Genomic DNA, 144179 nt, shown 5'->3' with positions numbered 1-144179 from the left:
CTTCTCCCCAGAGTCCAGTACAACGAAGATGAACTTATTAATTACGCAGCAGATGTGGAGTTCTCCACTTTGATCATTGAATAACAACAACAGTTAGATTTGCCCATCACACTAGATGTAGTGTAGCGGGCTATATACTCCATGCAGTCTGGGAAAACTCCTGGTATGGATGGCCTCCCTTCCGAATTCTACAAACCTCATATTGAAGTATTAGCCCCTAAATTTTATGCAATATTAGTGGAAGTCCTGGAGGCAGCATCTCTCCCACCTATTATGTTCCAGGCCATTGTGATAGTCCTTCCTAAGCCGGGTAGGAACCCTGAACTTTGTTCGTCATACAGTCCTATATCCCTGGTAAACGCGGACGCTAAGATCTTCACTGAAAGCTGTGTTGCTGTGTTAGGAGAACACTCTGAGCAGTGCTCTCTGCCATTGGCTGAGAGCGCTGATCTGGAGTTGGTCGGATGCTGGTTTTCCAACATGCATGACCAACAGAAGCCAGCCAAGTTGCCGGCTTCTATCAGATAGGCTGACATACACGTGGACCAAATGTCAGACTTTTTTTTAACTGCCCACTGTCTCCTCACATTCGGCCAGTGTGTACCTGGCTTAACATTCCTCAGTCCCCACATCACTTTTTGGTCATCAATGCACAGTCCCTGGACATCCTCTGCAGCATATACTAGCCACCATTACACCCTCCTTTCTCCTCTTTTGCAAATACAGCCGGCTGTCATGCCCTCCTCTCCTGCAGATAATATCCACCATCATGCTCAATGCACTCACTTTCTGCGCATGCCACCATACACTTTGCACTCCTTTCCTGCACATTATACATTCTGTACTCCTTTTCTGGACATATACTGACTATCGCCATTCCTCATTATTCTCCAGCACATATTGCTCACCCTGTGCATTCCTTTCTTTCAGACACTAAACACCCTCGTACCATCCACATTTATTCTGCATTCCTCTCTTTCAGACACTAAACACCCTCATACCCTCCACATTTATTCTGCACTTACTGCATCATACCCTTCGCACTACTGTCCTACACACACTACCTGCTTTCATAACCTCCACACTACTCTTCTGCACATACCACTCCCTGTCATAACATATGCCATGCTCTCCTGTAAATACTGCTAACCATCATAACCTCTGCACTCCTCCCCTGTACATGCTGCCTGCTGTCATATTCTCCACACTCCTCTACTGATGATGCTGCCTGCCACCATACCTTCTAAACTCATCCCTTACACATGTGACCCACTAAAACAGTTCTTCAAAATGATTTCAGATATCCCCAACGTTGCCCGCTGTGGAACAGGCATATTTTTTCTAGTCCAGATAAAAGATGGAAATGCTAAATTGTTGTCGGAAATTTTAAGGTGCATATATCTATGACACAAAGTCATTATAACTTTTTTTAAATCTCCTAAAACTGATCTCTTCATCTTTAAATATGAACAAAGCATATCTCTCTATAGTGTGCACTCAATTAAGAGCACAAAGTGAAATGTCTGGCTGCTGCTTTGTTCCTCTGATGTCAGCGTGAATCACTTCTGACAATTTTTCCTGACACCAAGAGAAAAATGGTGACATGGGAGGGATCTCCAGCTGATTGAAAGTCTCAACTCTGTTCCTGTGAGCTGTGTGAAGGGGGTGTGTCTCTTCCCTCCAATCAGCTCTCAGAGCTCTCCTCACTGAGCTCTACAGAGTGACTTCAGCTCTTCGCCCCTTTTTTCTGAACTCTCAGACAAGCTTGTACATTCAGCACTTTGAACGGATGTAGAGATGAGAAGACTGCAGATAAACAGGTAGAACTTTGTTTTATGTCTGTGTATCACCTAAGCATAGTCCCCTCACTTGGTATATGTAAGAGTTTACAACCATGTTAAGGCTGTTTGGTAGTATAATATACAAATATCCTAAGGCAACACATACAGTTATTGCTTCAAAAAACTTCCATGGCAACCCTCACCCTTCAGCATAGGTAACAAAATTTAAATAGTCATTGTGACAGACTCACCCAGGACAAAGGCTTTTGCAGGGGACTGAAGGCTAGCCTCTTGCCTACCGACTATGGGTCCTGGCATTTGAGGGAGCTACAAGCGTTCTATAATGCAAAAGGACATTATTACTTTATTGGGTCTTCTGTTGCCTACTAGTTTGAGGTGGGGTGAGATCACTATTTGTATTGTTATTTGTGCCAATTAACTCACCTATTGTTTGTCTGTCTGCTAGCAAACTATTATGTGATGTGACCTTGGGCAGGAAGTCTTAACTGAAGTGGGGATATCTGATTAATCACAACATTGTCCTGGTGGATAGTTGTTTAATTAACATAATGTTTATAGTATTGTTGGTTGTTCCTTAGTTATGGTAATTATATTCCTGTGTACAGTTTGTATTGTTAGGATAATATGATCAGGAGGGTATTGTCCGCCTCTGGGGTATAAAGTATGTGTCTGAGTTTAAATCAAGAGTCATTCCTTTGGAGTTTATCTCACATTTTGTCTGTGTATGATGTTTGGGGTAAAAAGAGCTGTTAATAGCTCTCGGTCTGCTCCAAACGGTTTGGAGGGCAGGAGGCTCTGTTTGTCGGATGGAAGCACCTAGCCGGGGTTCCCAAGCTGTTCCATCACAGTCATGATATCTTGCTTGTGTATGTATTGTTTTTTCTGTGCTTGCCCAATCCAATGTGCAGGTGATGTGTAAAAACTAATTAATTTAAAAAAGTGAATGAGGTGATAACTGCAGCTATCTCCTGGCAAATTGAATACTCAATTAAAACGGATATATGTACACATACAAGAGATTGCGCAAATATTATCAACCACAATAAGTGACAATGATGAAAAAACAACTTATTAGTATAAAATAAGTGAACTGATCATTAATAAGTGAATATGAGGAAAAAATTTGTGAAAAAATTGCTATTTGTTAGTGAAACATTTTATTATATAAACTGATGAAAATAAAAAGTCCACACAGATATTAAGATTGATGTATCAATAGATTGTCCAAAGTGAGACGAAATAGCAAAAAACATTCATTTAAATTACTTGGGCTGCCGTCTCTTCATTTGACAAGATTGTTTCATTATTTCAAATCCAGATAGACAACTTAAAAGTAGCTAGATGACCTCTTACCAGACACGAAGGACCCTAGATTATAAGGGGCAAACTCGCCACAGATTAGCACTGTGCTGTAACAAGTATTCCTCCAAAGCACTGTGGAATGATAGACCGGCCGCAGATCCACAATAAGAACACCAAGATGGGATGTTTCCTTTCCTTCACCTGTGAATGGCAGCATCTATCAGCTGTAATACTACACCTAATAGATTCAAAAGCGATAGCCGCTCTCCTCTGTCTCAGGTCATAGGCAGTGGGATCGTATTAAAAAGCAATTTCCCTTCTCTCCAGGGTTCCGCCAAATAGTTTTGCCAATGGTCGATTAAATGAAAAAGAAGAGGAGCTTTATGGTGCAGTAAATCGTAACTAACAAATAGCAATTTTTTCACAAATGTTTTCATCGTATTCACTTATTGATGATCAGTTCACTTATTTTATACTAATAAGTTGTTTTTTCATCATTGTCACTAGGGATTAGCCAAACACCCTCCTGTTCGGTTTGCAGCAGAACATGCAAACAGGCAAAAAATTTGGCAGAATACACGAACACCGTTAAAGTCTATGGGGCACGAACATGAATAATCAAAAGTGCTAATTTTAAAGGCTTATATGCAAGTTATTGTCATAAAAAGTGTTTGGGGACCTGGGTCCTGCCCCAGGGGACATGTATCAATGCAAATTTTTTTTTAAAAAACTGACATTTTTTCGAGAGCAGTGATTTTTTTAATGCTTAAAGTGAAACAATAAAAATGAAATATTCCTTTAAATATCATGCCTGGGGGGTGTCTATAGTATGCCTGTAAAGTGGCATATTTTTCCTGTGTTTAGAACAGTACTACAGCAAAATGACATTTCTAAAGGAAAAATTGTCACTCAAAACTGTTTGCAGCTGTAATGAATTGTCAAGTCTAGGCAATATAGATACAGATAATTGAAAAAAAGAGCATAGGACCCCCTCAGTCCATTACCAGGCCCTTCCTTTGGGTCTGGTATGAATATTAAGGGGAACCCCAAACCAAAATTTAAAAAAAAAATTGCGTGGGGGTCCCCCTAAAATCCATACCAGGCCCTCTGGTCTGATATGGAAATGAAGGGCAACCCTGTGCCAAATTTAAAAAAAAATGACGTAGGGGTCCCCCCAAAATCCATTTTAGACCCTTATCCGAGCACGCAACCTGGCAGGCCGCAGAAAAAGAGAGGGGGATGAGAGAGCACCCCCTACAGAACCGTACCAGGCCACACACCCTCAACATGGGGAGGGTGCTTTGGGGTAGCCTTGATCCCTTGATCAATGGATGTGTTGTGCTTCACAAAGGGGATGAGTGAATGGGAAAGCCCAACACCTGGCAAATAGATAGTGGAGGAAATGTGTAGCCTGCCCGAGCCTTCTTCCTGGGGTGAGTGAAGTGTCCACCCTCCCTTCTCTCACCAGCCTCTGAGCACACTAATGTAAGGGAGAGGTGTGTGGACTGTAATGTAAAAGGGGACTCTGATGTAAGTGGGGGCTTTGGTGAGCAGAGACTCCTTACATCAGAGTTCACCTTTACATTACAGTCCACAGAGCTCACCCTTAGGACCCTTTCACATGGGTGGACTCCGCCAAGTGGATCTGCCTGCTCAGTGGGGGTTCTGTCCATTAATCGCTTGTGCAGAGCAGACACGGACACAGCACGCTGTTCTCTATGGGGCAGTCAGATGTAAATGGACCACCTGTCCGTTTACATCTAACTATCATTTGATCCACTAGATGAATAATGAACGGATCCCCATCTGTCTGTTTTCAGTGGATGCAGGTGGGTATTAACAGACACATGTCTGTTTACATCTGCCCCCCAGGGAGAACAATGGGTGTTCCGATCGGTCCACCCGTGTCAAAGGACCCTAATGCCTCGTACACACGATCGGACTTTCCGACAACAAAACTGTGGATTTTTGTTCGAAAGGCGTTGGCTCCAACTTTTCCTGCATACACATGGTTGCACAAATGTTTGCCAACAATTGCGAACGTAGTGACGTACTAGATATACGACGAGCCGATGAAAAGAAAGTTCAATCGTCGTGCGCCACCCTTTGGGCTCCTTCTGCTAATCTCGTGTTTATCTCATGTTAGTAGAAGTTTGGTGAGTGACGCGCTTTTCAGTCTCATGCTTTTCAGTTCATTTCTGCTTTTCAGGTTGTGCTTGTCGGTTCGTATCTGTTCTTCAGTGCGTGCTTGTCAGATCGTTTCTGTCTTTCAGTGCATTCTATTTATAGTTCACTTCTGATTTTCAGTGCGTGATTGTCAGGTCCTTTCTGATTTTCAGTGTGTTCTGTCAGTTCGTTCTGAGCAGCCGTTCGTTTACTAACCATGTTGCAGTTGCGTTTTCGTCGTACAGATTGTGCTGTTGTTGGGCTTGGTGTTATTGCTTTGGCCCAAGTCCAGTCCGTGAACAGGGGGAGGAGGAGTTCTTGGACCAAGAATTGGTTGCTTAATCGTGACCAATTCTGTCATATATCTTTGCTGCAGGAGCTCCAGGAGAATAATCCTGATGATTTCAGGAATTATCTCTGGATGACGGACCCCGTCTTTCACCATCTATTGGCTTTGCTGTCCCCTTGTATTACGAAGCAGGACACCTGCATGCAGCAAGCCATCTCTCCCGAGCAAAGGCTTGCCGCCACCTTGCAGTAGTGGGCGACGAGGAGAAGTCTCCAGGACCTGAAGTTCATGACTGGGATCTCCCCCCAGGCTCTGGGAATCATTATTCCAGAGACCTGTTCTGCCATAATTCAAGTCCTGCAGAAGGACTATATTGGGGTAAGTTTTATCCTTTAACATCACATTCTATGTATTTAATGTTTGCTAATGTATTGTGTTCATTTCACCATTCCATAATTACCATGATTGTAATATGCTATGAATGTCCTCTTTGTCCTCATGCATGCTGTAAGCTTTTAATGCTCCTTTTTTGTCCTGCATGCATACAGTACCTGACTGCGAGATTCTGTTTCCAGCGCGATCCCATCACCCTGGTTCTTGGCGACAGGGTGCTGTGCATGTCGCGCTGGCTCACTCATCACCTTTCGTGATGATCAACAAGCAGTGCTGACAGCTGTCTGGTATGAATCATGAGGGGGAACGCCGTGCCAAATTTTAAATGAAAAAAATGGTGTGGGTTCCCCCCCCAGGGGCATACCAGGCCCCCTACACTGAAAAATCGGTATGGGGGTCCCCCCAAAATCCATACCAGACCCTTATCCGAGCACACAGCCCGGTCGGTCAGAAAAGGGGGTGGGGACAAGCGAGTGCCCCCCCTCCTGAGCCGTACCAGGCCGCATGAACTCAACATGGGGGGGTGGGTGCCTTGGGGGAGGGGGGCACCCTGCGGGCCCCCCCACCCCAAAGCACCTTGTCCCCATGTTGATGAGGACAAGGGCCTCTTCCCGACAACCCTGGCCATTGGTTGTCAGGGTCTGCAGGCGGAGGGCTTATCGGAATCCGGGAGCCCCCTTTAATAAGGGGGCCCCAAGATCCCGGCCCTCCACCCTATGTAAATGAGTATGGGGTACATCATACCCCTTAAAATCGATGATGTTAAAATAGTGAGTCCGAGGTAAAGGGAGGAAGGTTCCAGTCACCGGTAGAAGTGCATGGATGTGGAAGCACACAACACCACATGGTAAAGTAATCTGCTTACCAGAAAGCAAAACAAGCTAGGCGTGTAATTTAATCCATGGCTCATCCAGTATGTCGGCCTCCACAATACAACCTCTAGGATTGTAACAGCAATATCCAGATGATATTCACACCCGATATAACTTCTCCAGGGATTCACATCAATAGTACAGGCTCTCAGTGAACCGATCAGCCATGCAGATATTTTGTTTAAAAGGGATGACTCTAGTCAATACATGACAGATCTAACCGCTTGTTATTCAGCAGCATGATCTGTCTCACTATTTTAACATCATCGATTTTAAGCGCCGCCCTTATAGATTTTTTTGGACTTTATGTTTGGTGATCAACAAACTTTGCTGGCTGCTTTTTTATTGAATAGCGCAGATATTTACATTTTATTTACATCGTACCCCTACCCATTCACCTAGGGAAAAAAGTGTCAATAAAAAAAAACACAGTACACAGGTTTTAAGAGTAATTTATTAGGCAGCTCCGTGGTCTTCTTCCGACTTCTCCCGGTGTTCGGCCTCTTCTCCCGGTGTTCTGCCTCTCCTCCCGGGCCCCTCCGCTATCTTCTTCCAGCTCTTTTGCCAGCGGGGGACCCGGTCTGCTGCGCTGTCTTGTCCCGTCTTCTCTTCTTCTTCTCTTCTTCTTCTCTTCTTCTGATGTTGACATGACGCTCTCTCTGGCTGGAATGCTGTGTGCGAGCTGCGGAGCCATTTATATTAGCAGTGACCCCGCCCCCTTGTGATGTCCAGTCCCAGCATGCACAGGGACTCTGGCGTCATAAGGGGGCATGACCCCAGAGTCCCTGCGCATGCTGGGACTGTGACATCACAAGGGGGTGGGGTCACCGCCTATATAAATGGCACCGCAGCTCACACACAGCATTCCAACCGGAGAGAGCGTTGTGTCAACATCGGAAGAAAAAGAGTAGAGAAGAAGAAGAGAAGACGGGACAAGACAGCGCAGCAGACCAGGTCCCCCCGCTGGCAAAAGAGCTGGAAGAAGATAGCGAAGGGGCCCGGGAGAAGAGGCGGAACACCGGGAGAAGAGGCCGAACACCAGGAGAAGTCGGAAGAAGACCCCAGAGCTGCCTAATAAATTACTCTTAAAACCTGTGTACTGTGTTTTTTTTATTGACGCTTTTTTCCCTAGGTGAATGGGTAGGGGTACGATGTACCCCATACTCATTCACATAGGGTGGGGGGCCGGGATCTGGGAGCCCCCTTATTAAAGGGGGCTCCCGGATTCCGATAAGCCCCCCGCCCTCAGACCCCGACAACCAATGGAATGGGTTGTCGGGAAGAGGCCCTTGTCCTCATCAACATGGGGACAAGGTGCTTTGGGGTGGGGGGCCCACAGGGCACCCCCCTCCCACAAAGCACCCACCCCCCATGTTGAGGGCATGTGGCCTGGTACGGGTCAGGAGGGGGGGCGCTCACTCATCCCCACCCCCTTTCCTGACTGGCCAGGCTGCGTGCTTGGATAAGGGTCTGGTATGGATTTTTCGGCGTAGGGGTTCCCCTTACAATCCATACCAGACCAAAGGGCCTGGTATGCCCCTGGGGGGAACCCACGCTGTTTTTTTCATTTAAAATTTGGCGCAGTGTTCCCGCTTAGGATTCATACCAGACAGCTGTCAGCACTGCCTGTCGCTCATCGCGAAAGGAAAAAAAGTTTTCCTTTCCCGATCAGCGAGCCATCTCAGTGCTCGCAGGTGTAAAATCTCACCAATAACTGCGGCGAGATTGACACAATATACTGTATTTGCCTTCACTAACCTCCCCAGCATGCTATCCTGGGCCCATACACACCTAGCCTAGTCACTTAACAATGTATTTTGTCAGCTCCATTGTAGTGCTTACCCTAAACACCCCCTAAAATGTGTTTAAATGTTATTTTTTTCCTTAAATTCAGGCAGAGTGCAAGAGGCTTTTTTTGGGGGGCCCAAACTCATTTGGAACCCTCCCCCCAACTGCTAAGTCAACCAATACTATACTATACTATACTATACTATATAATACTTGTGTTCAGATTTATGGATGAATGCACCAAAGCATGTAGTGAAAGGGCCTGCCTGAATACTTTCAAATGGTACTGTTTAAAGTTTTGTTATCCTATTATCTTGATAGGTAATTGCAGAATGTAAAAATGTGCTTCAATTTGGACAGTGTGTATTCATATTTTTGGATTATGACACTTCTTAACTGTCCAGTGGGCTGCCAATAGTGTAAGTAAGGAGGGGCTGGCCAAAGTAACACACATTATTTATGCATTCAGCTCTCAATGAGGTGGAGAGGGTTACCTGTCCAAAACATCTACCCACCCCCCACCATAAAATTTTTACAATGGACCACCAGAGGGGGAGAGGAATCTGATAAGTTGACCTTATACTTTTGTCTTTAAATACTCATTTCAAAAAATGTTATACTTATCTTGGCCAACAATGTTTGTGTCTAATCTGCTTGCAATGTTATGTGCAAAAGTACTATTTTTTTTTCTTGTTTGACTCCACAGTTTCCTTCCAACCCACAGGAATGGCAGACTGTGGCTTCCCAGTTTCTACAGACTTTCCTAATTGTGGTGGTGCTATCAATGGGAAGCACGTCAGGTTCATCCCACCACCCAACTCGGTGTCGTACTACTTTAACTATAAGGGGTTCAGTAGTATAGTGATGTTGGCGGTGGTGACGGCCAATTATTAATTCATCTACCTGGATGTAGGGAAGGACGGCTGTATCTCTGATGGAGGAATGATCACCCAGACGGAGTTTTACCGGCATCTACAAAATGGCACCTTGGGGTTGCCACCTCCGGAGAAGAATGTTGCGGGCCTCAAGTTCGTGTTTGTGGAGGATGAGGCCTTTGCTCTGGGGGAACATCTGATGAGGCCATTCCCCATGAGGAACATGTCCCCAGAGCAGAGGGTTTTTAATTACCATCTGGCCCGTGCCAGAAGAGTGGTTGAGAATGCCTTTGGCATAATGGCCAGCCGGTTCAGGCTTTTCCTTACGTCCATCAACCTGGCTGAATACAAACCTAATCATGTTGTGTTGAGCTGTTGCATTCTGCACAACTACCTTCGCAAGAATGCAGCCAGCTATCTGGCCTCAGTCGCGACTGAGGCCGACTTTTCAGCATTACCTACACCAATGACGGCACTCGAAAGTGGCCATCCTGGCTTTCCCCCCCAAAGCGCCCGCTAAGTCCGGTAAAACTATAGTGATTTATTTGTGGGTAGGGGGGCAATTGATTTTTAAGCAAATATTGCAGATGCCTAATAATTTTTTGGGAAAAACTAAACTCATATTTCATTTGAATTACTGTTTGTGTTTCTTATCTGTCTCCTAGGTTCTCAAATGGCCTTTTAATTTTGGCCATTTTCTTCAATAGTGCAAACGTAACTTATTTTAACATGAGGTGACAATCTCTTCTTCAGCTAACTATTATGTTGTGCTGTGAGTCTGCTACACACACACACACGGTGTTGTTGTTAATGTATGTAATGCATTAACGATAAAAATAATCATTCTTTTCAACTCCATGAATTAAGTGCTTGGAGTCCCAAAAATGGCCTGATTTTGACAAATTTTACAGCACAGTGGGTTATTTACTAAAGGCAAATCCACTTTGCACTACAAGTGCACTGCAAGTGAAAAGTGGATTTGCCTTTAGTAAATAGCCCCCATTGTCACTGTAACTACACCAACTTAACAAATAAACTGATATTGAGCATTAAATGAAGAAGCCACACATTGTTGAGTATAAAACATTTTACTCCAAGCACATTCACATGTGCGTTATAACAAGTTTTGGAACATACCAACATCTTGGTGTATAACATGTATGTTTGACATAAATTTGCCTTTTTTGGGGCTAAACAGGCATGTTTAAAAACATTACATACACATCCCCAACTCAGGAACTTACAAAGTTCAACTTTGCTAAAGTGAAGGCCATATGAGACATTAGTATGTCAAAACTGTATTGATCTTGCCTTCATCAGATGGGGTGATCCTCGGATCTACAGCGACTGCACTTTCAAGTGAACTTTCAGTGCAATTTCAAGTGCACTTTGCACTTGTAGTGAAACGTAGATTTGCCTTTAGTAAATAACCCCCATTGTGTGGATCTTCAAAATTTGGCTTTGCAATTAATTTAAAACTGTAAAAACATGTAAAACATAACGACAACTTTACATTTTTTTTTGTTTAGATTTTGCCTAAAATATCGATGATGTTGCTCAGTCTTTTTTGAACATCATGGATGTTTTGTTTCATCTTTTCAAAATCAGGATTGCACACCATGATCTCACTGATCAGTATTTGTGCACTTGCACTGCTGAAGTGAGTTTCTTCTTCCACAACATCCACATGACCTAAAAATGAAAAAACACACCATGTATTATAAATATGCAGGCATCCATCTAATACCTGAAGCTGTTGGCTCAGACACTGATCTGTTGTCGACACCATTTCTACCACTTCACCCAGCAATTCCTGAACCTCTGCATCCACATCTTCATGGTGTGGTGAGTTCCCTTTCTTCATTTAGTGTGGGGTTACTGGTGTCCTCAGATGTCCCTATGCTTTTCTCCCCTATGTGAATACAATAAAGGTAAACTTAGCAGACAGATATGTTAGGCTAGAAATAGTAATATGAAACATTGCTTGGAAGTGTCGTCCAACTGTCTGTTTTGGCAGAGTTCTAAGCTGAAGACATTTTTTCATTTTCAAAAGCTGGAATACTTACCTATTTTGTGCAAGTTTCACACATGGATAGACCCCTAGTATTCACTGGAGCACCTGTGTCCACACTAGTGCTCCTGCATCCAGATGTGTAAACAGCTGCTTAGTGTCCTCTTCTGACACTGAATAAAGTTGTAATTTCATTATAGTTTCAAACACATCTAGACAACAATGTAATAAACTTATTTTAATCAAAATAGGCATGAACAATTGTAGTTAACCTGCATCTGCCAAAAAACTACGTATTAGTGCTCGAACAAATGATTCCTGTGTCCACGAACCTCAAACTTGGCATTTTAAACTGTACAACAGTAAAGAAAAGCACATGGACAAGCACGAAAGTAATAATAATAATAGGAACACACGACAAATACTTATATTTTTGGAGCACTTTCCTGATCTTTCTATATTGATCTTGCTCCCTCAGTTTCAGGTCTGACCAGCTTTTCCTCAATTGATCCTTGGATTGTTATACCCCAAAATTCCTGTGCAGACTTCTCACAACTTTAGCCATGATCTTGGCCTTTCTCACATTAGGGTTGCTGTAAGGCCCATGATTCCCATCATAGTCTGTCCTCTTTAAGATGTCCACCATCTCTACCATTTCTTCAAAGAACATATTTGAGGCCTTATATCTCCTCCTGGATATGGAACTGCCTTGCTCTGGGCTTTTGTCATTGCTGCTCTCAGTACACACCTGCTGTGTCTCCGCCATGTGCTCTCCTACTGCCCCGAAAGAGAAGGGTCAGGGAATACACTAGAAAGAAGGACAGGGGCAGAGTTTGATGCATGCGCAGTGTATATAAAGGATGCGGGCGATGTAATGGACGTATGTACGATCTGGAGGATGGAGGACGGAGGAACGTTAGCGCAGATCGTTCAAACGAAGGTACAATTGTAACTTGGGGCATCAGTGGTTAGTGGCCTATACTGCTTAAAGATTGAGGCCTATATTGGGACAAGATTAGGATTGTTTAGCCTGACATTAGGGTTTGTCTTGTGTTGTGTCTTGCAGATAAAATGGTTGATAAACTTACAGCCCTTGATTTCCTACCAGACTTTATTGAAAGATACAGGGAGCTGCCATGTCTCTGGCAAGTACAATGCAGGGACTATTCTAACAAGCTAAAGAGGAAGGCAGTGCTGCAGAAACTGCTGGAATTAGTAAAGCCTGTGTATCCCACGGCAGATATCACCTATTTGAAGGCCAAAAACGGTAGCCTGAGGAGCACATATAATAGGGAGTGCAAGAAGGTCCAGGATTCCATGAGATCCAGAGCATCAGCAGATGACGTATATGTGCCTAGGCTGTAGTACTACAACACCCTTCATTTTTTGTCCAACCAGACGGAACCCAGGCCATCACTCTCAACACTTCCTTCAACAGGTCCAACCTGGGCCTTCTACACAAGAAGAAGATGTGGAGGAGCCCAGCTTGACCCAGGTATAGCATTGTTGAACATATTTCTTGTCAAAAGTTGAATGATGTTAACTAGATGTTATTGATCACAAATTTCTGATTTAACAATGTGGTTTACATATCAATAGACAGTAGTAGCCAAAAATGATTGGAACAAGAATGAAAAATGCTGGGGTCAGAATGATAGTCTTTTCAATTTGTTAACATTCAATTTGCAACAGTCATGAGCTCAAAATTGTGTGTGATTGATGACCAAAAACTTAAAACTATGTACCATTTTCATACACAGGAAAGTCCCAGCCAGGAGGAGGCCGTGGCCAGCAGCCTGACCGAATCACAGGTTCCTCCCCTCTGCCCTCCAACCAAAAGTACCAGGAAGGCAAGGAACCTGGAGGAGGCCACGGCTGCTTCTCTAAGACATGCTACTGTGGCAATTAGCATGGCCCCTGGTGGCCACGAGGTGTTTGGATGTGTCACTGCCAGTAAATTAGAACAGATGGAGGAGGCCCAATGTACTATATGTGAGGAGATAATTCTGCAGGCCCTAAACAAGGGGAGTAAAGCAATTTCATTATTATACCATTATAAAGAAGAAGAGAATGTGCTGCATTGAGAGATTTCAGAATTCGCTGCATCACGAATGTGATATCTCCATTACGAACGCTAGTTTTACAAGACCGAGCGCTTCCGGCACATACTTGATTCCGAGCATGCGTGTTTGTACTTAGGATTTTTGTGCAACGGACTTGTGTACACACGATCGGAAAGTCAGACAACAAATATTTGCTGGTGGAAAATTGGAGAACCTGCTAGCCAACATTTGTTGGCGGAAAGTCCGCCAACAAATGTCTGATGGAACATACACACAGTTGGACTTACCGACAACAAACTCACATCCAACATTTCCCGTTGGAAAATCCAATCGTGTGTACACGGCATTACAATGCAGGTGGAAATTCTGCAGACTCTGAAGTAACAGGGGCTCTGGGAACCCTGATTAAAGGGGAATGCTGGAAACTATGATGTAAGTGGGGGCTCCGGTTATCATGGATGCATTAATATCAAAGTTACCCATTACACCTGAGTCTGCAGTGTTCCCCTTTACATCAGAGTTCTCACTGTTCTTCCTTAAATCAAAGTACCCTGAGTTCTCCCTTATATCAGATTCTGCAGAGTCCCCCCTTACAGTGTAAGGGAACTCTGCAAGTTCAGATGTAAATGGGAAACTCTGTGTATTCAGATGTAAAGCAGAACTCTGGAATTAGATGTAAAGTGGAACTCTGTGGATTCAGAGGTAAAGAGGGAACCTTGTGGACTCTGATGTAAGGGGGGCTCTTGTGGTTAAATAACCATTCTAATTGTATATATTTAAAATATGAGTATAGTGTATACTACAAAACAAATTGCTGTACTCCTTAGGTTTGGCTTGAAGGTCAGGGGGCTCTTCGTGGTTTCTTGTACCGGAGCCCTAATGGTCTAGTTACGCCTAGGCATGCAAGGTGTTGATTTATATTTACCAGCATCATTACTTTACTCATTCATTGCAGTGCTCAGATTGCTGCCTTATTGTGTGTGGAACATATCCTGATTTCTTGTATTCTTGTTCCAGTTTCATAGATTGTTTGAATCCTGGGTTCTGTAGGTTCTCTGCCTAATATTGTTACTTTCCCTAACCTTGCTAGAATGTGTTGTGTTATTGACTTTATTCCTGCTTAACTCATTGGTTTGGTTCTCATTACCACCAGAAACTTACCTTTGGCTAGTTACTTCCACAACTCCACAGTTCTTTGCTCACCTTCACTGGGAAATAGTTTCCTAAAGGGGTTGATAATTCAATGCTTAAGACTGGGGGACGCCCAAGTACCAGATCACGCATATAAATCATCCTTGAAAGGTGGCTGATAAAGTTAAGGCACTCCGCAAATGTGATCATCAGATATTAACAGAGACCAAACCCTTAAACATGTGCTGTGTATTGTAGCTATATCCCATACAATAAGTACCACCAGGGCACAAACTATGTAAACCTTTGTAAGGCACATGTTGATCTAAAAATAGTCTTCTTATTTAGTCATATCACCTATGAGCTGTTGCCAAACTGTGCAGACACCCAGCCAAAATTAAGTCAGGCCAGAACACCCTTCAGATTAGTAGATAGAGAAAGACCAATAAGCTCAGAGGACAACCTCTCTTACATACACAGTATCTCACAAAAGTGAGTACACCCCTCACATTTTGTAAATATTTTATTATATCTTTTCATGTGACAACACTGAAGAAATGACACTTTTCTACAATGTCAAGTAGTGAGTGTACAGCTTGTATAACAGTGTAAATTTGCTATCCCTCAAAATAACTCAACACACAGCCATTAATGTCTAAACCGCTGGCAACAAAAGTGAGTACACCCCTAAGTGAAAATGTCCAAGTTGGGCCCAAAGTGTCAATATTTTATGTGGCCACCATTGTTTTCCATCACTTCCTTAACCCTCTTGGGCATGAAGTTCACCAGAGCTTCACAGGTTGCCACTGGAATCCTCTTCCACTCCTCCGTGACGACATCACAGAGCTGGTGAATGTTAGCGACCTTGCACTCCTCCACCTTCCATTTGAGGATGCCACACAGACTCTCGAAAGGGTTTAGGTCTGGAGACATGCTTGGCCAGTCCATCACCTTTACCCTCAGCTTCTTTAGCAAGGCAGTGGTCGTCTTGGAGGTGTGTTTGGGGTAGTTATCATGTTGGAATACTGTCCTGCGGCCCAGTCTCCGCAGGGAGTGGATCATGCTCTGCTTTGGTATGTCACAGTACATGTTGGCATTCATGGTTCCCTCAATGAACTGTAGCTCCCCAGTGTCGGCAGCACTCATGCAGCCCCAGACCATGACACTCCCACCACCATGCTTAACTGTAGGCAAGACAAACTTGTCTTTGTACTCCTCACCTGGTTGCCACCACACACGCTTGACACCATCCGAACCAAATAAGTTTATCTCAGTCTCATCAGATCACAGGACATGGTTCCAGTAATCCACGCCCTTAGTCTGCTTGTCTTCAGCAAACTGTTTCCAGGTTTTCTTGTGCATCATCTTTAGAAGAGGCTTCCTTCTGGGATGACAGCCATGCAGACCAATTTGATGCAGTGTGTGGCGTATAGTTTGGGCACTGACAGGCTGCACCCCCACCCCTTCAACCTCTGCAGCAATGCTGGCAGCACTCATACATCTATTTCCCAAAGACAAAGTCTGGATATGACGCTGAGCACGTGCCCTCAACTTCTTTGGTCAACCATGGCGAGGTCTGTTCTGAGTGGAAGCTTCCTTGTTAAACTGCTGTATGCTCTTGGCTACCATGCTGCAGCTCAGTTACAGGGTCTTGGAAATCTTCTTATAGCCTAGGCCATCTTTATGTAGAGCAACAATTCTTTTTTTCAGATTCTCAGAGAGTTCTTTGCCATGAGGTACCACGCTGAACTTCCAGTGACCAAAGTGAGAGAGCGAGAGCAATAACACCAAATTTAACACACCTGAGACCTTGTAACCCTAATGAGTCACATGACACCGGGGTGGGAAAATGGCTAATTGGGCCCAATTTGGACATTTTGACTTAGGGGTGTACTCACTTTTGTTGCCAGTGGTTTAGACATTAATGGCTATGTGTTGAGTTATTTTGAGGGGACAGAAAATTTACACTGTTATACAAGCTGTATACTCACTACTTTACATTGTAGCAAAGTGTCATTTATTCAGTGTTGTCACATGAAAAGATATAATAAAATATTTACAAAATTGTCAGGGGTGTACTCACTTTTGTGAGATACTGTATGTTTGATTTGATCATCTACTATGCTAAGTGTGAAACTGATAAAGAAATGTGGGAAGGATTACAAAAAGTGCATGAAAGAGCTAATCTCAACAATAAACTGTATTTGATTAGAAAGCTATACCAAACCAAGCTGATGAAAGGCCAGGATATGCAAGATTACATACTGTAAGGCACACCTTGGAAATGATTGAATGCCTCAGAGGTATAGGAGAAAAAAATAAAAGGTTTTGATGTCACAGCACTATTACTAAGTGGTTGGTTTAACAGAAAGCTATGAAAAGCTTGATGGCAGCACTTGATGCATGTCCAGATGCAAGCTTGTGAATGAATATAAGTGTAAAACAAAAAGCATAGTCACGCATAGTGCTTCTGCTGCAGAGCCTGCTTTAATGAAGAAAAATAGGCAATTAAACACGCAACTAGAAACAAGTGAATATTTTCAATGTAAGAAACAAGGTAATTTAAAAGCAAATTGCAGAATCTTGAAAGCTAGAATGCAAAAACAAACTAAACTACAAAAGGCCAGAAGTGTGAAGAAAGAAACTGATTTTGCTTCAGATAATGAATATGTTTTTCAATCCAAACATTGCACCTCATCATTACAGGTGTGGTGTGTTGATTCAGGAGCTTTGAGTCACATGACAAATGACAGAAATTTCTTTACTCACCTTGACCAGAGTAAAACAGAAAAAATCATAATAGCAAATAATGGAATCAGAAGGAATAGGAGACGGTTTTCTTTACTGTCCTATCTCTCAGAGTGTCAGCAGAAAGATACCTGTGAAACTAATCTTTTGTCAGTGAAGAAGCTCACAAAACAAAGCAATGTAATGACCTTCCAAGATGACAGTTGTGCCATCACAAAAGGGGATATCTTACTTGCAAAGGAAAAATTACAGATGAACTGTATCGGCTGAACTGCAATAAGGTGGGTAATACTGCCAAGGAGGAAACACATTTAAACTGCGTTCACACATGGCACAGATGACTTGGGCACAGAAGTCCTGACATAATAAAGACATTATCTAAGAATGACTATGCAAGTGGAATAAAATTTAGTCCATGTGATCAAACAATGAAATGCATCAGATGTATAAAAGGAAAACTGATGAGAAAAGCCTTTCCAAAGCAGAGAAAAAGCAAATCTAATAAACCACTGGACTTAATTCATTCAGATCTTTGCGATCCAATGGAAAAATTGACTCTAGGAATGAAAAGGCATTTTTTTCCATTTTTTTTTTTATAGATGAATACTCCAGGTACTGTATACTACACTATATTAGTTACACAAAAAAGTGAAGTACCAGAGAAACTTGAACAGTATTTGGCTCAAGTAAACAACAAATTTGTCAAAATGCTGAGTGCATTGCGCACAGTCAGTGGAAATTAATATACAGGTGATAACCCACAGGCGATTCTCAGAAAGCATGGCATAATATTTAAAACTACTGTACTCTACAACCCAAAACAAAATGGGTTGCAGAAAGAATGAACCATACTGTTTGATGCAGATATTCCAACCACATACTGTGGGGAAGCAATTATGACATGCTATTTCTAAAATCTACCAGGAAATTCAACTGAGAAAACTCCATATGAACTGTGGAATGGAAAAGACCCAAATTTGAACCATCTAAAAAAAAATGTAGGCAAAGCCTATGAGAACATCCCAAAAGAAAAATGTACAAAATGGGATGCTTGTGCAAAGGAAGGTGTACTTGTGGGGTACAGTGACTTTCAAAAGGGATATTGTCAGAAACCATGAATCAGACTGAGACAGAAGTACAGTTAAATCACACTTGTTTAATGATAATAAAAAAAGGTAAACAGAGTAAATGTAGTCAAAACATAGCCAGAGTTCAGGAACCTGAACAGATAGTCAGACAAGCCGAAACGTCAGGGAGCCAGAGAGGAGCATGGTAGAACAGCAAGCAGGATCTGGAGCCAGAAGGAATGTCAGCCAAGCAAGTCTTTAACAGGAACACAGGAGAGTGTCTCTAGAGATGTGACCAAGTTGAAGGCAGAGATCATCTGGACTGGACAGCTTAGTAGGCAGGGCTGATGAGCATGATATCATCAACAGGTGAGTCACTGTGGAGAGATAGGAGCTGGCAATTAGCCAAGAGCTGGGCAGCCAGCTTTGAGAAGGAAGGGCTGAGCCCAGCCCTGACAGATACAGAATTCTACACCAAGACACAAACAAGGTAACATCAGTAGAAGTGTAATTGTCGATGAAACTTCAGTGTGTTCACAATTTCATGAAATAACACAAACACTTAAAACTGAGGGAAATTTCAAATCAGTGTCACATGAAGATAAGCAACAAAGTGACATAAAATTAGAAATTAACACAGACAATCCAAATGCTGTAAAAGAAGAAACCAGGTCACATAAGGCTTCAATCAGGAAATCCACCAGAAGCAATAAAGGCATCCTATCCAAATATCTGTCCTATGTTGCTCACTCTAGCATTAAAACCAGTGCCAGATTCATGGGATGAGATGCAAAGACTTCCAATTCATAAGAGTAAAAAGTGGATCAGAGCTGCTGATGAAGACTGCAGATGCTTTAACAAAACCGCTTACAAGAAACAGATTTACAGAATTGAGATCCAAAACTGGACTAATCTAAGGAGTAGTTGGTAGTGTTTACAAGTTTGTAGCTGCATATTTGGTAATACTCTATGTCTTTTCTATTAAATAAAGTTCCTGTTCCTGTCTGCAGTTAAGCAGCAAAGCCCATGTGAACTGTGTCTGTTCTGTAGGGCTAGATACAGGATTTCTAACAAAAAAACATACATATACTTGATCGCTTTTTCAAGGTAGAAAAAGCTTCAATCAGCACAATCAATAAAAAAAGTAAAGGTGAGACTGAAACTACCAGAGATGCGATAGTGATCTGATCTCTCAGTACCAAGACAGTTTGGTGTGTGATTGTGTTTAAACCATTTTAGCACACTCGTTTGTATGTTATGTGTTTACATTTTATATTCATCTTGTTTGAGAATCCTGAATTTCCTCATCTGTACCAAGCATGGCCTGTCAACAGCACCAAAAGCGCAACCTGTTGACTGCATTTTAATGAATGTGACATGTTTCACAACAGTAGCTAAGTAGCATTCTGCATGGTAACAATGGCAGAAAACTGTTAAGCTTTGACAAATAGACCTCCCTGTTAAACATTGTTAGGAGCAAGATAAATTTATCTTGTGGCATTAATTGTTTATGTAAATGTTACAGAGCATTCAGTCAACTCACATTTGTCCAATTGAATAGTTCCTTGATATGCATCAGACTGTTTTCCTTCCAGAACAGTGAGGACAGAAAAAGACGTGATATGCATTTTAACCAGCTAAATGTGAAACTTTTTAGCGTAGTTATTTTGTTAGAGTAGAATTTATGCAACGTTTATCCAAATTAATTTGAAATAACTTGGAATACTCAATGTTCTAGCATGGCATTTGCTGTATAACCTTCTGCTATATTTTGCAATTATTCTGTAATAATTAATTGTGTAAACAACATAAGAAAGTAGGGAAACCGTTTATAATTTACAGTACATGTAGAGGTTCTTAATACATAGAGCAAGGAGGACATCAATAATACAGATTTATTACATTTACACATTTGTTTTTACACAATTTATCGTGCCTGCTATGATGTTATTTCAAATATAGGTCTGTCAGTTACAAAGCATGCTCTTGAGTATATTTAAACATCCATTTGTCAGAAAAAAAGTGTATATTTCTATACTTAAATAAAAGTGAAAATTATTGTGGCAGTAATTGAGATGGGAATAACACAACTGCAGTGCATTTTTTTAGTGCCAAGGAAATGTTTCAAGTTCTACAGTGGTCTTCAAGGAAGAGGCACATTATGCAAATAAACTGTGTACATGGAGATATCTTTACTGATATATAAATATATGTAGAAAGGCCAGTATGGTGGCCTGAATTTATGGGAGGAGCCCGGGGGGTATTTAACCAGTATTTGTCGGTTTCCCGTGCGCGATACTACGTCACTAGGCCGACTATTCGAAACTCAGTGTCCGAAAGTTCTCGCGTTTGTGAGTTCCCGTATTCGTAAGTTCCCATGTTCGAGATTCGAGGTCCTCGTTACCGATTCGTAAATTCATACTATGCGTCTGGCTCAGCTGTTGCAGGTAGGGTTTCGACTGACGTTTTTCATTTCACGCATTGTTAGATATCATGTCACTAAACCGTGATATCAAACTTACGAATCACTCGCAAAAAATTCACAACGTAATCGTAATGCATGCCACTCATACTGTCGTCACGTTAGCCATTTCGTTATTTGGTACCCCACCGCGACGCAGACGTCGCTTCGTTCAGGCATGTCTAAAACTGTTTGCCATGCTTCATAAGACAAGTCGTTGTCATTCGAAAAAATTCTCTATACCGACTCGTGTCAGTTCGATACTGCTTCATTTCACAAACATTTCAGAACATTTCTAAACATTTCTAAGCATTTCAAACCATTTCGAATCATTTCATTCATTTCAGTCACGTACCGCGCTCCGTTTCGAATCCAGTCGCATGTAAAGATGCACCGATTCGCTCCGGTGTGCCCCAGTTGCTTACGGCTTCATTTCAGTACATGCTCCAGAGTCAGATTCATTGTCAGTCGCAGGTTACAGCTCACCGATTTGTGTCTCTGTCATGGCCATCATTTCACTGTCACGTTTCACATCCCGATACGAATCTAGTCGCATTAAAAGTGCACCGATTCGTCTCGGCATGCCCCAGGTATTTGCCACATTTCAGTACATGCTCCAGAGTCTGATTCGTAGTCAGTCGCAACAGCGGAATGATCGTTTCGTGCCTCTGTCATGGCAATCAAAACCATTTTTACTCACGTACCGCGCTCCGTTTCAAATCCACTTGCATCCATCATGCACCGATTCGTTACGGTGTGCCCCAGTTGTTTGGCCTCATTTCAGTACATGCTCCAGAGTCCAGATCATTGTTAGTCGCAGATGCAGTGCGACCGATCCACAACTTTGTCATGGGAATTAATTACCATTCATTTCACTCCCACATATCGCACCCCGTTCCGAGTCCAGTTGCATCCGAGATGCACCGATTCGTTTCAGGGTGCCCCAGTTGTTTCGGCCTTATCCAGTACCTGTACCAGAGCCCGGTTCATTGTCAGTCGCAGTCGCGGCACAATTAATTTGCGCCTCTGTCAGGGCAAAACATTTAATTCATTTCATTGTTACGTACTGTGCTCTGATTCAAATCCAGTCGCATCCAAGATGCACCGATTCGTTCCGGTGTGCATCAATATTTTCTGTTGCCTCATTTCAATACATGCTCCAGAGTCCGGTTCACTGTCAATCGCAGTCGCGGCATGACCGAGTCAGGCCTCTGTCATGGCAAGATGTTTCATTCATTTCATGATCAAGGCAAACATTTCATTCATTTCATTATCGACATATCACACTCTGGTTTCTTGGGCATTCGTGAGGCAACGATTCATCCCGGTAGGCCACAATAGTCTGGGCCTTGTTTCATGCCATGCCCCACACTTCGATTCATAGCTTGTCGCAGTCGCGGCATACCGATTCGAGCCACCGTCAACGCATACACATTTCACTCATTTATCTTGTCCCATGCACATACAAATTACTTCTTCAACTTAGTTAAACAAATCCTTCACAAGTTATCACCTTTCATTTTCCTCCAGGTCAGTCAAGTTCAGTAGGTCCACCCTGCACCAGGTTGGACGATATCCCATCCAGGTAAAAAACCTCAAAAGAGCTCAAGCTGGGTACGTATACCTTTTTTTAGGGAAAAAAGCAAACTTGGAATTCATGTCACCCTCAATAGGTTCCAGTCGACCAAAACACGACCCCAAGGACAGGACATCGTATCTAGATAAACCATGTCCTAGGCCGGCAGCGAAGACCTCACAGCCCCTCTGTCACCTTCTCCAGTCTCAGAGAGCATCAGTGTGCAGTTCCTCAGGGGATGGACCATTGCCAAGTTGACAAATAATAAATAAATATTGTTGCGCTACTAAAGAAAAATCATATAAGCAAAATAGCAGCCAGCATCACCAGTGTAGTAACTGTGCCATGAACATAAAAATAAAAAATAAATGCAGCCAGGGTCGGTGCTAGACTATTTTGCACCCTAGGCAAGACCAGCAACTTGCGCCCCCCCCCAAAAAAAAAAAAAAAAACAACAACAAAAAAAAAACCACACTGAATGGCTTTGTGCAGTGTCATTAAATAATAGCACAACACACTCTTTGATCACAGATCCCAGTGTGTATTGTGTGACAATCTGTCAGTGCACTTTCTAATTATTTCACTGTGAACACCAGGGCCTGATTGCAAGTGCGACCTTTGCGACCCGGGCCGTTTGGCCTGGATTAAGAGCATCATGGGCCTGGTGCTGAGGATTTTGGTGGGCTCTGGATCATGAAGCCCCTTGCCCTGTATGATACATTAAAATTTTCTCTACAGCCCCGCCTTAACCATCACTTGTGCCTAGGCATTCTTTCCATCACCACCCACTGCACCTGGGACCCCTTTCCTCATCATCTACTGTGCCTGCAGCCTGCCTTGCCTTACCACCCACTGCACCCACAGCCCTCTTCCCTCACCACCTACCATGCCTGTAGCCCTCCTTTATTGCAGAAATACTACAGGAGATGGTCAGAGACTGCAGACATAATACAGGAGATGGTCAGAGACTGCAGACATACTACAGGAGATGATCAGAGACTGCAGACATAGTACAGGAGATGATCAGAGACTGCAGACATAGTACAGGAGATGATCAGAGACTGCAGACATAGTACAGGAGATGATCAGAGACTGCAGACATAGTACAGGAGATGATCAGAGACTGCAGATATAGTACAGGAGAGGATCAGAGACTGCAGACACAGTACAGGAGATGATCAGAGACTGCAGACATAGTACAGGAGATGATCAGAGACTGCAGATATAGTACAGGAGATGATCAGAGCCTGCAGACATAGTACAGGAGATGATCAGAGCCTGCAGACATAGTACAGGAGATGATCAGAGCCTGCAGGCGTAATACAGGAGATGATCAGAGACTGCAGACGTAATACAGGAGATGATCAGAGACTGCAGACATAGTACAGGAGATGGTCAGAGACTGCGGGCATAGTACAGGAGATGATCAGAGACTGCAGATATAGTACAGGAGATGATCAGAGACTGCAGACATAGTACAGAAGATGATCAGAGACTGCAGACATAGTACAGGAGATGATCAGAGACTGCAGACATAGTACAGGAGATGGTCAGAGACTGCAGACATAGTACAGGAGATGATCAGAGACTGCAGACATAGTACAGGAGATGATCAGAGACTGCAGACATGGTACAGGAGATGATCAGAGACTGCAGACATAGTACAGGAGATGATCAGAGACTGCAGATATAGTACAGGAGATGATCACAGCCTGCAGACATAGTACAGGAGATGATCAGAGACTGCAGACGTAATACAGGAGATGATCAGAGACTGCAGACGTAATACAGGAGATGATCAGAGACTGCAGACATAGTACAGGAGATGATCAGAGACTGCGGACGTAGTACAGGATATGATCAGAGACTGCGGACGTAGTACAGGAGATGATCAGAGACTGCGGACGTAGTAAGGAGATGATCAGAGACTGCAGAGATGGTACAAGAGATGATCAGAGACTGCAGACATAATACAGGAGATGGTCAAAGATAACAAATAAAAGGTCAAACAAATCCTGGATGGATTATATAGCAATAGAAAGAGCTGAAGTTGCAGAGTCTTGCAGAAGTCTGATCAGCATTCTCCTGTCCTGTGTTCAGTGTAAATAAAAACACAGATAAGAAGCAGTGTGAGAAGAGAGAGGGGAATCCCTCGATCAGTGTGATCACCGATCACCGCATATTCTACACACAGGATGGGAGAAGGAGAACACACTGATCCATTTCTGCAGCCAGCAATGCATTGTGACATGTTTGATCTCATACCTTCTTCATCATACTCAGGTATGTCAGATCCTCTCCATCCCGCCCTGCTCTGGCCACTAGCATCTTCTAGTCAAATGTGGCGGGCTGGGCAATCTGATTGGCTAAGGAGGTAGTGGGAGGTGGAGCAACTTAGTAGTCATGCCCTCCCACTCAGAAGAGCAGCGCTATTGGCTGCCTGCCCTGTTACACAGACGTCCCTCTCCCTCCAGCATGTGTGAAAGCCGATGTGAGGGAGAGGGGAGAAGCTTCACGCTGCACTGCAAGGATACCACCCGCACGCCTGCAGCACCGAACTCCTTGCTGTCTGGGTCCCCTATCAGCGGCTCTGCCGGGAGCTTGGGGGGGGAACAAGAAGGGGGAGGCAAGGGTCAGATGCGTCCCTAGCCAGCAGTGCGCCCTAGGCGGCTGCCTAATTTGCCTAGTGGGTGCACCGGCCCTGAATGCAGAGCTAAATGCAATAAGAGCAGAGGAGTGGACTAGCACCCCATGTGCCTAAATCATATGTATTATAGCAAATCTTTCAATATATTAATAATTAAAAGCCACATAAAGTGAAGTGAAAAAGCAAACTCCAGTAACTGGAGATAGTGTCCATAATGAAATAAAAGTTCATCAACATAAATAACGTGATATTTCCAGTGACAGAAAGGAGAAAACATATGTATATGAAGTTCTTAGATCACATAAGTGGAAATGGAAGGGGTAAATACGCTTACCGGAAACGGTGGACACAATCACCATATGGCGGAGTGTCATACGAGCTTGTGGATCCACCGATCCAAAAAGATGCTTGCTGGATGGTGCTGGTGGTAAGTTCCAATGGTCCCTTCTGGGCAACCATGGGCGACAGTGGGTAAAAGATGGTACTCGGATCCTCAACGGATGGATGGATTCACCTTCACGGCAAGCAGGCAGCTGGAGGATACAGCTTTCACCACACCAAGTATAGGTTCATGCAGAGAAAGGAAAAAAAGTTTCCACATAGTGCATGAATCAGTAAAGTAAGGTTTATTGAAAACCACCAGAAAAAAATGATTCTTTGCAAAAATTGCTTGATAACAGGGAATAGATGGCTTCAGCAACCCGACATGTTTCGGACGAGGGTCCTTCTGCTGGGGCATATAACCTTGTACCTGGCACCATGCTTACATATATAGACAGTGAAAATTCTAAAATAACAGTCAGCTGTGTGTACCGCCACTCGGTGGACCTCACAGCCAATCAGAAATGGATAATGTGTTTGTGGCTCACGTCATTCAGGCTTGTGATGCGCCAGCCAATCACAGCCTCCAATGCCAAGTCACGTACCAGCCCATGCGCTCCAAGCCTCGTTTCCATCCCAGGAAGAGGCTAGTGTGATAACATGGCAAGGGATGCCAAAAATCAATGTCATTGCGCATTAGAACAAGGCGCTCCTATCCTGGCAACTTCCTGTGTCAAACGGAAGTACAGAAAGGGACACAAATGGACTAGCAAAGAAAGACAAAGAACAGATACCCAGCTAAAAAACAATTTATATAAAAAAATCTACATGGACATCAGGCGGGACACCTCCTCAATGGTTGTGCAACAACCAAAACATAGGGGCACGACATAAACAAATAAAGGTGTCCCGTGCTGGTATCCATAAGCTAATACATTCTATTGGCATTATATTGTACAACTAAGGTAGGTATATACAACCCAGGAAAGCCCAAAGATTTTCAAAGGTATATATAATGTACACGTGGGTTTACATGACATCCCAAAGGGATATATTCAGAATGTGTATAAAGGCATTACCATACAAATACATGTGAAGTTATATAGAGGAAAATCAAAAAAAGAAAGAAAAAAACTTTTATATCTGGATGTATAGCATCTAAGACGCCCAAGCTATAACCATACAGATAAATGTATATATTGTCTGCCGTGTGATTCCAGATGTTTCAATCACACATCTCGGAATCACATGATAGAATAATATGGGTAGGTGAGACACGGACCATGGAAGGGGGCTAGAAGTCCACTACAGATTAGGATTTGTTAATGAACGCGTTTAAGTCCCATTCAACATTTAACCCGTAGGGGGAGTAACGTTTTAACTGGAAAATCCAGAAAGTTTCAAGTTTAGATACTCCCCTGGTACGTGAATCCTCCCTCCAATGTGGGACAAATTTGTCAATGACTTGAAACTTGGTGCTCCTCGGATTCCTATCATGAGACTGAAGGAAACTGAAGGAGACTGAACACTATGGTTTGTGCGGCCTAGTTTGATAGCAGTGATGTGTTCATTTACTCGAGTATTAAACGCTCTTATAGTGCGGCCCATGTATTGCTTGTTGCATGGACAAGTAATAAGATATACTATATAGCGAGTAGAACATAAGGTAAAGTGTTTCATGTGATAGATGGTGGAGGTAACCGAGGATTGGAATGACTCGGATTTGCTACGTCCACATAAGTTGTACATGCATACATTGCATCTTTTACAGGGATAGTAACCCATGGCCTCTGGAAAAAAGGAAGGTTTGGTGGGGGCTTCAATGACATTATGGGAAATACGGTTTCGTAAAGATGGAGCTCCCCTGAAAGTGACACCTGCATTGGACGGAAGCACCGGGCCTAATTTTGGATCATTTCTCAAGACGTTCCAATGGCGGTTTAAAATGTGCTTAATTTGTCTATATTGAACTGAAAATTGTGTGAACAGCGACCATTTGAATCTGTCATCGGGAGTTGGCTTGGGTCGCACAGTGGTAAGTGTGTCACGATCGATAAGGGAGACCCTTGTTATCTCTTGGTCTATAAGTGACGTTTGGTAGCCTTTTTCAACAAAGCGTTCTTTCAAAAATTCTTAGCGACAATAAAACTCTCACCAAAGATCCCACTAGGGACTTTAAAAAGTGTCTAGTTGAAATAGTGGAACGGGGTTTCTGACAGGGAATTTTAAATAAAAAGGAAAAAGATTATCTGGTTCCGGTAGGCCCACGGATTCCTGTAATGTATTATCTCCCAAAAATACATAAAAATATCACAAACCCCCCTGGTAGACTCATTATAAGCGGGATTGATTCGATAACTTCTAGAATCGGCCGCTATATTGACTTCTACCTTCAACCGCTTGTGTGTAAAGTTCCCTCATACCTCAAAGATACAGGTGACACCATCTGCCATTTGGAGTCCGTTGACTATCAGGATAATCTTATCCTTGTTACAGCGGACGTCACGGCATTATACACCTGTATCCCACACACATTAGGACTGGCTGCTGTGAAACACTACCTAGCCACCAGTAACAATATTCCGCCTTTACAGCAATGTTACATTATGGAACTTCTTCATTTTGCTACACAAACCAACTACTTCTGGTATAACAACCAATTTTTTTTACAAAGGAAAGGCGTGGCAATGGGGGCCAAATTTGCCCCCAGCCTCACCAGTCTTTTTATGGCACTGTGGGAGGAGGATGTCGTCTATCCATCACAATGACCAGAGCTGTGCCTATGGGCCCGGTACATAGACGACATCCTCCTCCTATGGAAAGGCAATGAAGAAACCCTTCATGAATTTATGGCCACTCTCAATAACAATGAGAGGGGTATTATTCTCACATACGAGATAAGTACAATCTCCATCCATTTTTTAGACCTGAGATATCCATAGCTGACCGCCGTATTGTGACCACCACATTTTTCAAACCAACGGACAGAAATGGTTACATTTCTACAGACAGTTGCCATTATGGAATGTAATGTAAGTTATTCCTGCGCTACCGTGGCAGAGAGATAAAGATAGAACAGCTGCAAGCACCAAATGGGGTCAAACAAAGCCCATAGGTAAATGAAAGAGGTGGGGGTGGGTGCTGCGCTATCCGGGAGCAAATGAAAAAATGCTACTACAGGTAGCAGTATGAGGTAAATGCTGCAGTGTGAACTGAAAGCTTCCAGCAACAAGGTTATGTATATTATGGTGTGGTGTAAACCACTAGTAATACTGAAGGGCGATCCCAAATAAATTAGCAAATGCTATTGCCCTGAAGGATAGTGCAAACAAAATAAATGTGCAAAATACTGCAATAAATAAATTCTATCTGTAGACATTCAATATAAATATATATATACTCATGTGCAAAAACTAAACGTAAAATGTGAATAGATAAATGTGCAAAATATGCAAACACATCACTGCTATCAAAATAGGTCGCACAAACCATAGTGTTCCTCGCCATTTCCTTCAGTCTCATGATAGGAATCCGAGGAGCACCAAGTTTCAAGTCATCGACAAATTTGTCCAGCATTGGAGGGGGGTCCACGTACCAGGGGAGTATCTAAACTTGAAACTTTCTGGATTTTCCAGTTAAAAAGTTACTCCCCCTACGGGTTAAATGTTGAATGGGACTTAAACGCGTTCATTAACAAATCCTAATCTGTAGTGGACTTCTAGCCCCCTTCCATGGTCCGTGTCTCACCTACCCATATTATTCTATCATGTGATTCTGAGATGTGTGATTGAAACATCTGGAATCACACGGCAGACAATATATACATTTATCTGTATGGTTATAGCTTAGGCGTCTTAGATGCTATACATCCAGATATAAAAGTTTTTTTCTTTCTTTTTTTGATTTTCCTCTATATAACTTCACATATGGTAATGCCTTTATACACATTCTGAATATATCCCTTTGGGATGTCCATGTAAACCCATGTGTACATTATAAATACCTTTGGAAATCTTTGGGCTTTCCTGGGTTGTATATACCTACCTTAGTTGTACAATATAATGCCAATAGAATGTATTAGCTTATGGATACCAGCACAGGACACCTTTATTTGTTTATGTCTTGCCCCTATGTTTTGGTTGTTGCACAACCATTGAGGAGGTGTCCCGCCTGATGTCCATGTAAATTTTTTATATAAATTGTTTTTTAGCTGGGTATCTGTCCTTTGTCTTTCTTTGCTAGTCCATTTGCATCCCTTTCTGTACTTCCATTGACGCAGGAAGTTGATAGGAGCGCCTTGTTCTAATGCGCAATGACATCGATTTTTTAGCATTGGGATGGGGTTATCTCATCCCTTGCCATGTTATCACACTAGCCTCTTCCTGGGATGGAAACGAGGTTTGGAGCGCATGGGCCGGTGAGCGTTGACGTCATCCTGAATGACGCTAACACGTGACTCGGCATTGGAGGCTGTGATTGGCTGGTCGCATCACAAGCCTGAATGACGTGGGTCACAAACACATTATCCATTTCTGATTGGCTGTGAGGTCTGCCGAGCGGCGGTACACACAGCTGACTGTTATTTTAGAAATTTCACTGTCTATATATGTAAGCGTGGTGCCAGGTACAAGGCTATATGCCCCAGTAGAAGGACCCTCGTCTGAAACATGTCGGGTTGCTGAAGCCATCTATTCCCTGTTACCACGCAATTTTGCTGTCTGGTGTACGACCTGTCTGCGCGTCATTCTTCCCACATTCCCAGTCTCAATTCCCTAATCCCCTCCGAAGAGTTCTCCCTAAAATATTCCTCCGTGCATATGGCAATCCAAGCGATCATCAAAGCAGGTACAGGCTTCTGCCTATCCACCCATCCCTTTGGTGCTGGCATGGTATTAAGTGGAAGGAGGCATACTACTTCGCCACCAAATTGACTTTTGGTTCGAACAGTAGCCCCTGGCTCTTCGACACATTTGCTCAGTCCCTCACCTGGATACTTTTGCGCAAAGCTCAGTGTCAAGGGGTCATCCATTACCTGGACGACTTCTTACTAATAGAATCACCCAGCATGCCCCCAGGAGACCTCGACAAACTAATAGTCGTATTCGGAAATCTCAATGTTCCCATCGCTGAACATAAAGTTGAGGGTCCAGCACCCACCATTACCTTTCTCGGAGTCAACTTAGACACCTGCACCATGCAGGCCAGCCTCCCCCTTGACAAACTAACCCACATTAGGGCGGTCCTTCGAGAATTCACCCACACTAGGGGGTGTACCAAAAAAGCAGCTGCAATCTCTCCTGGGGATGCTTAATTTTGCAATGCGAATTATGCCACAGGGTCGCACCTTTGTGTCACGTCTTCTGATATTCCTTTCACAAACACAGGACCCTGATCAGATCCTCAATCTAGATACCGCAGCAGTAGCGGACCTCCTTTCCGCCCGGAATGGTATATCCCTATTCATACCTACGGTCTCACGTCCCTTTCACCCCAGGTTGTGACAGATGCTGCAGTTTTCACAGACTTCACGGCAATTTTTGGCCACCAATGGTTTTCTGGACCCTGGCCTTCACAGATACTGTTAAAACCTGGCTTCACCCGAACATCCCCCCTCTTCGAACTCTATCTGATAGTGGCAGCCGCACAGCTCTGGGGTCATCATTGGACAGGGCAAACTGTGGTCTTCACCACCAACAATCAGGCCACGGCAGATATTATCAACAAAGGCAGGTCCAAGTCCCTCTCAGTCATGTCCTTCCTGCGCAGACTGGTACAACTGTCTTTACAACATCAGTTTTATATCCACTGTTCATTTATTCCAGGCAAATACAACCTAGCAGCAGACGCACTGTCACGTTTCAACTATACTTCCTTTTTCAAACAGGTGCCCGGAGCCGATCCAGTTTCGGCCCCTATCCCCATTTGGTCTCAGCTGACCCTGGACTAGTACAACACCTACAAGGAGCGACCCAGCTCATCAACTACTCACTGTCCCATAACACACGCAAAGCCTACCAGACAGCTTGGAGTGCGTTCAATAAATTCCTGGCATCTTGCTCTGAGGAAACAACAGATGTCAAGCATGTACTCGCCTTCATTTCATATTGCCATAGTCAGCTGGCCTTATCTCATAACACTATTCGGCTATACCTAGCCGGTATACAACATTTCTTGACGCTACAAGACCCTGCAAAGTCTTCCCTATTTACATCCCATGCTATCCAAGCCATCCTATGTGGCACCCAGAAATACCAACCGGTGGTCAGTACCAAACGTTTACCCATAACGGGGGCCATCTTTAGGGGTATGTCGACCATCCTGACCACTTCTCCATTTGGTCTTCTCCCCAGTATGGTCCTAAAAGCGGCCATATACTTGGCCTACTACGGGTTCTTGCGACCTGGCGAGTTCACCTGTAGCAACCCCGCAGGCCAAGTGCTACGCAGACGGAACTTGGTCCGCTAGCAAGACCACTTTGTCCTCCACCTTGTGGTTTCTAAAACCCATCAGGCAGGCTCTGGAGTGGACATCCACCTTTACAAAACCAATAATAGCTGGTGTCCAGTCACCGTACTCAATCATCTTCTCTCACTCCTGCCTGAACAACCGGACTCCAGCCCCCTTCTACCGTTCCCAGTCAAACCCTTAAAGTGGATGTAAACCCGAAATTTTTTTTTTTTTTTATATCATACTGTAGAGTATAAGATTTCCTCTCATTTGAGCCCAGTCTTGCCTTACAGAGTTAATCCATCTCTGAGCAATCCTCTTTTATTGTTCAGTGAGAAAAATCTTGACAAACTGAGAAAAACTTCAAATGTCAAATCCTCCCCCTTGCTGTGAGTGACAGGTGATTTACATATCTTGTGCACTAGCCTAAGACACAGGCATTATTTTTTAATTCCCTCCCCCACTCCTTTCTTCAGCAGCTCTGCAAGAATTGGCTGTTTCACACCTCAGCATAAATTGGCATGTTGAAGTCATGTGGTTACTTTCCTGTCTTTTCACTGGATGTTAGAGATCATAGCAAAAGAAGTTTAGTTTAGAAATACACAGGAGAAACAAGGGACAAGAAACAAGAGACAAGGGGAGTGTAGAGGTGGGCGGGGAGTCTACTGACATCACGACTCCACCCACCGAGCTCCAGACAACAGAGCCACCCACAGAATATGCAGTTTTTCGGCTCTCATAACAGACAGAGGGGAGACATTTGACAGGTAAAGATACATGCAGGAGGCATGTATATCCTTATAGATAACCCCTATGGCAGTAGTTTATAAAGGATGACATTGGGTTTACATCCACTTTAAGTGCCTGTCAGTTTGTGAAACACATAAGGATACTAATCCGCAACCTTCACCTTAACCCCAGCCAGTACTCTGGTCACTTCTTCCGTATCAGAGCGGCCTCGGCAGCATCCCACAATGGGGTCCCAGACCACGTCATTAAAAGACTAGGCAGGTGGAAGTCAGCCTGCTTTGCCCGTTACATCGCTAACCCTCAAGTGGAGATGGCACAGGCATTTACCAAATTAGCTCAATGAACAACTGAAAAACAAATAAAATATCATACCTACCTGAATGTTTTTGCCCCCTTATTTTGGTATACCGTCCATCAGACCAAGGCACACTTTCAGGTCCATTTCATGTGGTAAGTCCACACTTCCAGGTCCATTTCATATGGTAAGTCTTATGTTAACTACAAATGTTACCCATGTCCGTATTGGCCATAGGGATTCAACCATAAGTAGAAAGGCCAGTATGGTGGCCTGAATTAATGGGAGGAGCCCGGGGGGTATTTAACCAGCCCGCTCGCCTGTGGTATTTGTCGGTTTTCTGTGCGCGATACCCACCCTCCCATCTCCTTTTTTAGGGCATTTCTTAATTATTCATTTCTCTTAACAGAATATTCATTTCTAAATCTAGGGTATGCCCCCTTATTTTGGTATACCGTCCATCAGACCAAAGCACACTTCCAGGTCCATTTCATATGGTAAGTCTTATGTTAACTATAAATGTTACCCATGTTCGTATCGACCATAGGGCTTCAACCATAAGTAGAAAGGCCAGTATGGTGGCCTGAATTTATGGGAGGAGCCCGAGGGGGTATTTAACCAGCCCGCTTGCCTGTGGTATTTGTCGGTTTCCTGTGTGTGATGACCACCCTCCCATCCCCTTTTTTAGGGCATTTCTTAATTATTCATTTCTCTTAACAGAATATTCATTTCTAAATCTAGGGTATGCCCCCTTATTTTGTTATACCGTCCATCAGACTAAGGCACACTTCCAGGTCCATTTCATATGGTAAGTCTTATGTTAACTATAAACGTTACCCATGTCCGTATCGGCCATAGGGCTTCAACCATAAATATATATATATATATATATATATAAAGAAAATTTGTAAATTACAGAAGGTTATACATTTTATTGGGGTAATGAAACTGTACAGAACTGTACTGAACTAGCTACACGCTGTTTAACAAAGTATTAACTAATCTATCCACTGAATGAAGGATTACATAACTTGAAGCTGGGACTTGGGTGTTCCATTGGCTGATGCATGGCTCAGTTGAAGTTGGTGATCATAATGTGGTCTTCATTCTTGCTCAAAGCACAGACATGGCAGCTGTTCATCTTTCCCAGCACATATTTAGATGTGAAATCTTGTTCTCACCCAAGCCATGTGACTTTCCCCACTTCCGGCTCTCATGCATTCTCCAATTCTTATATAATAATATTCAGTTATTCTTTAGTAAGGCTTAAAAACTCTGTAGTGATTCACTGAAACACAGCTAAACAGCGACTGCTGTTATCCATATTTGCAACAAAAATCACTTCAAATGAAAAAAAAAACTATAGCCATACAATCCTGCAGTTTATCGAAGATAAAAAAAGTAACAAGTAGAGCCAATGAATCACCCCCCCCCCCTCCTGCCCCCAATATCTAGTGAAATTAGAAAGAATAATCTGTAACACATAATGATTTTTGGTTTAAGGAAAACGTGTTGCTGAGAGATATACTTATTAAATGAGAGCAGGCAAATAGAAACAGAATTGTATATCAACAAGGAAAAATGTTCAACATCATCCAAAAGATCGTGCACTGTGTTATAACTCTGCCCTTTCCTGGTTTTCCTCCTACCTATTTCAGAGCACTTTCAGTGTCACATACAACACAATCTCCTCTGCTGCTCTTTCTCATGTTTGGTGGGGTACCTCAAGGCTCCATCCTTGGGCCCCTCCTATTCTCTCTTTTATACCTCTTCCCTGGGCCAGTTGGCTTCCAATACCACCTCTATGCTGACGACACCCAGATAAATCTCTTGACTTCTCAATTCATCCCCTCAATCTCCTCACGTATCACAAATTTACAGAGAGACATATCAGTATGGATGTCATTCCACTTCCTCAAAACTCAATCTTTCTAAAACTGAGCTTGTAATATCTTCTACTCAGCCCCCACATCCAATCACTGGCTAAATCTTGCCACCTTAACCTCTGCAACATTTCTAGAATTCTCCCCTTCCTGACCAACGACACCACAAAACAACTTATTAATTCCTCGGTTATATTATATCCCACCTTGACTACTGCAACTTCCACCTCACTGGACTACCTTTACACAGGCTATCCCCCCTTCAGTCTATTATGAATGCTGCTGCTAGACTAATATACCTTACTAACCAATCCATGACTGTTGCCTCTCTCTGCCATTCTCTTCACTGGCTTCCTCTACCCCATCATATAAAATTCAAAATACTAGCCACAACATACAAGTCCATTCACAACATCGACCCCAGCTACATCACCAACCTCATCTGCAAATATCACCCAAGACCTCCTGCTCTTTAGCTCCCTTTTACCTCCTCCTAAGCTTGCCTCCAGTACTTCTCCAGAGCCTCTCCCATCCTTTGGAACTCTCTGCCCCAGTATGTCCGGTCAGCTCCTACCCTGTTCCCCTTTAGAAGATCCTTGAAAACTCATTCAGGGAAGCCTACCCCACCTCCACCTAAGAACTGTATGTTAGCACTACCTTCTGCTCCCTTTAGATTGTAAGCTCAATGAGCAGGGCCTTCTGTATTAATTTGTATTGTAATTGTACTGCCCCCCCTTTATATTGTAAAGTGCTGCCTAAACGATTGGTGCTATATAAATCCTGTATAATAATAATAATAATATACAGTATATAGATGCATATATTGACAACTTGTGCAGGCATACAAAAACCATTATATGTGTGTGTGTGTGTATATATATATACCACTCGCTGTTTCTTTTGTTAAGGGCTTTGTTTGCCCATTTTTATTAAAAGGTTCAGCAAACACAAACACAGGTTTCCCTCACAGGGATTTTCAGCATTCCTTCTCCTTCAACATAAACGACATTCAGCCTATTTGTCTCTCACTTGCAACACTGCTGCTCTGGCCTTACATTCCAGGCCCTTGTCTGTCTTCTACGGACTGTTCACCGACCGACTTGGTGCACACAGCTAGCAGCCTCTTGCTGCACTGGCTCCCATGTGGAGCCCTCCTGACTCTTTCGCCAGGATGGAGCCCAGAACCCTAGTCAACTTACTACTAAAAGCCCAGCACACACTTGACCAATCAGTATGCTGGCTATATTGAATACCTGGACCCAGGATTGGAGATTTCATCTCACCCGGATCACTTTGAAATCTCCAGGCTCCAGGTCCCAAAATGAACTTTAAAAAACACTGAGGAAACTGAAAGGCCATTCTCCTCTTCATGTTATCAGCTAACTGGAGCCCCTCAACCTGTCGGGTTAGGAATTCCAGGTCACAACTTCCTTCTAGAGCCTGGCAGGGCAACGCTCTGCCACATATCCTCCCCCCCCTGTAACACACCAGCTAAACCTTTTCAAATTGGCACTTCTGTGTAAGCTATCACCCACAAGGGCCAAATCCAGTCTTATCAGATGACTTTGACTGTGTCCTCCTGCTACACTGACTTGGGTACTACAAAGATACCCCTGTGACTTTTTACGGGTACGCTTCCAAAAGCGCGATCTGCCCATTTTCCTTGGGGCCACACCTTCAAACACTTTAACACTAAGGGACTTACCAAGGACTTGATAATTTTTTCCCAACCTTTTTCTCTTTACCTCTAAAGGGGTCACATTTTTAAACACCTTTTTAGCCATAAGTGTGGGCACTTTTATTTGGGAATTAAACTTTTTTAATGACACGTTGTTAAGCTTTGGGCCTGTGTCCTCAGACCTTTTACTCTTACAACTTGGGAGGTTCCTGGACCTCTGGAAATCTTTCCCAGAATTACCCTCCTGAACCTGTAGGTGGCCTAGTTCTACTGCACCTATTCCCTCTTTTGTGTCTGTCATACCATTATTCATCTTCCCTAATTTTTTAAGATTAGCAGCAACCATGTCACCTTGACCATCAGGTCTACCCTTATTTTTGTTGTCACCCATGTTAACCAAAACATTTACCAGTGCGTTGCACTTTCCCTCATTGTCAGAAATATCAACACATTTATCAGAATGAATTTCACCAGTGTTCTGCAAGACAGTGTCTGGAGGGGAATCGCACAAAGTGGAGTGGTTGTCTACCATGGCAACGTCACTAACCACCAACTCCACTGGCACATGATCGTCTTCCAGCCACTGTCCCGACACCAAACCTTCATTACATAAATTTCACCTTTGGGTTGATGACCCCAACTACATCACATATACATGTGCCCTCTGGCACTTCTGCCCAGACTTCTGTCCTATCCAACAGTACTCCAGAGTGCCTCTCATACACAACCTCTGTATGAAGCAATCCAGCACACTGTGAGACAACTTTCCACATTAACGATTGCACTAAATGATTCCAACGTTGGCAATCTCTGCACAGTACAGCCTGTAATATCCATCTCCATTTATGCATACCCCATGGTAGAAGTTCTCCAAATGCAGGAGAGGATGGCATGATATACACCGGCTGTACACTCCAAAATTCTAATATTTCCTCAGCATATCTGTCATAAAAAGGCAGCATGAGTCTACACCTAAGACCTTCCTGGGGTCCTTCATGTTCCTGGGGACATGGAAATACTCATTTACTGATGCCCTAGAGGTGGTGCTTCTTAAAGAGGCTTCCTCCCCGCTGGAGGCATCCAATGCAATAACATGGTGCTCTCTTAGAGCGCAGCCAGGTGCAGGATTCACCACAAAACTCTCAGGCGCAGTGTCAATGATCTGTTCCAGGTTGTCTCTATGGATAACATTAGTTTGGTACACCACACCATTAACTTCTTTATGGGTTGTGGGCACAATCTCTGCTATGTGCTCAATCTCACTGGACCCTTCCATCTCCTGAGGGGATATCTTCTGCAGCAACAAGCACACCCTGGACTATAAGTTGCTCTGCAGTCCCTCCATTCAGCACAGCAAAAATTGTCGCTGCTCCACTGTTACACTAATAAAGCCAACAGACTTGTTGTCCATCTGTCCCAGTCTACTTTCTCTGTGCTCCCATCAGAGGTACGACGCAGTACCACTCTACCTGCCCAAGGAGACACAGGACAGAGTGGCTCCACAGCAGACACATTGCACATATCACTTTTGTTTAAACTAAACTGTGACAATATATTTTTAAACACAGCAGGCTGCAATACCATAACTTCACCATCTTGCTAGGGTGGCGCTTCATTAAACTCCTGAACACTTTTGCTATCAGCAAATTTTTACATCATCACATTCAATTTGAACATTTGCCTCCCCACTGGACAGGCTACTGTAGTGAGGCAAGTCCATTTCTGCACCAACAGTGGATCTCCCCTTTGGGCTCACTTCCACTTCAGAGTGAGCAATCACACAATCAGTCTTTCACATGACTTTAATAGCAACAGTCTTATCCATCAGTGTAACAGGTCTTGCCATGTTCACTTGAGTATGTTGACTTCTTCTGCTGCGCTTCTACTGGCCAACTCCCTCTGGTGGCTACGGGATGAGACTACAGTAGACAAAACAGGAATTTCCTCTCTGTTGGCAGGGGTGACTGCAAACATTTTCAAACAGGAATCTGGGCTTGCAGACAAAGAGTTAAGCCCAGCAGCATTATTTCCTGCTATATTCCATAATCTGGGACAAGAAAAAATGCCATGCCCCAGTTGACCACATTCCAGGAATGGTACTTGGTAACTTTCTCCTGTTGCTAAGGGAGATAGCACTCTCTCAACATCCAGAATCTCACTGGCATCTCTATAGGGATGGTGGGCCACCTCTTCCCTGTAGTTCCTCCTTCCCATTGGCACATTTTCTCCTGTTGCTAACGGAAATGGTGCCCTCCCAGCTGCACTTTGCTGGCCCTCCCAAACACGTAGACTTTTCTCTCCATGAAAAGCAATGTTGATTTAAACTTGCCACAATCCTCTGTAGGCAATATCTATGTCATGCGGTCCACAGACCTGACATCACATATGTTGCCATGGGCAACCGCACTCCTCTCAAACTTCTGGTAAGCCTGTTGATTGCTCCTGGCACTCAGAGCAGGCTTCCCAAATACAGATGCAGACCTTTGCTTTGCTAGGTAACTTTGCACTGGAGCCTGGGACAAAGGGCACTTGGGGACTACATGCTCCCACTCACTGCACCACAAACAGCACACTTGGTTCCACGTCTTGTCAGGGCTTCCCACACTGCATCTGCTTTCAAGCTTAGGCCTCTGCACCGCAGTAACTGGTCTCCTTGCACCAGCGTTGCTAGGGGAAACATCCACCACCTGTGCACTCATTGCATCAGGGTTTCTAGGGACAACCGCAGCCCTCTTTCTCCTTGGTAAACTCTGTTGAGGCGTGTGCAGGGCTCGATCAGGTGGTAACAACCCCTCCAGCCACAGAGCTCTGTCTCTCATTTCAGCCATCACAATACAAAACAGATTACAGTGCACACATACAAAAATGACATTTGTCCTACAAGGCTAGTTAAAAACACCTGAACATATTCAAAAATACAGGGTTTGGTCCCACTATATGGTCATATAGTGCTAAGCCCATTTACTGCGACAAAGTACCCCGAATTAGTGGGTCCTACCCTAGTAATAGAATTAAAGTACCTATGTCTCAACCATGGGAGATAAACTGAACTGAAGGGATTCCTCCTATGCAATGGTGGCCACTAATAATAATAATGAAGAGTGGGAGGGGTTCTCCAGCCCAAGAGACCTGGTCAGGGTCCATACAATATACAAAAACATACTTGGGGGGTACACCCTAAAATCCTTTACATTCAAGATGGTGCTGCTATAAGACCAAAAACAGTACAAAACAGATTACAGCACACACATACAAAAATGACATTTATCCTGCAAGGCTAATTAAAAACACCTGAACATATTCAAATTTCATTTTAGCCATCCTTGCTTCTTTTAGGAGCTTTGATCGCCCCACACTCACAGTTACTCCACAACACTTTTGCACAGTTTAGCAACAAATTGGAGCACTGTCTGGAGCATCAATAAATCATTTTACTGAATTATGCTATTTGTCTTGTGAGAGCACAGCATTACCTCCAGGATCTCTGATTGAGGACGATCAGGCGATGGATACCACAGACGAGCCATTCACTCCCTAATGTCCAGACACAACCTGCCCAGAGTCATCCATTAGTGACAGCTTAAGAGGAGGATTGGAGAGATCACCTAATCAGGCTCTACACTTACCGACGTCTGGTAAGTGTTGATTTCATAGGGAGTGTGATTTGTACACAGTTTACATTGTGGGTGTCTGAGAGCCAACTTTACAGCCGAGCACCATCCCACTGATCTCCCATTTGAACTGTTTATCGTATGGTTGTTCACCTATTACCAGCACTGCATTCATTTTCAGTTCACATCAATGAGTGGTTGATGTAGGAGAACTGTCTGTGTTTTGTTACATGTATTCTTTGTGGGATCTTCTTCGAAGGTTTTTTTTTTCAGCAGCTGCCCACAGACTGGTTTTATTTCATATTTAATTTTACATTTGCCCAGTTAAAATAGTGCCAGGCATTGTCGTGCACCAGGAGAAACCCAGGACTCACTGCACAAGTGTAGGGTCTGACAATGGGTCCAAGGATTTCATCCCAATACCTAATGGTAGTCAGGGTTAAATCTGTGCATTCCTCTATGGATATGGCTCCCCAGACCATTACTGACCCACCACCAAACCGGTCATGCTAAACGATGTTACAGGCAGCATAACGTTCTCTGCTGGTTCTCCAGACTCTTTCACGCCTGTCACAGAGTGGACCTGCTCTCATCTGTGAAAAGCACAGGGTGCCAGTGATGGACCTGTCAATTCTGGTGTTCAATGGCAAATGCCAATTGAGCTCCATGGTGCCGGTCAGTGAGCACAGGGCCCACTAAAGGATGATGGGCCTTCAGGTCACCCTCATGAAGCCTGTTTCTGATTGTTTGGTAAGAGACATTCACGCCCGTGGCCTTCTGGGGGTCATTTTGTAGGGCTCTGGCAGTGCTCATGCTGTTCCTCCTTGCACAAAGGAGCAGATACTGGTCCTGAAGATGGGTTAAGGACCATCTACGGCCCTGTCTAGCTCTCCTAGAGTAACTGCCTGTCTCCTGGAATCTCCTCCATGCTCTTGAGACTGTGCTGGGAGACACAACAAACCTTCTGGGTGTGTGGTGGGTGTCTACGTATGGATGTGCCATCCTCGAGGAGTTGGACTACCTGTGCAACCTCTATAAGGTCCAGGTATTGCCTCATGCTACCAGTAGTGACACTGACCCTAGTGTTGTAATATGTTGGGCGATTTATGTATAATGTTGTATTGGAGTGCCAGGTTGACCAGAAATTCAGTTGTCCAAGCCAACTGAATTTTAACATAACAGCTGAAGACCCTTTGATGTGTTAATCTTATGCAAGTCTACCTAGGTGTGTGAGGTATGGTCTGTTAACCTAATTGAACATTTCAAAGGGTGTTCAGGTGGTATATGTTAATCTAATCTAATTACACATATCTAAGGGGACTTGTTGACGTTGATATGCGGGAGTGCAAATTGGGGCGGTTTATGACTGCAGCTCTTCACGTCTGGGGGTTGTTGTCTGTCTGAAAGACTAAAGCATATCAAAGGCCTGAATGGAGACGGCCAATCAAATTGCTCAGCCATTCAATGTCTAGTGAATATAACATGGCATTCAGTCTATAGTTTAAATAGTCTTGTCTGTGTATGACTATGAAGGCGCAGACCTAGAGAAAATGGTACTCTGAATTATATTTACTCTGTCGGATTTTTGTCATCTGTGGACTTTGGATCTTGTTCTGTGTTGGAAGTCAATAAAGTGCATCTCTCTGGATGAATTGGGTTGCTGCAGAAGATTGCTTATAATAACTACTAAATTAATTATCTACACCACTATAATATACAATATATCATATCACTACATTGGTGCCGTGACTCATTCTTTGAAGCTTATATCACTACATTGGTGCCGTTCAAGTGACCAGAAGAGCATTTTCGGACTTAGTAACAGAAGTTGGTGGTGACAACAATCCTGTGAGGTGGACAGAAGTCTGATGAAGAACCAAGAGCTGTGCTGTGACTCCAATGTGTGGTTGTGACATAAGAGAATCTGATCTACAAAATTAAACAAGTTGGGAACCCCAGAATTATTCTCTGGAGACTGGAAACAACAAAAAAAGGACTGTGTCATGTACCAGAAGACCTGAACTGGAAGCTGAAGGAGTAACTAATGCGGTGAGTAAAATATTTCTTTTTTTTAATTATTAGTAAGATAGTCAAAATGCTTACTCAGTGTGAAGCTAGTGTCAGTTCTGATAAAGTTAACAGATGGGTATTAAAATGTATTAAGCGCCATGGCGGTCCTTATGAAATTCCAGAAAAATGTAAGCAGAAGTGGACCATGATGAAGGAATTTTTAGAGAAAAATGTTTTTGATAGCAAAATTTCAGAAAGTAAAAGAAAAGGTTGTATTATACACGGCTTATTATCTTGCTGTTTAACAATGGAAAGTTCTTTGAATGGTAAGGTTGAGGAAATTGCGCAGTTACAGAGTGCAGTTGATAATAGCAACAATGTTTGTGAGAGGTTACAAAACCAATCAGACACCGAGACAGTAAATTTAAAATTGCATGCAGTTACCATTGGGGGAGCTTTGCTTGAGAAATCTAAACGTTGTGATGAATTACTAGAGGAAAATGAGAAATTAAAATTAAGGATTATGGAATTAGAGAAGAGATCTCAGGAATGCAGATATGCATCAAATCTTGGATTCAGCTATCTTCAGCAAAATACAGACACAAACTTTCTATCAAATGAAACAGAACCTCATATTAAATCTGATAATACATTACCAGCTGCCCCCACTGTGACCACCACAGTTTATAACAATAATAATAATACAGGTGAAGTTCAGCTTGTAATGAAGCCTTTGAAACCAAAAGAATTAGACACAATTCTTAAAGAAATAGTAATGGTTCCCTACCATGATTTAAATAGATTTTTAAAATGGTTTTGTGACGTGCAGCAGGTCAGAGATATGTACAATCTCAACCCATCTGACTTAGAAAGAGTTTTGCAACATTCTATAGGAAATGGTCTTTGGATGAGAATTAAACAAATCTGTATTCAGCCTCATAGAACAAGGGACATATTACTGGAATTATTATGTGTTTTGTATGGTGTACGTTCTGATGTTTCTATTCAATGGGAGCATTCTCCAGATCTGTTTTTGAATGCAGATGACACTTCTGTGTATGTGTAAATAGTGCTTTGTTTTAACTTCAAACAAAGTTTAAGGACCTTGCTAATGAGTTTTTGTTGGAGAGTTTTGTCTTTCAGGTACTGCCGGAGATACTTGCTTGCATGTGAATAGCAGAAGCACAGTCTGAAATTGCTGGCTAGTGGGGGAGAATTATGGGAGAAATGCTGAATAGACAACAAAGAATTATGAAGAATTCATGGACTCTCTCAATATTCATCAAGCAATGGACCTTTTTTTTCTTTCTTCTTCAACGCCCTGATTTTTAATTTTTCTCCCTTTTCCTGATATATTTTGCTTTTCATTTTTTATTTTCTTTATGTATTGTTTCTTGAACTTTATCTTAAAACCAAAGAGAAGCATTTAAACCTAAAATAATTTTCATAACATCTGTACATATTACATAATGCATATTGATCAATATATTTGACATCTAAGGTGAGATGCTGCACAATGGCTTGGCATAGCATAAATTATAGTATGTTGGGTGGTTTTCCTAAATTTATAAGAGGGGTGAGTGAAATTCATCACTCTAGTCATGATTTGAAACTTTGTTGATTCAGTTGTTTATAATATGCTAAAGGCTATGACATATATGGATGAAAAAGACCTTTCTACCTTTCATGGTGAGGATACTGGCAAGAATTTCCACTGCCGCTTTGTCTGGATAGAAGATCTGATAAACACTGATGACTCTATCTGAACCATCCTGTGGGGGTATATGTATATGTTGGTATACCATTCAGGTGTAATTGTGGACTGAATGATCAAAGTAACTGCTTTATTGAAGGCAATGAGGGGCCAGCCAACAAGTTACAAAAGCAAATTGTGGCTGGCAATCAACAAATTCTGGTACTTGACAGGTACACAACCCGGTCATCATTGTTCAAATGGGAAATGGAAAGAAGCAGATGTGAATTGTAAAATGCTTGCAAGATGGACTCATGAATGTCAAGTGCAAGGAAATAGCTTGCAGTACAGTTTTTACTGCCATATCCAAACCTTTTTGACCTTGAAAGTGAGTGCTGGTACATTGATAGTTCTTCTTACTATAAAGAAAGTAGAATGTTTGTGTAAAAGCATCTTTAAAAATGAAAAGCTTGAGCCTGGAGATGAGAGAATCCTGGACTTATGTGGATTGGAGCTCCCAGACCATACCAAGTTTACTTTCAGTGAGATGGTGAGAGATGTGATGAAGTCAGACTGAAGAATGGACTTTGACATCAGATCATCTTTGCGCAATTTTCAAGATCTTGATGTGATATAATAAAGCCTAACAGCTATATGGGCCACTGATGTTTACCAAATCCTTTTCCAGTCATGGTCTAAAAGTTATATTATCTAATAACTGTTTCATGGGGATATTTTAACTGTAACCAGTTTTAACTTCATATTTTATATGAGCCATTGTAAAGCATTCAGTAATGATATTTTTTGTTGTTTGATTTATGGGTCAGTTCTAGTAGTTAGAACCGACCCAAGTGGGGGTATATGTTGTAATATGTTGGCCGATTTATGTATAATGTTGTATTGGAGTGCCAGGTTGACCAGAAATTCAGTTGTCCAAGCCAACTGAATTTTAACATAGCAAGGGGACAGCTGAAGACCCTTTGATGTGTTAATCTTATGCAAGTCTACCTAGGTGTGTGAGGTATGGTCTGTTAACCTAATTGAACATTTCAAAGGGTGTTCAGGTGGTATATGTTAATCTAATCTAATTACACATATCTAAGGGGACTTGTTGACATTGATATGTGGGAGTGCAAATTGGGGCTGTTTATGACTGCAGCTCTTCACGTCTGGGGGTTATTGTCTGTCTGAAAGACTAAAGCATATCAAAGGCCTGAATGGAGATGGCCAATCAAATTGCTCAGCCATTCAATGTCTAGTGAATATAACATGGTGTTTAGTCTATAGTTTAAATAGTCTTGTCTGTGTATGACTATGAAGGCACAGACCTAGAGAAAATGGGACTCTGAATTATATTTACTCTGTCGGATTTTTGTCATCTGTGGACTTTGGACCTTGTTCTGTGTTGGAAGTCAATAAAGTGCATCTCTCTGGAAGAATTGGGTTGCTGCGGAAGAGTACTTATAATAATTACTAAATTAATTATCTACACCACTATAATATACAATATATCATATCACTACATTGGTGCCGTGACTTGTTCTTTGAAGCTTATATCACTACACCTAGCCAAATGAAAAACCAGTGGAAAAAGTCAGAAAAGATGAGTAGGGAAAAAAAATGTCAGTGGCCTTCACCTGTAAAACCATTCCTGTTTTGGAGGTTGTCTCATTGTTGCCCATCTAGTACACCTGTTATTAATTTATTAACACCAAAGCAGCTAAAACTAATTAACAACCCCCTCTGCTACTTTACTGACTAGATCAATATCCTAGGAGTTTATTGATTTGATGCTATACTCTGATTAACAAATGGTTCCTTTAATTTTTTTGAGCAGTGTCTATATACAGTATATATACATTGTATATAAATTGTAGATGAAGAAATCATATACACACATCTATATATGCACACACAAAAATTCATAGCATTTTCTATACATAAATACATAAATTGTCCATAAAAGTTATAATGTATGTATACACATATAGTTTATAGGACATATATAAGCTTTGAAAAATTGTAAAGGTTCTCATAGAAGTTTTTTTTTGATGCTGTAGGTGTAGGAAACAAATGAATATTAAAAATTAAAAGCCAGTAGGTTCCAGCGAATGAGCAGACCTAGCCTAATATGTGAAGTTTTGATACCGGTATCACATTAGGAGCGTTATGACAGCAGTGAATTGCAAGCCCAAAGGAATCTGTGAACAGTGTGATGTCAGTGCCTTTTATAGAACTATGACAGCAGTGTATTGTTGGCCCAATAGTGGTGAATGTAGAGTGGGGATGGTTAAAGGCACTCAGGAGGATCAGAGAGCTGTCAGAGATTTCAGAGTGGGATGACAGGTGGTGGCAGATTCAGGAGGCCAGGTAATGAGACAGTGGGGTTTAAGTGGGAGTTGGAGATCAGACGGCACTGTGAGATCATTAACACTACATCAGCACTGGACCAGAGGAGATTGACAGGTGCGGAGGTGGGGTGAGTGCAGAGGATAGAGGGCAATGTTAGCAGTGTCGGGGCACTGATTGGAATATTAAAGGCATGCATGTACAGTAGACAATAATGATGAATGAAGAAGATGTTCGATGGTGTGGGGACTGTAGAAATCTATAAAAATCATTTAGATAAAAGTTATAAAAATAGTAAAGTTAATAAATTAATATTAATAATTAATAAAAAAAAGTTAATAAAAAATGAATGAAAAAATCCTTCAAATGCATTAATTCAAAAATTCAATAAAAATAAAATTGAGTTAATATACGTGTTAGTCCCCAGAGGAGAAGAGTGTGTTTCTCTGTTTTATGCAACAATGTTCGATATATCTTTCTTGAAAGCCTCCCAATCCAAGTCCCAATCCCATTTGTTTTCTGGATATGGTACCTGAATGTTTGGGTAGAATGAGAGAGGTAAATGGTCATCCTGAATGCCAAAGGGCATGTATCGGACTAAAACCCTGTGATTGGAGCTGTTATCACAAACACAGAATTTGCAAATTATGAAAGATAGATAGATTGTTCAGCATGATTCCATGGTCTTTTTCGAGCTGAATGGACAGAGGGTGTTTAGCTGGTAGATCCAAAATTATTCCCTTTGGCAAAGTCTGGTGAATCTGTTGTTGCTGGTGGGCTGAGAAATCTGTTCTATGATAAAGGATGTTATCAAGTTTGGGTTCTTGTTGTGGTGAATGGAAAAGTGATGGGACACACTGTGCTCCGTAGAAGTATTTTTGCTGTTGAACCTGTGTTTATTGAATCATTGACTGAAATCCTGGATAGTTCTTCCAACATATTGTATGTTGCAGGGGCAGGTGAGTACATACATCACAAATTGGGAAGCTCAGTTGAAATGGGATGTAATAGTTAGGTTGTTGGTGGAATGCAAGGTTTTGCTACCGTCAGTTATTATGGTGCAGGAGAGGCATCTGGGGTTGTTGCATCTAAAACAACATGCATTCCCTGTGGGGGTAGTATCTTGCTGGATATGTGGTAATCTGCTGGGAGCCAAGTTGTTTTTGATGGTTTTTGGCTCCTCAAAGTGTTACTTTTGATTGTGGGGGTAAACTGGGTTAAAGGAATAGATCCAGTTGGAGAATGTGTCAATGCTTGGAAAGGATATCCCGGATCAAGGTATGGCCGGTATTGTATCTGATGATATAATTGCATTGTAAAAAAGGTTTAGTGGATCTAGATGACGTGAATTGTCTGAAGCACTCGTTGTGTGGGGTGCTTAAGGCCCTCTTGAATGCTTCCTCAATTAGTTGTTTGGTATATTTTTTGATTCTGAAACTTGCTTTTAAAATTTGTGATTGTGCAATGAAAGCCTCATCTGTTCTACAATGTATTCTAAGTCATTTGAACTGATGAAACAGGATGTTTTTGAGGTAAGGCTTATGGTGATCTGCCACAAAAATGTGGAAAAAACGCATCACTATTGTGAATGAGCTACTTGCTCATTCATTCATTCACTTCATTCAGGTGACAGATTGTCTGACCACGCTGCTTAGAAATGAAGGGATGGGTGCTATATGCACGTCCCCTTGGAAGTAAAAACAGAAAAACAATGAATATAGCTAGCTTCATGGCCAATCCCCTTCCAGCTTGTTAATCTAGCTCTTTATTTAAGCTGTGCTCAGACCAACATCCATTGCCTGAGCAATAGGTTTTATTCCTAGAACCAGGCCTTAGATCCTGAATTCCTCTGGAAGCCAGGGGTAACATACTGTCACAGATCGGCAGCAAATCTGATCTGTTACCTGTGGTCCCACAAAGCAGCAGTAAAGTGTTACTTGAAGTTCTAAAAACATGGGGTCTTTTTCTACCTTGTTGTGGCACATGACCGTTGTATAACAGATGTGATCCTCATAATTACTCAACCCCAACCTTTTAACCTTACCTTTATAAATTGAGACCACACCAAGGTTGGAGTAACAAAAGGCTGTAGCAGCCTACTTTATTAAACATATATATATATAGATATATATATATAGATATATCTATATATATATATATCTATATAGATATATATATAGATATATATATCTATATAAATATATATAGATATATATATCTATATATATATCTATATAGATATATCTATATAGATATATATAGATCTATATATATCTATATATATATCGATATATATAGATATATATATCTATATATCTATATATATAGATATATAGATATATATATCTATATATATAGATATATATAGATATATATATCTATATATATATATTTATATATATATTCAAATTAACATAAAACAAACAAACAAAACATCTGTTATTCAACCCATCAAAACTATCTAGTGTTTGTCTTTGCAGGAAACTTTGTAAACCATCTGTGTAAAGAACAAAATTGCACTGCGGTCCCTCTCAAGTGTAATAATAGGCCTCAAGCTGACAGGCTGGCTCAGAGACAACCACTGACCGCAGTGCCCCCATCAACACTTCCCGGCTAACCTCCGTTAGCCAGAAACCACCATCAGGACCCATATCAACGATAGTTCCCGAACTCTTCCTTCTGCCATCTCTTCCTTCCCCTGCAAAGACCAATCGCCCGCCACTGCTACGACATCCCACCGTCCAGGAACCTACCATGAAAAAAAAAAGCAACAACCCCCTACCAAAATTTAATTCAAACCCAACTAGGGAGGGTGGGCAGGAACTTTCTCCCCCACGCTGTGATGACTCATCCAGGCGGCATCACTCTTTTAACACCTCCTTATCCCCTTATCCCCTCCCCCTCGGCACCAAAATTACCACACTACTAATACTTATCCCCCTGTTTCCCCTGTCATGTCAGCCCTCCGCTATGTCTTTTCTTTAGTTTGCTCCGGGCTTTTCTTGATCATTGTATAACAGATGTGATCCTCATAATTACTCAACCCCAACCTCTTAACCTTACCTTTATAAATTGAGACCACACCGAGGTTGGAGTAACAAAAGGCCATAGCAACCTACTTTATGAAACATATATATATATATATTCAAATTAACATAAAACAAACAAACAAAACATCTGTTATTCAACCCATCAAAACTATCTAGCATTGGTCTTTGCAGGAAACTTTGTAAACCATCTGTGTAAAGAACAATATTGCACTGCGGTCCCTCTGCAAGTGTAATAATAGGCCTCAAGCCAACAGGCTGGCTCAGAGACAACCACTGACCGCAGTGCCCCCATTAACACTTCCCGGCTAACCTCCGTTAGCCGGAAACCACCATCAGGACCCATATCAACGATAGTTCCCGAACTCTTCCTTCTGCCATCTCTTCCTTCCCCTGCAAAGACCAAACGCCCGCCACAGCACCCAAAGGTAACAACCTTACCCTTGGGTGCCCCTCCACACCCAAAGTGCTCTCTGGATACCGTCTTGTAAGCCCAACACCCACAGATCAATACCCACCTCATTCAGATGCACCCCATCATTTCACAGGTATCTCCAAGTCTCAAATAGCCAACTCACCATTCCTCACCATGAACTTACTCACTTCCCTATTGATCTTCCTCCGGGTCTTGTTAACACCCTCCACCGACCTTCCATCCTCCACGTTGTACGAGCCACCATGTCCGACCAGACGATGACCATCTCCGGAAAATCCACCATTAAACGCCACACATCGAATTTGATGTCTCGTGTGATGTCTACCATGGATCTCACCCCCAAATCATTGCCGCCTACGTGCACATCTAAAACGTCAGGCGGCCTGTCCCTTTGCGCATAACGATGCACTTCAGAGACCAACCTACCCCACAACATGCCCGGGACCCCCAACCACTTGATGCAGGCCTCCTGTCTAGAAAAACCCAACTGCCTGCCTTCATATCTAACATCTCCCCTCCAGGCCCCCCAGCACACATAGGAATGGCCCATTATCCAGACCAGTCCTGCCTCCGGACCTGTAATTAGAAGAGAACAATACCATAAACAATACCAAAACAATACCATAACCACTAGTATACGGCTTCCAACCCTGGCAAACTGAAAACAAAACATTTTTTTTTATCCTTTACAACCCCACCAATGGGTGGGACCTAACATATATCTGGAACCTCCGCAATTCCCACCTCCCAATGTGCTTCACTGCCTCCACATCCATTCCATTTCCAGCCGCCTCTGTCGCAGCCCCTATCCGAAATTAATGAGATGAAAATTCCCTCTCATCCAAACTCAATGCCCGTAAGCACTTTTTAAAGACTGCCACAAATTGATAACGCGATAAAGGAGCCCCATCTGAATGCACTAAGAAAGACCCAGTCACCTTCAGGCGAACCTCCAAAAACCCCTTAACTGCCCCCACAGGGCACAACGGCGAACCTGGAACTGGAAAAACCTGCACTGACCTCCCTTTTCCCAACTGATCTGTCTTTGATCTACCTAAAATTAATGAGAAACCTTCATCACCACATGTCACCTCCTCATTCCCAAGTCCCCCATGCACGTTCTTTGATGGACTGATCAATTCTCCTATCCTAAACGCCCCAAAAAATGCCAGCAAAAATGCCGCCTTGAATAGGATAAGCTCATATCCTGATGAACAACCCCCCAATGTGATACAATACCCAACGTAATCTCAAATGTTATTGGTCTCCTGGTGTCCGTACTAACCACCGATCGCCGATAACCTTTCACCGCCTGCCGTACCCAGAAATCTTTTGTGAAATCGGGTTGGCCCTGTAATTTGAACAGAAAAGCTAACTCCGCTAGCTTTATATTCAAAACTGACGCAGACACACACTCTTCCATTATCCTCGCTATGTAATATAACACGAACAGCCGCACCTCCTGACCAACCAGCTTCTCACCCATACCTTGCACAAACGCCAACCAGTCCTGCCATACTTTCGTGTAAGCTGCCCATGTAACCTCACTTACCGACTTCTTGATCCATCCAGCGACGAGGCCAATGCTATCTCCCACAACCACTCGGGACAAGGCCCCCCCAGCTGCTCCACCTCTGGCACCAACTCTCGGAACCTGTCCCACTGGAAGAGAGACAACACATCAGCTATCACATTTTCGACACCTGGGAGGTGTACTGCATGAATGAAGAAATTCAATTGCAAACATCTCAAAACCAAGTGTTGCAGCAACCTAATAACTGGAGGAGACGACGCAGTAATCCTATTGATCACTTGCACCACCCCCAAATTGTCCCCGTGGAAACGCACCTTCAGATCCCTAAATGATGCTCCCCACAATTCCACCACCAGCACCACCGGAAACAATTCCAGCAAAACCAGATTCGACACCTGGGAGGTGTACTGCATGAATGAAGAAATTCAATTGCAAACATCTCAAAACCAAGTGTTGCAGCAACCTAATAACTGGAGGAGACAACGCAGTAATCCTATTGATCACTTGCACCACCCCCAAATTGTCCCCGTGGAAACGCACCTTCGGATCCCTAAATGATGCTCCCCACAATTCCACCACCAGCACCACCGGAAACAATTCCAGCAAAACCAGATTCTTTGTAAACCCCGCTTCAATCCATGACTGTGGCCATAGACCCGCGCTCCACTGTCCCTGAAAAAATGCCCCAAAACCTGTGGATCCAGCCGCATCAGTAAACAGTTTGATGTCAAAATTGCTAACCGGTCCTGACATCCATAACGCCCGTCCGTTAAGGGACTCCAAGAAGGTATGCCACACCCTCAAGTCTTCCCTATGTGTTTTTACCAAGCGCACAAAATGTCTTAGGGACTGGACTCCAGACGTACTAGCCGCAAGCCTGCGGCTGAAAACCCACCCCAATGGCAGAATGCGACACGCAAAATTCAGCTTACCCAATAGCGATTGCAGCTCTCGAAGCTGAACTTTGCGCAATCCCATCATACATGCAATTTCCTTTTTTAGATCCGCTAACTTATCTTCCGGCAACCTGCATTCCATTGCAACCGAGTCCAGGACAATGCCCAAAAACGTGATGACCGTGCTGGGTCCCTCCATCTTTTCGGGTGCTAATTGAATGCCAAACCTGTCTGCTATGTGCTCCAACGTAGCCAGGAGCACCACGCAGATCCTGGAAGAAGCTGGACCTATGCAAAGGAAATCATCCAAGTAATGAATGATCGAATTCATGCCTGACACATCCCTTACTACCCATTCAACAAACGAACTGAATTGCTCAAACAGCGCACAGGATATGGAGCAACCCATCGGTAGACATTGGTCAAAATAAAATTGATCATTCCAATGGCACCCCAGCAACCGGAAACTATCCAGGTGAACTGCAAGTAACCGAAAAAGTTGATTCCACATCTGCCTTTGCCATCAACACTCCCTTCCCGTAATGGCACACCCACCCCCCTGCAGCATCAAACGATGTATAAGACACCGAGCATGCTTCCTGATCTATTGCATCATTAACTGACCCTCCCTTCGGAAAGGACAGGTGATGAATGAGCCTAAATTTGTTGGGTTCCTTCTTTGGCACTACTCCCAGCGGGGATACGACCAAATCGGCAAAAGGAGCTGATGGGAAAGGGCCCCCCATTCTCCCCAATACAACCTCCTTCTTTGGTTTCTCAGAAACTACATCCGGATGTTGCATGGCTGACCTCAAATTGGGCGACACCGGGGGAATGACCTCCCGAATCTAACAAATGAGCTGCTTTTTTGTCCGGATACCTACCGAGAAACGGCCGCATCCTTTCCACCATCACTGGGGTCCTCCCTCTTGTGCCCAGATTCCCCCGGATCAACCTGTACCTACGCTTCTCCTCATCCTCCTTTTTAGAATCGTCCAGTTTCACCCTATCCAGGTTGAACTTTTCTAGTGGCAGCACTGAAAATATCTCGACATACTGACCTTTCCACAGCTTTTCCCGCACCTCCTGCTTCAGGTGAGCTCTCAACAGTCCCTCATAACACACATAGACCTCGCATTTCGCTGCATCGGCTATCCTGATGATGTCCTGCCTACTCGCAGTCTCCCCTGCCCCAGCCGCCTTGGCCGTCCCCTGCAGACCACTACTCACCGTTGCCTCCATGGCGAGTAAAGGAACTACAATCCAAGCTGCCAGTGCAATCACTCCCCCCAGTCACACTAGCTTCCCCAGCTCCCCCAGCTGGCGGGACCCAAGCCGACACCGGGCCAACGGATGCTCTTTCCGCGTTTTCAAATTTTTGCACCAACTCCTTTATACCTGCCAAAAACCCCAATAACCCTGCAGCCCCCACAGATGCCTCCGCAACCCCCGTACTTATTGCCATCCCACCTGATCCTGCACTAGCTGACATTCCCACAAGAGGTATTTGTAAAGGTGACTTACCGGGCTACACAGGCATGGACCCGTCAGCTGAACATCCATGCTCCCTTGATATTGCCATCCCAGAAAGGGGGTCCGCCTCCTCTTCCGACCCAGACAGTGCCCCTGGTGACCTCAGCTCCGGTCCTTCTTCCTCCTCAGACAAAAGCCCACCAGGCGAGACAGCCCTGGTTGCCACTGGAGCCGATGACCTCCTCCCCTGCCTCTGCGCAGCATACCCCTTCACAGATTTTTGGACAGCTTTGCCTGGACCAGTGTAAGGAACCTCAGTCCCGCCGGCCTCCGGTCTACCGGGCTGCATCTCACCTGCTGTTTAATATAGTTAGGTTCATGGCCAGTCCCTGCCCAGCCTGTCAATGTACCTCTCTATTAGGGATGAGCTTCGAGTTCGAGTCAAACTCATGTTCGACTCGAACATCGGCTGTTCGCAAGTTCGCCGGACAGCGAACAATTTGGGGTGTTCGCGGCAAATTCGAATGCTGCGGAACACCCTTTAAAAATCTATGGGAGAAATCAAAAGTGCTAATTTTAAAGGCTTATATGCAAGTTATTGTCATAAAAAGTGTTTGGGGACCTGGGTCCTGCCCCAGGGGACATGGATCAATGCAAAAAAAACTTTTAAAAACGGATGGTTTTTCAGGAGCAGTGATTATAATAATGCTTAAAGTCAAACAATAAAAGTGTAATATCCCTTTAAATTTCGTACCTGGGGGGTGTCTTTAGTATGCCTGTAAAGGGGCGCATGTTTCCCATGTTTAGAACAGTCTGACAGCAAAATGACATTTCAAAGAAAAAAAAGTCATTTAAAACTACTAGCGGCTATTGCATTGCCAGTCTGACAATACACATAAAAGTTCATTGATAAAAACGGCATGGGAATTCCCCACAGGGGAACCCTGAACCAAAATTTAAAAAAAAAAATTATGTGGGGGTCCCCCTAAATTCCATACCAGGCCCTTCAGGTCTGGTATGGATATTAACGGGAACCCCGGCCAATTTTTTTTTTTTAAAATGACGTGGGCGTCCCCCTAAATTCCATACCAGACCCTTCAGGTCTGGTATGGATTTTAAGGGGAACCCCGCAGCAAAAAAAAAAAAAAACGCGTGGGGTCCCCCCAAAAATCCATACCAGACCCTTATCCGAGCACGCAACCTGGCAGGCCGCAGGAAAAGAGGGGGACGAGAGAGCGTCCCCCCTCCTGAACCGTACCAGGTCACATGCCCTCAACATTGCGAGGGTTCTTTGGGGTAGATCCCCAAAACACCTTGTCCCCATGTTGATGAGGACAAGGGCCTCATCCCCACAACCCTGGTCGGTGGTTGTGGGGGTCTGCGGGTGGGGGGCTTATCGGAATCTGAAAGCCCCCTTTAACAAGGGGACCCCCAGATCCCAGCCCCTCCCCTGTGTGAAATGGTAAGGGGGTACCCCTACCATTTCACTAAAAAACTGTCAAAAATGTTAAAAATGACAAGAGAGAGTTTTTGACAATCCCCCCAGCTATGAAATTTAAAGGGATATCACGCTTTTATTGTTTGACTTTAAGCATTGTTAAAATCACTGCTCCTGAAAAAACGACCGTTTTTAAAACTTTTTTTGCATTGATCCATGTCCCCTGGGGCAGGACCCAGGTCCCCAAACACTTTTTATGACAATAACTTGCATATAAGCCTTTAAAATTAGCACTTTTGATTATTCATGTTCGTGTCCCATAGACTTTAACGGTGTTTGCGTGTTCAAGCAAACTTTTTTCCTGTTCGCATGTTCTGGTGCGAACCGAACAGGGGGGTGTTCGGCTCATCCCTACTCTCTATTTAAGCTGTGCTCAGGTATATGTTTTGGTTTTATTCCTATCCCCAGGCCTATGTTCCTGCGTTCCTGCATCCCCTGCACTCCTGTGACTCTGTTCCTCTAGTGTCCCCTGCACTCCTGTGCCTCCAGAGATTCTGTTACTCTTGCACTACTGTGACCACAATGTCACCTGATGTTCCTGAGTTTCATTGTCCATGATTTCCTGGGAGCCACCCCGCAGCGAAGTCTATTACCTCTTTTGAGTGGTGTGCTGGTGAATACCAGGCAGCTAGTATAACTGCGTGCCTGTGCCATTTTTGGGGCTCACAGTCTTACCTACTGTATATGCAGACTGCAATAATGTCTCACTAACCTGGCCATAAGTGACAAACTTTCTTTATTTAAATGACAGAGAAAATTGAGTACTGTCCGTGATACTTTTTTTATTTAAATGCTAAATACTACTTTATTTAAATGCTAATAGAATTTTAGTGGTCATGATTTTTCTTGAGCCAGCATGGAAAAAGACATTTAAAAGTCCCAATCTGGCTACACTAAAAGAGAGGGAGGCATGGGATTAAAAAGTGAGGACAGAGAAGATGGCTTATGCCGCGTACACACTAGCGGAATTTCCGACACAAAGAGTCCTATAGGAACTTTTCATCGTATATTCCGACCGTGTGTATGCCCCATCCGACTTTTTCCGTTGAAAATTCAGACGGACTTAGATAGAGAGCATGTTCTATATTTTTCTGATGGAACAAATTACTATCGGAAAAACCGCTCGTCTGTATGCTGTTCCAATGCACCAAAAACAACGCATGCTCTGAAGCAAGTACGACACGGAAGCTATTGGCTACTGGCTATTGAACTTCCGTTTTCTAGTCCCGTGGTACGTGTTGTACGTCACCGCATTCTGGACAGTCGGAATTTGGTGTGACCATGTGTATGCAAGACAGCTTGAGCCGAAACCTTCAGAGTTTATTCCGACGGCAAAACCGTGTGTACAGGGCATAAGATGACAGTTTAGGAAAGAACTGAACTGAGCTTAGAAAATATACATGCATCAGCCATTAGAATTTTCCACTAACTGAAGTCCCTAATTAAGGTTTAATAATCCTTTACTGAGCGGATAAATTATTATTTTGTTTGATTATTTAAACAGGATATATAGATGGTTCTATTTGATTGGATGCTTGTGTTTGGATAGATTTTCTTTACAGTTTTATCACCCCATCTACAACTTTCTATAATTAGTATCATTTTCTTTCTTTAAATCAATAAAGATAAATATAGTTCTTTGAAGAACACTATAAAGTTAAAATATTCCCTAGTACTACAATTTTATCCCATAAGAACAAATAAACATTCTTATTATTTTTCTTCTTACCTGCAAAATATTACATCTGACAAGTTTCTTCCCTCTTTACTGCTGAGCATGTTCAGAACTAAAACTTTTTAGCAGTTTAATGTGTCTCAATCTCTAAAGTATTTATAAAAATATATTAGTCTTAAAAATGTAACTGACCCATCGTATTTATGCAGTTTGGGATGTATTAGACATGAATAACACAGTTATTCTGAAGCTACACTTACCTTTTTTTTCCATTCAGATCATGATCTGTTTGGTTGGAAAATCATTGCTCGCTATTGCAAACACTAGGTTGGTTTTTGATGCTCTAGTATTTTTTTTACCACAGCCATGAACTCTCTTGTGCCACCTCATTGGTTTTCCATTGGGTGTCTTGGTCCCCTTACACTACTCATGTGTCAGACACTGAGCAGTGGTCATCATTTGGAGGCACTATGTGTTATCAAGTTCCAAGCCACTCTTATAGAGTTCTGTTGCTGGAGGCATCTACTCCTGAAGAAGTAAAAGTATTCACGAAACGCGTCAAGTTACAAGATGCGTTCGTCTCCTATATTGCAATTATCTTGGTTATGTTAAGCATGTACTTGAAAATATACCAGCTTGATGTACATAATATACTGTTGTGTAACCCATTGGCTTGATATGCCAAACATTTTTGTGTACTTTAAACATTTATGTGTAAAATCCTTGTATAATAAATTGATACTTTATGACTTTTTCATTATGCCTCATTTAAAGTCCCATGGATGAATATTGGTTGTGTGTATGCAATATATAGAGGCATGATACGTTAGGCACCTGATCACAGTTCTTTTCAACTATTCTGAAGCTACTGGGAATAAGATGACCTGAGACCTGACTGTCAGGTCTGGGCTCAACCCTTCCTTCTCAAAGCTGGCCACTCAGCTGTCGGCTAATTGCCAGCTCCTATCTCTCCACAGTGACACACCTGTTGATATCCTGCTCATCAGTCCTGCCTACTTAAGCCGTCCAGTCCAGATGATCTCTGCCTTTGCCCTGGTCACATCTCTAGATACGCTCTCCTGTGTTCCTGTTAAAGACTTGCTTGGCTGACATTCCTTCTGGCTCCAGGTCCTGCTTGCTGTTCTACTACGCTCATCTCTGGTTTCCTGACGTTTTGGCTTGTCTGACTATTCGTTCTGGTTCCTGAACTCTGGCTATGTTTTGACTATGTTCACTCTGTTTACCTTTTTTTATTATTATTAAACAAGTGTGATTTAACTGTATTTCTGTCTCGGTCTGATTCATAGTTTCTGACAGTAGGCGAAGGCCATGAATTCAGAAGATGAAGTCAATCCACTTGTTGGTAATATTTTTTCCAGATTGGATGAGCAGGATCACTGCATGGATCAGGTTGCCATGGCGTTACAAATGCTCCTGAGTCGCTCCAATTAGCCGACACCTGGAATCTCCCACTGTGGCTGCTCCAGTACAATGTGTGTTGCAGGCTGTCCCTGCCTCGAGTATTACCTCTATAAGAGGTATGTCTGGTTCCGCTCCGCTTACCCAGCGATTTAGGGATGAACCAGTCCAATGCAGAGGGTTTCTCAACAAGGTTGAGATATACTTTGAGATGCTGCCCCAGGCATTTCCCACGGACAAAAGCAAAGTAGGTTTCATGATATCTTTGATTTCTGAGAGAGCCTTGACCTGGGCAAACCCTCTATGGCAGATGCAAAAACCTGCTGTCTTACCCCGAGTTTGTGACTTCTTTTAAGGGTCTTTTAGGGTATTTGATGTTCCTGCACGATCCGCTTCTGTTGCCAAGTGCCTCATGTCCATCAGAGTACGAGAACTGTTGCCGATTATGCCATTGATTTCCGTACTCTGGCAGCAGAGTTTGCTTGGAACAATGAGGCCCTCGTGGCTGCTTTTTCTCATGGTCTCTTGAATACCCTCAAGGATGAGATAGCAGCCTGAGATATACCCACTGAGCTGGGGAGGTTGATCACGTTTGCCATCCTCATTGACTCCAGACTCAGAGAAAGACTCCCTTTTCACCACGTCTAGACTACCGCACGCCGATATACGTCCTAACTTTGATGAGGAATATCATTCTTATGGCAGTAGCTAGCTGCCATAACCCCAGTATCCTCTTCTTCGGCCGGTGGTCCGGTTTCCAATAATAGTGGTCTCTGCAACGGATTCACCGCGAGATCACTTTTATTGGTGGCGGGAGAGGTGCCCCCGCTGCGCTCCGGTGCCCTCCGCCGCTTACCGGAGCCATCGGCAGCGGTGGAGGCGACCGGATGCTCTTTCTTGCTGGGCATGGAGACGAGTAAGGGGAAGATGGCCCCCACCCTTCTCCATACCATTGCAGGGCAGAAGCGATGTCAAAACGTCTCTTCAACCAATATCGCTTAAAGGGCCATTTTTTTTTTAAATGACAATTTTTTTTTATTGCATTTTATTGTAAATATGCGATCTGAGGTCTTTTTGACCCCAGATCTCATATTTAAGAGGTCCTGTTATAACTTTTTTTCTATTACAAGTGATGTTTATGTTCCTTGTAATATAAATAAAAGTGAGACTTTTTTTTTTAAAAGAACAGTGTAAAAATAAAAAATAAAAGGTAAAAAAAATAAGCAAATGTAAATACATTTTTAAAAGCACCCCGTCCCGCCGAGCTCGCGCGCAAAAGCGAACGCATACGTGAGTGGCGCCTGCATATGAAAACAGTGTTTAAACCACACATGTGAGGTATCGCCGTGATCGGTAGAGTGAGAGCAATAATTCGAGCCCTAGACCTCCTCTGTAACTCAAAACATGCAACCTGTAGAATTTTTTAAACATCGCCTATGGAGATTTTTAGGGGTAAAAGTTTGTCGCCATTCCATGAGCGGGAGCAATTTTGAAGCGTGATATGTTGGGTATCAATTTACTCAGTGTTTTATCTTTCACAATATAAAAAAAATTGGGCTAACTTTACTGTTCTCTTATTTTTTAATTCAAAAAAGTGTATTTTTTCTAAAAAAGTGCGCTTGTAAGACCGCTGCGCAAATACCGTGTGACAGAAAGTATTGCAACGACCGCCATTTTTTTCTCTAAAGTGTTAGAAAAAAATGTATAATGTTTGGGGGTTCTAAGTAATTTTCTAGCAAAAAACATGTTTTTAACTTGTAAACAACATATCTCAAAAAGAGGCTCAGTCCTTAAGTGGTTAAGGAGCGCTTGCGGAAGCCTCCTTTACATTTGCCTCCGAACTTTGAAGTCCCACCCTTGCCTCCCTCAAACCCCCATGCCTCCTGGTACCAAGTCAATCTGTGAAGATTAGGGATGAGCCGAACACCCCCCCAGTTCGGTTCGCACCAGAACCTGCGAACGGACCGAAAGTTCGCGCTAACCTTAGAACCCCATTAAAGTCTATGGGACTCGAACATTCGAAATCAAAAGTGCTAATTTTAAAGGCTAATATGCAAGTTATTGTCCTAACAAGGGTTTGGGGACCCAGGTCCTGCCCCAGGGGACATGTATCAATGCAAAAAAAAGTTTTAAAAACGGTTGTTTTTTCAGGAGCAGTGATTTTAATGATGCTTAAACTGAAAAAATAAAAGTGAAATATTCCTTTAAATATCATACCTGGGGGGTGTCTATAGTATACCTGTAAAGTGGCGTGTGTGTCCGTGCTTAAAACAGTCCCTGCACAAAATGACATTTTTAAAGGAATAAAAGTAATTTATAACTGCTTGCGGCTTTAATGTAATGTCGTGTCTCTGGCAATATGGATGAATATCAGTGAGACAAACGGCATGGGTACCCCCCCAGTCCATTACCAGGCCCTTTGGGTGTTGTATGAATATTAAGGGGAACCCTGCACCCAAATTAAAAAAAGGAAAGGCATGGGGCCCCCAGGCCCTATATACTCTGAACAGCAGTATACAGGCAGCGCAAACAAGACAGGGACTGTAGGTTTGTTGTTAAGTAGAATCTGTTTGTAATTTTGAACTGGTACAACTGGAACTTGTAATTACATGCCATTGTTGAACAGTGGTAGAAAAATTGGGCCTTTGGTGGTGGTGGTGGTGCTGGTGCCACAACACTGTAAGTCCTCGCAGTTATGCCCCGTACACACGGTCGGACATTGATCGGACATTCCGACAACAAACTCCTAGGATTTTTTCTGACGGATGTTGGCTCAAACGTGTTTTGCGTACACACGGTCGCACAAAGTTGTCGGAATTTCCGATCGCCAAGAACGCTGTGACGTCAACCACGTACGATGAGACTAGAAAAGGCCATTTCAGAACCAAGCGTGGCACCCTTTGGGCTCCTTTTGCTAATCTTGTGTTAGTAAAAGTGTGGTGAGAGACGATTCGCGCTTTTTCAGACTCTTGGCTTTCAGATCCTTTTCTGCGGTTCAGTTTGTACTTGTGGGTTTGTATCTGCTCTTCAGTGCGTGCAAGCAAGCTACGCATGACTTGTCATTGTTTTCTTGTTCATTCGTTACTGTTTTTCAGGTCGCTCTTCACAGGCCATGCTGTTCTTCAGTGCGTTCTGTTACTTCGTTCTGAGCAGCCGACCGTTTTCTAGCCATGTTGCGTATACGTACTCCTTGTAGAGTTCGTGCTGTGTGGGGGCTTGGTGTTGGGGTCCTGACCGTGACACAAGTCCAGTCCATGAACATGGTGGGGAGGAGTTCATGGACCAAGAATTGGTTGCTTCAGCGTGACCAGTTCACTCATATGCCTTTGCTCCGTGAGACCCGTGAGAATAATCCTGATGATTTCAGGAACTTTCTCAGGATGACGGACCCCGTATTTCACCGTTTGTTGGCTTCGCTGACCCCCTATATCAGCAGGCAGGATACCTGCATGAGGCAAGCTATCACTCTGGAGCAGAGGCTCATCGCCACCCTGCGGTACTTGGAGATGGGGAGAAGCCTGCAGGAGTTGAAGTTCTCGACAGGCATCTCCCCCCCAGGCTCTGGGTATCATTATCCCAGAGACCTGTTCTGCCATCATCCAGGTCCTGTAGAAGGAGTATATGAAGGTAAGATTTTTATCCTTTAATATCACATTTTATTGTATATAATGTTTGCTAATATATTGTATTTCTTTCCTCATTCCATAATTACCATGATTGTAATATGCTGTGAATGTCCCCTTTGTCCTCATTCATGCTGTAATTTTATGTAATTTTTTTTGTCCTTCATACATATTCACTTACCTCCCCAGCATGCTCTCCTGCCCCTATATTCACCTCATGTAGTCACTTAACAATGTATTTTATCAGCTCCATAGTAGTGCTTTACGCCAAACACCCCCTAAAATGTTTAGAAATGTGATTTGAGCTTTAAATTCAGGCAGAGTGCCAGAGGCTTGTTTTTGTGGTGTCCCCAAATCATTTTTAACCCTCCCTCCCCCCAACTGCTAAGTCAGCTGATCCAAATTCTCTATCTATCCTCAATCATCTATCTGCTGACTTTGCCAAACCCATACACACTATACCCATCTCTTTTGTGGTCAGATTTATTGATGAATTCCCCAAAGCATGTAGTGCAAGGGCCTGCCGGTATACTTTCAAATGGTACTGTTTCCAGTTTTTGTATCCTATTATTATCTTGATAGGTAATAGCAGAATGTCCAAATGTGCTCAAATGTGTACAATGTGTATTTATATCTTTGTATCATGACACTTCTTACCTGTCCAGTGGGCTGCCAATAGTGTAACTAAGGAGGGGCTGTTCAAAATAATACCCATTATTTAGGCATTCATCTCTCAATGAAGTGGAGAGGGTTACCTGTCCAAGAGCTCCCCCCCTATAATGTTAGAAATGGCCCATGAGAGGGGGCGGGGGAGGGGGAATCTGATAGGTGTACCTTATACTTTGGTGTTTAAAAATTCCCATTAATAAATGTTATCTTGATGTTGGCCAAGAATGTTTGTGTCTAATCTGCTTTCCATGTTTTAATGTGCAAAAAGACTAATTTTTTTTTTCCTCCACAGTTTCCTTCCACGCCACAGGAATGGCAGACTGTGGCCTCCCACTTTGCCCAGCGGTGGGACTTTCCTAACTGCGGAGGGGCAATTTATGGGAAACACGTCCACCTCATCCCACCACCCAACTCGGGGTCATACTATTATAATTATAAAGAGTTCAATAGTATTGTGATGTTGGCGGTGGTGTCGGCTAATTATGAGTTCCTGTATGTGGATGTGGGGAAGAATGGCCGCATATCCGATGGTGGAGTCATCGCCCAGACGGAGTTTTACAGGCGTCTCCAGAATGGCAGCTTGGACTTGCCACCTCCAGAAGACAATGTGAAAGGACTCCCATTCGTCTTCGTTGTGGATGAAGCCTTTGCACTGGATGACCACCTTATGCGGCCATTCCCAATGAGGACCCTCACCCCGGACCAGAGGGTTTTTAATTACCGGCTGGCTAGAGCCAGAAGAGTGGTGGAGAACACATTTGGAATCATGGCCAGCCGGTTCCGCCTATTTCTTACACCCATCCATATGGCAGAGTATAAACTGAATCATATAATCCTGGCGTGCTGTGTTCTACATAACTTTTTATGGCAACATTCTGCCAACTATGCTGGCTCAGTTGGGCCTGAGGACGGAATTATAAATGAAACAACCCTGACAGTGCTTGAAAGTGGCCGTCCTGGCTTGCCCTCCCTGAGTGCCCGTGATGTCCGGCTAAGATACCTTGAGTTCTTTGCGGGTAGGGGGGGCCATCAATAGGCCAGACAATTTGTGAAACCTTGATCAAATAAAAAAAAATTAAGCAAATCTTTGGTGACATTTACTGCTTGTGTTTCTTTTAGCTGAGTCCTGGAAATGGAGTGATTGTGTAACCTTATACAAAACACCATTGGGTGTTATTTACTAAAGGCAAATACACTTTGCACTACAAGTGCACTTGAAAATGCACTGAAACTGCACTTGTAGTGCAAAGTGGATTTGCCCATAGGAAATAACACCCATTGTCACAGAAAGCAGCAATTACATCACCACAAAAGTGTTGTAGCGTTGAGACAATAATCCACACATTCTTGATTAACAATCTTTTTAATAGCTGAAAAATCACATGTGCATTTAGAAAAGGTTTTTAAAACAAACCAACATGTTTGTTGTATAACAATTTTTAAGAGCGTTTAATAAGACTCGTGGCCACTCATTACAATTAGAAGAAAAGAGGTTTAACCTTAAACTACGTAGAGGGTTCTTTACTGTAAGAGCGGCAAGGATGTGGAATTCCCTTCCACAGGCGGTGGTCTCAGCGGGGAGCATTGATAGCTTCATGACCGCAATATACAGGGATATGTAATGTAATACTGACACATAATCACACACATAGGTTGGACTTGATGGACTTGTGTCTTTTTTCAACCTCACCTACTATGTAACTATGTAACTATGTAATTTTTGGGGTGGCATTATCAAAAATAGAAATGTCCATTTAAGATAAAACAGGCATGTTTCAAAACAACAAGAAAGACACAAATCTTATACTTACAAAGTTCACATTAGGTAAAACTTGAAGGCAATATCAGACATGAGTATTTAGGAACTGTGTTTGATATTGCGTTCAGATGGGGTGAAGTCACCCCAGGAAAAGCCAAATTTTGAAGATGCACACCAATTTACGAATGTCAACATGTGCTAGCTGCCATCACAGGGGATCAAGGGACGTATTTTGGGGGAGCAACCCCTTCCTCTCAGCTACTTTATTATTGAGGAAGGGGTTGCACCCCCAAAACGGGTCCATTGATCTCCCGTGATGGCAGATAGCACATATTGACACACTGTGTGCATCCTCAAAATGTGGCTTTTCTAAAAATTGCTAAAACATTTTTAACATTGTAGCACACAAAAAACAAAGGGATTTGGAGGGGTTTTAAACTCTCCCCAAAACATCAATGATGTTATTATTTTTTTTAATAACATCATTGATGTTTTTCTTGAGGTTTTTCCAATGCAATATTACACCCCATGAGCTCCCTGATCAGGATCTGTGCACTTTCCGAGGTGAAATGCCCTGGATCCACAACATCACGATCACCTAAAAAGAGAGAAAAACAAAAAAAAACAGGTATTATAAATATGCCGGCATCCATCTCTTACCTGAGCCTGTGGTCGCAGACACTCACCTGTTGTGGTGCCATTTTCCACCACATCTTCTTCCTCCTCCTGCTCTTCTTGGGTTGGGGGTATTTCCCCTTCTTCCTGAGGTGGGGGGTCTGTGGTCTCCTCGGATGAGAGGTGTCCTCCGAGTCTTTTCTCCCCTATGTAAAACAAAAATGGTATAATTAGCACACAGATATTTGATGTAATATAAAGATGAAACATTGCTTGGAAGTGGTGTACAATTGTCTATTTTTGCAGAGTTCCAAGATGTAGAATTTTTATTGTCCGTTGTCAAGCTTCAAGACTTTACCTGTTTTGTACAAGCTTCACAGATGGAGACCCCCCTATAGTATACACTGGAGCACCTGTGTGGGCCCCGTAATAAAAATGGTGTTCTGGTGTCCCACACTAGTGCTCCAGCGTCCAGATGTGAAAACAGCTGCTGAGTGTCCTCTCCTTACACAGAATCTAGTTTGCATTTCATTCTAGTAACAAACCCATCTACACAACCAAATATTTTTCATACAAGTAGGCCCTAAAAAATGTTGGCAAATGCATATGGCCTAAACAATGGTGTTTTATAGTGTGTGTGGTGTTTCAAATATATAAGGGGTCCATATAGTGAACTTGGTGTTGAGTTATTCACTTTACGGTCAACACAGAGGACAAGGGGGCACTCTTTACGACTGGAGGAAAAGAGATTTCATCACCAAATATGGAAAGGTTTCTTCACAGTAAGAGCTGTGAAAATGTGGAATAGACTCCCTCCAGAGGTGGTTCTGGCCAGCTCAGTAGATTGCTTTAAGAAAGGCCTGGATACTTTCCTGAATGTACATAATATAACTGGGTACTGACATCTATAGGTAAAGTTGATCCAGGGAAAATCTGATTGCCTCTCTGGGATCAGGAAGGAATTTTTTCCTCTGCTGTATCAAATTGGAGCATGCTCTGCTGGGGTTTTTTGCCTTCCTCTGGATCAACTGTGGGTATAGTATTGGGTATATTGGATTGTACGATTTTTTTTTTTTTTTATGGTTGAACTGGATGGACTTGTGTCTTTTTTCAACCTGACTAACTATGTTATAGGCCAAAAGAAAAATGTTTGATACGAACGAATAATGTGCCCATGAACATGAAAGTTGCCATTTTAAACTGTACAACACTTAAGAAAAGCATATGGAGCAGCATGAACGTAATAAAGACAAAAAGAATAGGAACACAGCACAACTACTTACTTTTTTGCAGCACTCTCCGTATCTTTCTGTACTGCTCGGGCTCTCTTAATTTCAGGTCTGACCACCGCTTCCTGAGCTGATCTTTCGATCGTCGTATCCCGAAATTCCGGTGCAGACTTTTGACCACTTTCGCCATGATCTTGGCCTTTCTGATATTGGGGTTGGGGTAAGGTCCATACTTTCCATCATAGTCGGCCTTCTTCAGGATATCGACCATCTCCAACATCTCACCAAAGGACATATTTGAGGCCTTAAATCGTCTCCTTCTGGATCGGGACGTTTCTGGATCCGGGCTTTTCTCCTCCTCCTCCTCGTTGCTATAATTAGCACGCACCTGCTCTGACTCTGCCGTGTGCTCTTCACCCACTGCGCCGAATGAAAAGGGGCGGGGAATAGACTAGAAAGAACATCAGGGGCGGGCGGAGTTACACGCATGTGCAGTGTGTATAAAGGGTAACACGTGTGCGTAGTACGTAAAATCTGTGAGCGCAGGAAGGAGTATCGGAGGCACCGATCGTGATAAGGAAGGTAAGAGCCAAACTTGGGCCTATACTGCTTCTAGATTGAGGCCTATATTGTAACTAGATTAGGAGAGTTTTGCCTGACATTAGGGTTTGTCTTGTGTTGTGTCTTGCAGTGAAAATGTATATCTTCAAAGATACCGACTTTATGGCAATCTTCATAGATATGTTCAGGGAGCTGCCTTGTCTTTGGGAGATAAACCACCCACATTATAAGAACCAAACAAAGAGGAAGGCAGCACTGGATCAATTGCTGGAATTTGTGAAGACAGTGATCCCCACGGCAGACATGACCTATTTGAAGATCCTAATTGGTGGCCTGAGGAGCACTTATCTAAAGGAGCACAAGAAGGTCCAGGATTCCCAGAGATCCGGAGCTGCAGATGACATCTATGTCCCCAGGATGTGGTACTATGACAGATTGCATTTTCTGGCAGGCCAGACTGAACCCAGGTCATCACTCTCCAGTCTTCCTTCCACGCTTCCTTCCCCCCCAGCTGAGGCTTATGAAGCCCAACCTGGGCCTTCCAGGCAGCAACATGTGGAGGAGCCCAGCTTGAGCTAGGTATAGCATTCCTCTAAATATTTCTGGTTGTCCCATCAATGATGTTAACTACATGTTAGTTTGGAGTACTGATTTATGATTGTGATTGATGATGCAAAAACTAAAACCATGTCTCTTTTTCATACACAGGGAAGTCTCAGCCAGGAGGTGGCCGGGCCGAGCAGGCTACCTGATATCCAGGTCCCTCCCAGCCACCTTCAAAGAGAATGTGGCAGGAAGAGGAGTACCCTGGAGGAGGCTGCCATAGGCCTCTTTTGGAAGGCTACAGAGGCCCTGACAGCCCCTCACACTGTGGAGGAGGACTTTGCTGGCATAATTGCCCGCAAAATGCAGCGGATGGAGGAGGGCCAACAACTCATGTGTGAGTCCTTAATGTTGGAAGCTCTCAATAAGGGGTGAGGGGCCAAATAACATCTGCTACCCACATTTGTGACCTCACACATGGTCCTCCTCCTCCTCCAGGTCCTACTACTCCTCCTCCTCCTCCAGGTCCTACTAGTCCTCCTCCTCCTCCAGGTCCTACTCCTCCTCCTGCCACATCTCCAACAGCAGAGCCACAGCCACGAAGCAAGTGTGGAAAGAAGACCAGAAAGTGATGACCCTGGGTCCAGTCTGGTCTGGAAAAAGATACAGGCTCTTGTAGTACCACAGCCTGGGGACACAGATGTCATCTGCTGCTTTCCGGATCTCGGGGACTTCTGGACCAGACTGCACTCCCTTAGATATGGTATCCTCAGGCCGCCAATTTTGATGTTAAAGAATTGATGTCTGCCCTGGGGGTCCAAGGCTTCACCAATTTCTGCTGTTTCTCCAGCGTTGCCTCCAACTTTGTTTGGTTCTGAGCCCTTAATAAAGGAATTTTTGTTTCAATTATACTCGCCTATGTGTTTTTTCCTTCAAAAAGGACAGTTTGTTTGTGAGGATTCAGTACAATGTGAAATTAACAAGAGACACCAACACCAAGCAACCTCCTTGAGATTAAATAATACAAGATATCAATGGTGTTGTGGTAACTTGACACACAAAACACACACAAAATATTCTGGAGTAAAACTAAAGATAAGATAAAACAAAGATCAGCCTTGAAAAAATACAAACCAAAAAAAAAAAAAATACAACACAAAAATAATGTTGTCAGATGTGACAAATCAAAATATATTGAGGGAATCCCGATAAATAGTAAAGAAAGAAGTTTGTGAGAAGTCTGTGTGAATATGAGCAGCAAAACTACTTCATTCTTCTCACATTATAAAGAAGAAGAGAGTGCGCTGTATTAAATCATTTTTAACATTGCAGCGTGACGAAAGTGCTGTATCCATTGCAAACGCTAAGTTTACCAGACCAAGCTGTTCCGTCTCGGAATTTCTTCTGAGCATGCGTGGCACTTTGTGCGTCGGAACAGGCCACACACGGTCGCAATTGACGTGATTGGATTTTGTTGTCGGAAAATTTTATAGCCTGCTCTGAAACTTTGTGTGTCAGAAAATCCGATGGAAAATGTCCGATGGAGCCTACACACGGTCAGAATTTCCGACAACACGCTCCGATCGGACATTTTCCATCGGAAAATCCCACCGTGTGTACGGGGCATAACTCTTGGTGGGCGCTGGAACGGGCCCTGCTGTGAAATATTATATCAAGAATTGTAATTACATGCACCTGTTGAACAGGGGCAGAAAAATTGGGCCTTTGGTGGTGGTGGTCTTGTTGCCACAACACTGTAAGCCCTCATATTTACTCTTGGTGGGCACAGGAATGGGCCCTGCTGTGAAATATTAGATCAAGAATTGTAATTACATGTCCCTGTTGAATAGGGGCAGAAAAATTGAGCCTTAGGCACTGGTGCCACAACACTGCAACCCCTCACAGATAATCTAGTTGGAGCGCAGGAATGAGCCCTGCCACAAAGTATTGCATCAAAAATTGTAATTACACGCCCCTATTAAACAGGGGCTGAAAAATTGGGCCTTGGGCACTGGTGCCACAACACTGCAACCCCTCTAGTTGGAGCGCAGGAATGAGCCCTGCTGCAAAGTATTGCATCAAAAATTGTAATGACATGCCCTTGTTAAACAGGGACTAAAAAATTGGGCCTTGGGCACTGGTGCCACAACACTGCAACCCCTCACAGATACTATAGTTGGAACGCAGGAATGAGCCCTGCCACAAAGTATTGCATCAAAAATTGTAATTACACGCCCCTATTAAACAGGGGCTGAAAAATTGGGCCTTGGGCACTGGTGCCACAACACTGCAACCCCTCTAGTTGGAGCGCAGGAATGAGCCCTGCTGCAAAGTATTGCATCAAAAATTGTAATGACATGCCCTTGTTAAACAGGGACTAAAAAATTGGGCCTTGGGCACTGGTGCCACAACACTGCAACCCCTCACAGATACTATAGTTGGAACGCAGGAATGAGCCCTGCTGCAAAGTATTGCATCAAAAATTGTAATTATACGCCCCTGTTAAACAGGGGCAGAAAAATTGGGCCTTGGGCACTGGTGGCAGAGCCCAGTACAAAAAATGTTCTTACAAGCTATCAGCATGAAAATTGAGGAGGAAGATGATTGTGACTCAGCATAACGGGATAGTCACTAAGCATCATAGGCAGTCTTGAAGGGATCTCACATTAAAAAAAAAATCAATCGGTTACATCAGCATCAGGTGCTTGGTAGCTGGTGATCCAAGACTGATTCATTTTTATGAAGGTCAGCCGATCGACCGATTTGGTGGACAGGCGCACCCTGTGATCGGTTACAAAGCCTCCAGGAGCACTGAATGTGCGTTCCGAAAGAACGCTGGATGCAGGACAGGCCAGTAGCTCAATTGCATACTGTGCAAGCTCTTGCCAGTGATCCATCCTCAAGACCCAGAGGATTTTCGGTGGGAAAGGTGTTCAAGTCTGATCTTGCCCCTAGGTAATCCTGCACCATGTGAATCAGACAGTGGCGATGGTTGCTGGAACCGATCAGACCTTGGGGCTGTGGACTAAAAAATTGTCTGAACGCAACGGTCAAACGACCACCTTCTCCACCGCTCCTTCTGTGACTGACCGAAGCCTCAGCAACACGTTGTCCAGGAGGACCAGGAAATTGTAACCACCCAGGCTCTGGAAACACGTTGCACAAACATTTCTGCATGGCTTCCCGAAGATGTTTCATCCTCTGCTCCCTCTGTAACGGCAAGATAAGGTCCGCAACCTTACCCTTGTAAAGTGGATCAAGGAGGGTTGCCAGCCAGTAATCATCACTCCCCTTGATACCACGAATACGAGGATCCTTCCGCAGGCTTTGCAGGATCAGGGAGGCCATGCAGCGTAGGTTTGCTGAGGCATTCGGTCCAGAGTCCTCTGGGTCACTAAGGACGACATGATCTGCAGTAGGGATGAGCTTCGTGTTCGAGTCGAACATTGACGTGCCAAATTTGAGTGGCGCGTCACAGCCCATAATTCACAGTGGCATCGCAGTGCATTGCTGGCTGACGATTGGTCAAGCATGCACTATGACCCGCATGCTTGGCCAATCACAGTGCCGTCTGTACAGAGAGCTGTAATTGGCCAAAGCCAGGGTGGCTTTGGCCAATTATGGCTCAGGGGGTTTAGTACACGCCCCACACTATATAAGGCCGCCTGCACGTCGGCCCTGTGTAGTGTGTTCTGGCGTTGAGAGACAGAGACAGAGAGACAGTGTCATTTGATTTAAGTTAGATAGATTAGACAAGACAGTCAGTCAGTTAGCAGTGTATTGTGTATATATATATGCATCCTAGGTGTTGTGTGTGTATATATATATATATATATATATATATATATATATATATATATATACACTGTATTCAGTTTAGCTAGATCTGTTCTTGTTATTCTCTTCCTACTGACAGGCAGGCAGGTGTTGTTACAGTATTTACAGCTACCTGAAGAAAATTGCTGGTGTTCTTCTGATCCTATTAGTACCACAGTCAGGCAGCTACAGTATTTACAGTTAGTGTAGTGCGTCCTCTGCACAGTGTTCAGCTAAAGCTACCTGTAGAAGATTGGTGGTGTTTTTCTGATCCTATCACTACCGCAGGCAGCTACATTATTTACAAGTTAGTGTAGTGTGACCTCTGCACAGTGTTCAGCTAAAGCTACAAGTTAGTGTAATGCGACCTCTGCACAGTGTTCATCTAAAGCTAAAAGTTAGTGTAGTGCGACCTCTGCACAGTGTTCAGCTAAAGCTACGAGTTAGTGTAGTGCGACCTCTGCACAGTGTTCAGCTAAAGCTACAAGTTAGTGTAGTGCGACCTCTGCACAGTGTTCAGCTAAAGCTACAAGTTAGTGTAGTGCGACCTCTGCACAGTGTTCAAGCTAAAGCTACAAGTTAGTGTAGTGGGAGCTCTGTGCAATGTTCAAGCTAAAGCTACCTGTACAAGGTTGGTGGTGTTTTCCTGATCCTATCACTACCACAGGCAGCTACATTATTTAAACGTCAGTGTAGTGCATCCTCTGCACAGTGTTCAGCTAAAGCTACGAGTTAGTGTAGTGTGACCTCTGCACAGTGTTCAGCTAAAGCTACAAGTTTAGCGTAGTGCGACCTCTGCACAGTGTTCAGCTAAAGCTACAAGTTAGTGTAGTGCGACCTCTGCACAGTGTTCAGCTAAAGCTACCTGTAGAAGATTGGTGGTGTTTTTCTGATCTTATCACTACCGCAGGCAGCTACATTATTTACACGTTAGTGTAGTGCAACCTCTGCACAGTGTTCAGCTAAAGCTACCTGTAGAAGGTTGGTGGTGTTTTCCTGATCCTATCACTACCACAGGCAGCTACATTATTTACACGTTAGTGTAGTGCGACCTCTGCACAGTGTTCAGCTAAAGCTACCTGTAAAAGGTTGGTGGTGTTTTCCTGATCCTATCACTACCGCAGGCAGCTACATTATTTACAAGTTAGTGTAGTGCGTCCTCTGCACAGTGTTCAGCTAAAGCTACCTGTAGAAGGTTGGTGGTGTTTTCCTGATCCTATAACTACCGCAGGCAGCTAAATTGTTTAAATGTTAGTGTAGTGCATCCTCTGCACAGTGTTCAGCTAAAGCTATGAGTTAGTGTAGTGCGACCTCTGCACAGTGTTCAGCTAAAGCTACAAGTTAGTGTAGTGCGACCTCTGCACAGTGTTCAGCTAAAGCTACAAGTTAGTGTAGTGCGACCTCTGCACAGTGTTCAGCTAAAGCTACAAGTTAGTGTAGTGCGACCTCTGCACAGTGTTCAGCTAAAGCTACTTGTAGATGATTGGTGGTGTTTTTCTGATCCTATCACTACCGCAGGCAGCTACATTATTTACAAGTTTTCAAGTTAGTGTAGTGCATCCTCTGCACAGTGTTTAGCTAAAGCTACAAGTTAGTGTAGTGCGACCTCTGCACAGTGTTCAGCTAAAGCTACAAGTTAGTGTAGTGCGACCTCTGCACAGTGTTCAGCTAAAGCTACAAGTTAGTGTAGTGCGACCTCTGCACAGTGTTCAGCTAAAGCTACAGGTTAGTGTAGTGCGACCTCTGCACATTGTTCAGCTAAAGCTACCTGTAGAAGGTTGGTGGTGTTTTTCTGATCCTATCACTACCGCAGGCAACTACATTATTTACACATTAGTGTAGTGCAACCTCTGCACAGTGTTCAGCTAAAGCTACCTGTAGAAGGTTGGTGGTGTTTTCCTAATCCTATCACTACCACAGGCAGCTAGATTATTTAAACGTTAGTGTAGTGCGTCCTCTGCACAGTGTTCAGCTAAAGCTACCTGTAGAAGGTTGGTGGTGTTTTCCTGATCCTATCACTACCGCAGGCAGCTACATTATTTAAATGTTAGTGTAGTGCGTCCTCTGCACAGTGTTCAGCTAAAGCTACCTGTAGAAGGTTGGTGGTGTTTTCCTGATCCTATCACTACCGCAGGCAGCTACATTATTTAAATGTTAGTGTAGTGCGTCCTCTGCACAGTGTTCAGCTAAAGCTACGAGTATGTGTAGTGCGACCTCTGCACAGTGTTCAGCTAAAGCTACAAGTTAGTGTAGTGCGACCTCTGCACAGTGTTCAGCTAAAGCTACCCGTAGAAGATTGGTGGTGTTCTCATACTAATAATACTACAGGCAGGCAGTTGATTGTGCTAGCTGCAGTATCAGAATATATATATATACATCCCAGCTTAGTGCATCTACATCTCACTGCAGGCCATTAGTATGTCTGGAAGGCCAACAAGGAGAGGCAGACAGTCACAAGCCAATAAAAGAGGGCAAGCAGGCTCTGTGTCTAGAGGCAACAGTGCTGGTCGTGGACACGGTGCATCCTCATTAGCACGTGGCCGTGGCAGCTGGCCATGTTGAGCCGCAACATGCGGAAGACTTGGTCGAGTGGATGACCAAGCCGTCCTCATCCTCTCTCACCCATGCTCAGGGTACTTTGTCTGTCAAAGCAGCTGCCAACCCAGCCTCTTCCCTCGGCTCAATGGAATCAGTCACTTCTTCCCTAGCCCCACCATGTCATCCAGCATTTTGAAGGCTCCGATGATAGTACTCAGCTAGAGGAAGGCAGTAATGTGAGCTCAGACAGAGGGGGTGCCAAGAAGGACAGCAATCTGGCTGTAAGAGCAGTACTCGACTGGCCGGCTCCCACTGATAAAAAGTCCGTGCAGCAATTTGTGGGGTTTTCTAACTTCTTACAGGAAGTTTATCAAGAAATTCTCGGGTATCATATCCCCTATTACACAATTAACCAGATCATGCATAACTTTCACATGGACTGTAGAAGCTCAAGCTGCTTTTGAGAGGTTAAAGGGCCTTTTCACATCTGCACCCATTTTGAGACACCCTGACCCTGCTTTGCATTATGTTCTCGAGGTTGATGCCTCCAAAATTGCTGTGGGAGCCATACTGTCTCAGCCACAGGGAATAAAATCCTTACTCCACCCTGTCGCCTTCTTTTCAAGAAAACTAAGTGCCTCAGAAAGGAACTATGACGTGGGTGATCGGGAGTTACTGGCTATCAAATCTGCTTTGGAAGAATGGCGCTATCTTCTTGAAGGAGCAGCACATCCCATTCTTGTGTTTACCGACCACAAGAACCTTGAATATTTAAAAGCAGCCAAGAGATTAAGACTCCGCCAGGCCAGATGGGCCCTCTTTTTTGCAAGGTTCTGCTTCTATATTACCTATCGGCCTGGATCCAAGAATGGGAAGCCTGACGCCCTTTCTCAAATGTTCCAAGACACTGAGATTTCGTCTGAGCCCGATACCATTCTACCAGCTAAAAATTTTCTTCTGTTACAGATAGATCTCATTCCTCAAATTAAGTCAGCAGTTCAGAACCATTCTCCACCTCAAGAACTCCACCTTCAGCTGAAAGAAGGTCTCTACTTTCACGACGAACAGATCTTCGTTCCTGAGCAGTTACGGTCAGCAGTGCTTTACATGTGTCACAACCATACTTTGGCAGGTCATTTTGGAGCACATAAGACATCAAATCTGGTCCTTCGCTCCTTCTGGTGGCCAAACCTGGTGCAAGATTGCAGAGACTACATTAAGTCCTGCACAACGTGTCTTCGGAACAAGACTGATAGAGCCAAAAATTGGGGTCTATTGGAACCCCTTCCTGTCCATGATAAATTATGGACCATGATTGCCATGGACTTTATTGTTGAACTACCCCCATCAGAAGGCTTCACAACCATTTTTGTGATTGTGGATCGATTGTCCAAAATGGCCCACTTTGTGCCCCTTCTGCTGCAGAGACTGCCTTTTCGTTTATCAAGGAAGTTGTATGCCTTCACGGTATTCCTGCTAACATTGCCTCTGACCGTGGGGTACAATTCACCTCTCGATTTTGGAAATCCTTATGTGAAGCTTTGGGCATTAAACACTGTTTGTCATCTGCATACCATCCACAGACTAACGGTCAAACAGAGAGGACAAACCAGACCCTGGAGCAGTATTTACGTTGCTTTTCTTCATTTGCACAAGATGACTGGGTCTCTCTGTTGCCATTAACGGAGTTTACAATAACTCTATACACTCTGCAATCAAACAAACTCCCTTTTTTGCAAACTATGAGTTTCATCCATCTTTTTTGCCCGATGTTCCCCAGGAATCTTCAGTTCCAGCAGTACAAGATCGTTTAGAGTTCTGGAGGTCCAACAACCAACTCCTACAAGAAACCATCACCAAGTCCCAGGAAAATAATAAGAGATTCTATGACAGGAGGAGAAGGGGTAACCTGGACCTTAAACCAGGAGATAAGGTATGGCTTTCCACCACGAACCTAAAGTTGGCCTGTCCCTCTAAAAAGCTTGGACCAAGGTATATTGGCCCATTCTCAGTAAAGAAGAAGATTAATGCTGTTGCCTTCGAGCTCAACCTGCCGGCAAATTTTGAAGATTGACCCGGTATTTCACGTATCTCTCTTGAAATGATCCGTGGCTGATCACTTCCCTGATCGAGAACTTGAGATTCCTCCACCCTTGTTTGTTGAAGGTAACGAAGAGTTTGAGGTTGAGGCTGTTATGGACTGCAGGAAGAGAAGGGGCCAGACCCAGTTTTTAATTAAATGGAAGGGCTATGGTCCTGAAGACAATTTGTGGGAACCCTCTTCTAATGTATATGCTCCTCAATTGATTCAGGCTTATCTTCAGCTTCACCCAGAAAAGAGATCCCTAGTGGGCATCCGGAGGCTGCCCGTAAGGGGGGGCAATGTAAGAGAACTATTAGTTCCCGTTCGGTGCGCACTCGCACGCATGCGCGCGCACACGGTCGGATGCAGATGCCAATGCGCATGTGTGACGGATGGCGTACACGTGCAGGAGCACGCCCCTAATGCCAGTTGGCACCAGCCAGCCTATTTAAGGAAGTGCTCTGCCCTCAGACCGGGGCTGACTGGTCTTCAGCTGTACCCTGATACCTGAACCCTGCTACTACTTGCTTGATTACAAGGCCTGCTGCCTTGTACCCTGTTGCCCGCCTGTTACCAAACCTGGCTACCCTTGAGACTCTGCTCCTGCCTCTGGCATTTCTCCTTGTTATCCTGCAAGTGCCTGCAATCACAGTCCTGCAACCTGCTGCGACTTCCTGCTGCAAGTATTCCAGGGACTTTACATCACCTGATGTTCCAGCACCACAGTTCCTGCGGAGTGCCTCCTTAAGCCCAGCTGATCCCTGGCACAGAACTGCTTATCCTGATCTGATGGTTTCTCTGCTCATCCAAGATCGCATCCTCTGTCCCTCCTGGTCCTCGGCTCCCGCTGTTCCACTTCCAGCAGAACCTGGACTGGAGATACAAGAGAGGCCGACCTCATCATTTCAGTCTCCAACCAGGTACGTGACACTGGCAGTCATGTTGCCCCTGCTGCAGCATACTGCCAGGTTTTGTCCAGTGATGAGGAGGGAGGGGATGATGAGGTCACTGACTCCACGTGGGTGCCTCATAGGAGAGAGGAGGAGGAGGAGGAGGAGGCACATCACCAACGAGGCAGGATGCCCTCCAGGGGCCAGCTTAAGGGCAGCACACTGACTGCATCACACCGCAAAGCTCCGCATGTGCAGGGTGCTGTTATCTCTGCGCATTATTCCAAAAGTTCTTTGGTGTGGGCTTTTTTGAGACGAGTGCATCAGATCGCACCGCTGCTATTTGCAACATATGTCTCAAGCGTATCTCGCGTGGCCAAAACATCTCCCGCTTGGGCACCACATGTTTGACCAGACATATGTTGACCTGCCATGCAGTTCTTTGGCAAGCCTACCTAAAAGACCCACACCAAAGAACAAAGAGGACCTCTCCTTGCACCTCATCAGCTGAGATCTCCAACCCCACTATACCTTCAGTCCTCTCTGAGACCTGCACTGAGAGGAATGAACGTGTAGAATTAGGTGTGTCACAGCCAAGTACTTGTGGGCAATCTACTATCGGTACACCAACGTCAGATTGTACCAGGCAAATTTCCCTGCCCCAGCTGCTGCACCGCCGAAAGAAGTTAGCTCTCAGCCATCCACATGCCTAGCGGTTGAATGCTAGCTGGGAAACATTGCTAGCACTTCAACTGCTACCTTTTCAGTTGGTAGACTCTGCCCCCCTTGTGAGTTTGTAGAATGTGCGGTTCCTCAGTGGCAGGTACCCAAACACCACTTTTTCTCACGGAAGGCGATTCTGGCTCTCTACCGGCATGTGGAAGTCAATGTCCATGCTTCGCTGGACAGGGCGGTCAGCGGTAAGGTGCATATTACCGCTGACTCATGGTCTAGCAGGCATTAACAGGGATGTTACCTAAGTTTCACGGCGCATTGGGTGACTCTGCTGGTAGCTGGGAAGGATGCAGGACAAGGTGCAGTAGTGTTGGATGTTGTTCCGCCACCACGCCTCCAAAATGCTACTACTGGTGATTCTGACACACCTCTCTCCTCCACCCCCTCCTCTTCTTCTTCCTCCATGGCCTCTTCCTGTGCTTTGTCCTCGGAACCAGCGGTGCTTCGTAGGCGTTCAAGGGGCTACGCAACTACACAGTCCAAAAGATGCCATGCGGTGCTTGAGCTGGTGTGCTTGGGGGACAGGAGCCACACTGGGGCAGAGGTTCTGTCAGCTCTGCAGGGGCAGGTTCAGAGGTGGTTGATGCCACGCCAACTTAAGGCAGGAATGGTGGTTTGCGACAATGGCACCAACCTCCTCTCCACCCTCCGACAGGGACAAATGACCCATATGCCCTGTTTGGCTCACGTCCTTAACTTGGTGGTGCAGTGGTTCTTGGTCAGGTACCTGGGCTTACAGGATTTCCTGAGGCAGGCCAGGAAAATCTGTGTGCATTTCCGCCGGTCATATAATGCCAGTGCTCAGCTGGCTGACCTCCAAAAGGAATTTAACCTGCCCAAGAACCGCCTAATCTGTGACATGCCCACCAGGTGCAACTCAACGTTGGCCATGCTGAAGTGGCTGCACATGCAGCAGAGGACCATCAATGAGTAGCTGTGCGACTATGGCACCGGGACAGGGTCAGGAGAGCTTGTTTTTTTTTTTCCCACGCCAGTGGGCCATGATCAGGGATGCATGCACTGTCCTGTCACCATTTGAGGAGGCCACAAGGATGGTGAGCAGTGACAGTGCACGCATCAGTGACACTGTCCCTCTTGACCACCTGTTGGAGCACAGGCTGCGTGGAATAATGGACAGGGCACTTGAGGCAGAACAGAGGGAGGAAGAGGAGGACTTCCTTAGTTCTCAAGGCCTCTTTATCCAGACAGTGTTCCTGCGTGCCCGCCGATCACACAGGAAGAGGACGAGGAGGAGGAGGAGGAAGAGGAGGATTGTGTCAGCATGGAGGTTGATCCTGGCACTCAGCATCAGCAGCAGTCTTTAAGGCATCATTTACAGTCCCATGGACTTGTACGTGGCTGGGAGGAGGTGGCTGCGGATCATGTCGTCCTTAGCGACCCAGAGGACTCCGGACCGAATGCCTCAGCAAACCTATGCTGCATGGCCTCCCTGATCCTGCAAAGCCTGCGGAAGGATCCTCATATTCGTGGTATCAAGGAGAGGGATCAGTACTGGCTGGCAACCCTCCTTGATCCACGTTACAAGGGTAAGGTTGCGGACCTTATCTTGCCATCGCAGAGAGAGCAGAGGATGAAACATCTTCGGGAGGCCTTGCAAAAAGGTTTGTGCATCGCGTACCCAGAGACTGGGAGGTTACAAACTCCTGTTGCTGAGGCTTCGGTCAGTCAAAGAAGGAGCGGTGGAGAAGGTGGCCGTCTGACCGATGCGTTCAGACAATTTTTTAGTCCGCAGCCCCAAGGTATGATCGGTTCCAGCAACCATCGCCAGCGTCTGTTTTACATGGTGCAGGAATACCTAGGGGCAAGATCTGACTTGGACAAAAAAATGAATCAGTCTTGGATCACCACCAGCTACCAAGCACCTGATGCTGATGTAACCGAATAATTTTTTTTGAAATGTCAGATCCCTTCAAGACTGCCTATGCTGATGCTGAGTGACTATCCTGTTATGCTGAGTGACAATCCTCTTTCTCCTCAATGATCATGCTGATAGCTTGTAGGAAAATTTTTGGTTCTGGGTGCTGCCACCAGTGGCTAAGGCCCAATTTTTCAGTCCCTGTTTAACAGGGGCATGTAATTACAATTTTTGATGCAATACTTTGCAGCAGGGCTTGTTCCTGCACTCCAGCTAGAGTATCTGTGAGGGGTTGCAGTGTTGTGGCACCAGCACCAGTGCCTAAGGCCCAATTTTTCAGCCCCTGTTTAGCAGGGGCGTGTAATTACAATTTTTGATGCAATATTTTACAGGAGGGCTCATTCCTGCGCTCCAACTAGAGTATCTGTGAGAGGTTGCAGTGTTGTGGCACCAGTGCCTAAGGCCCAATTTTTCTGCCCCTGTTCAACAGGGGCATGTAATTACAATTCTTGATCAAATATTTCACAGCAGAGCCTGTTTCTGCGCCCACCAAGAGTAACTGTAAGGGCTTACAGTGTTGTGGCAACACCAACACCTAAGGCTGCAATTTCTGCAGAGTATATAGGGCAGGCCCCTACTTTCAAACATCCAACTTACAAACGACTCCTACTTGCAAACGGAAGGAGACAACAGAAAGTGAGATGAAATCTACCCCTAGGAAGGGAAATTCTCTCCTGTAAGAGTTAATATGGGAAAAACGTGTCTCCTTTCCATTAATGCTTTATAACCAATCTTTGTTTTACTAAAAACCCAAAATTGTCAAAAAAACATTTGTCATTGGGACAGAAAGTGAGGTAAAATCTTCTGAAGAGGTGCACAGACAGCAAAACAAATGTCACAGGGGTGATAACCCTTCCCTATGTTTTCCAAAAAGCTTAAAAATAGATTTTTTTTGGCTGGAGCTACACTTTAAAAATGTACCAGTTCAAAATTACAAACAGATTCTACTTAACAGCAAACCTACAGTCCCTGTCTTGTTTGCACAGCCTATATACTGCCGTTCAGAGGGCCTGAGGCCCCACACCTTTCCTTTTTTTAATTTGGGTGCGGGGTTCCCCTTAATATCCATACAAGACCCAAAGGGCCTGGTAATGGACTGGGGGGGTACCCATGCCATTTGTCTCACTGGTTTTCATCCATATTACCGGGACCGGACATTACATTAAAGCCTTAAGCAGTTTTAAATTACTTTTATTCCTTTAAAAATGTAATTTTGTGCAGGGACTGTTCTAAGCACGGGAATCACATGCCACTTTACAGGCATACTATAGACACCCCCCAGGTACGATATTTAAAGGAATATTTCACTTCTTTTTCACTTTAAGCATCATTAAAATCACTGCTCCCGAAAAAAACGGCCATTTTTAAAACTTTTTTTTTTTTTTTAAATAGATTTTATTGAAATATGTAGCATACAGGGAATAACATCAAAAAAGTATCAGTGTATTTTGTACAAAAACAAAACATCAGCCTGGTATGGAGTAGAGATACAGAACAGCTGATAAAGATAATTAGCTTGGGGAAAGGGTAGTATGGTAACCTTCTATGTGAGAAAGAGGAAATAAAACTGGATGGATCTAGGTAGGGGGGGAGGGATCCCTAAGATTGCCAGAAGGATGTTACTGGATGTATCCCACATATGGTGTGGGGTGGGAAGGGAGGTGAGTGGAGGAAAGCCAGAAAAAACAAAATATACAGCAGGGGGGGGGGAGTAGGGGAGTTGAGCACCAAGTTCATGTTTTGGATAAACACTGTAGCCTGTGGGTAGAATGTAAAGATAAAAACTATGATTTTAATAGTAATAACATTAATAACATTTGTAACATTTGCGGTCACCCCCTGCCTATGTGGGGGGAAGATAGAGGTTTGATGAGCGAGAAAAGGTCTTGTACAATGTTGTAGTATTTGGTATGAGTTGGAATCCTTGTGTTGTAGATCTTTGATCTGGAGGAAGCACTCCATCTAAGGTGTAGGGGAGGGGTCATGATATAGGAAGGAGAAAGTCTCGAGATTCACTATATCCATAGGAGAGAGTGTTGAGGCCATAAAAGCTCCCCATTTGTGGTGGAAGCGTGACTTGGTCCTTTCGTGCGTTAAGTCCATGTTGATCCTGTCTTTATAGAGTAGTTGTAGGAGATCTTTTTTGATTTGAGAGGTGTTGGAACAAACGTTGGAGATCCAGTTTTTCAGGATGGCTCTTCTAGCGAGTAGGAGGCATATCAGGGTCTAATCTTTGCAGGAGAGGGTAGAGTTGGGTGACCAGGGTAGTAGCTGGGGGTCCCGGTGTCCAAAAATGAGAAGTAGGGGATCTTTAGGTAATTTCAGCAGGGTCACTTCGAATATGTAGTGTAGGACTTGGTGCCAGAAGGCGGAGATGAAAGTACATGACTAGAAGCGACGGGTCAAAGAAGGCCTGGGATGTTGACATAAGGGACATGTGTGGGCGGTTTGCGCTTGTTTGTTTGAGAGGAAAGGTATGTGAGCCCGATGAACGATCTTCAGTTGGGTTTCCCTCCAAGATTCGTTAGACACCAGTTTGTGAATGGTGTTGAGGCCTTGAAGTAGTTTGTTTACTAAGTCGGTGTCTGGGAAGTCTTTTGCCCAGTTTAAAACTTTTTTTGCATTGATACATGTCCCCTGGGGCAGGACCTGGGTCCCCAAACCCTTTTTAGGATAATACCATGCAAATTAGCCTTTAAAATTAGCACTTATGATTTTGAACATTCGAGTCCCATAGACTTCAATGGGGTTCTAAAGTTTGCACGAATTTTCGGTCCGTTCGCAGGTTCTGGTGCGAACCAAACTGGGGGGTGTTCGGCTCATCCCTAATCTGCAGCCACCTCCTCCCAGCCACGTACAAGTCCATGGGTTTCTTCGGACTGTAAATGATCCCTTGAAGACTGCTGCTGATGCTGAGTGCCAGGCTCCACCTCCATGTGACACAATCCTCCTCCTCCTCCACCTCGTCCTCTTCCTGTGTGATCGGCGGGCACGCAGGAACACTGTCTAGATAAAGGGGGCCTTGAGAGGTAAGGAAGTCTTCCTCTTCCTGCCTCTGTTCTGCCTCAAGTGCCCTGTCCATTATTCCACGCAGCGTGTGCTCCAACAGGTGGACAAGAGGGACAGTGTCACTGATGCATGGACTGTCACTGCTCACCATCCTCGTGGCCTCCTCAATTGGTGATAGGATAGTGCATGCATCCATTGATGCACACATAGGTACTCATTGATGGCCCTCTGCTGCGTGTGCAGCCGCTGCAGCAAGGCCAACGTTGAGTTCCACCTGGTGGGCATGTCACAGATTAGGCGGTTCTTAGGCAGGTTAAATTCCTTTTGTAAGTCAGCCAGCCAAGCACTGGCATTATATGACCGGCGGAAATGCACACAGACTTTCCTGGCCTGCTTCAGGACATCCTGTAAGCCCGGGTAACTGCCCATGAACCGCTGCACCACCAAGTTAAGGACATGAGCTAAACAGGGCACATGGGTCAGTTGTCCCTGTCGGAGGTTGGTGCCATTGTCACAAACCACCATACCTGCCTTAAGCTGGTGTGGCATCAACCACCTCTGAACCTGCCCCTGCAGAGCTGACAGAATCTCTGCCCCAGTGTGGCTCCTGTCCCCTAAGCACACCAGCTCAAGCACCGCATGGCATCTTTTTGCCTAAGTGCTTGCATAGCCCCTTGAATGCCTATGGAGCACCGCTTGTTCCGAGGACAAATCAGCACAGGAAGAGGCCATGGAGGAAGAAGAAGAGGAGGGGGTGGAGGAGAGAGGTGTGGTAGAATCCCCATTAGTAGAATTTTGGAGGCGTGGTGGCGGAACAACCTCCAACACTACTGCACCCTGTCCTGCATCCTTCCCAGCTGCCAGAAGAGTCACCCAGTGCGTGGTGAAAGATAGATAATGTCCCTGTCCATGCCTGCTGGACCATGAGTCAGCAGTAATATGCACCTTACCGCTGACCGCCCTGTCCAGCGAGCCCAAGCCATTGCCTTCCACATGATGGTAGAGAGCCGGAATCACCTTCCGTGAGAAAAAGTGGCGTTTGGGAACCTGCCACTGTGGAACCGCACATTCCACAAACTCACGGAAGGGGGCAGAGTCTACAACTGAAAAGACAGCAGTTGAAGTGCTAGCAATTTAGCCAAGCTAGCATTCAACCACTGGGCATGTGGATGATTGGGAGCGAACTTCTTTCGGCGGTGCAGCAGCTGGGGCAGGGAAATTTGCCTGGTACAATCTGACGTCTGTGTACCGATAGCAGATTGCCCGCAAGTACTTGGCTGTGACACACCTAATTCTACACCTTCTAATTCTACACCTTCATTCCTCTCAGTGCAGGTTTCAGAGATGACTGAAGGTATAGTGGGGTTGGAGATCCCAGCTGATGAGGAGCAAGGAGAGGTCCGCTTTGTTCTTTGGTGTGGGTCTTTTATGTACGCTTGCCAACGAACTGCATGGCAGTGTTTTGGTCACGCAAGATACGCTTGAGACATATTTTGCAAATAGCAGTGGTGGGATCTGATGCACTCTTCTCAAAAAAGGCCCACACCAAAGAACTTTTGGAATAATGCGCAGAGACAGCAGTGCCTTGCACATGCGGAGCTCTGCGGTGTGATGCAGTCATGTGTGCTGCCCTTAAGCTGGCCCCTGGAGGGCATCCTGCCTCATTGGAGATGTGCCTCCTCCTCCTCTCTCCTATCAGGCACCCTTGTGGAGTCAGCGACCTCATCATTCCCTCCCTCCTCATTACTGGAGCAAAGCTGGCAGTATGCTGCAGCTTGGGGAACATGACTGCCAGATTGCTGTCCTTCTTGGGCACCCCCTCTCTCTCTGGGCTCACGTTACTGCCTTCCTCTAGCTGGGTACCATCGTCGGAGCCTTCAAAATGCTGGGCATCCTCCTGGAGCATGTACCCAACACTGTGGTCAAACAGTTCGAGGGACTCCTCAGGAGGACATGGTGGGGCTAGGGAAGGAGTCACTGATGCCTTTGAGCTGAGGGAAGAGGCCGTGTTGGCAGCTGCTTTTGCCAGACAAAGTACCCTGAGCATGGGTGAGAGAGGATGAGGAGGATGAGGACGGCTTGGTCATCCACTCTACCAAGTCTTCGGCATGTTGCGACTCAACATGGCCAGCTGCCAAAAAAAAGGACAAGCGTGTCCCACGACCACGTGCTGATGAGGATACACCGTCTCCACCACCAGCACTGTTGCCTCTAGACACAGAGCCTGCTTGCCCTCTTGTATTGGCTTGTGACTGTCTGCCTCTCCTTGTTGGCCTTCCAGACATACTAATGGCCTGCAGTGAGATGTAGATGCACTAAGCTGGGATGTATATATATATATATATATACTGATACTGCAGCTAGCAGAATCAACTGCCTGCCTGTAGTATTATTAGTATGAGAACACCAGCAATTGTCTTTGGGTAGCTTTAGGTGCACACTGTGCAGAGGACACAGTACACTAACTGTAAATACTGCAGCTGCCTACCTGTGGTACTAATAGGATCAGAAGAACACCACCAATTTTCTTCAGGTAGCTTTAGGTGCACACTGTGCAGAGGACACAGAACACTAACTGTAAATACTGTAGCTGCATGCCTGTGGTATTAATAGGATCAGAACAACAGCAATTGTCTTCAGGTAGCTTTAGGTGTGCAGAGGACACATTACACTAATGCCCTGTACACATGGTCAGATTTTCCGACGGAAATTGTGTGATAGGACCTTGTTGTCAGAAATTCTGACCGTGTGTGGGCTCCATCACACATTTTCCGACACACAAAGTTTGAGAGCTTGCTATTAAATTTTCCAACAACAAAGTCCGTTGTCGGAAATTCTGATCGTGTGTACACAAATCTGACACACAAAGTGCCACGCATGCTCAGAATAAATTAAGAGACGAAAGCTATTGGCTACTGCCCCGTTTATAGTCCCAACATACGTGTTTTACGTCACCGCATTCAGAACGATCGGATTTTCCGACAACTTTGTGTGACCGTGTGTATGCAAGACAAGTTTGAGCCAACATCCGTTGGAAAAAATCCATGGATTTTGTTGTCGGAATGTCCGATCAATGTCCGACTGTGTGTACAGGGCATAACTGTAAATACTGTAGCTGCCTGCCTGTGGTATTACTAGGATCAGAACAACAGCAATTGTCTTCAGGTAGCTTTAGGTGCACACTGTGCAGAGGACGCACTACACTAACTGTAAATACTGCATCTGCCTGTGGTACTAATAGGATCAGAAGAACACCACCAATTTTCTTCAGGTAGCTTTAGGTGCACACTGTGCAGAGGATGCACTACATTAACTTGTAAATACTACAGCTGCCTGCAGTACTAACAGGATCAAAAGAACACCACCAATTTCCTTTAGGTAGCTTTGGGTGCACACTGTGCAGAGGACGCACTACACTAACTTGTAAATACTGCAGCTACCTGCGGTACTAATAGGATCAGAAGAACACCACCAATTTTCTTCAGGTAGCTTTAGGTGCACACTGTGCAGAGGACGCACTACACTAACTGTAAATACTACAGCTGCCTGCGGTACTAATAGGATCAGAAGAACACCACCAATTTTTTTCAGGTAGCTTTAGGTGCACACTGTGCAGAGGACACACTACACTAAGTTGTAAATACTGCAGCTGCCTGTGGTACTAATAGGATCAGAAGAACACCACCAATTTTCTTCAGGTAGCTTTAGGTGCACACTAGGGATGAGCCGAATACCCCCCTGTTCGGTTCGCACCAGAACATGCGAACAGGCAAAAAATTTGTTAGAACACGCGAACACCGTTAAAGTCTATGGAACACGAACAAGAATAATTTTAAAGGCTTATATGCAAGTTATTGTCATAAAAAGTGTTTGGGGACCTGGGTCCTGCCCCAGGGGACATGGATCAATGCAAAAAAAAGTTTTAAAAATGGGAGCAGTGATTTTAATAATGCTTAAAGTGAAACAATAAAAGTGTAATATTCCTTTAAATTTTGTACCTGGGGGGTGTCTATAGCATGTTTCCTATGTTTAGAATAGTCTGACAGCAAAATGACATTTCAAAGGAAAAAAGTCATTTAAAACTACTCACGGCTAATAATGAATTGCCAGTCCGACAATACACATAAAAGTTCATTGACAAAAACGGCATGGGAATTCCCCACAGGGAAACCCCGAACCAAAATTTAAAAAAAAAATGGCATGGGGTCCGCCTCAAAATCTATACCAGACCCTTCAGATTTGGTATGGATTTTAAGGGGAACCCCGCGCCATTTTTTAAAAAATTTTGGCGCGGGGTTCCCCTTAAAATCCATACCAGACTGGTATAGATTTTGAGGGGAACCCCATACCATTTTTTTTTTTAATTTTGGCTGGGGTTCCCCTTAATATCCATACCAACCCTGAAGGGCCTGGTATGGAATTTAGGGGGACCCCCCACATCATTTTTTTTTTAAATTTTGGTTCGGGGTTCCCCTGTGGGGAATTCCCATGCCGTTTTTATCAATGAACTTTTATGTGTAGTGTCGGACCGGCAATTCATTATTAGCCGCGAGTATTTTTAAATGACTTTTTTTTCCTTTGTAATGTCATTTTGCTGTCAGACTGTTCTAAACACGGGAAACATGCGCCCCTTTACAGGCATACTATAGACACCCCCCAGGTACGAAATTTAAAGGAATATTACACTTTTATTGTTTCACTTTAAGCATTATTAAAATCACTGCTCCTGAAAAAATGGCCGTTTTTAAAACTTTTTTTTGCATTGATTCATGTCCCCTGGGGCAGGACCCAGGTCCCCAAACACTTTTTATGACAATACCATGCATATAAGCCTTTAAAATTAGCACTTTTGATTTCTCCCATAGACTTTTAAAGGGTGTTCCGCGGCTTTCAAATTTGCCGCGAACACCCCAAATTGTTAGCTGTTCGGAGAACTGGCGAACAGCCGATGTTCGAGTCAAACATGAGTTCGGCTCGAACTCGAAGCTTATCCCTAGTGCACACTGTGCAGAGGACGTACAACATTAACTTGTAAATACTGCAGTTGATGCGGTACTAATAGGATCAGAAGAACACCACCAATTTTCTTCAGGTAGCTTTAGGTGTATACTGTGCAGAGGGCGCACTACACTAACTGTAAATACTGTAGCTAATAGGACTAATAGGATCAGAACACCAGCAATTTTCTTCAGGTAGCTGTAAATACTATAAAAACACCTGCCTGCCTGTCAGTAGGAAAAGAATAACAGGAACGGATCTAGCTAAACTGAATACAGTGTATATATATATATATATATATATATATATATATATATATATATATATACAGTATATACATACAACACCTAGGATGCATACACAATACACTGTAAGTGCAGCTAACTGACTCGCCTGCCTACTCTAACTTAAATCAAATTACAGTGTCTCTCTCTCTCTATCTCTCTCTCAACGCTGGAACACACTACACAGGGCCGACGTTCAGGCAGCCTTATATAGTGTGGGACGTGCACTAAACCCCTTGAGCCATAATTGGGCAAAGCCACTGTGGCTTTGGCCAATTACGGCTCTCTGTACAGACGGCGCTGTGATTGGCCAAGCATGCGGGTCATAGTGCATGCTTGGCCAATCATCAGCCAGCAATGCACTGCAATGCCGCAGTGAATTATGGGCCGTGATGCGCCCCTCGAATTTGACGCAAATGGCCCATATTGTTTGCAATTTGACGAATGGTCAAACATGCTATGTTCGAGTCAAACATGGGTTCGACTCGGACTCAAAGCTCATCCCTAGTGAAGATGAACCCATGCACTTGGGCTTCACATGTCTCTCTGCAGATGAGAGAACCCTTAGCAGGAGGAAGAGATTGTGCCTTTATTGCGGCCTGGCAGGTCACTTTTTAAAGTCTTGTCCTAACCGTCCAGGGAATGCCCAAACTTTGAGGTCCTGTCACATCCAGACCTTAGGTGGCATTGTTTCATCCCCAGTTATCCAGAAGGATAAGCCCCTGGTACCCTTTCTTGGGCTGAGTCGTCCATCAAGATACAGGCTCTAATCAACTCTGGGGCTGCAGGCCTGTTCATTGATGCTGCCTTTGTATCGAAGCACTCAATTCCGCTGCAGCTGCGTGACACTCCACTTGCCATTGAGGCTCTTGATTAAAGACCTCTACAGCCTGCCCATGTGACTCATGAGACTGTTCCATTGTCCATGGCCATAGGGGCTCTTCACCATGAGAAAATCCAATACAAGTTATTTCCTCACCTAAGTTTCTGCTGGTTATTGGTTATCCTTGGTTACAGAGGAAGAACCCCTCTTTTGATTGGCTCTGTGCTGACGTTCTCTCTTGGTCACCACAATGCAGTAAGATATGCTTCCAGAAGGTAGCCAAGGTCCTGTGCACCTCTTCACTCTCCTCCCTTCCAGAGGAGTACCGCGGTTTTAACAAAGGTCAAGCAGGTAGTTTGGCTCCACACTGGATGTATGATTGCGTAACTGACCTTCAACCTGGTGCCATACCCCCCCGTGGCCAGGTTTACCCTTTGGAGGTCTTGGAGTATAAGGCAATAGAGCACTGTGTTGCAGACGCACTTTCCCGAGGTTCCGTCTGCAAATCCTTGTCTCCTGCTGGTGCTGGTTTCTTCTTTGTGAAGAAGAAGAGTGGTGAAATGAGACCTTGTATTAATTATAAGGGTCGCAATCATTTCACGATTAAGAATGCCTATGCGATTTCATTGATTACAGAGTTACTTGACCGCCTCAAGGGAGCAACGGTTTTCATGAAGCTTGATTTGAGAGGGGCATACAATCTCGTGAAGATTAAGGAGGGCGACAAGTGGAAAACTGCATTTAATACCAGAACAGGCCATTATGAGTACCTCGTAATGCCTTTTGGCCTTTGTAAAACCCTGGCAGTTTTCCAGGAATTTATTAACGATGCCCTCCAACATTTGTTGCAGTTATGTGTGGTGGTTTATCTTGACGATATCCTCATATTTTCCAAGTCCCTGGAGAGCCACCACACAGATGTCTGTCATGTGCTTTAGAAAGTAAGAGAGAACTATCTCTATTGTAAATTGGAGAAATGCGAATTCCATCGTGAACAAGTTAAATTTCTGGGTTATGTCATTTCCACTGCTGGTTTTTCGATGGACCCAGAGAAACTTTCAGCAGTCCTACAATGGCCCCGACTCATGGGTTTACGTCCTCTGCAGCGTTTTCTTGGCTTTGCCAACTATTATCTGAAGTTTATTGATAACTTCTCGTCTCTGGTCAAGCCCCTGACTGATATGATCAGAAACCCACAGAGTTGGCCTCCAGAGTCCATTAAGGTCTTTGAGAGTCTCAAGACTGCCTTTGTTTCTGCTTCTGTGTTGGCACATCCTGATCCTACATTACCTTTTATCCTTGAGGTTGATGATTCTGAGACTGGAGTTGGTACCCTTCTGTCTCAACGTCCTACCTCTGAGAGCGCTATGCATCCTCGTGGCTACTTTTCCAAGAAATTGTCACCTGTGGAGTGCAATGACAAGATTGGGGACAGAGAGCTGTTAACGATCATTTTAGCCCTGAAAGAATGGAGACATCTTCTTGGAGGTGCCACTGTGTTGGTCCTTATTCTTACTGACCATAAGAATCTCACATGCCTAAATGCCTCTCTCCCAGAAAGGCGCGATGAGCTCTTTTCTTGCCTAGTTTCAATTACATTGTCTCATTCTTTCCAGGTATTTAGAATGTAAGGGCTGATGCTTTGTTATGACAATTTTCCTCCAATTCCAAGATGGAGTCGGTTCCGGTACCTGTGATTCCTCCTTATTGTATTCTGACTACGGTTCGCACCAGTCTCACGTCTCCCTTGGGTGACAAAATTCTTGCTACTCAGGTCCATGCTCCTCCTGAGAAATCTTGTGATCGCTGCTTTGTCCCAGGGAGTCTCCCTACTGCCGTGCTCCAGACTTACCATTCTTCCAAGGCTGCTGGCCACCCTGGGAAGAATCAACTCGTTTGGGCCATTTCCCAACAATTCTGGTGGCCTAGTCTACGTGCTGATGTAACCGCCTTCTTAGGTGCCTGTTCCATGTGTGCTCAGAGTAAGACTCCATGACACCTTCCAGTGGGCCTCCTACAACCCATGCCCAATGGAGAGAGGCCCTGGACCCACCTGTCTATGGATTTCATTGTGGAGTTACCCAACTCCCAAGGCAACACTGTTATCCTTATGATGGTTGACCGGTTCTCAAAGATGTGTCATTGTATTCCACTTAAGAAGCTGCCCACTTCCAAGGACCTGGCTTCCATTTTTGCTCAGGAGATCTTTCGCTTACATAGGCTACCCAAGGTGATTATCTCGGACAGGGGTAGTCAGTTTGTGTCCCATTCTGGCGAACTTTTTGTGCACAGTTGGGAATTCAGCTTGCTTTCTTTTCTGCATATCACCCGCAGTCTAATGGGGCCACAGAACGAGCCAATCAGTCCTTAGAGCAATTTCTACATTGCTATATTTCTGACCATCATAACAACTGGTCAGACCTCTTGCAGTGGGCAGGGTTTGCTCAAAATAGTGCCTTGGAGTCTGCTTCCCGATTGTCCCCATTTATGGCGAACTATGGTTTCCAATCTTCCATGTTGCCTGACTCATTTGTTTTGCAGAGTATTCCTGCATTTGAGGAGCATCTGCATGGTCTTCATTCCACTTGGACACAAGTCCAGGAGGCTTTGCGACATGCTAATGATAGGTACAGACTCCATGCTGACCGCAGACGCCTGCCTGCGCCTTCCTACCAGGTTGGGGACAGGGTCTGGCTGTCATCTTGCAACCTCCGACTTCGTATTCCCTCTCCGAAGTTCACACCTCGGTTTATTGGGCCTTTCTGTATTCTCCGCAGGATTAACCCAGTGGCTTACGCATTAGACCTTCCTTTTAATATGCATATTTCAAATGTATTTCATGTCTCCTTATTAAAACCTTTGGTCTGTAACCGCTTTACCACCTCGGTGCCACGTCCTCACCCTGTACAGGTTTAGGACCATGGGGAGTATGAAGTACAGTCCATTATTGACTCCCATAGGTTCTGTGGGCACATACAGTACCTGGTTCATTGGAAAGGGTACGGTGTGGAGGAACGCTCTTGGGTCTCATGCTCGGACGTACATGCCCCTGTTCTCCTCCGTGATTTCCATAGACGTTTTCCCCTCAAGCCTGGTGGTCCTACAAGAGGGAGGGGTCATTGAGGAGGGGGTTCTGTCAGGGCTGGACTCAGCCCTTCCTTCTCAAAGCTGGCTGCTCAGCTGGTCTAATTGCCAGCTCCTATCTCTCCACAATGGCTCACCTGTTGATGATATCCTGCTCGTCAGTCCTGCTGTCATGGTTATGCAATAGAGTTTCTCTGTCAGCTTACCTGTCTCCATGTGTTCATCTCTAAAGACCAGCTGCCTCTCACCTCTCCTCTCAGCATGGACCCACCCCAGGCCCTATCAGGGAACCCTATATTAACCTGTGCACTGCAAGCCAGCAGTGCTGATCAACCATTGTGTGTTAGCCTCCATGTGTACTTGCTGTGTTTCCTACGTCTGATTCCTGTTACTGACTTTGGCCTGTTCTCGACTCTTCCTGTCTGCTTGTTACCCTGACCTTTGGCATGTTATGTTTATCCTTGTCTGCTAGTCGCCCTGACCTTTGGCTTACCCCTTACTTCCCTGTCGTTCCAGCTTGCTGCCTCCTTCCTCTCCTCCTGTAGTCTACGGTGAGCGTGAGCAGTGAGACCCTGGGGGCCGCGACCTGGAGCCAGACTGCAGCGCAGTCCATCCTCACCACTAGAGGCTCTGGTGAACACCCGCTGGCTCTTAGGCACCTTGTTAAAGCACTGCACATTGTTCAATATACTAATTACAAGGGTTATACAGTCACCTTAGATGCTAGCTGCTGATGTAGGTGGAACGCTTGCTATATATATTGCTGTTTGAAATACAGATTTCTGACTTTTCTCTTGTAATCCTGATCTGCAAAATTAGAAGAAAAATGTAAAAAAAAAAAAAAAAAAAAACGTACCTAACGCCCTAATGAGATTTATATAATTTGGTCTTCTACCAGGGTTCTAGGGAGCTCAAGATCCCAAATTCTGCCATAATTTGCTCTGGTACACCAAAGGAGGAGGTGCTCAAGTTCCCCAAGACTCAAGGAGAAGGACCAGTGACATTAACTTCATCTAAAGGAAGCCGCCTGATGTCAGTTAGGTAAGCATAATTTACATTTTCTTATGAACTTTTAATCATCTATGAAACTGGGAGTGTGGGACAACCTAATTAGTGGACCTGGCATTTTTATGCTTTAAATATTTATATGAATATTTTTTACACACTACGTGTATCATTGTAAAAGGAAATAAAAAATATAGGCATTTCAAGAATTTCAGCTGAATGACACATTTATACAGTATCTGCTTGTAGAGAAGTTTCTGGTCAGCATGTAACAAAAACGTCAGAGCTTGTCTGACCTGCTTTGAACTCCTTCACAGTGTTGAGCTTATGCACTTGACAAGCCATTCTCTGATGTCTTTGTCATGTCAGTTATAAATGGATTTTGTAGTCAGACATTTTTTTCAGAACAGGTAATGGATTGCTGCACAGTAATAGATACTTTCTCCAGTTTCATGGGTGATTCCATTCCATCAGTCTTTTTATAACTTAATGCTTAACTTAATGTATTTTGTATACAAAATAGCCCAGTACACAACATATTTAATACTTAAATAAACTCTTAGAATGAACAGTTCTCAGAGAGAAATAAAGACAAAGACAACTGTCTGTCTCTACTTACAAATGTGTGTTCACTTCTTTCACTCCATGAATAAATTTGACTATAAATGTTAAATTTCCCTTAGGTCTACTAACAACTATGTAGCATGAGAGCCTACCTGACAGGTTACAAATGGAAGACGAATGTTTTGGTAGCCCCCAACATTATGAAGTTTTGGTAAACCTACATGTTTAACCCCTTAGCCAACGTAAAGCCTTTGGCTTTAAGGGGTTGTACCGGGGTAATGCTTGCAGCTGCAGGCATCACCCCAGTACCATTTTTTAGAGCCGGCGGTTGGCTTTCTTATGATAACAATTGATTAGACTAAGCCTTCCTTCATGACATCACTTCCGGTTTACTGAAGCTTTAAACTGGAATCATTTTTTAAAAAAATGACAGTATTCAAAAGAGCCAAACTTGGCATTTTGAATGCTTTTAAGTGCAAAGGAGGGATTTGGGGTCTTATCCCAATTGCCTGTTGGGAAATCAGGAAGGAATTTTTTTCCCCTGCTGGAGCAATTTGGATCATGTTTTATTGTTTTTTTTTTTTTGCCTTAAAATAGTTATTGATTTACAAGAAACTTAGTAATAGTTTTTTGTTATCAATTATGTTAGTATATCAGTAATCACTTCTATTAATATAAAAAAAAAAAGACTTGAAGATGACGTTAAATGGGTAAATTCCAAAAAGTATGTATAAAAAACATAAATTGAATAAAATATTTGTTTATTGCACTTGAAATCAATCAAGCAGAGACTGATGAAAAAGTTTATAAAACTTGTAAACTGTAATAGTCAAGGTGTATGACACAACAAGGTTATATTAAAAAACAAAGGATAACACTTGGAGGCTTCACTGCATCATTGGACCCCTCTCCACCAGGAAGCCTCCAAGTGGTATTGTTTGCTTTTTATATGCAGGAGGGGTCCAACGATGCAGTGAAGCCTCCAAGTGGTATCCTTTGCTTTTTAATACAACCTTCTTATTGTGTCATACACCCTGATTATTACAGTTCCCAAGTTCTATAAACTTTTTCATCAGTGTCTGCTTGATTCATTTCAAGTGCAATAAACAAATATTTTATTCAATTTATGTTTTTTTATACATACTTTTTGGAATTGACCCATAGAGTGCCATCCTCAAGTTGTCATTTTTCTGTATATCCATTGCTCCAGTGGTTGATGGCTGCACGTATCTGAAAAAAAGAATTGTTGCTCTACATAAAGATGGCCTAGGCGATAAGAAGATTGTCAAGACCCTGAAACTGAGCTGCAGCACAGTGGTCAAGACCATACAGTGGTTTAACAGGACAGGTTCCACTCAGAACAGGCCTCGCCATGGTCAACCAAAGGGGTTGAGTGCAAGTGCTTAGTGTCATATCCAGAGGTTGTCTTTAGGAAATAGACATACGAGTGCTGCCAGCATTGCTACAGAGGTTGTAGGGCTGGGGGGTCAGCCTGTCAGTGCTCAGACCATACGCCGCACACTGCATCAAATTGGTCTGCATGGCTATTGTCTGACAAGGGAGCCTCTTCTAAAGATGATAGCTTTGCACTTCTATTAATATACAACATGTTTAATGTATAATGAGACATCAGACGTCAGTCCCATTATTTTGTGGGAAGACGGGAACCTCTGACCTTTCTATTCTATGGTGTGGCTCAAACCAGTTTTAACTAGCCTTTGGCCTGCTATATATATGACTGGAAGACCAGGGGTTAGTTGAGTTGGATTCAGAAGAGAAGTATGACTCAAAGGCTATTGCCTCCAGGAACTTCAAATGAAGAAGTTATGAACTCCCCTGGACTGAACATGCTGTATCTATCTATTTTTTTATTATCTTTAAACCAAGCAAAGTAAGTAAATTTTATTGTTATAATCGTGAGTTGACTGAAATTATTGTATGATATCCATATATCTAAAAGGTTAAACATAGGAACTTTTAAGTAATAGCAGCACTTTCTATCTCTCAGTACCCGTTTGCTTAGACTAGCTTCCTGGGTGTTTTGACTGCTTTGTGACTCTGAATACCGTATTTGACCTTCTGCCTGAATTCCTGACTACTCTCTAGCCTGCTGATTTTGTACTTCACCTCCAGCTCGTGTATGACCTTTGCCTGCCTGACCAATCTCTGGATTTTGATTGTGTACCGCTTTGCCTGATCTGTTGACGTCCTGATCTGCCTGACTACGTTTTTGCCTGAATCCTCAGAACACAAGCTACACTTTGGACACTACCTATCACAGGTACCTTACATTACAAATGGGCCTCAAAAGCAGTGGACCCTGCTGAGATTGTTAAGGCGATTTCACGTCAGGGACAATTGATTGGAGCTCATGAACAGCATCTTTCTTCCCTGGACGCCAAGTTAGATGAACTTTGTACTATACTTAAATCTTGCTTGCCTGGTCCTTCTGCAACAGTCCAGACTCCTGCTCCAATCCAACCCATCTCTTCTGTACTACCCAAACTTCCCCTGCCTGAAAAATTTGGTGGTGATACTGAGGACTGCAGAGGCTTTTTAAATGTTTGTCGTTTGCATTTATGCAACAACCTGGGACTTTTAACACTTGGTCTGCCAAAGTGACTTTTGTAATTTCCTTGTTAAAAGGGAAGGCCCTGGTCTGGGTCTCTCCTTACCTGGAGTACACACTTTTGGACATGCAACAATGTACCAGGTCCGTGGTACAATATGCTATTGAGTTCTGTACCCTGGCTGCTGAGACTAATTGGGACTCTAGGGCATTACGTGCAGCCTTCCGAAAAGGTCTTACAGATCACATCAAGGACAAATTAGTCTATAAGGATTCCCCAGAAGACCTTGAGAAATTCATAGAGCTGTGTGTTCGTCTGGATGTCCGGTATCATGAAAGGTGCCAAGAGAGACTCGCAAGTTTCCTAGGCCAGTTTACCATTTGGCCCCTAACTTCCAAGCACCACCTCAGCCAGAACCTGAAATCTCAGTTGAACCCCAGGCACCTATGGAACCCATGGAAGTAAGCCGTCTCCACATAACTGAGTCGGAGAAAGAAAGGAGGCGTGCATTGGGCCTATGCCTGTACTGTGGACTTAAAGGACATTTGTTATCTGTCTGCTCTTCCCTTCCAGTAAAATGCAGGGTCTAACCAGTGTTGGAGGAGCTGGGTTAGACCTTACAGGTACATCCTCCAAGACCAAGATTACCGTTCCCATTCACGCAATTATCCATTTACCCTCTAAACTTGTCTCCTGTAGGGCTTTTGTGGATTCTGGAGCCGCTGGCATATTCTTGGACTACACTTTTGCTGAAGAAAATAAAATCCCATTTGTTCCAAAGCCTAGACACCTGAACTTCACCACCCTGAATGGACAACCCTTGGGAGATGGCATTGTAAAATTTGAGACTACGACTATCACCCTTCAGGTAGGCGTACTCCACAAAGAGGAAGTTGTCTTGTCTCTTATTGATTCCCCACTTCTGCCCATTATCCTTGGTTACCCATGGTTACAACAACATAACCCTTCTTTTGATTGGGAAAATGGGAAACTAACCTCTTGGGTAGGGATGAGCTTCGAGTTCGAGTCGAACTCATGTTCGACTCGAACATTGGCTGTTCGCAAGTTCGCCGAACAGGGAACAATTTGGGGTGTTCGCGGCAAATTCGAATGCCGCGGAACACCCTTTAAAAGTCTATGGGAGAAATCAAAAGTGCTAATTTTAAAGGCTAATATGCAAGTTATTGTCATAAAAAGTGTTTGGGGACCTGGGTCCAGCCCCAGGGGACATGGATCAATGCAAAAAAAAGTTTTAAAAACGGCCGTTTTTTCAGGAGCAGTGATTTTAATAATGCTTAAAGTCAATCAATAAAAGTGTAATATCCCTTTAAATTTCATACCTGGGGGGTGTCTATAGTGTGCCTGTAAAGGGGCGCATGTTTCCTGTGTTTAGAACAGTCTGACAGCAAAATGACATTTTGAAGGAAAAAACTCATTTAAAACTACCCGCGGCTATTGCATTGCCGACAATACACATAGAAGATCATTGATAAAAACGGCATGGGAATTCCCCAAAGGGGAACCCCGAACCAAAATTAAAAAAAAAAATGACGTGGGAGTCCCCCTAAATTCCATACCAGGCCCTTCAGGTCTGGTATGGATATTAAGGGGAACCCTGGCCAAAATTAAAAAAAAAAAATGACGTGGGGTTCCCCCTAAATTCCATACCAGACCCTTCAGGTCTGGTATGGATTTTAAGGGGAACCCCGCGCAAAAAAAAAAAAAAAAAACGGCGTGGGGTCCCCCCAAAAATCCATACCAGACCCTTATCCGAGCACGCAACCTGGCAGGCCGCAGGAAAAGAGGGGGGGATGAGAGTGCGGCCCCCCTCCCTCCTGAACCGTACCAGGCCACATGCCCTCAACATTGGGAGGGTGCTTTGGGGTAGCCCCCCAAAACACCTTGTCCCCATGTTGATGAGGACAAGGGCCTCATCCCCACAACCCTGGCCGGTGGTTGTGGGGGTCTGCGGGCGGGGGGCTTATCGGAATCTGGAAGCCCCCTTTAACAAGGTGACCCCCAGATCCCGGCCCCCCCCTGTGTGAAATGGTAAGGGGGTACATAAGTACCCCTACCATTTCACGAAAAAAGTGTCAAAAATGTTAAAAATGACAAGAGACAGTTTTTGACAATTCCTTTATTTAAATGCTTCTTCTTTCTTCTATCTTCCTTCATCTTCTGGTTCTTCTGGTTCTTCTGGCTCTTCTGGTTCTTCCTCCGGCGTTCTCGTCCAGCATCTCCTCCGCGGCGTCTTCTATCTTCTTCTCCTCGGGCCGCTCCGCACCCATGGCATGGGGGGGAGGCTCCCGCTCTTCTCTTCTTCTTTTCTTCTCTTCTTCTCTTCTTCATTTTCTTCTCCGGGCCGCTCCGCAATCCATGCTGGCATGGAGGGAGGCTCCCGCTGTGTGACGGCGCTCCTCGTCTGACAGTTCTTAAATAACGGGGGGCGGGGCCACCCGGTGACCCCGCCCCCTCTGACGCACGGGACATGACGGGACTTCCCTGCGGCATTCCCCATGACGTCAGAGGGAAGTCCCGTCAAGTCACCGTGCGTCAGAGGGGGGGGCGGGGTCACCAGGCGGCCCCGCCCCCCCGTTATTTAAGAACTGTCAGACGAGGAGCGCCGTCACACAGCGGGAGCCTCCCTCCATGCCAGCATGGATTGCGGAGCGGCCCGGAGAAGAAAATGAAGAAGAGAAGAAGAGAAGAAAAGAAGAAGAGAAGAGCGGGAGCCTCCCCCCCATGCCATGGGTGCGGAGCGGCCCGAGGACAAGAAGATAGAAGACGCCGCGGAGGAGATGCTGGACGAGAACGCCGGAGGAAGAACCAGAAGAGCCAGTAGAACCAGAAGATGAAGGAAGATAGAAGAAAGAAGAAGCATTTAAATAAAGGAATTGTCAAAAACTGTCTCTTGTCATTTTTAACATTTTTGACACTTTTTTCGTGAAATGGTAGGGGTACCCTTACCATTTCACACAGGGGGGGGGCCGGGATCTGGGGGTCACCTTGTTAAAGGGGGCTTCCAGATTCCGATAAGCCCCCCGCCCGCAGACCCCCACAACCACCGGCCAGGGTTGTGGGGATGAGGCCCTTGTCCTCATCAACATGGGGACAAGGTGTTTTGGGGGGCTACCCCAAAGCACCCTCCCAATGTTGAGGGCATGTGGCCTGGTACGGTTCAGGAGGGAGGGGGGGCCACACTCTCGTCCCCCCCTTTTTTCCTGCGGCCTGCCAGGTTGCGTGCTCGGATAAGGGTCTGGTATGGATTTTTGGGGGGACCCCACGCCGTTTTTTTTTTTTTTTTTGGCGCGGGGTTCCCCTTAAAATCCATACCAGACCTGAAGGGTCTGGTATGGAATTTAGGGGGAACCCCACGTCATTTTTTTTTTAAATTTTGGCCGGGGTTCCCCTTAATATCCATACCAGACCTGAAGGGCCTGGTATGGAATTTAGGAGGACTCCCACGTCATTTTTTTTTTTAATTTTGGTTCGGGGTTCCCCTTTGGGGAATTCCCATGCCGTTTTTATCAATGAACTTCTATGTGTATTGTCGGCAATGCAATAGCCGCGGGTAGTTTTAAATGAGTTTTTTCCTTCAAAATGTCATTTTGCTGTCAGACTGTTCTAAACACAGGAAACATGTGCCCCTTTACAGGCATACTATAGACACCCCCCAGGTACGAAATTTAAAGGGATATTACACTTTTATTGTTTGACTTTAAGCATTATTAAAATCACTGCTCCTGAAAAAACGGCCGTTTTTAAAACTTTTTTTTGCATTGATCCATGTCCCCTGGGGCAGGACCCAGGTCCCCAAACACTTTTTATGACAATAACTTGCATATAAGCCTTTAAAATTAGCACTTTTGATTATTCATGTTCGTGTCCCATAGACTTTAACGGTGTTCGCATGTTCGAACGAACTTTTTTCCTGTTCGCATGTTCTGGTGCGAACCGAACAGGGGGGTGTTCGGCTCATCCCTACTCTTGGGGGTCGTTCTGTCATCTAAACTGTTTGTCTCAACCCAAAAGACTTTCTGGTTGTTTGTTGGCTTCCATGGCCATCCCACCTACCTTGCCTCGTGAATACCATGAGTTTGCAGATGTATTTTGCAAGCACAAGGCAGAGGTTTTACCTCCACATCATTCTTTTGATTGCACAATTAATTTGATTCCTGGAGCACCTCTTCCCAAAGGAAGGACCTACCCCCTGTCTTTGCCTGAACAAAAATCCATGGAGGAATACGTGAAAGACAACTTGGAAAGAGGTTTTATCCGACCCTCTTCTTCTCCAGTAGGGGCAGGTTTTTTCTTTGTTGAAAAAAAAGATGGGGGTCTTCGACCATGCATAGATTATCGAGGGTTAAATCAAATCACTGTAAAAGACTCCTACCCTTTTGCCTCTCATTCTTGAACTGTTTTATGTACTTAAGAGAGCCATTATCTTCTCTAAGCTGGACCTACGAGGGGCTTATAATCTGATTCTAATTAAAGACGGGGACGAGTGGAAGACAGCATTCAACACTCGTAATGGACATTTTGAATATCTGGTTATGCCATTTGGGTTGCGTAATGCCCCTGCTGTCTTCCCACATTTCATGAATGACATTTTTCACGATTTCAGCAACAGTTTTGTGATCATATACTTGGACGACATTTTAATCTTTTCCAAGACCCATCTAGAGCACATCTCACATGTAAAGCAGGTATTACAATGACTGAGAGAAAACCATGTTTTTGCGAAGATTGAGAAATGCAGTTTCCATCAAAGCCGTATTCCTTTCCTTTAATACATTATAAGTGCTGTCGGTTTCCAAATGGACACTCAAAAACTTTCCGATGTCTTGCAATGGCCCCAACCGACCACTTTAGGAGAACTCCAAAGCTTTCTAGGGTTCGCAAATTACTACAGATGCTTCATCAAAGGTTTTGCTTCCATTGCGGCCCCCCTTACTGCTATGACTAGGAAAGGTACAAATTGCAAGGTGTGGTCCTCAGAAGCAGAATCGGCTTTCCAGCAATTAAAAGACATGTTCAGCAAGGCTCCAATTCTTCAACATCCAAATCTCGATCTCCAGTACATAGTTGAGGTCGATGCCTCTGAAATAGGAGCAGGTGCCGTGCTGTCCAAGAGACAGCCTAATGCCCCATACACACGGTCGGATTTTCCGATGGAAAATGTCCGATCGGAGCGTGTTGTCGGAAATTCCGACCGTGTGTGGGCTCCATCGGGCATTTTCCATCGGATTTTCCGACACACAAAGTTGGAGAGCAGGAGATAAAATTTTCCGACAACAAAATCCGTTGTCGGAAATTCCGATCGTGTGTACACAAATCCGACGGACAAAGTGCCACGCATGCTCAGAATAAATATAGAGATGAAAGCTATTGGCCACTGCCCCGTTTATAGTCCAGACGTACATGTTTTACGTCACCGCGTTTAAAACGATCAGATTTTCCGACAACTTTGTGTGACCGTGTGTATGCAAGACAAGTTTGAGCCAACATCCGTCGGAAAAAATCCTAGGATTTTGTTGTCGGAATGTCCGAACAAAGTCCGACCGTGTGTACGAGGCATAAGTCTGGTAGAATCCATCCAGTAGCGTTCTTTTCTAGAAAGTTTTCTCCATCGGAGTTTTCTCACGTCAGGCTCAATGGCTCTGTTTTTCTCTCATTTTAAGTTTGTTCTTTCTTATGTTCCTGGGCATAAAAACAAGACAGCCAATGCTCTTTCCAGATAGTTCGCTACCTCTGAAGAAGATCAACCTACCAAGCAGTATATAATCCTACCTCACAAAATTGTCGCACAAATCTCTACGGCTCTTTCCCAATAGTTACAAGAAACCCAGAATCATGTTCCCCAAGGCTTGAAGATACCACCAGGTCACCTGTTCTTAGCCTCAGAAAACCTGTACTCCTCTGGGCTCATGATGGTGTGTTATCCAGTCATCCTGGTGTCACTATCACTCTTAAGACCTTGCAACGTCATGTCTGGTGGCTGCATATGAAAAGGGATGTTACTGACTATGTGGCTGCCTGTCCAACTTGTGCTGCTAATAAAGTACCTCGCACATAGCCTACTGGACGGTTACAACCACTTCTGGCACCTCGCCAGTCTTGGACCCATTTGACTATGGACTTCATTACAGACTTACCCAAGTCCGAGGGCATGACCGGTATATAGGTCATAGTGGATCACTTTTTCAAAATGTCTCATTTTGTGCTGCTCCCGGGATTACCTACAGCGAAAGCACTGTCTACCCTCTTCCTTTCCCATATTGTGAGATATCATGGCAAACCTACCAATGCCGTCTCAGACCACAGATCCCAGTTTGTATCCCGATTCTGGAGAGCATTCTGCAAGAAACTGGGAGTAACGCTCTCACTCTCTACCCCCATCACCCTCAAACTGATGGTGAAACCGAACGCATGAACCAGACCATAGAAACCTATCTTCGACATTATGTCAATGTCTTACACTCCAACTGGTCTGAGTATTTGCCTTTGGCTGAGTTCGGCATTAATTCCCGTTGGCACAGTACTCTTCATACCACACCATTCTGCGCAGCCCTAGGCTATCACTCTCAGACTTTTCCCCTACTTCAGCCTTCTTCTGGTGTATCAGCAGCAGATCTGCAGGTGAAAAATATTTTGCTACATTGGAAAAAGATTTGCTTATTACTACGGAAGTCAGCAGGCAAGTATGTGCTTTTCTCCAACAAACGAAGACGCCATATACCTCCATATGTGGTGGAGGACAGAATTTGGCTATCAACCAAATACATGAGACTGAAACAACCTTCTACCAAATTGGGCCCTCGATTCATAGGTCCTTACAGAATTATTGCTCGAGTCGGGCCAGTCTCCTACCCGTTGAAATTGCCCTCCTCTCTCTGGATTCACCCCGTATTCCAGGTTTCCCTCCTCAAAAAGGCAATTTTCAATCACTACTCCAGAATGCAACAGCTACCTCCTCATATTCTTGTTGATGGACAAAATGAGTTTGAAGTCTCTAAGATTCTTGATTCTAGAAGACAGGGTCGTGGCCTACGGTATCTGGTTCATTGGAAGGGATATCCCATCACAGACCACTCCTGGGTCCCAGCCAAAGATTTGCATGCTCCTGCTCTTATTCGAGACTTCCATGCCTCCTTTCCCACTAAACCCTGCTAGGCCCCCGGAGGGGTTCACTGGGGAGGGGGTCCTGTTATGTACCTGGGTGTATTTGAACTGGGATGTTCATGATCCCACAGCTGCAGTCTTACTTGCTGTGCCACAGAGGAGCTCTAGAGTTATAGCTATGTTCTCTTATGCTGTGTACACACAGGGCGGACTTATCGACCGGACTGGTCCGACGGGACAAATCCGTCGGACAATCCGACCGTGTGTGGGCTTAATCTCACCTGCAGCGGACTTTTTCGGTCGAAAATCAGACGGACTTTAGATTTTGAACATGTTTCAAATCTTTCTGCAGGAACTCCGCCAGGCCCAGTTCCTATCGAGAAATCCGCTCGTCTGTATGCCGGTCCGACGGACAATAAACAACGCATGATCTAAAGCAAATACGAGACAGAAGCAATCGGTCTGTTAAAACTAGTGTTCTTATTGGAGCTAGCACATTCCTCACGCTGCAAATTTTGTGATCGTTTAATGCAGCGCATTATTGTCTTTTTATAATGCTAGAAGAACAAAGTTGTTTTGCTGCTCATATTCACACAGAGTTCTCACAAACAGATTTCTGGATTATTTCTCATGATCTCATGAATGATATTGTATTTTTTAAAAGCCCAATCTCCATAATAATGTTTACAATTTATTTTTTGAGTCATCTTTTTTTGTTTTTGATTTCATCAAGATTTTTTTTATGATTATTTATAACTTATTTTCTAGTGATCTCCATATTTATTTATTTTTTTGGGTCAAGTTACCACAATAACATTAACCACCATATAGCAGAATGACGGTGGCAAAGTGGTTTCAATAACCTGACTGGGCGTCATATGACGTCCTCAGAATATTAAGCCGCTGCGCACCCCTGGGGGCGCGCATCACGACGATCGTTGCGGTGTGTCAGTCTGACACACCGCAACTCCGATCTAGGTAAAGAGTCTCTGACGGAGACTCTTTACCACGTGATCAGCCATGTCCAATCATGGCTGATCATGATGTAAACAGGAAGAGCCGGTGATCGGCTTTTCCTCACTCACGTCTGACAGACGCGAGTAGAGGAGAGCCGATCAGCTGCTCTCCTGACAGGGGGGTCTGTGCTGATTGTTTATCAGCACAGCCTCCCCTCAGATCCCACCCAGGACCACCATCATGCCGCCCAGGACCACCAGGATGGCCATCCACACTAGACCACCAGCTATGCCCCCCTAGACCCCCAGGAAAATACCAATCTGTGCCCAGGCAGCTGCCAATCAATGCCCAGGCAGCTGCCAATCAGTGCCCACTCATAATGCCTACCACTGCCAGTGCCACTAGGGATGCCTATCAGTGCCGCGTATCAGTGCCCATCAGTGCCACGTATCAATGCCCATCAGTGCCGCCTATCAGTGCCCAGCAGTGCCACCTATCAGTGCCGAGCAGTGCCCAGCAGTGTTGCCTATCAGTGCCACCCATAAGAACCCATCTTTGCAGCCTTTCAGTGCTCATTAGTGTCGCCTATCAGTGCCCATCAGTGCCCACCAGTGCCACCCATGAGTGCCCATCAGTGCTGCGTATCAATGCCCATCAGTGCTGCATATCAGTGCCACCCATCTGTACTGCCTACAATTGCCCATCAGTGCCGCATATCAGTGTCCATGGTCAGTGCCCGTCAATGCCTGCTCATTGGTGCCACCTCATCAGTGCCGCCTTATCAGTGCTTGTCAGTGCCGCCTTATCAGTGCCCATCAGTGAAAGAGAAAACTTACAAAATTTTATAACAGAAAAAAAGCAAAACTTTTATTTTTTTCAAAATGTTCGGTCTTTTTTTATTTGTTTAGCAAAAAATCAAAACCGCAGAGGTGATCAAATACCATCAAAAGAAAGCTCTATTTGTGGGAACAAAATAATAAAAATTTAGTTTGGGTACAGTGATGGATGACCACGCAATTGTCATTCAAAGTGCGACAGCACTGAAAGCTGAAAATTGGTCTGGGCAGGAAGGTGTATAAGTGCCCTGTATTGAAGTGATTAATAATGTTTTTTTTTTTGTGTGTCAAGTTAACACAATAACATTATTAATATTATTTTTTTGTGTGTCAAGTTAACACAATAACATTAATAATGTTTTATCCTTTTGTGTGTCAAGTTAACGCAATAACATTATCAATGTTTTATTTTTTTGTGTGTCAAGTTAACACAATAACATTATATTTTTGTTTTTTTGGAAACTCAAGGAGGTTGTTGTCCCTTGTTAATTTGACATTGTCTTTTAGAAATGTATTTGAATAAAAACACATAGGCAAGTATTTTCAGAAAATAAAATATCCATTTATTCTGGTTAACAAAATAAAGATGACGGCAACACTGGAGAAACTTTTGGAATTTGTGAAGCCTTTTGGCCCCAGGGCACACATCAAGTCTTTGGAAAAGAAAATTGGGATCTTGAGGAGTCCATATAATAGGGAGCACAATCTGGTCCAAGAATCCCAGAGATCAAGACCAACAGCAGATGACATATATGTCCCCAGGCTGTGGTACTACACCAGCCTGCGTCTGTCAGATCAGACTGAACCCAGGTCATCACGTTCTTCTCTTCGCTGCAGCCTTCCCTCCACGCTGCCCTGCAGCCTTCCCTGCACCCTTCCCTGCAGCCTTCCCTGCACCCTTCCCTGCAGCCTTCCTTGGAGGCTGCGGCTCTGGTGGTGGATTTGTGGCAGGAGGAGAAGGAGGAGGATGGGTAAGATCATATGTTTTGCTGTTGGCAGTTAACTCTCTCTTCGGCCCGTTGTGAACTGCATCACTAATAATTTGTTCACAGAGGAGACGTTGGCTCCTCTCACATTCGAACAACATGGTCGCTATATAGCATCCATTGGCCTCTTCAGTGTTGAGTGGGCTCCTCAGGACCTCTGTAGCTTCTCTAATGAGGTGCAGTGATGCCTCCTGTGCCACTGTCCCCTTCCTGGGCCTTTTTGTTTGCATGTGGAGGGGAGGCACCTGCGATTGGGTGAGGCTCCTACTGGGCCCGCCCACCTCCTGGCTGTCACTGGGCCCGCCCACCTCCTGGCTGTCACTGGGCCCGGCCTCCTCCTGCCTGCCACTTTTCAGAACTTCCTCCTGTCTGAGCTTATCCTGTGTATAGAAACGGGACATAGTTTTAGTTTTTGGTTGCATGACTTGCAAATTCAATGTTAATACATATAAAAGAGTATCATTCTGGCCCCAGCATTTTTTCAAGCTGGTGACAAACATTTTTTGGCCACTACTGTCAATTGATATGTGTACATCATTTTTGGGATAAAATCCTGAATAGTTAATAAATTATAACATCTAGTTAACATCATTAATATTAGGACACTAAATATGTCTAAATATACCTGGGTCCAGCTGGGCCCATCTGGTTCTTCCAGGATGGAAGGCCCAGGTTGTTCCTCATCAGCCTCTCCTGGGGTGGAGGGAAGGGTGGAGGGAAGGGTCGAAAGCGATTCCCTGGCTTCAGTCTGGTCATCAAGAAAATGCAGTTTTTCAAAGTACCACAGCTTGGGTACATACTCATCATCTGCTGATGCTCCTGATCTCAGGGAAGCCTGGATCTTGTTATGCTCCCTCCTGTACATATTCCTCAAGATCCCAATTTTACATTCCAAGATCTCAAAGGTTGCTTCTGGGATCAAAATCTGCACAAATGCCAGAAGTCTCTCCAGCGTTGCCTTCTTTACTGGTTTGTTGTAATATGCACTGTGCTTGACCTCCCACAGATTCCTCATCTCCCTGTACTTGTCAATAAATTGTGACATGAATTCAGGGCCCTTAAACTTATTATTTATTTTTTCTGTAAGGCAATATACAAAACAAAAACACTAATGTTAGCCTAAACTCTCATTATCTTGTCCCAATATAGGCCTCAATGTATAAGCAGTATAGGCCACTGATGTTCGAAAATTTGTATAAAAATTACCTTCGTTTCGGTTGCGCGCAACTTCCATTCCTATTTCCTTCGCGCACATACAGCACTTGCGTGTCAGCTTTATATACAGTACGCATGCGTGATACTCCGCCTGCATCGCCCGCCCCTGACGTTCTTTTACACGAATATTCACTGCCCCTTCTCTACGCACAGAACATACGTACGTATGGCAATTATGTGTCAGCTTTATATACAGTATGCATGCGTGAAACTCCGCCTGTGTCGCCTGACCCTGATGTTCTTTTTCGTGAATATTCCCCACCCTTCTCTCTATGGTGCGCAGTAGGAGCAACATGGCGGAGACACAGCAGGTGTGTGCTAATTCTTCCAGTAATGAGGAAAGCCCGGAGCCCGAAATGTCCCGATCCGGGAAGAGGAGATTTAAGGCCTCCAATATGGCCTTTGAATAGATGGTGGATATGGTGTACATCTTGCGGAGGAACGACTATGATGGACCATACACCCAGCCAACTTTGCGCAAAGCCAAAATCATGTCCAAAGTGGTGAAGACCCTGCATCAGAATTTTGGGGTACGACGCTCTAAAGACCAATTGAGGAAACGCCGGTCTGACCTTAAATTGAAGGAGCTGGATCAGTATAGAAGAATATCAGTATAGAAGAATAAAGAAAGTTCCTCAAAAAAGTAAGCACTTGTCATGTGTTCCTATTCTGATTATTAACTTGCATGCTGCTCCATGTGCTTTTCTTTACTGTTGTACAGTTTTAAATTGCTACTTTTATGTTCGTGTACACACTAATCGTTTGTAGGAAACATTGTTCGTAGGAAACATTGTTTGAAAATATATACAATGTATTTAGTTGATACAGGGTTTAAACAACATTTTGGTCTTGGTAATTTGTCTTATTAAAAGAAGTTTAGGACATTGTTGTCTAAAATGAATAGCAAACTTCATTCAGTGGAATGTAAGGAGAGGACACTCAGCAGCTGTTTACACATCTGGACTCAGGAGCACTAGTGTGGGACACCAGAGAACATTAGGGGATACCTATGTCTGGAGAAAAGAAGCAAGCCCCAAGGATATTGCGGATACAGGGAGAAGTAAATGAGGGTATACGCAAAAATAAAAAATAATATGTACATTTTATTGATACAAAAGTAGTAATAAACAATACAAAATTATCCTGTACAAAAAATCACCTAAAAACAATATACAATAAAGACTGCAGGAAATGAAACAGCCGCTGAGCTGGAAATGCACCACAGGTCAAAAACATAAAGTTCGACTAGTGGGACACATATACCAAAAAAGCCCAACATGTTTCGGAGAGCGCTTTTTATGCATATTTCCTTCTTCAGGGGTAAAGAGACAGACACACTGCTTCATTTCTATTAAGAGAAAAAACATATATAATAGATAATGTGTGTATTAGTATATATTAATAACAAACCAGTTGGTTTATGGCAGCAAAATGGTACATGTAAGATAAATAAAGGTAGTCTATACTTACATAACAGTATTTATATTTTTTACTTTACACACCAGCAGACAAAGTGTCGGGACTTGGATATTACTTGACCGTATTTTCAAAGTATATCCATGTTTGGAAAGAAAACACTCTCATGTGGTTAAAAAATGAAAGCTCACAAAATGGGAAAGGGAAATAGGATCACAGAAAGATAGTAACACAATAAGGAAAATATTAGAACTAGCCCATAGTTCGTCGGTGGATACCAATGTAGCCGAAATGAATTATAAAAGTTTGACCGGTTGGTACGTAACCCCAGACAAAGCCTGTAAATACCAAAGGGACAAAACATCAGAATGTTGGAGGGGGTGTAAGGGGGTGGGTACAATGGCCCACCTGTGGTGGGATTGCCCTAAAATTAAAGGATATTGGGGAAAAATTCTAAGGTTCATTAAAGAAATAATTAAAATAGAAGTAAAGGCAGACCCTTGGATAGTATTACACCATGGAATAGAGGGAGAGGTAAAAACATACAAAGAATCCTTGGTGCCACACTTGCTAAATGCGGCTAAAAAACTGATTCCTAAAAAATGGCAGACAGCAGAGAGCCCATTAATTTGGGAGTGGATCGACGCAGTAGAAGGTATTCGTTACATGGAGGAAGGGAGTTATGGGAGAGATGGTGGTAGAGAGGAGGTAAAAAATAAATGGGAGTGTTGGAAGGAATTAAAAAAAACTTGGAGCTTTGCTGAAGGACTGAGAACTTGATCTGAAGCAGGGAAAGAAACATATCTATTGTGCACAGATGTCGGGGTGGGTGGGACGTGGGGGGAGGGGGGAAATGGGGGGGACTGGTATAGGCACTTGGGGAGTATGATGTGAAAGGAGGCAAAAGACCTCTAGTATGAATCTTTTCAATAATTTTTTGTATACGCATGAATAAAGCTACAATTATGTGAAAACGAGAAGGGAAATGGATGAAACTGTGAAGGTGAATTAAGTCTCTCAAAGGGCTCGCTAAAATGGCTAAAAAAAAAAAAAAAAACAAGAAAAATGAAAGCTGAAAAATCCGAACTATATCGGTGTGACTGGGATTGGTGGATGCACCCAGACGGTCCAACAATGCTCACGGGGATATCCCTAATGGATGGGGACAAACACCTAATAAAAAGATAGTGGATAGTAATGAGACTGCATGCACTGAAGATATGGGGTTAAGTGAGCCAAAAAAGGCATCACTACCCCAGAGTAAAAATATTGATAATGGTGCAGGGAATAGATAATAATAAGTAGTGTTCAATACCTGTGGTAAGCATGTTGGTCAGTGTCCACAAGGATCCCCGGCGTTTCCTGGCTGTGTAGCAATAGCTGCTCACACAGTCAGGCATATATACGCCCAGGGATCGAAAGCAGGCCAATCGGGGCCATATTATTTAGATAGCAGGAGGAGGGAAAGAGAGAGACAGACAGACACAGGTGTTGCGGATCGTCAACCGACGTCTCCCCATATCACCTGTGCTGCTGAATCCAGACCCCCGTTCGTGCCCAATGGGAATCCTCCGGCCGATGCGATGACGTCCGACGTCGACACGGCCGCCGGCATGGAAGTGGGCGGATGCACTGGACAGAAGGAAGTCCAGTGCGCAACTGCAGAAAACAACTGTCTCCACAGGTGTACTCACCCAAGACACCCCCATAGAGGGGGTGAAACTGCCCCAAGGTGGCACACAAAGCTCACCACCATGGGGCCCCCCATGCCGGGGAGCCTCGGTGGACCATCAAGAGCACCAACAAAACCCCAGAAAAAATTGAAAAATATTTTAATACGGTTGTAAGCGATCCAGTCCATCGGCTGTTGTCTAGACGATTGAAATAAATTCCAGTCATCTATTTGGGGAAAAAACAATGATTACCATACAGCAAATGCAGGTTTCCAATACATTACAGGCATACCCCACTTTTAAGTACACAATGGGGTTTTTTTTACTAAAGCTGGAAAGTGCAAAATCAGGCTCCCTTCTGCATAGAAACCAATGAGCTTCTAACCCCAGCTTGTTCAATTAAGCTTTTGTAATAAAACCTGGAAGCTCATTGGTTTCTATGCAGAAGTGAGTCTGATTTTGAACTTTCCAGCTTTAGTAAATAAACCCCATTGTGTACTTAAAAGTGGGGTATGCCTGTACTGGACATTGTCAAATAATAGGCCTGCGAGCATATACAGTATGAATAAAGCAATTAGCAAATATTACATGTACACATAACATCACATTGTGCTAATAAATTTGGAGAGGGGAAGGGGACAAGGAAAAGGAAAGGGGTATGATGCAGGAAAATATGATAACAGAGAAAGAAGATTGTTGTTAATAGATTGCCTGAATTTATTGATCTTTATCGTCAAGGCCTGATATGAAACCAGGTAAAAAGGGTTTAAGATTAAAAGCCTTGTGGAGGCCGGGGGGCACCATGGCATTAAGGTTGAATATCCACCTAAGCCCTCGTTGTAGGAGGAGTTTGTCAAGGTCTCCTCCCCTAGAGCTAGGGTGTATTCTGTCCAGAACCAAAACTCTAATCCTGGGACAAGTGCCATTGTGAGCAAGTCGGATGTGTCTGCCTAAAGGTACATCTGGGTCACTCATCTGCATAGCTTTGATGTGGCGGTAAAGTCTTTGCCAAAGTTTCTGTATGGTTTTACCCACATAGAAGCAATTGCAGCTGCATATTATTAAATAGACAACTGCATTTGCCTGACAATTAGAGAAATGTCTGGGCGTAAATCGCATTCCATTAGGTAAGTAAATGTTTCTTCTGTGGTCCATGTATTTGCAATACGCACATGAGCTACAGGGAAATGTTCCCATTGTTTTACACGGATCTCCCCTCCCCAACCTCTGAAATTCACTTTTGACTAGTAGATCATTTAGGGATGTAGCATGTCTATATGTGATGGTTGGAGCCGGGGGCACATAAGGTCCCACCATGGGGTCTGATGTCAAAAGGTGCCAGTACTTCCTGCAGATCTGTGTGATAGATGTGTGATCACTAGAATAAGTGGTAATGATTCGGCTATGAGTCTCTGAGGGTTTCTTTTTAGTGGTCAACAAGTCATGTCTATTTTTGTTTTCTGCACGCTTAAAGGCCTTTTCAAGGCATTTGTGGCTGTATCCTCTTTCCAAGAGGCGTCTCTTGAGGTTATCGTGAGGTTACCTCACGCTTGAAATCTGAATGGTTGGAGCAGTTGCGCTTGATTCGTAAGTATTGTCCATATGGTATGGATTCAACCAAGGGTCTGGGATGGAAACTAGAGGAGTGAAGAATAGTGTTACCTGCAGTAGTTTTCCTGTACAGTTTGTAAAATAACATATTCGTATCACTCTTAAATATTTCAACATCCAAAAATGTAATTTTGGATGGATCAGAGATCATAGTAAAATTTAAATTGAAATCATTTGTATTTAATGCTGTTGAACATTCGTCCAATAACTTGGACGATCCATCCCATACAATGAAGATGTCATCTATGTACCTGTGCCACATAACGATGTGGCACAGGTACATAGAGAGATCCTCATCGCTGAAAATGCAACGCTCCCATTCCCCTAGGTACAGATTGGCGTAGCCAGGGGCACAACAGGTGCCCATGGCTACGCCCTGTACCTGGAGGAACAATCGATCGTCAAATGAAAAAACATTGTGTCTCAAAACATAGTCTAGAGAGAGAAGTATAAAGTCATTAAAAGAACTTTCATGATGACTGGTTTGTGATAGGATTTTTTGTACTCATGCAAGTCCTTTTGAATGGGGTATAGAACTATAAAGTGCTTCTACGTCAATACTGGCAAGAATACACCCTCCAGGGACCTGCACACCCTCGATAATCTATAGTAAGTGAATAGTGTCACGTACATATGAGGGTATGGAGAGGACGAAAGGTCTAATGTGTTCGTCCACTGGGCATGATAGGTTTTCGGTGATCGAACCATTGCCAGAAATTATTGGTCTCCCTGGAGGATCACTAGTGTGTTTGTGGATCTTAGGGAGAGCGTAAAAAGTAGCAAGCCTAGGATGGGGAGTACAAATAAATTCAAAAGTTTGTTTAGAAATGACTTGTTTTGAAATGCCTCATCTACTAAAGCATAGAATTTATTATTGAATGCCTGAACGACATCAGATCCAACTGGGCGGTACCAATCACAGTTGGTCAAAATTTTCATGTACATAAGGCTATATTGGTCATTGTCCATTAGGACTATGTTTCCCCCTTTATCTGATGCCTTGATGGTGATTTCATGGAGACTAGATAAGTTCCTAAGGGCAACCTTTTCATTGGGGGTTAGATTCTCTGCTATAAAAGATTTAGATTTAAGATTTCTGATTTCTTGGCAGGTCATTTTTAAAAAAGTAGATACGCCCTGGTTGGAACTGGGTGCAGGATATATTGAGGATGGTTTTTTAAGAGAGGATACTGGCACCTTTTGATATCAGACCCCATGGTGGGACCTTATGTGCCCCCGGCTCCAACCATCACATATAGATGTGCTACATCCTTAAATGATCTACTAGTCAAAAGTGAATTTCAGAGGTTGGGGAGGGGAGATCCGTGTAAAACAATGGCAACATTTCCCTGTAGCTCATGTGCGTATTGCAAATACATGGACCACAGAAGAAACATTTACTTAATGGAATGCGATTTACGCCCAAACATTTCTCTAATTGTCAGACAAATGCAGTTGTCTATTTAATAATATGCAGCTGCAATTGCTTCTATGTGGGTAAAACCATACAGAAACTTTGGCAAAGACTTTGCCGCCACATCAAAGCTATGCAGACGAGTGACCCAGATGTAGCTTTAGGCAGACACGTCCGACTTGCTCACAATGGCACTTGCCCCAGGATTAGAGTTTTGGTTCTGGACAGAATACACCCTAGCTCTAGGGGAGGAGACCTTGACAAACTCCTCCTACAACGAGGGCTTAGGTGGATATTCAACCTTAATGCCTTCCCCTCTCCAAATGTATTAGCGCAATGTGATGTTATGTGTACATGTAATATTTGCTAATTGCTTTATTCATACTGTATATGCTCGCAGGCCTATTATTTGACAATGTCCAGTAATGTATTGGAAACCTGCATTTGCCGTATGGTAATCATTGTTTTTTCCCCAAATAGATGACTGGAATTTTATTTCAATCGTCTAGGCAACTGCCGATGGACTGGATCGCTTACAACCGTATTAAAATATTTTTCAATTTTTTCCGGGGTTTTGTTGGTGCCCTTGATGGTCCACTGAGGCTCCCTGGCTAGGGGGGCCCCATGGTGGTGAGCTTTGTGTGCTGACTTGGGGCAGTTTTGCCCCTTCTATGGGGGTGTCTTGGGCGAGTACACCTGTGAAGACAGTTGTTTTCTGCAGTTGCGCACTGGACTTCCTTCTGTCCAGTGCATCCGCCCACTTCCATGCCGGCGGCCGTGTCGACGTCGGACGTCATCGCATCGGCCGGAGGATTCCCATTGGGCACGAACGGGGGTCTGGATTCAGCAGCACAGGTGATATGGGGAGACGTCGGTTGACGATCCCCAGCACCTTGTGGACACTGACCGACATGCTTACCGCAGGTATTGAACACTACTTATTATTATCTATTCCCTGCACCATTATCAGTATTTTTACTCTGGGTTAGTGATGCCTTTTTTGGCTCACTTAACCCCATATCTTCAGTGCATGCAGTCTCATTACTATCCACTATCTTTTTATTAGGTGTTCGTCCCCATCCATTAGGGATATCCCCGTAAGCATCCACCAATCCCAGTCACATCGATATAGTTCGGATTTTTCAGCTTTCATTTTTCAACCATATGAGAGTGTTTTCTTTCCAAACACGGATATACTTTGAAAATACGGTCAAGTAATATCCAAGTCCCGACGCTTTGTCTGCTGGTGTGTAAAGTAAAAATATAAATACTGTTATGTAAGTATAGACTACCTTTATTTATCTTACATGTACCATTTTGCTGCCATAAACCAACTGGTTTGTTATTAATATAATCTAATACACACATTATCTATTATATATGTTTTTTCTCTTAATAGAAATGAAGCAGCGTGTCTGTCTTTTTACCCCTGAAGAAGGAAATATACATAAAAATCGCTCTCCAAAACATGTTGGGTTTTTTGGTATATATGTCCCACTAGTCGAACTTTATGTTTTTGACCTGTGGTGCATTTCCAGCTCAGCGGCTGTTTCATTTCCTGCAGTCTTTATTGTATATTGTTTTTAGGTGATTTTTGTACAGGATAATTTTGTATTGTTTATTACTACTTTTGTATCAATAAAATTTACATATTATTTTTTATCTATGGGTATACCCTCATTTACTTCTCCCTGTATCCGCAATATCCTTGGGGCTTGCTTCTTTTCTCCAGACATTGTTGTTTAGGATGTGACACAGGGTGTTGGGTTCCCCATATATCTCTGGTTGGTCTCCACTTCTCCCTTTTTTCTTCTAGGGGATACTTAAGGTGTCTCCATCTGCGAAACTTGGCTAAAAAAGTTAAATATTGCAGTTTGTTTAAAAGGGAATTTTAATCATGTCTTCAACTTGGATCTCTTCCCAAACAGACAATTGTACACCACTTTTAAGCAATGTTTCATATTCCTATTTCTGGACTCAAATATCTGTGGCTAAGTATACCTTTCATTTTATTCTCATAGGGGAGAAAAGACTCAGACAGCAGGATCCCAGAGACCCCCGACCTCAACAGCCTGAATGGCAACTAAACCCCAGCCCCCCCGAGGATGTGGGCAACATGGGTATCCCATCAGGTGAGTGTCTGACACCCCAGCTTCAGGTAACCTATGTATGCCTGCATATTTCTAAATGCATGTTTTTTCATCAATTTTAGGTGATGTGCTGGTTGTGGAAGGGGAAGTGGCGGAAACATTTCCTTGTGCCAGCACCCCCCAGAGGATGTGCAGGAAGGAGAGGTAGAGGAAGTGGGCGAGATGTGCACCCCACCAGGTGAGTGTCTGACATCCCCGCTTCAGGTAATCTATTTATGCCTGCATAGTTCTAAATACATGTTTTTTCATCAATTTTAGGTGATGTGCTGGTTCTGGAAGGGGAAGTATTTACGGACAGCGCCCAAAGATTGATTGGCCAGATCATGGCCTGGAATGGGGATATTGATGCTTTGCGCAATACTATTGACATCATGCGTAGTCGGCTGGACAATATGCAGTAGGAAATGAAGAACATGTTCGATGTTTTGGGGAGAATCTAATGCTTTTTTCCCAAAAAAACATCGATCATGTTCTTCATTTCCTTTTTTGCTGACCCCCTTCTGGGCTTTGACTTTTAAAAAAAAATTAAAAGCCAAATTTTGTAATAAAGCCTGTTTGTAAAAAAAAATGCCTGTTTGTAAAATAAATAAATAAATAAATGCCTGTTTGTAAAAAAAAAAAAAAAATATGCCTGTTTGTAAAAACAAAAAAACCCAAACAAAATTATGCCTGTTTGTAAAAAAACAAAAACAAAAAAAAACAAAAAAAATGCCTGTTTGTAAAAAAAAATAAAATAAAAACATATTGTTAAAAAAAATATATATTTTCTAAAAAAAAATTTATAAACTCATATGTGAATGTGCACAGATTAAAAAGTTTGCTAATCAACAACGTGTGGCTTCTTCTTTCAATGATCAATACCAGTTTTGTAAGTTATTTGGTATTTACTGTAACAATGGGGCTTATTTACTAAATGAAAATACACTTGGCACTACAAGTGCACTAGGAGAACCTAGGAGACGGCCAAAAAGAAATGCAAGCAATAAATACATTTCTAGATTTTATCTGATCATTATTTTTTATTCATAAAAATTAGACATTGTCTTGCATTGCAATGGCCCCTACCCGTAAAAAAAATTAACATATTTATCCCAAATTTCACGGGCGCTTTGGGGGGCCAAGCCAGTACGGCCAGTATCCAGGCCCGTTAGAGGATTCTCTGTAAGTCCAGCCTCAGGCCCAAGTGATGCAAGATAATTTCTTGAATTTTTGCGTAAAAAATGGTGCAGGATGCAGCATGCTAGGACAATGTGATTAAGTTTGTAGTCCACCATGTGGATTGCTGTCTGAAACAGGTAGAACCGGCTGGCCATTCTCCCAAAGGCATTCTCCACAACTCTTCTCGCTCTAACCAGCTGGTAGTTAAAAACCCTCCACTCCGGGGTGTCAGGTGCTCGCCCAGACATCTGCAATGAAGACAAAGGGGAGTCCTTCCACGTTATCCACATCAGGTGGCAATCCCAGGCCACCACTCTGGAGACGCTAATTAATGAGTATGGCCTCAAATTGAAAACTAGTATCCAACAGGTACAAGTACCATCATCCAGATTAGAATTGAAAGAATGAGGGAGTGGGGGTGCGAGGGCAATTGCTGCTACTGACCTACGCACGTCCACGCCTGAAAAATGGTTTTGGACTATCTTGGTACTTGATAATTAATAATAATTGATTGATCATAAAAAAATATAATAAGGGAGGGCGCATGCGCGGCAGCGTCCAAGATGGCCACTTAGACCGGGAGCTCCGCGCCACTCTGACCTAACGCTGGCCACAGCGGCAGTGTAAGCCCTCGTTTCGGCCCGGCTCTTGTCCCTGCTGCTTGGGGACACCTCCAGCCACACTTGGATGTCCTTCACTCCCTCCCGGCGGAAACTCATTACCGCGCTAAACGATTCTTTAGAGCGGCCCGGCCATCCCAAAATGACGACCGTCTCCTCACGAGGCCTGCCCTGTTTGTCAGAGTCAATTGCAGACCAGGATCAAGGGGCCCTTTCGTCCTCACAAGCATCTGATGCCACAGTGAGTACTCTCCCGGGGTTCCCCTCACCAGCATCCACTGACCCTCTGTTAAGGAGGACATTTGGAGGGGCAACTCTCACCCCTCAGCAGGATCTGCCTCACAGCCCGGACCCTTGGGATATACAGGCCAGGGATCTCCCTCCCTCCCCTACTGATTTCCCCTCAATGATGGCTGCTTTCTCCCAGATGCTCTCAAAAGGCCTATCCCACACAGCTGCACAGATCACTGCTTCCATACACGCAGATATGCAGCAGGTTGGCGCTAGAATTGAAGTGATCGAGCAAAAATCTGATCAGGCTATCCTGAGAATTAACCAAAATACTTCCAGAATCCAGGATCTCCAGGACCAACTGGAATCTGCTACCTCCAAAATAGATGACCTCAAGAACAGGTCGAGACGTTACAACTTCCGTCTCAGGGGGCTCCCCGAAACCATCAAAGATACCCAAATGGCAGTCCAGGACTTTATCAAAAGTTTAATCCCTAACATTCCAGCCCATCGCTTGGAGCTTGACAGAGCCCATAGGGCGCTACAACCACCTCGATCTGATGGTCTGCCACGAGACATCATCGTGATACCGCATTTCTATGTAGTTAAGGAAGAAGTGATGAAACTCTCCAGGTCAGCGGAGAAACTGATGTTCCAAGGTCACCAGGTCCAAGTCTTCGCTGATATTTCCCTATATACCGTTCAAAAACGAAGGGCCCTGAAACCGCTACTACAAGTCCTGGCGGGCAAAGAGATCACCTACAGATGGGCCTTCCCGCTGAGATTGAACTTCTCATACCGCAACAAACCATACAGTTTTTCAACATTCCAAGACGGGGAACAACTTCTCCTTCAGCTGGGTCTGATCACTCAGGAAGTTCCACAGTCTTCTGCCTCTCGAGGAGCATCGTCTGTCAAAAGAACATCCCCCCACCAGCCCAGTGTCGCCAGTGTGGCAGAAACAGCTTCCCAAGTGATCGAAAGAATCCTTTCCTCCATGTATCTTCAGACTCTGTTTTTGGGCCTCCCTTAGGTCCGTGTTGACGTCTGACCTGATACCAGTACTTTTGGTGACTTTCCTCATCTGAGTTCTCCCCAGGACTTCCTTTTAGATCCCTACGGGTCCAGGTTTTCCGGGGAAAATGTTTTACTGTTCCAATTTTAATATTTTTTTTTTCTTTTCTTTTCCTTTCCCCAACTACTCAAAGCTTTTTGATCATTACTACTGTGTGATAGCAGGGCTTACACTGCATTGTTTATATACTGCCACAGTTTCAATCAGAGGCGCGCGTTGACCGGAGTGGTCGTAGTGCGCCTCCCTCTGGCTCCGATAGCTGAACTCTAGTTCACTCATCTGTCGGACCCAGATTTTCTCGACCTTTGGGTCGCAGATTTTTTTTTCTTTTTTGTTCCGGGTACCGGCCCAGGCAGGGATGGGTCCCTCGCTGGTCCGTGGGGATTTGGGTAATGACTTTCAGATGCAATATCTAATGGTTTGTTTTTTCACTCCTCTCTGCCTCTCTTCCTCTTTGCTCCTCTCTACTTTCCTTTCTCCTTTCCTCTCCCCCACCCCTCCTCCTCTTCAGCTACAGGTTCTCGCTGGATCTCCCGTTTGCCGTAACACAGATCGCATCCGCCTTGCCACTGGGGTTGTCTCCTATCTGCTAGGGACAATTACGATGTCAGGTGAGACTTACAAATACTTAGTGTCACACACATTGCTTCCCCATGACTGATTCCACGCCGCTGACCGGGACACTTAAGATATTCTCCCACAATGTACAGGGCCTTAATTCCCCCGTAAAGAGATGCAAAATACTGCAACAGCTTCACACACTGAAGGCTGATGTAGTATTGCTCCAGGAGACTCATTTCCCAGCTTCCTATCAGCCCAAATTCCTTCACAAAAACTTCATGAACTTCCACCTAGCTAATGCTGACAACAAAACGAGAGGAGTGGCGTTCTGCTTCTCTAACAGAACTCACTTTGTGCACGCGAATACCATCAAGGATCCAGAGGGCCGTTACATTCTAGTGACAGGTACGACTAATGGCGAGGCCTACACGCTTGTCTCATACTATACTCCTAACACACATCAGGACCTCTTTTTTGACACCACACTGAAGGTACTAAAGCCGCATTTCGTTGGCACAGTAATATTGGGGGGAGACTCCAATACCCCATTTGACTTCTCCTCAGACAAATCAAACCCCCTGCAGCCCAAATCCAAACGGCCCCCTAAATGTAGCCTTCGGGTTGCGCAGGTAGTACAGTCTTTTGGCCTGATTGATATCTGGAGGGAAATGAACCCCCAAACTAGGGACTACACGCACTACTCGGTTCCTCACCACACCTTCTCTAGGATTGACCACATATTTGTCCCACCACACGTAATCCAGAGAGTAACCACCTCCAAAATATATGACACGCCACTATCCGACCACTCGATTATGTCTCTGTCGTTAAGGGGCGGGTCGGGAGTGAAGGGTCCCTTTCAATGGCGCCTCAATGAAACTCTCCTGAGCAACCCAACCCATTGCTCGATCCTAGACAAAGCTCTTTCCGACTACTTTAGTGAGAACGACACGGGGTCAGTTTCACCGGGTTGTCTTTGGGCAGCACACAAGGCGGTAATGAGGGGCAGGCTACTACAACTCTCCTCTCAACTTAAGAAGGAAAGCAGGGCAGAAGTTTTGCGACTCACAGCAGACTTCCGCTTGCTGAGTAAAGCCCACAAACAACACCCTACGCCGTATAACCTGACCAAACTTGACTCGGCTCGAGTAAAACTCAACCTCTCTCTTACTACTTCCATGGAGAAACACTTACATTGGTCCGGCGCGCGTTTTTATTACCAATCGGATAAGATAGGAGCTAAGTTGGCTGCCAAACTTAGCCCGAGGATCCATACCTCGGTATTTCCCAAAATTCATGCCTTGTCGGGCAATTTGATGCAAAATCCAACCATCATTATGAAATCATTCCATGATTTTTACTCACATCTTTATGAGAAAGTACCTCACACACATTGCAAGGCCAGAGAGCTGTTCCTCTGAGACATTAACCTACCTCACCTACAGCAAACACACCGTGATCTGCTAGACGCCCCCTTCTCCTCTGAGGAAATCTTAGATATCATTAAATCCTTGAAAACGAACTCTGCCCCGGGTCCGGACGGTTTTTCGGTATGTTATTATAAGAAGTTTGGCCCTCGTCTGGCTCCTTACATGGCCCGGTTCTTCAACTCCCTCCGGGATGGAGCCCCTCTCCCTAGTGATTTAAACTCGGCTTTTATCTAGGTCATACCTAAACAGGGCAAAGACCCAAGTGAGGTGAGCAGCTACCGTCCCATCTCGTTAATCAATAACGATCTCAAAATAATGACTAAAATACTAGCAAACAGGATGTCTAACTTTATTGCTAATTATATCCATAGGGACCAAGTGGGCTTCATCCCGGGGAGACAAGGCCCGGACCAGGTTCACAGAGCTATTGATTTGATTTCCCTTCTGCAGTCCCAGTGGGACGGCGGCCCTGCTCAAGAGGGCTTCTTGTTGTCGCTGGATCTGCAGAAGGCCTTTGATTCCGTGTCGTGGCCCTACCTTTTTGACATTCTAGAACGCTGGGGGTTTGGCGACGGTTTTCGCACAATTATTCACACATTATTTTCCTCACCCTCAGCTCAGGTGGGACTAATGGGCCATTACTCGGAACCCTTCAATATTCGTAGGGGAACTAGACAGGGTTGTCCCCTTTCACCCTTGATTTTCGCTATTGCGATCAAGACACTGGCTATAGCCATTAGATCGAACGAGAACATCAAGAGAGTGAAATGTGGTCCTGACATTCACAAATGTGCCTTATTTGCTGACGACATGCTCTTGTTCCTCATAGACCCTCTCATATCCACACCAAATGTCTTCAGACTTCTGAGAGACTTCGGAGTCGTCTCTGGTCTTCAGGTGAATGTGACTAAATCCATGGCCCTCAATGTTTCGGTCCCGGTGCATCTCATAGATCAACTCCAACAACACTTTCCCTTCACGTGGGCTGGTAACTCAATCCCCTATTTGGGTATCAAGCTGACGAAAAACATTGGAGACTTATATGCCGCTAACTACCCCCCCATGTTCCACTCTCTAGAGCTGGACCTACAGAAATGGTCGAGGGAAGGCCTGTCATGGTTGGATAGACTCAGCACAGTCAAAATGAATCTCCTGCCACGTCTTTTATACCTGTTCCGCTCACTCCCTATTCAGATTAAAAAATCTATCCTGTCCAAATTTCAATCCGGGGTGATTAGATTTGTCTGGGGGGACAGAGGTCATCGCTTTGCTAAAGAAATTTTGTTTAGGCTTAAGTCTCAAGGGGGCCTGGATCTACCAAATTTTTGGCTATACTACCAGGCAGCACAGCTAACACAGTTCTCAGCCATCTATACTAATATCTGCAGGCCCGATTGGATCTCCATTGAGAGACAAGCGGTACCGCATTTCACGCTCGACTTCTTAACATGGAGACCCCCCAAACATAGACCAGCTATCTTGGCACCCACCTTGACTCACTCCCTAGCCCTCTGCGACCAATTGCATAAACACGCCAACTTGATTTCCCCCTTAAGGCCTCTCTCGCACCTGTTTCACAATCCTGACTTCCCCCCTGGGATGAACATTCATGCATTTCATTGGTGGCTAAATAAAGGCCTTTTCTGGATAGGCCATTTCTTTACACCTAATGGCCCTATTTCATTGTACTGACATGGTGACCACTCCTAAGGCCACGATGTATGAGCTATGGTGTTCTTCGTCAGCCCCCCAAAAAGGTGGGATATCCATTATTTACGCTTCCCTGGTAGATAGGATGGACACCCCGGCATACGCTCGATCTTGGGAATCGGACCTGGACATTCAGTGGGATCCTGCTAAGTGGTTCCAAGCCTTCAGCAGATCATCTAAAGGTATCTTAAATATGGCCTTGATAGAGGCTAACATTAAAGTCTTTATTAAATGGTACTATGTCCCAGCCAGGCTCTCCAGGATATTCCCAGACTCCTCTCCCCTTTGTTACAGAGGTTGCGGTCATATTGGCACGATGCATCATATCTGGTGGACATGCCCCCGCATACAGGGTTACTGGCATAAATTCCTTCATATTCTAAGGAGAGTCTCTGGGACAGAAGTACCACAGGACCCCACATACATTCTACTGAATTGCAAAATACACAGCACTCCTAAAAATACATAACTTATCTTCTTTATGTGTTTGGGAGCCAAAGTCACTCTAGTGTAAGCCTGGAAAACCCCTTCGGTCTCCATTTTGGCCACCAAACGGAAGATTTCTTGGATAATGTCACAGGAACAAATAGTGGCTAAACTGCGTGACACGGTCCCATGCTTTAAAGGGATTTGGGAACCTTGGGCTAGGTATGTCGATATCTCCCTTTACCCGGGTCACCTACTAACGTAGGGGAGAGTTCAGTGAGACTACCACCCTTCTCCATATACCCCATCCCACCTCCCTCTCTCTGTCCTCATCTAGCTTCCTCTCTCCTCCTCATCTTTCTTCTCTCCTTTTTCTATTGATTCTCTATCCTCATCTTCCTTATGCTCGCCAACAGCAGATAACGGTTTTACAAGGCTAAAACATACACATTTGCTCTCACAGCTTGTTCTAAACTATTCATTTGGTGTCCCAGCCTGGGTGGCGCCAGTTACTCTCAGGTATCTATCCTGGACAATGTGACTGTCAGCTCCGTCCAGGGGGTTGCTTCGCCTGGGCATCTTCCCAACGGGAGCGCCTCCCTGGAGGAGCTGGCGGGAGATAGGGGGGCACCTCCTCTGGGAGGAACCCTGAAGCTCTCGCACTCCACAGTGTGTTCCCATTGGGGTGGAGTGATGATCTCAGGGGCCTTCCTGGGGGGAGTTCCCAGATTGAAATTCTTCTCAGGTTGTCTGTCCTCCTTGCGGGAATTAACACTTTATGGTTACGACAGTAAACACCCCAGGAATTTTGTTATACCTTGGTTCTATCATCCTTGTAAGTGATATGTTGTTCACTCAATGTATTTACCTCTCTTGGCTGCCTTAGTCATTGAGGAGTATTATATTGTATGTTATGTTAGTGTTACATTTTCATTGAAAAATTTCAATAAAAACATTGAACGAGAAAAAAATATATAAAGTTTAATGCATATAATACATAAATATACAAACAGTGTGTAATAAAAACAGCAGTTAGTATACACCGTAATTAACAAATTACTAATGGGTTCCCCCGTGAAGTTTCTGTTGGAGAGGGGTATACATAGGGTTCCTCAACCGGTTTTGCGGTAAAGAACCGCTTCTTCAGGAGGAGTGGTCTAAAAAACAATTGATATATTTACAATAACTTAAACAATGCAGCAAACAAATTTAAAACTAAATATTACATTCAGTAGTATAAGGGGAGAAGACCAGCTCACCAACTCAAACGGGACCAGTGAAACAGCAGGACCCAAACAATTCCCCCCCGGGGGACACGGAGGATTGTAATAACAGAATCTGGTTAAAGGATAATAAATATTAAGAGTTTGGAAACTAGACATGTTTTGAGGTGCACACCCAGTGAGTGGATAAGGGAATAACGTGAAGGTGGATACGTGTGAGGGAGAAGGGACAAGGGGGGTAAGGGGGAGGGGGGAAAAGGGATGGGGGGTGTCACGGAATGTCCCACACTCCGCTTGAGTGCTTCCGTCATATACCACTTCCTCCCAGTCTGTATACAGATATCAGATATTCCAACCTCTCTGAGCACAAAACAAGGCGACACTTGCTTGCTGCTACCATGAACTGTTTTATTTAGAATCAAAATTACAAGACTTTATATGCCGTTAGAACCTCCTCTAACAATACAACTGTAACCTAATTAACATAATTAACATGAGCTAATTAACTAAAAAATTTACCCAGACCAGATGACAGATTTGTGGGCACGAGCTTCACACAGTAGTATAAACACAATAGCTGGAGCTAATTACAATTAGCAATACAAACAACAATCTCCCCCCTCCTCAGCCTATTCATCAACAGTTCGGCTCCAGTCCTGGAGGCTAATGTGATCAGCTCACTCAATTAACAGGTTGAGTTCAGAATCAACCAAACCAATAATAGTCTCTACATACATCCTGGGAGATATTGTGGACAAATATTACTGTCCCATTTTAAGTATTTTAAGTAAGTCCAAGATATATTTTCTCACTCACCCTGTGCCAGGATGGCACAGGGTGACTTAGACATAAGATGTATTCTGAGTTGCACGGGCCCTCCCGTCACAGGGGGGTGGGGGGGGGGAAGGAGGAGAGGGGTAGGGAAGGAGGGGGAAAAAAAGGGGGGTGAGGGGAGAAAGGGTGGTGAGGGGTGGAAAGAGGGAGAAAGAAGAGAGCAGGGAGGAGAAGCGGGGAGAGAAGAGAGAGGAGGTGAGAGGGGAGGAGAGGAGAAAGGAGGAGAGGGAAGGATGGGGAGGAGAGTTGGTGGAAGGAAAAGGGGGGAGGGGGGAAGAAAGGGAGGGGGAACAAGGCCAGGAGAAAAAGAGGGAGGATGGGGGGAGGAGGCAAAGGGAAAAAGGGGGGCAAGGGTATGGGAAAGGAGGGGAGGAAAAAGAGAGGATGTGCAGGGGGGTGAAGGGGGAGAGGAAAGGGGGGAAGGAGAAGGGAAAAGGGGAGGGGAGGATGAGGAGAGAAGGGGGAGGGAGTGGGGAAAAAGGAAGGAGGGAAAGGGAAGAGAGGGCCGGGAAGAGAGGGAGGGGAGAGGGGAGGGGGAAAGGAGGGAAGAAGCAGTAGGCAAAAAAGGGGGGGAAAGGGGGAGGGGGAAGGAATAGAAGGGGGGAAAGGAAGAATGGAGGAAAGGGGGAGGGACCAGGGAAAAAGAGGGGGGTATGCCACACAGGTAACCACAAAACATCCTATCCATAAATAGATATATAAATTGGTATACAGTTTTGGAAAGATAACTCACCAGGCTGTTAGGCTGGCCACCAAAAATGCATGGGCTGAAGGTACTAGAACACGGTGTGTGATAATAACTATCAATTAGGAGTGACTCCCAGAATCAAACAGTTGCCACTTAATGTCTAGGGATATAGCGAAACAAGTGACACTTGAAGAGTAATATCCCAGAGTGGCACTGTAATCTGTAAGGTACAATAATAGTTGAAGTCAAAAACACTGAAGGTAGGGGCCAGAGAGGGTGAGAGAGGCAGAGGGAGGGGAAGGAGACGACGGAAACAGGGAATGTAGGGAGGGAGAAAGCACATCCCGAACTTCTCTCAAAGCACACCTACCTTCAGAAGTGACATGCACCGTGACAGCTCAGCAAATAGAGTCCGTTAGTGCTCACACAGTGGTCCGGCATAGACCACTGTCTGAGCTCCCTAACCCTGCCGGCGTCAGATAAAGCCACCGTGGGCGGTGTCTGACGTCACAGGGTCTGTTTACCCGCACTGCGCAGGTGCACGGTTCCGTGCTACTGCGCAAGTTTGCGCCGATTCAGCCTGTGGACCGGAGGGTCCAGGCAGATACAGTGCAAGCAGAGATGGGATCCATCCTGCCAGGATAAACACATGTCCGCTGGGGGGAGAAGGGACAAGGATATCCGCAGAGCCTGATAACCGATCAGAAGATGGGAACAGCGGGTCTTCCTTACAGCAAAACATTAGAATGCAAGATAGAAACAACATACTAATTAGGGGTTATGAATAATATATGAATATATGGACTTCTGGGAATATAGAGCCCAGTAGACATGTGCACAACAAAAAATTTTGTTTAGTTTAATGTTGTTTCGTCTCATTTCCGTGGATTCGTAATGATTCGTAATACGCGAGGGTTCATATTTGGACTTGTTCGTATTTTCGTGACAGTTGTATTTTCGTTAAACTTTAAAGGATAAATAATTCGTAATTCCTTTAGTCTAGCAATTCTTAATTTCATAAGACGCGGTTCGATTCGGAGTCGTTCGTATTTTCGTTGTTTCTGAATGATTCGTAATTCTGTCTAATTTTCTTTTATTCGAAATTCATAATTTTGTTAGATAATAATTTTTGTTTATTCGGTACACTTCTCGGAATTTAGTAATTGTTACTTTTGTGAGGTTGCCTTTCCCGTTGATTTATAGTTTCGTAACATTGTTTTGTTTTCGTTGTCTACTAGCGTGCTACTAGCGTGCTTCGAATGGATTTGTACATTCGTAAATACATTGCGTCATTTGTAATGTTTCGCAATCTCGTATTTTAGTTTTGTTTTCAACACGCAGCTAGCCAGCTAAAGCCTCTGCCCCTGTACGCCCTTCTGAGAGGGTGTACTGTACATTGGTGTGGTGAGGTGTGGGAGCTGGGAGGAGCAGAGAGCAGAGAGTGAGATAGTTGTTTTTGTAGTTGTTTTTGTGTGGTTTGGTAGTTTTGTTGTTGCAATTAGAATGTCTGGGAGTGAGAATGGACGTGTGAGTCTTGTGAGTGAGAATGTTGGGGTTAGTGAGTGTGTCGGTATGAGAGTTGTTGCCGTGACTGCAAGTGGAGGGGAGCGGAGGAGTGGAGGAGGGGACTCAGGGGAGAGGAGTGGAGGGGAGCAGAGGAGTGGAGGAGGGGACTCAGGGGAGAGGAGTGGAGGGGAGCTGAGGAGTGGAGGGGAGCGGAGGAGTGGAGGAGGGGACTCATGGGAGAGGAGGCGTGGAGGGGACAGGAGGCGTGTAGGGGAGGAGAGGCGTGGAGGAGAGGGAAGGCATGGAGGTAAGGGGAGGCGAGGTGGGGAAGAGAGGCCTGGAGGGGAGGAGAGAAGAGGAGGGGACAGGAGGCGTAGAGGGAAAAAGAGGCATGGAGAAGAGGCGTGGAGGGGAGAGGTGTAGAGGGGAGGAGAGGCATAGAGGGGAGAGTATTGTTGAGGAGAGGAGGAGTGGAGGGGAGGAGAGACATGGAGGGGAGAGTATTGTTGGGGAGAGGAGGAGTGGAGGGGAGAGGAGTGGAGGTGAACGGAGGCGTGTAGTGGAGCCAAGGCCTGGAAGAGAGTGTGGAGGTGGAGTGGAGCGGAAGCATGGCCAAAAACGGAGACATGTGTCCCCCACTACATCAGAGAGTGCGGACTCAGACATGCAGCAACCCCACCAAAGCAAGAGACAAAGATCAAGGGGGCCTGTATTTACCCAAGAGGAGAATGCTGCATTGGTTGCTGCAGTTCTAATAGAAAAAGTGGCACTCTTCTGCCAAACCGTGCCAACATCCAAGAAGGCAGCAGGCTGGGGACGAGTCCGGGACTCCGTGAATGCGGTCTCCAAGTTTCACAGGCCCACCACTGGCAGCAGACACAGGTAATTATTCCAATATTCTTTCACTCTTAGAGCACACATTTGTAAAAAATACACAGTGTAATAGTCAATAAAAAGTAACAGTTCTAATTTACAAAACTATTTATTTGGCACAGCCACATACAGAAGAGAACATTAACATACATGGAAATATTGTAACGTATAAAACCATCACTGTGTGAAACAGGTTGCTTTTCAAAAAAATAAATCAGTTTGGTTTCTAATTTATGTAACTAATAATGTTTATTTTTCATGTGCAGATTCTATGATTGTCGGGCGGCAGTCATCAAAAAGATGAAGAAGTGTCTACGGGGAGAGCATATTAGGGGAAAGCCTGTTGAGTTCCTAGAGTAGGAGGCAAAGCTGAGAGATGGCCTTGGCTTTCTGGCAGAGGATGTCCCTGGAGTCAGCAGCAGGGGTCCACATCAAAGAGCTGGTGGTGAGTAAAATGAAATATATCATTTTATATTGCAGTTATATGGTCGTTTCAAGCTCACTATTATTTTTTATGACTATGCATGTGAGACTTATGTTTTTCTTTACATACATGTTTTCCAGATTGAGCAACATCATCTGTAGAGCGATCAGCTCCAAGTCCATCCCATTGACATTCTGGTGAGTACCTAACACAAAGACAAAGGAGGTATAATGATAAACTTCTATTTAACATTTAAAGCAGGCATCACTAAATGGCGGACTGTGGGCCAGATGTGGACCAAGTCACTGTGCCATCTGGAACGCCACAGTCCAGCCATTTAGGTGGCGGTTCTGTCTGCCTCCCTCTGCCGCTGTCACTATCGCAGAGCTGCTCAAAATAACTTCACAAGTTAAACAGCAGGTGATTGGCGGCTATGCGGCCCTAGCAACCAATCGACTGCTGGTTAACTTCGGCACCTCCTGCTCCCACCCATTATTCAGTGCTGTTGTGTCTCTGGCTCTGTGTGCCCAAATAAGGTAGGATGGGGCAGCGCTGCAGGGGGATGTGAAAGTGTCAAACGTGCAGAGGCTGTGTAATGTGAAGGGGCCAAATATGCAGGGGGCTGCGTAATGTGAAGGGGGCCAAATATGCAGGGGGCTGTGTAATGTGAAGGGGGCCAGAGGTGCCGGGCTGTGATGTGAAGGAGGGTCGAGTTGCAGGGGGGTTAGGATGCAAAGGGGGAGGGCAGAGGACACAGGTGCTCAGGTGCTATGAAGGTGGGGGAGAAGATACCATTGTGAAGGGTGTTCAGATCAGAGCACTACTGTCAAGAGGAAACTAAAACAAGCATGGGATTGTGTAATAAAAGAGGGGGGTATACTATAGTATAGTATATGTAAAAGGCTATTCACAAAAATGTTAATTGGTCAATTTGCCAAGAAATATATAATCTCATCTGTTTTAACACATCAGCAACTTCAGATTAGATTTTACAGTTCCAGTGCAAATTAAATCGGTAGTAAACCACGGAAGAAAAAGAAAGAAACCTGCGAGACAATGGTATAATGTGCTAGTATGCATCGCATACTAGCACATTATGAAATACCTTAGAATGAGGCCCCAGCAGCCCAACCTGGCCAACGCTATGGGGGCTGACACGTTGCCTCGCCACCTCTTCCAGGTATCGACGCTGTGTGTGGCTGGAGGCGCGATGGGGTCTCTCCCACGCATGTGTGTGGGAGTCTTGTTTCCAACAAGGAGCTTTGATTTTTCTGAACCATCCGCCGGCCCTTCAGAGCGCATGCACCGCCGCTGACGTTAGCGGCTGCATTCGAGGTGGATATTTCCTAAACCGTACAGGTTTAGGGGATATTCATATTACCTACAGGTAAGCTTTATTATAGGATTACCTGTAGGTAAAAAAATGATAAAGTGGGGTATGCAATCCACTTTAATTCACCTTAGTGCACTTTTTTATGCTTTGATTATCAAATATGTTGTTGTCGTCCAACATATACCAGGCAAAAATAATAAATAAAGCTGTTGACTTTATCTTGAACATTACCTTGACTCTTGTCTTTTCTTCCGTCTTTAACAGAAAGCCCGATCCGTATCCCGGACTCTCCAGTAGCATCAACTGGCAGGAAGCAGCGGACCATTACGCCTCAGGGTAAGTAGTGTACATAATCTGGAAAGAAACAGGAGACACCTTCATTATCATTCATTGATGTCCATGATATTATATACACACAGGCATTATCATCTAATACACATTATTATTATTAAGGTCCATTTTCAAATCCATACACACATGACACCTCATACCTTCAGAACATGACTGTGAAGGGGAAAGTGTGATGTGAAGGGGGACTGAGGAAACTGAAGTAAGCATGGGATTGTGTAATAAAAGAGGGGGGTATAGTATAGTATATGTAAAAGGGTATTCACAAAAATGTTAATTGTTCAATTTGCCAAAAAATATAACATCTGTTTTAACACATTAGCAACTTAAGATTAGATTTTACAGTTCCAGTGCAAACGCGGGCTTCGGCGCTTCTGAGTGGCCGGAACCGCAATGAGGTCTCTCCCACGCATGCACGTGGGAGTCCTTTTACCGGTGAGGAGCTTTGATTTTTCTACAGGGTCTGGCAGACCTTCAGAGCGCATGCACCACTGCTGACCTCAGCGGCTGCATTTGAGGTGGATATCTCCTAAATGATATTCATTTTACCTACAGGTAAGCCTTATCACCTGTAGGGATAAAATAACAAAGTGGGGTATACAATCCACTTTAATTCACCTCAGTGCACTTTTTTGTGCATACAGAGTATTAGCTCGAAGCCCAAACAAAAAAAACAGCGTAGTGCTAGCATGATTAGGAGCACAGGGAAGCCGGGTAAGTCGGGATAAAAACATGTTGTCAGACAACATGGGGCTGCAGGGGATTGGGCAGACAGCGTGGAGGAGGGACTGCAAAAAGCCAGGAGTGTGGGTGACAAGGTGAAACCAGACATCCTGGGAGTACACGAGGAGGAGAAGCATTCCCGCCCGCCCTCCCTCCCTACATTGGCTTGGTTCGTTCTATGCTTACTTTTTTGTTGTATTGGTTGTTTTTGTTTATTTTACAGTGTACGTTCGGTTGGGTCTTTAGAGGTATTTTAAAATAACTTGCTGTGATCAGATGATTGGGACCCATCTAAGGTATGGGTCCCCGGTGGAATGCCAGTTATGGTGGATTAACTGGTAGTTACATTGGTGTATCTGCAGAATGTGGTTCGTCCCGAGTCGGTGCAGAGCGGTAGGAAAGGACCATGGAAGTAGTTTACACAGATACAAGGGAAACATTTTTGACACTTAGTGCCTCCAAGGATCGTCAACCAAAAGTTTTATGTATTTGTTTGTTAATATTGGTTTACATAATTGTTAATTTTAATAAAGGGGCCGAAAACAGACATTTTACTTCGATCTTTGTGTCAGTATATTTTTGGGCAATTATAGTTGGGGCAATAAGATGGGAATACAGTAATTTATGACACAAGGAGTCAGGATACATCTGGGGTACCTTTTATTTATAATGCTTTGATGTTGTAGTACAACTTATAACAGGCAAAAATAAATAGCACTGTTGACTTAACTTTATCTGGAACATTACCTTGTCTCTTTTCTTCGGTCTTTAACAGAAAGCCCCAGCCGTATCCCTCCAGCGTCATCTGGCAGAAAACAGCGGCCCAATACTCCTCAGGGTAAGTACACAAGCTGCCAATATAAAGAAACAGGACACACCATAATCATCTACACATTACACACAGTCATTATTATCCCCTTCCCGCCGAGCGTATGCAGATGTGCAGCCTCGGCTTTCAGGGGTTATACCGGGAAGATGCCCGCAGCTGCAGGCATCATCCCATTACCGTTTTGTAGAGCGGGCGATTGGCTATCCAAGTATAACAACTGATGTGGCTAAAAGCCGCTCGGCTGTTATACCGGAGGAGCGGGAGGGGACACCCCCCCTCCTGCCGCCTCCTGCCGCTCTTACCGGGCCTGATCACCAATCCACCACCTCGGCTACTGCCGGCTGCTGACAGTCTGTAACGAAGCTGTGAGCGGCTTCGTTCCAGCCTTCCAATTGTAAATGCGGAAGCAACGTCATGACGTCACTTCCCGTCTACTCGGCTGCCAGTGGCGCCTGTTTTAAAAAAATATACAGTATTCAGAATTGCCGAAAATGGCGATCTGAATACTGTGAAGTGCAAAGGAGGGATCGGGGGTCTTTTAGACCCCCGATCCCTCCATAAAGAGTACCTGGCTGTCACCACCTATTACTGTCACAAGGGATGTTTACATTCCTTGTGACAGCAATAAAAGTCATCCAAAATTTTTTTTTTTAAAACACAATTTCTAAATATAAAAATATATTACAAAAAAAGCACCCCTTGTCCCCGCGAGCTTGCGCACCAAAAAACGCATACGGAAGTTGCGCCCGCACATGTAAATGGTGTTCAAATCACACATGTGAGGTATCACCGCGATCGTCAGAGCGAGATAAATAATTCTAGCACTAGACCTCCTCTGTAACTCTAACCTGGTAAAAATTAAACCGTCGCCTATGGAGATTTTTAGGTACCGTAGTTTGTCACCATTCCACAAGTGCGTGCAATTATAAAGCATGACATGTTTGGTATTTATTTACTTGGCGTAACATCATCTTTCACATTATACAAAAAAATTAGGCTAACTTTATTGTTTTTTAATTTTTTTAATTCATGAAAGTGTTCCTTTTCCCAAAAATGTTGTGTTTAAAAAACCGCTGCACAAATACCGTGTGATAAAAAATATTACAACAATCACCATTTTATTCTCTAGATTCTCTGCTAAAAAATATATATAATGTTTGGGGGCTCTAAGTAACTTTATAGCAAAAAAACACGGATTTTAACTTGTAAACACCAAATGTCAAAAATAGGCTTAGTCATGAAAGGGTTAAAATGTAAAAGATATTACCATCCATTTTCAAACTCATACACACAACTCATACTTCAATCACTTCTCCATGAAATCATACAGTGAAGTGTTGTGTTTTAAAGTAGTAAACAATGAAGTGGATTTACACAAAATTACAGTGCAAAATCTTGTGCAGCTCTGCAGAGAAATCAATCAGCTTCCAGATTTTTTTGGGAAAGCTTAATTAAACAAGCTAAAGTTAGAAGCTGATTGGTTTCTGCATAGCTTCACCAGAGTTAGCACTGTGTCCAGTGTTAGTAAATCAACCCTAATGTTTGTATGTGTAACCTAGAATTGTTTATGAATGCTATCGTCAACATTTGCTATCTCATCTATTTTAGATCAACAAGACCAGCCTGAGGGGAGAGCGCAGTGCAGCCCGCACTCGCCTGTCCTTATTTTGGAGGGTATAGAGCTGCAGAATGAGCCAGAATTGACACCTGCAATGTCACAGACTCCTGGCTTCTCCCCATGGCCAGAGGAGGTCAGGGGCCAAGGTTCAGGCATGCTGCCACCATGTATTGCTGCCCCCATTGTGCATGTACTGCAGTTGCCACCTCCTGTCCCGGTGCCAACTGCTGTACCGCCTGGCTTAACTGCACAAATTGAGAGGCTCCTTAGAGAAGTGAGGAGATTGTCAAATGAAAATAGAAGGCAGTCACGGGACATGAGAAGGCTTACCCGGACCATACATCTCATAGGCAGACAGCAAACTGACCATTTTGAATTAATGTTGAGCCGGGTAAACCAACAGCACAACCAGGCAATGGAGCATTTGAGACTCTCATTGAAGGAAGCAATTCCCAGGCACAATGCTCCATTGCTTGGGAGCTCGTCTGTTAGTACTCAAAGCAGCAGAGAACCCTCTCCTTCTGAAAACTGAGGGTTAGCTCTTCCTCTGCCCCAGGACCCAAAGCAGCTCAGTTCACCTTTTTGTTTATAGTTGTATATATATATATATATATATATATATATATATATATATATATATATATATAAATATATATATATATATATATATATATATATATATATATATAAATATATATATATATATATATATATATATATATATATATATATATATATATATATATATATATATATATATATATATATATATATATATATATATATATATATATATATATATATATATATATATATATATATATATATATATATATATATATATATATATATATATATATATATATATATATATATATATATATATATATATATATATATATATAAATATATGTATACATGTTAACATACATTTTTTTTTCTAAGTTTGTTTGTGCAAATAAATGCAAATAATTTTCGCCTAATAAAAGCATACTTTAGTGTTTATATATTGATTATTATGTGATATTTTACACTTTATTACACATCTGGTTGCTTATTGCTTAATAATAACACACATGCTATCACACATGGTAATCATCAACTTAAAAAGAACATCCTTGCCAGTTGTCACCAACAACTTCATTTAGATTTAGCTAGGTATTATACTGGCTCGCTGACCTTACTATTCTCTTTTTATTTCCGCATCATTATATGTTGTAGTTCAAAGTTGCAGTAACAGAAATGGAAATAGTATTAGTAATCAATACTAATACTATTTCCATTTCTGTTACTGAAACTTTGGACTACAACATATAATGATCTGGAAAAGTGTATAAGTGTTCAGTATACAGCTGTCTTGATTTTATGCTTGAAATGAACATGCATCACTTGAGATTCCCTCTATGTAGGGATGCACTGATACTGATATTGGATACGAGTAATTTTTTTATCTGTATTCGTCAATACCAAATGCCTGCCAATCAAGAATCTGGGAAGCCTGGCTTCCTGATAAGCTGTGAAGCTAGCGTCACGCTCTGTAATGCCCCGTACACACGGTCGGACTTTGTTCGGACATTTCGACAACAAAATCCTAGGATTTTTTTCCGACGGATGTTGGCTCAAACTTGTTTTGCGTACACACGGTCGCACAAAGTTGTCGGAATTTCCGATTGCCAACAACGCGGTGACATCAAGCACGTATGACGAGACTAGAAAAGGCCAGTTCAGAACCAAGCGCGGCACCCTTTGGGCTCCTTTTGCTAATTTCGTGTTAGTAAAAGTTTGGTGAGAGACGATTCGCGCTTTTTCAGACTCGTGGCTTTCAGATCGTTTTCTGCGGTTCGGTTTGTGCTTGTGGGTTTGTATCTGCTCTTCAGTGCGTGCAAGCAAGTTCCGCATGACTTTAAGTAGTCAGTGCGTTCTTGTTCGTTCGTTACTGTTTTTCAGGTCACTCTTCACAGGCCTTGCTGTTCTTCAGTGCGTTCTGTTACTTCGTTCTGAGCAGCCAACCGTTTTCTAGCCATGTTTCGTATACGTACTCCTCGTAGAGTTCGTGCTGTGCGGGGGCTTGGTGTTGGGGTCCTGACCTTGACACAAGTCCAGTCCATGAACAGGGTGGGGAGGAGTTAATGGACCAAGAATTGGTTGCTTCAGCGTGACCAGTTCTCTCATATGCCTTTGCTCCGTGAGATCCGTGAGAATAATCCTGATGATTTCAGGAACTTTCTCAGGATGACGGACCCCGTATTTCACCGTTTGTTGGCTTTGCTGACCCCCTATATCAGCAGGCAGGATACCTGCATGAGGCAAGCCATCACTCCGGAGCAGAGGCTCGTCACTACCCTGCGGTACTTGGCGACAGGGAGAAGCCTGCAGGACCTCAAGTTCTCGACAGGCATCTGCCCCCAGGCTCTTGGGATCATTATCCCAGAGACCTGTTCTGCCATCATCCAGGTCCTGCAGAAGGAGTATATGAAGGTAAGATTTTTATCCTTTAATATCACATTTTATTGTATTTAATGTTTGCTAAGATATTGTATATCTTTCCTCATTCCCTAATTACCATGATTGGAATATGCTGTGAATGTCCCCTTTGTCCTCATTCATGCAGGATTTTTACGTAATTATTCTTTTAGTCCTTCATATATATTTGCTTACAATAACCTCCCCAGCATGCTCTCCTGCCCTATATTCACCTCATGTAGTCACTTAACAATGTATTTTATCAGCTCCATAGTAGTGCTTTACCCCAAACACCCCCTAAAATGTTTAGAAATGTGATTTTTGCTTTAAATTTAGACAGAGTGCCAGAGGCTTTTTTTTTGTGGTGTCCCCAAATCATTTTTAGTAACCCTCCCTTCCCCCAAACTGCTAAGTCAGCTGATCCCAATTCTCTACCTATCCTCAATCATCTATCTGCTGACTTTGCCAAACCCATACACACTACACCCATCTCTTTACTGGTCAGATGTATGGCTGAATTCCCCAAAGCATGTAGTGCAAGGGCCTGCCTGTATACTTTCCAATGGTAGTGTTCAAAGTTTTTGTATTCTATTATTATCTTGATAGGTAATATCATAATGTCCAAATGTCCTCAAATGTGTACAGTGTGTATTTATATCTTTGTATTATGACACTTCTTACCTGTCCATTGGGTTGCCAATAGTGTAACTAAGGAGGGGCTGTTCCAAGTAATACCCTGTATTTAGGCATTCATCTCTCAATGAAGTGAAGAGGGTTACCTGTCCAAGATTCCACCCCCCCATAATGTTAGAAATGGCCCATGAGAGGGGGGGATATGATAGGTGTACCTTATACTTTGGTGTTAATTTTCCCTTAATAAATGCTATCTGAAGGTTGGCCAAGAATGTTTGTGCCTAATCTGCTTGCCATGTTTATGTGCAAAAATAGTAATTTATTTTTGTTTTCCTCAACAGTTTCCTTCCACGCCACAGGAATGGCAGACTGTGGCCTCCCACTTTGCCCAGCGGTGGGACTTTCCTAACTGCCGAGGGGCAATTAATGGTAAACACGTCCACATCATCCCACCACCCAACTCGGGGTCGTACTATTTCAACTATAAGGGGTTCAATAGTATTGTGATGTTGGCGGTGGTGTCGACTAATTATGACTTCTTGTATGTGGACGTGGGGAAGAATGGCCGGATGTCCGATGGTGGAGTCATTGCCCAGATGGAGTTCTACAGGCGTCTCCAGAATGGCAGCTGGGACTTGCCACCTCCAGAGGACAATGTGGAAGGACTCCCATTCGTCTTCGTTGCTGCTGAAGCGTTTGTGCTGGGGACCGTCTTATGCGGCCATTCCCGATGAGGACCTTCACCCCGGAACAGAGGGTTTTTAATTACCGGCTGGCCAGAGCCAGAAGAGTGGTGGAGAACACATTTGGAATCATGGCCAGCCGGTTCCGCCTATTTCTGACACCCATCCATATGGTGGAGTATAAACTTAATCATCTAATCCTGGCATGCTGTGTTCTCCATAACTTTTTACACCAACATTCTGCCAACTGTGCTGGCTCAGTTGGGCCTGAGGCGGGAAATCTACATGATACAACCCTGACGGCGCTTGAAAGTGGCCGTCCTGGCTTGCCCTCCCTGAGTGCCCATGATGTCCGGTTAAGATACCTTGAGTTCTTTGCGGGTAGGGGGGCCATCAATATGCCAGATAATTTGTGAAGCATTTATCAAATTAAAAAAAATGTAATCTTTGGTGACATTTACTGCTTGTGTTTGTTTTAGCTGACAGCAATGTGTGGAGTCGTGAAAATGGCGTGATTGTGTAACCTTATACAAAGCACTGTTGGCTGTTATTTACTAAAGGCGTAGACACTTTTTATACTACAAGTGCACTTGAAACTGCACTGAAACTGCACTTGTATTGCAAAGAGGATTTGCCCTCAGGAAATAACCCCCATTTTTTCAGAAAACAGCAATTACATCACCACAAAAGTGTTGTAGCGTTGAGACAATAATGCACACATTCTTGATTAACAAACTTTTTAATACCTGCACATTTAGAAACGTTTTTTAAAACAAACCAACATGTTTGTTGTATAACAATTTTTGGGGTGGCATTATCAAAAATAGTAATGTCCATTTACGATAAAACAGGCCTGTGTAAAACCAACAAGAAACACAAAAAACTTGAACTCACAAAGTTCACATATGATAAAACTTGAAGGCAATATCAGACATGAGTATTTAGGAACTGTGTTCGATATTGCGTTCAGATGGGGTGAAGTCACCCCTTGAAAAGCCAAATTTGGAAGATGCACACCAATTTACGAATGTCAACATGTGCTATCTGCCATCACGGGGGATCAAGGGACGTGTTTTGGGGGAGCAACCCCTTCCTCACAGCTACTTTATTATTGAGGAAGGGGTTGCACCCCCAAAACGCGTCCATTGATCTCCCGTGATGGCAGATAGCACATGTTGGCACACTGTGTGCATCCTCCAAATTTGGCTTTTCGAAACATCGCTCCAAAATGTAAAAGATTGTAGCACACAAAAAAAGATAGTGATTTTGTGGGGTTTTAAATTCGCCCCAAAACATCAATGATGTTATTATTTTTTTGAATCACATCACTGATTTTTTTCTTGAGGTTTTCCAATTCTAAATTACACCCCATGATCTCCCCTATCAGGATCTGGGCACTTTCTGATGTGAAAGGATCTCGATCCACAACATCACGATCACCTAAAAAGAAAGAAACCAAACAAAAACAGGTGTCAAAAAACTGCCAGCATCCATCTCTTACCTGAGTCTGTGGTCGCAGACACTCACCTGTTGTGGTGCCAATTTCCACCACATCTTCTTCCTCCTCCTGCTCAGCTTGGGTTGGGGGTATTTCACCTTCTTCCAGAGGTGGGGGGTCTGTGGTCTCCTCGGATGAGGGGTGTCCTCCGAGTCTTTTCTCCCCTATGTAAAACAAAAAGGGTATAATTAGCACACAGATATTTGATGGCAGAACTATAAATAGGAAACATTGCTTGGAAGTGGGGTACAATTGTCAATTTTAGCAGAGTTCCAAGATGTAGGTTTTTTAGTGTCCTTTGTCAACCTGCAATACTTTACCTGTTTTTTACAAGCTTCACAGATGGAGACCCCCCTATAGTATACACTGGATCACCTGTGTGCCCCCCCTAATAAAAAGGGTGTTCTTGTGTCCCACACTAGTGCTCCAGTGTCCAGATGTGAAAATAGCTGCTGAGTGTCCTCTCCTTACACAGAATCTAGTTTGCATTTCATTCTAGTAACAAACCCATCTACACAACCAAATATTTTGCATCCTAGTAGGCCCTAAAAAATGTAGGAAAATGCATATGGCATAAACAATGGTGTTTTATAGGCCGAAAGAAAAATGTTTGATACGAACGAATAATGGGCCCATGAACATTAAAATTGACATTTTAAACTGTACAACACTTAAGAAAAGCATATGGAGCAGTGCGAACATAATAAAGACAAAAAGAATAGGAACACAGCACAACTACTTACTTTTTTGCAGCACTCTCCGGATCTTTCTGTACTGCTCGGGCTCTCTTAATTTCAGGTCCGACCACAGCTTCCTGAGCTGATCTTTCGATCGACGTACCCCGAAATTCCTGTGCAGACTTTTGACCACTTTCGCTATGATCTTGGCCTTTCTGATATTGGGGTTGGGGTAAGGTCCATACTTCCCGTCATAGTCGGCCTTCTTCAGGATGTCAACCACCTCCAACATCTCCCCAAAGGACATATTTGTGGCCTTAAATCTTCTCCTTCTGGATCGGGACGTGTCCGGATCCGGGCTTTCCTCCTCCTCGTTCCTGTAATTAGCACGCACCTGCTCTGACTCCGCCATGTGCACTTCACCCACTGTGCCGAACGAAAAGAGGCGGGGAATAGACTAGAAAGAATGTCAGGGGCGGGCGGAGTTACACGCATGCGCAGTGTGTATAAAGCGTACCACACGTGCGTATTACGTACGATCTGTGAGCGGAGGAAGGTGCATTGGAGGGGCCGATTGTAAGAACGAAGGTAAGAGACATACTTGTGCCTATACTGCTTCTACATTGAGGACTATATTGTAACAAGATTAGGAGAGTTTTGGCTGACATTAGGGTTTGTCTTGTGTTGTGTCTTGCAGTTAAAATGGATATCTTGAATGATACAGAATTCATGGCAATCTTCATTGACATGTTCAGGGAGCTGCCTTGTCTGTGGGAGATCAACCACCCACATTACAGGAACCAAACAAAGAGGAAGGCAGCGCTGGATCAATTGTTGGAAATTGTGAAGCAGGTGATCCCCACGGCAGACATCACATATTTGAAGATCCTAATTGGTGGCCTGAGGAGCACATATGTAAGGGAGCGCCAGAAAGTCCAGGATTCGCAGAGATCCGGAGCAGCAGATGACATCTATGTCCCCAGGATGTGGTACTATGACAGGCTGCATTTTCTGGCAGGCCAAACTGAACCCGGGTCATCCCTCTCCAGTCTTCCTTCCACGCTTCCTTCCCCCCCAGCTGAGGCTTCTGACACCCAACCTGGGCCTTCCAGGCAACAACATGTGGAGGAGCCCAGATTGAACCAGGTATAACATTCCTCTAAATATTGCTAGTTGTCCAATCAATGATGTTAACTAGATGTTAGTTTGGAGTACTAATTTATGATTGTGATTGATGATGCAAAAACTAAAACGATGTCCCATTTTCATACACAGGGAAGTCTCAGCCAGGAGGTGGCCGGGCCGAGCCGCCTGCCTGATCTGCAGGTCCCTCCCCTACACCTGGAAAGAGAAAGTGGCAGGAGGAGGAGTGCCCTAGAGGAGGCTGCCATAGGCCTCTTTTGGAGGGCTACAGAGGCCCTGGGAGCACCACACACCGTGGAGGATGACTTCGCTGCCATCATTGCCTCTAAAATGCAGAGGATGGAGGAGGGACAACAACTCATGTGTGAGTCATTAATATTGGAGGCTCTTAATAAGGGGATGAGGGCCCAAATTACATCTGATACACACCTTTGTGAACTCACACATGGTCCTCCTCCTCCTCCTGCAGGTCCTCCTTCTCCTCCAGGTCCTCCTAGTCCTCCTCCTCCTCCAGGTCCTACTCCTCCTCCTGCCACATCTCCAACAGCAGAGCCACAGCCTGAATGAAGCGTGGAAGGAAGACCAGAAAGTGAGGACCCTGGATCCAGTCTGGTCGGCCAAAAGATGCAGCCTCTTGTGGTACCACAGCCTGGGGACACAGATGTCATCTGCTGCTTTCCAGATCTCTGGGACTTCTGGACCAGACTGCCCTCCCTTACATATGGACTCCTCAGGCCACCAATTTTGATGTTCAAGAATTGATGTCTGCCCTGGGGGTCCCAGGCTTCACTAATTTCTCCTGTTTATCCAGCGTTGCCTCCCTCTTTGTTTGGTTCTGAGCCCTTAATAAAGGATTTTTAGTTTGAATTATACTTGCCTATGTGTGTTTTACTTCAAAAAGGACAGTTTGTGAGGATTCAGGTACATTTCAAAAATACAATGTGAAATTAAAAAGGGACACCAACAACAAACAATCTCCTTGAGATTATATAATAAAAGATAATAATGGTGTTGTGGTAACTTGACACACAAAACACACACAAAAATAGTCTGGAGTAAAACTAAAAATAACATTAAACAAAGATCAGCCTTTGAAAAACTGCAAACATATAATCGAAAAGAAAAATGGCTTTAAATAAAAAAAAAAAACAAACAAAAAAAAAAATTTTTGTACGATGTGACAAATAACAATATATTCAGGGAATCCCAAGGAACAAAAAAAAATAAGTTTGTGAGAGGTGTGTGTGAATATGAGCAGCAAAACTACTTAATTCTTGTCACATTATAAAGAAGAAGAGAGTGCGCTGTATTAAACCATTTTTAACATTGCAGCGTGACGAAAGTGCTGTATCCATTGCGAACGCTAATTTTACCAGACCGAGCTGTTCCGTGTCGGAATTTCTTTTGAGCATGCATGGCATTTTGTGCGTCGGAACAGGCCACACACGGTCGGAATTGACGCGATCGGATTTTGTTGTCGGAAAATTTTATATCCTGTTCTCAAACTTTGTGTGTCGGAAAATCAGATGGAAAATGTCCGATGGAGCCCACACACGGTCGGAATTTCCGACAACACGATCCGATCGGACATTTTCCATCGGAAAATCCGACCATGTGTACGGGGCATAACAGTACCTGGATGCACCTGAATAGTCTTTGGTATTGAAGACGAGTACAGAGAAATAATTACTAGTATCCAATACTGCTATCGTGCATCCCTACATACAAGTTTGCCGTTATTTATACATCCTAAAAGATGGGTATGGTTAATGCGTACCTGTGCAGTCTTCAACTTGTATGTGTCTGTCATGATGAAGCCTCATCCACTCCTTCCAGTGGTACTTACACTACATTGGCAAATAAAACAAGAGTTACATAAATTAATGGAAATCAATGATGGATGGGGGAGTATGTGGGCAGTTGAGCAGGTACTCACCTATTTCTGACTCACAGCAACATGATAACAGTCTTTCCTTCCTTGTTGTGGATGATGACTTTCCAGAGTGCCAACTTACAAGTGCCATGTTGCCAACAATGTGGCCTGGAGATTACATGAATATCTTGGTGAACTGGATATATAAGCAGCAAAAAACTTTTTGCCATGATGTAGGTGCCATCAGAGGGTTGAACAAAAAAACATTTTGGTGGTGGGGGTATAGGAAACTCGTAGTACCATTGTAGGCCTTCATTTTCCTGTGTCTGTATGTATATTAGCATAGCAGCAGACTCAGTATCACCACTATTTCCACCACTAGTACTACAAGTATAGGAGTAAGCAACTAAGCAGCCAGGTTGGCAAGCTGCATAACAAAACAACCAAAACTACAACATATTTAACTTAATAAATACAAATACAGCAGCTTGAGCCAGTTTTGACACCTGTCCAGGTAGTGAAACCCTGACAGAAGGCAATCCTCCAAGGTGCTGTTTGCACTCATGCGTGGTCTGTGCTTTCCTGATATATTGCATGACCATGTGAGCAGTCGCACTGACAAACGGTTTGCCTTTCCCCTTCATGGTGCTGCTTATACCAAACTTAAAGGGAATGCGTTTGTGTTCCAGTGTCCTAGGTATTCGAGATTTGAGAAGAAGGCAAGGGGAGTGGAAATAGTAGGAGTTAGGACTTGCAGCAGGTAAGTTTCACAAACTGAATGTTTTAAAGTTTTAATTTATATGTACAAATGATACAGCTGTCCCATTTATTTTTTATGCTACTAAATGACATAGTTGTCTCAAAAGGACAACTATTTAAGTTATAATACCAGATCAGTAGCTAAAACCTTGGAGAGGAAAATAGCAGGGCAGGAGGTATGAGGTGGGACTTAGTAGGGGATCATCCCATGCCAAATCATCACAAACCAAATGGAACTTTGTTTTCAACCTGACAATCTCAGTTGTTCATTAAATTTGATAGGATGGTATAGGGTCAGACATGGAATAACTAACTACCATATTTAAGCCCTCACGTAAATGGTCAGGATGGGATATCTGATGATTTCTGGCATGGAATGAGGACCTTAGGGGAGTTTGAGAAGTAGTAATTGTGCCGGTTGTTTTTTGGGGAAGATCCTGAAAAAGGCGACGACATGCAATAGATGCTGACTGCTTCCTGGTCTCAGAGCAGGACCTCTTAGCCCTGCTAGTAGGGGATTTTGAACCTACAGTTTCCCTCTCTGACCTTTTCTGTTTGGAGGGTGGCCTTAGCACAGCACTACTGCTACTTAAGTATCAGAGTTTGGCCTTTTGCAGCTGCTAGCTCTGCCTGAAAGCTGTGGCTGAGCCACTGAAACAGGACAGGCAAGCTGCTTCATTTGCCTCCCCTTTGAAAAGTTACTCCTGTGAGACCTAACAACGCGACTACTGGAACGTTGTGTAGTACTGGTGGTGGAAGTACAACTGTCTGGGCCTGGCAATACAGATGCTGACATACATGACACAGACAATGGTGGTACAAAGTACTCACAGGTGCTGGTAGTGGTTGTTGTTGCTGTGTCGTTGCTGCTGGTAACAGGAGGTGGAACCTCATGTTGAGAGTTTGAATCCATCTTGACAAAAGACTGGACTCTCTTCTGCTGCTTCTCAAATGTCCCCCCTCCTCTGCTCAAACTCCCTTTTTCACTCAGTTACCACCAGGCAGGAATGCAGTAAAGTTTTACCCTTAATCCAACCTCCAGCACAAAATAAAGCAGCTGATTGGACTGTAAATTGCTCCATGCCAGTAATCCAGCCCCCAAGGAATCAAGTGATTGGCTTAAAGAACTGTACGTTTTTAATATCCGGAATAACGAATGAATTCACACTGAAATTGCAACTCTCGGACATTCGGATGCATTCATAAGCATTCGAATTCGTCTGTATTTTGCAACTTTCAGACTTTTGGATGCATTCGTAAGCATTCGAATTCGTCTGTATTTTGCAACTTTTGGACATTCAGGTGCATTCGAATTTCCGTTCAAAGCGATTACGAATGCATTAGGCCGAGTTAAAGCATTAACGAATTATGCCGAAGACATCCGCTATTTATGCTGACTTAAGTTCGGATTCGGTTTTATTCGTAATTGCTTTGTTCGGATATTCGAATGCTACCGAATGTCCGAAAGTTGCTATATTCGGACGAATTTTGATTCATTACGAAACGAATTGCACAAGCCTAGAGCCCAGATTGTCACTAATCCTAACATAAGTATGGGGATTCAATCACAAGGGTGAGGTGACACTAGACGATCTCGACCTTAGTTAGGGTGTCATACCACATTGGTAAAATGTCATAATGTCATGGGAAAAAGGTAGGTATAAGCAGAAATGACAAGAAAAGAGGGGAAGGAAAGATGGGAGAGGGAAAGAGAGGGACAAGGGGAGAGAGGTGAGGGACGAGGGGGGGGGGGAGGCTGAGGAGGGGGAAAGAAGAGAAGAGAAGGGGGGAAGGAGGGGAAAAGGGAAAGGGGGTAAGAGGAGCAGGAAGAGAGTGGCAGGGGAAGTAGAAGAGGGAGGGGAAAGGAAGAAAAAAGGGGGAGGGAAGATGGAGAAAAAGGGGAGGGGACCGCAGCGTAGG

Source organism: Aquarana catesbeiana, linkage group LG06 (genome assembly GCF_042186555.1).
Source record: "Aquarana catesbeiana isolate 2022-GZ linkage group LG06, ASM4218655v1, whole genome shotgun sequence".
NCBI classification, from domain to species: Eukaryota; Metazoa; Chordata; class Amphibia; order Anura; family Ranidae; genus Aquarana; species Aquarana catesbeiana.
The sequence above is the reverse complement of the archived record's forward strand: the minus strand, read 5'-3'. Positions refer to the sequence as shown.